The 144,179-nt window shown below is 41.3% G+C and overlaps 5 protein-coding genes across 8 annotated transcripts in view; 2 read left to right on the forward strand and 3 right to left on the reverse strand.

Moving 5' to 3' along the window:
• Positions 1 to 30,082: 30,082 nt before the first annotated feature.
• LOC135486756 (uncharacterized) lies at positions 30,083 to 31,472 on the reverse strand. Its single transcript, XM_064769854.1, has 2 exons — positions 30,864 to 31,472; positions 30,083 to 30,748 (listed from the first exon to the last, which is right to left on the reverse strand). The coding sequence occupies exons 1-2, from the start codon at positions 31,470 to 31,472 to the stop codon at positions 30,083 to 30,085; spliced, it is 1,275 nt and encodes a 424-aa protein (XP_064625924.1).
• A 14,419-nt stretch (positions 31,473 to 45,891) lies between these two features.
• LOC135486757 (putative nuclease HARBI1) lies at positions 45,892 to 46,953 on the forward strand. The gene has a single exon (XM_064769855.1). It carries the CDS (start codon positions 45,892 to 45,894, stop codon positions 46,951 to 46,953), a length of 1,062 nt encoding a protein of 353 aa, XP_064625925.1.
• Positions 46,954 to 47,388: 435 nt separating this feature from the next.
• LOC135486491 (uncharacterized) lies at positions 47,389 to 98,935 on the reverse strand. Of its 4 annotated transcripts, XM_064769299.1 has the most exons (4): positions 98,814 to 98,935; positions 89,165 to 89,191; positions 84,020 to 84,192; positions 52,715 to 58,591 (listed from the first exon to the last, which is right to left on the reverse strand). In XM_064769299.1, the coding sequence occupies exons 3-4, from the start codon at positions 84,171 to 84,173 to the stop codon at positions 57,735 to 57,737; spliced, it is 1,011 nt and encodes a 336-aa protein (XP_064625369.1). In that variant the 5' UTR covers positions 84,174 to 84,192; positions 89,165 to 89,191; positions 98,814 to 98,935; the 3' UTR covers positions 52,715 to 57,734. The 4 variants fall into 4 exon arrangements, with proteins under 4 accessions (XP_064625372.1, XP_064625369.1, XP_064625368.1 ...); XM_064769302.1 differs by lacking the exons at positions 52,715 to 58,591; positions 89,165 to 89,191 and adding an exon at positions 47,389 to 47,905; XM_064769298.1 differs by lacking the exon at positions 89,165 to 89,191.
• On the reverse strand, positions 90,152 to 107,521 carry LOC135486758 (uncharacterized). Its single transcript, XM_064769856.1, has 2 exons — positions 106,420 to 107,521; positions 90,152 to 90,369 (listed from the first exon to the last, which is right to left on the reverse strand). The coding sequence occupies exons 1-2, from the start codon at positions 107,519 to 107,521 to the stop codon at positions 90,152 to 90,154; spliced, it is 1,320 nt and encodes a 439-aa protein (XP_064625926.1).
• Positions 107,522 to 141,413: 33,892 nt separating this feature from the next.
• LOC135486760 (uncharacterized) overlaps positions 141,414 to 144,179 on the forward strand; it is a 5,031-nt gene continuing 2,265 nt past the window's right edge. The window contains exons 1-6 of the mRNA XM_064769857.1: positions 141,414 to 141,509; positions 141,767 to 141,983; positions 142,149 to 142,305; positions 142,556 to 142,815; positions 143,044 to 143,336; positions 143,643 to 143,770. Coding sequence (XP_064625927.1) covers positions 141,414 to 141,509; positions 141,767 to 141,983; positions 142,149 to 142,305; positions 142,556 to 142,815; positions 143,044 to 143,336; positions 143,643 to 143,770 — 1,151 coding nt within the window. The remainder of the gene's footprint in view (positions 141,510 to 141,766; positions 141,984 to 142,148; positions 142,306 to 142,555; positions 142,816 to 143,043; positions 143,337 to 143,642; positions 143,771 to 144,179) is intronic.

Consider the following 144,179-nt stretch of genomic DNA (forward strand, 5'->3'; position numbering starts at 1 on the left):
AATTTCCTCCTTGTGGTAATCTTCAAGCTTGTAGACGATAGGATGAGTGAAGATGATCTGTTTGATTTGGAATACTTCCTCAGTGAAGTTTGGTAGGTAGCCTTTATCGAAAATGGACTTGTACTTTGAAATTCTTACACTGTCACCTACTTTGTACTTTGGATCACCAAATGTCTCTTTGAGGTGAAGACCGTAAAGGTTGTACCATACTGCTCATTCATTTTCCGTCTTTCTGGCGTCTACAGGTTTCATGCCAATTGATGAGTGAAAAGATTGTTGTAGACCAAGTCATCCAGCACGTTGGCCACCTGTCAGTCTCCTTAGCGGTGAAATACCTCTACATCTATTCCTTCAAAGTCATGTTGAAACGCTCTACGACTGCTGCCTTCTCGTCAGATTTTGAGGAGAACCATCTTATGTCTTTTTCTGCTAAAAGTTGCTTGAAGTGTTTATTGTAGAATTCTGTACTGGATCTTTACCGGCACTGCCTCTCTGAAAATCACTTTAAATGCATCTCTGATTTCTTCTCCCTTCTTACTCTTCACTGGTTGAGCCCAAGAGTAACGACTGAATAGATCTATGACCGTTAAAATGAATCTGAATGCTTTATTCTTACTCTCAAATTTCTGCACATCAACCAGGTCAGCTTGCCACTGTTGATCGATGTGTGATACCATTGTCTTTCTAAAGGTGCATGTCTTAATGGCTGGTTTATGTAGTTAGTGTGTTGATAGTGTGTTGGTAGTGCGTCTAGAAATTCTTTCACCTCTTTGTGCTTAATATGTTTCTCATCTTCCTTGAGCTGTTTCCACATTTTACTCAAAGAACTGTAGGTCACGTGACTCTCGGGGTTGTAGTACAAATCCCTTAGATACTGTTCTTTAGTATCATCTTTTTCAATGCTTTAAGTTTCATTGCTTTGATTTTCATTGCTTTGATTTTCATTGCTTTGATTTTCATTGCTAAGATTTGCATCCATTTAAATGGGTGAAGTAAAAAATATGTTTATTCACGAGCCGCATAACATGCTCATCTCTGGTGACACCAATTGTGGTAAGACAAATTTTTTCCTTGACCTCTTAGAAAAGGAGTATCGGCACAAGTTCCAGAACATAGTCAATTTCTGTCCAACATATTTCAACAATAAGACATATGAAAGGAAATGGATTTACCAAGACCAGAGCATCTAGATAGTTAATCCTGAAGCTGTGGTCAGTAATTTGGACCTTGTGCTTCAATTTGCTACTATGATTTTTGCAGGAACAGACACATTATTTTTAATTGGTGATTGTGCTAATTTGAGAGACACAAAGAAGAAGGTGTCTGAGTTATGTAATCTTGCCTTTTCCGGTAGGCACTACAATCTAACTGTCTGGTTACTAGTTCAGAAGTACAATTCAATATCAGGCTGTTAGTCCTGTTTTTCAACAAGGATGAATCAGCCATGAAAGATGCCTTAGAAGAAAATAGTGTTATTCCTAAGAACAAACGACAGTATTACATAGAAGAGCTTAAGGTGAAAAAGGGATCAAAATTAATAATAAGGCTGCAGCATCCATTCGGGTTTACTCTTTCTTCTTTCTGTACCTAGTAAAGTAGTAGATCCCCAAGCCCAAAGCACTCATACCTAGGATAATCCATAGGTACTCGTATTTCTCCATTTCATCGCTAGATTGGTAGTAGTCACTGTGGTCGCTGAGGTAGTGATATTGGTTTATCAGGCTTCAGGTGATTGTAAACAGTAGGTACAGCATTAGTATTGTTAAAATCAATAGCAGCCTGGTTCTCTCTCATCATTTCAAGGTTAGCGAAGTCAATTATGTTCTTTCTGTGTTCTTCCCATTCAGTTGATGCATTCTGTAACTCTTCCGGAGCCTCATCATGTCTTTTAATTTCAGCTTCGTAGCCGTTCTTGTCTAGTGCTTTAAAAAGGTATTCTAAAAGGCCTTAGTCACAGTATATCATTGTTTCTAATACAAAATACATTACGCCTCGTTTTGATCGGAGCGGTCTTGGTATCGTAACCAATGACCGCCTGGGTAGGTATAAAATTCTAAATTTTAGCAGACGAATTATTTTCACCAAGAAGCACCGACTCAGCCCCACAAAACAATGTCAAGAACACGAGATTTTGAAGTATTCCCCGATATTGGGATTTGTGAAGTAGGGAGGATACCCGAGGACTCTTTCGAGGTCGTCAGTCAGGATTCAGAAGAGGTCAAAGGCGAGGAAATGGTAGAAATCGAGCTAGCAGACTGGGAATTCCCTTGCTGCGTGACGTCATCTTCACAAGCAACAATATGGCGGAGTTCCGGACACCAGGCTGGATCATTCTTTGACGAAAACGGAACATATATACCTTTCAAATCGTATTTAATTTGTTTAATTTTGAAACCTCAAATTACGTCCAAAACCCTCGGCGAAGCGCCTCGGGTTTGGACTGCATTTTCGGTCTACCCGAACGGTCTTGATTATACAACCAATGACCGCCAGCTCGGTATTAATTCCTTAAACCAGATCCTTGGAATGCTATTGCGTTTATTACTGCAGATCCAAGCATCATAGTGATATACCTGCCATTTGATTTTAGTGAATTTAATGATAAATAATCACTTGGTACTGTACGTAAAAACCATTAAGATCGATAATGTAACCTTTTTCATCAGTTAAGCGGATATTCAGCTTATTAAATCTTGGTTTGCATGGTATTGCTATTGGTTTGTCAAAGGAATATGCTATTAAATCTCCAAAATTAGCTTCCTTTATTGGTCTCGTGGCTAGCACATCTGATGTTTCACTGTTACTGAATACATTAGTAGAATGTATTATGTAACAGTGAAACACAAAATAGTTCATGGGTCTAAAATTGATGGGACTCTCACTTCATTCTTATCTTTATTGCCTAAAGGAAAAGACCATTCTGATTTCAAGCCAAATAACTCTCCAAATATCTTTCTTTCCTGGTGTTTCCATTTAATTACTTAGAAAATCACTAGTAAACTTCGTATCTAATACTACTTTGTTGCTAAGGTCGTAGCTCTAATGCTGTAAAGATGCTATTTGATAGTTACTGATGTTCACCTGAGCATCAGAAACCACGAATATGTGCATTTTGTATAGTCCCTTACCATATTTCTTTGTAAGAGACAGCTGGATTCCATCCTTTGTGTTCTTAAGTCTTTTATCAGAACCGTGAAGACGATTGTCTTCTGTGGTTCTCAAGTCCAACCACAACCCGTAGTGATTCGAGTCACCGTAATACTTCACCATTGTCATGTAACAGTCATTAGTTTTCTTCAAATCCTCAGACATGAAATGCTTCTTGATCGCCCTCCATTGATCCATCATTCTCAATCCTTCTGGGCACACTTGATTAGAATCAACCTTTATTGTAATCTGTAGTGATTTTGGGGTTTTCGAACATCTCAGAAATTCTAGATCCATCGACATAATCAGACACGAATAGAAGCAATATGCCTTTAATTGTCATTCTTGGAAAATCAATGTTCTCGTTGATTAACGTTTCATTGGAAGTAACATTGACTGTCTGGAAATGGTCCACCCAATCGTAAAAGATTGAGAAGCCAGAGTTGTACCTGATACTCAGTTGACTGGCTATCATCTTGTGAGTTACTGTGTCGTATTCAAAACAGATATTTTCAAGTTTGTAGTTCATGTTAACTGTAGTTGTGGTGACAATGATCTCCTCCTTTGGTACTAGTGTGATTTCAATGATAACGTCCTCTTGACTCGGACACTTGGAGCATGGTTGTAGAATGTATTGTATGTGGCGAGTTGCCACCCGGTAGGTGCTGCCACCTGGCCGTAGATTGTGAAAAAGAGAACGGAGAAAAAACACTGAATGGCTGTACGCTATCAATATCGTGTCGCTTTTGATTCCGTTTTACCCCCGTGTTGTTTGCCTAGCGAGGCCTGGGGCATAAGCCCCGGCAGACAAAGCAACTGGCGACACCGACAGGACTGTGCCTTGGATACTACCGTAACTTTGGCGCTTCGAGATGATGCAGAAACTACGACGATCGCCGCATGAGACTATCACACGTGTGTATTGTGGTGCTGCTAACGTTAGGAATATGAGCGACCAGGATATTCCATATGAGGTGCAAGAGGGGATGCGCCTTCGAAACAGAGACCCTCTTGGTGTGGGGTGTAGTGCCCGTTGTACAACCGAGACGAATTGCCACTCATCAACCGCGGTCACCGTCGCCAGTGAGAGGACCGGAAACGTTATTTGGGTCAATCAAAAAGAAGCTGTTTGACGCCTTTTCAGCACTCAGTGTAGGAAATACCACCTCCTATGAATCAGTGACAATGGAGGAGACTTTCATACCAGCTGGAGTCCCCGTCTCAACGGTAACGTCAATTCCCTTTAGTGCAACCACGGAATATTAGAATGACCAAGGCACATCAGGTCAAGATGTGTGGAAAACACCACGGAGAACGAAGGTAGCTCTAGAGCACCCCTTCCCAGCACCCTTAGAGCGCCCACTCTCAGCACCTCGGGAACGCCCAATCCCTGCACCTCGTGCGCAAAATGTTTCAAGTCCAGTGGTCAACCACTACAACAGCTGTTCATTCGGGTCTGGCATGTCAGAAAATTCAAGATACCGGTGTTTGACGACACCAAATTTGACGTGGAGGCTTATTTGGCCACTTTCAGTGCTATCACCCGAGGTTGGGATGAAGAAGAGAAGTTAACCGCCCTGCGAGAGAAACTAGAGGGCAGAGCTGCTAAAGTTTTAGCTGTCTTAAACCTCCAAGGCAAGATTGTGACCTACCCTATGCTAGTGAAGGAGGTGGAAAATCACTATGTGGGTGAAAGGTCATTGTGGATGACAACACTGCGGGACGCAAGGCGTAAAGAAGGAGAGTCCCTTGATGATCTTGCTTTTAGGTTGAGCTTGTACTCTAAACGTGCACATGGCAACATGAGGAAAGATCTTGGTCTCGAATTCTACCTTGCCCTTCGTGACACTCCTCTGGGAGACAGATTATATGCCTATAAGGACAAGCCCCTTGAGGAAATCTTACAACAGGCAAAGAATCACCTGCTTGCTGCCTATCAAGCAATTATCAACAGGTCGGCCAGCCCAACGATGCTGATGGAAAATTTTCTTCGAGGACTCCAATTGGAAATGTGTCTGCAATATCTTGATGACATTTTGGTGTTTGGCAAAACATTTGAGGAAACCTTGCACAATTTCGAACGTGTACTCCAGAGGCTGCAGAGAGCTCGATAGAAGATGAAGCCAAGCAAGTGTATCTTGTTCCAGTCCAGCTTAGTCCAAGTTAAGAACTGAGGTGAAACGATTTTTGGGCCTTCTCAGCTGTTATCGATGATTTATTAGAAACATGTCTGATCTATCATCTCCCCTATATCACTTTCTAAAAAAGAGCAGTACCCTCATCTGGACAGAACAACATGAGATATCTTTTCAACGAATGAAAGCAGCTCTGATGGCAGCCCCACTTCTGTCATTTCCAGATATAACCAAAGGTGATTTCGTCCTGGACACAGATGCTTCTAATACTGGAGTTGGGCTGAACCAGGTCCAGGATGGAAAGGAAGTTGTCATTGGATATTTCTCCCATTTGTTGTCCGATGCTCAAGGAGGATACCGCGGTGACGTCACGGCTTTTCCAAGATGGCGCTGCATATTGTAAACAAACTCGATCCACGGCCAAGGGAAAATCAAGTCATCAAAAAAGTTAGATTTTTTCGCATCAAATCAGAGTTATTAGTACTTTTCTGCTATGAAATAAGTCTTCAGACAATAAGCTATCATTTGAATAATGAAAAGTGCTGTTTTGATGGGGAAAAATAGGGTTTTTTAAACCAAATAGCCGGGCACCGATCTTCCAAAATTAGCGATGGTTTCAAAACAGTCTCCCAGATATGGGGCAATCTCTTCATTATCATAATGGGATTTGGAGGCATGTTTACAGATTTTACAAGTTCGAGACCTGTAATACCTAAAACTCGCATAGATCCCCATAGATCCCCTCTATTTGTCGAGTTAGCGCCCCTGTAAGATCATGCATTTTCGGACACTAGAACGAAATCTTCCTGCGGATATCGCGGTTTCGGTGATGATTTTAGGAGAAATTGACTGTTCTTAGAGTTGTATGGGACAGAAATGAGTTCATACTTCATGAATACATGAATATATTATGATATGGGCGGGCTTCTAAGTCAAAACAATAACAAACTCAACTGCATCTCTACTGTATATTGCGTAGTGCATTGCCTAGTGTATTTCGTAGTGTATTTTAGCGGATACATTATTTCCGCACTTTGGCCACGCCAAACGTCTTTTTTATTCGTGGAAGTTAATCTGCTCTGTAAATTTTATTTTACACAGGAAGAATCCATACTAGGTATTGCAATATTTCATGTCTATTGGTGTTTTTGTGTACAAAAGCGCACCAGACAGTGAGACGTGGAGATGTGTTCAGTACTGGTGCTGTCAGTAGACTGAATCTGATTGGCCATAGCGATCACTAATATGGGTCGGGATCACGTGATGTGACGTCACCGCGGTATCCTCCTTGTCCGATGCTGAGAGGAACTATCATAAAGCGCTATTTTCCGGCTGTTATCAGGGCAATCCAACATTTTCAACCATACCTTCATGGCAGGAAGTTCCTTATTAGAACGGATAATGCTGTAGTCAGTCACATGCTCACTTTAACAGATGCGCAGGAACAAATACAGCGCTGGCAACTTTTTATGTCCCAGTTCTCTTTTGATGTAGTAAATAGGCTGAGCGTTTAAAGGCGAAATTCTATTGTATCAATTGGAGGAGTGATGTTACAAAATTCATATCTCACTGCGAAACATGCAACACTATCAAGTAACCCCATAAGAGAAAGAGAGTACCTCTTACCCAACAATTCTTCGGCGAGGCCTTCGAGCGTGTCTCCATCGACATCATCGGACCATTACGCCAAACTAACTATGGAAGATAATTTCACCAGGTGGGTTGAGGCTGCACTTTTAAAGACCCTGGAAACCGAAGAAGTCTGCAATGCAATCATCAGAGAACTTTTTCTCGTTTTGGGTGTATGTATATCCTTCATTCTGATCGAGGACCTCAATTCATCTCTCACCTGTATGCCTTATTGTTTCAAAAACTTGCAATTGACAAGTCACTTACAAAACCGTATAACCCGAAAAGCAATAGACTCGTAGAAAATTTCAATAAGATCTTGAAACCAATGATCAAATTTACACCTATGATCATAGGGAATCTGTTGGTGATTGGGACATCATACTTCCCATTCTCTTGATGGCTTACCGATCGTCGGTGCATAACAGAACAGGGGAGACCCTGCACTACATGTTGACCTCGAGGGAAATGAAGTTGCCCATTGATCTTTTATACAACAAACCAGCGGAGAATCAAACTTCAGTACCTTCTTATATCCGACAACTGGAGGATAGATTCCAGAAAGCTTACGGTATAGCACGTAACAACTTGCAATTGTCGCAGCGAATTCAGAAGAAGCAGTACGAAACCTCAATTCCTAAGTACCAATCTCTCAAAGCTGGGGATTATTTTTGGTATCATAATCCAAGAAAATCACTTAAAGGCGACAAACATCTGCCATGGCGTGGACCATACCTTGTAAAGCATGTGGGTGAGGAATTCACTGTTACCCTGCAGCTGGATCGGGCTGGAACAACCTATAGAACACATTGTTACAAGTTGCGAATTGCTCCTGGTGTAAACCAAGACAATTGGTTGCCCAAGAACTAAATGCCGGAATATTCTATTACATATGCCTCAATGGATCTGCAGGGTGGTAGCGCGGTTGAGTGTCATGCATTTCACTGCTGTGGGACTGTCTGTTAGTATGTGTGTAAGTATGAATCTAGCGTGTCTCGGTTTAGGGATGGCTAACATTGCCATGGGGAAGCCACCTTATGGATATGCACAATCAGCAATCTCCTGTTTTGAAAGTGTGAGTGTAATATGTGTGTTTCTTTTCTGTTTCTTCATGACATGTTCGTTCCAACAGTACGATTTGTGTTTGACTAATTATGGCATCGCTTCAGGGTACAAAATTTAAACCCTGGTTTGCAATGTACATGTAGTCTGCTGAAACTTTGGCTTATGATAGTATTTCAAACCTGCAGGTATAATTAAATTAGACGGGCAGAAACATGTCCCGCGATCTTGCAATGTAAACTCTGATACCTAACTTGTGCCACCTCTTTATCCACCTGAGGCTATGCTAGTTTTGGTATTTCGAGTGTATTTTATTTTTGACTGCCACTAGTCTGTGTTCTATGCCTTTTACCATGCTGCTGCGGAACTGTGTGATATGGATCTGTCAACTTTTAATGTGTGTTACGAACTGACGTCGATCGCGTGATAATGCTTAAATATCGGACTCTACTGTACCTGGTTGTGACTGGATTGTTTTGCTGGCCACTTCCTCCGTGCAGTGTTAAGCATTGAGGACTCTTTTAATAATAATTCGTTCGTCAGTGTAGGAAGGATTTCATTCCTCGAATAAGCATGTTCATGTTCATGGTATATTATTTGTAACTTGTTTGACATACAACATTTATTTTTTGATGGTCTTTATGGCATTTTGCTATATACTGTATGTCTTTCGTGAAAATCCATAACTTTCATGAGTCGTTTTCAATAGTACGTTTTTGTACTTCCCTTCCGTGCGTCCCTTCCCTTTCAAATTGAGTCGATATAAGGTGTTCCGTAGCTCCACAAAAGAAGTGACGACTACTGGATAATGTGAAATGAATTTAATTTCTTAAACAAATAATATTTATATATTTAACAACCGCTTAGGGTAAAGTTCATATACCGAGAAATAATTCAATGTCACAATGTCGATACCTCAAATGCCACTATCCTCATCTCATGAAAAGACTCAATTATATATGTACAATCCTGTATGTCGGTACCACTCGAATGACTACGAGAGAAAGTTTGTCATAACAGTGATTAACGTAAAAGACACCAGATGTCGATATCATGAAAGACGCACGATGACTAACACACAACACAACTGCTCATCCACGTCTCTTATAAACAATGGATTTCCAATGACTGGGCTCATCCACAACTCCGTTGAACGATGGATTTCTCATGACAGGGCTCATCCACACTCTGTTTCACACACGACGACGGAATTCCCAGAAGGTATCGTATTGATGAAGTGCCTTGCTCAAGGCCTCGTTAGTACACTGCATATAAAATGCGCACTGGCAGTTTCACATGTACACGAATGTATCCCGTTTTAAGAAGCCTTAAACATGGATTAAAATCCCAACTCACAGATACTGACTTCCTGCCACCTGTTTAGGTACACTTCTGCTTCCATATCAGAATGTTCCCAACACGTCTAACTTCTTTGAATGGGCTAATTTTGTCCTAATTTTAGGAGCTCAAATTTACATGTGCTGATCTGCCATCTTGTAAATTGGGAAGGGAGGAAGAAAAGGGCCAAACTGAGGAAGAATTTTTTTTAGTTTCGGATATCTTAACCAGGTGGCAGCAAATATCTAGCAGACAGCATTTTAACAATACTCATACACAAAGTCAGTTTATAAATAAAGTTTATCAACCACGTCCGAACATTCTCCCCTCTGAAAATTGAGCTGACGAAATTTTCACATTAACAGTGAAAAGTAACCGCATTGTATAAAAAGAAAATCCATACAGGTCATATTTAGATGTTACAATAAAAGTGGCGGTTCAGCTTTAAATATATTTTACTCTCGCTGGCAAAGAGCAAAAGACATTTAGCGTACTGCTAGATAGACAAGTCCAGTAGTCTTAATTCTCTCTTGCCTCTAACAATCTCAAACGCTGCATCGGGGCGAGAAAGTGTATATTGCGGTGGTAGGAACGTAGGTATTTCTAAGCTATTTTGACCAAAAGCCCTTACAGGTCTTTTGCCCCAAATTAGCCTACAACCCCAAAGAACCATCCACCGCAATATACACTTTCTATCATTAATGAGATTCCCAGTGAAGCGTTGCAATGAAATGGTCAATGAAATGGTGAGGGAATACTAGAGCTCAATGGGTTATTCCATTAAAATAAATGGCCTTTTTACTGTCTTCATTAACCAAAATTCAAGGAAAAAATTCAAGTAAATTAAATGTATTATCCAATAGCAAATCAACATAAAAGTAAATTCACCTATGACTTCTTTAATTTAGAAGTAACTGTTAATACTAATAACTTCTTCAGACTACAAGAAACTAAGATAACACCTGGGTTTTTGAGCCTGAAAAATAAGAAAGTCTGTCTGCGACTGGAAAAGAATCCATTATCGTTTTATCAGAACCAATTTAACATGGCTGTTTGGTTTGCTACAACAGGTTGTGGTATTTCAATAGACGATCACTTGAATCACAGTGACCCATTGATAAGGTCAATTTACAGGTTTCATGTTTACTATCAAATATTGAAGATCATGAAGAATCTAGAGATACCAATTCCAGGTGAAAGTGATTTTAATGAGACAAACAATAACATTAACCGTAGGAAACTAGGAGGGTTATTGAGTGAATTTGGTTTAAAAGACGAGTACGATTTCTCGGTGTTTGAAAATAACGGTGGTTGGAGGTCATGGAGTGTACCGGATTACAACCCGAACATAACTGATCCCGGATATTACATCAATGATTCTAAAATCAATTTCTTCCTCATGCAAGTTCATGAAAATAGAATGCCACCGATGTTCAGTAAAGACTGGGATGCTGGAATGGCTAATTTCAAATATCCTGATACTTTCATTAAGTATCATGTGAAACAACACAAGAATGTATTTGATGTAATTACACAAAATGAATGTCAAACCTATCATCAATTCATGATATTTAAAACAAATGGTTTCTCTAATCCTGGAATAGAGAGGTTGAATGACACAATAAGAACATATGTTTACTGTATTCTGGGTGCTCAGGCGTTGACCAGAACACCAATAATTGGAGTACCGGGTACAGAATTGGATGCTCAGAAGGAATTTAACAAACTATTAAAGGACTCGATTAATCAACATCCTGATATTCCCACTTCAATTCAAAGATACCAAAAAGCAGTGAGTGACACTCATACAAGACTAGATTATGTAATAGCACCAGGATTGTATGTCATAGGATCAAATATGGTACTCTTTATTGGTAAGCTGGATAACTACAATAATAACATTTTAATAGCACCAAAAAATGCTAAACCCGGTAAGAATGACATTAACCACAAAAAGACCTTACCACCACCACTGATGGAAGGAAATAGTTCTAAGAAAATAAGAGTTAAGAGTAGTGTTGATACATCAATGACCAGTCATACACCAAAGAGTAATGTTGATACACCAAAAACAACTGAAACCTCAAAGAATACTCCTACTACTACTAAACTTGACACCAAAGTTGAGAAGGTGGATGATACTCATGAAACAATTAAATTCATGCTTTACTCAGTTGTTGGTACATTGATTGTTTTTATGGTTAGATAAATAAGTAATTATGGCTGAAGGAGGTGAAAATTATGAAATGAGTGATTACTATCCACATTACAATCCTGATTACGATCCTGATTACGAATCTGATTACAAACCTGAGGATTATGTTGATATCTTTGGTATTAATCCAAAGCCTCGATATGATGACACAACATACAACACAGGAGGTGAAAATTATGATGATATCTTTGGTATTAATAAAAAGTTTCAAGATGATGACACAAAATACAACACAGGAGGTGAAAATCTTACTGATGAAACTTCATTCACTAAAACTCCAGAAAGGCCAGGCACAACATACAACACAGGAGGTGAAAATCTTACTGATGAAACTTCATTAAGTATACCAGAAAGGCCAATAGTTTTTGACAAGCAACTAGAGGAGAAGAAGTCATTGCTAGATGATAAAGAGGATAAACTTGATACAGCATTGAAAAAAAGTGGTAAATGGAAATATGACCCTAACAAACTAAGTAAACTAGCACCACGTATTTATTTTCACAACGAGGAACCTTACTTCTTGCCAACAAAAGGAGAATTAGCAAACTTTACAGAACAACAAAAGAACAATATGAATAAAATTCCTAATCCTAATGGAGGGAATGCCTTTATCATTCCTTTAATTAAATCAGATGGTAAATTCCTTTCTGAAGGCACATTAAAGAATAAGTTTGGTACTAGATTTGCTGACATGATTAGAGGTATGATTGCACCTGACCCACCAGTAAGGGAACCTAAATCTGCATCCACTCAAACAGATATATTAATTAATGAGGTAAACAGTTCAAACAAACCAATAGATAAACTGATAGATTCTAATGATGATGAACTTAAATCACTGGGTTTTACTGAATATGCCTTGAGAGAACTTAGAGGGTTAAAACAGGCTGGTGATGATCTAGCTGCAGTAAAGATGGATAAGGACATGCAAATAGAGGAATTAAAAGATCAGCTTCATAATTTAACAAGAGACTATGTAAAGTCTGTAGAAGAAGATACTAAAGATAAAGGAGAGTTGAAAAAGCAAATAGATGAACTAAATGACAAATTGTATGAGGAACAGTCAAAGGTATGGAGGTTAGACAATGACAGGGAGTCACAAACTAGAAGAATTAAAGTTTAATTGTTGATGTTCTAAAGAAACCAGATTCAACTATTCCTCTGAAGGACAGAATAAAGTTACTTTTTAAGACGTATGGTGTAACTATTAGCGCCATAATAACAGCTGTTGTAATGACATTTACAACTCTAGGTCTCAGTATCAGTAGTGCTTTAAGTGGTGCCACTAAATCTGTAAAACCAACTCCAGGACCAGACCCAACTCCAGGACCAGAACCAACTCCTGGACCTACACCAGAACCTGGACCAGGACCAAAACCATCAATACCAGATAAAGTAAAAGAAGGTCTCAAGAAGTTTGCTGAATGGCTAAAAGAACTAGCCAAGAAATCAGCTGCGGCTTTACCGGGAATCATCGGTTCTATCGTATCATTTCTCCTGAAAACAATTGGTGCAGTTGTTGGCTTTCTAGCTGAACATCTGATCATAGCAGTTATTGCTATTGTGAGCTCCATAATCTATGGTTTAATAGAGGGTGTTAAAGCCTTAAAATCACGTAAAACAGTAAAAAAACATAAAAGGTCTTAGGTGAACTTCTATCAAAACAATGTTTAAAAAATAATTATCATGTAAATATGAATAAATACATCTCATTTAAAGATTATTATTCTAGTGAGTGGAACAATGAGAATCTTAAAGGATACATTCGTCCTAGGGTTATGGATCGAGCTATGCTCTCAGGACTGCGTCCGACTAGAAATTTTAGTGAAGAAAATGACAGCAAGAATTATGACAGTGGGAAATTTGATAAGCCTACTCGAGCTATGCTCTCAAGACGAAGTCTGACTGAGACACACAAAGTAGTCCTGCCAAGAATGAAAGAATATGACGTCAGTACCAACACTAATGCCCAATTCTGCCGTAATTGTAAAAGGTGGACCCTTTTTGAGTATCAAAAAAACTTGAATTCAGCAAGGTACGCAGCTAAAACTGTGAAGTATCAATTCTGCACCAATTGCAATTCGACTACTTACGATGATGATTTTAAAACTCTTGAGATCAATATTGACAACAAGACACGTTACTTTGACAGTATTCTAAGGAAACTTGGATGGAGGCGGCTGTCCGAATCGGCAGTTAAGTATTTAAAGGACTTTGTGGAAGGGTATTTACAGTGCTACTTTTCAAGTCACAGAAAATGTCTTAGTAAGCAGAGATATGAAAGTACTCTTCAGTCAGCCCTAAAAATGGGTATTAACACTCTCCCCTCTAAGTTATGTAACCAAGGGTTACATGGTGAAGCCATGCTTTTTAAATTTCACTGTGGGGAATATGATTGGTTTCTTGCCATTGAATTTATTAACAGGGCAATTGGTAAACCGCAATTAACCGATGAGAATATCACTGACCTTAGACTAGTGTACTATGCTTTCCTTAGATTTCTGCATTACTGTGGTGTCAAGGTCACCATTAACTACAAGGTATTTTTACACCAAGCCTTTAAAACGCTGAAAATTGATTATGTAATATTTACACCTTTTTTAACAAGGAGCGAGTTAATGATTTGGAGAGATTATGGTATGATTTCACTCAAAGTATTTTCTTCCAGAATTACAAGGTTGAGAAGGAATATGACCAGGATATTGACAAGCAGTTTGACGTTTTATTGAGTGCTAGTGCAGGTCGAGACATTAACTGCATCAGTAGTATTAAGTTTACACCAGCCGGACTTCGTCCTGAGAGCATAGCTCGAGCCGGACTTCGTCCTGAGAGCATAGCTCGAGCTAGTGTTAAGATGCAATAAAGTTGTGAAAACAGCATTTTGCACTTAACAGTCATTTTTCCATAATTTTAAATGAATAATCAGCAAATGAACAGTCAGACATCTGCAGTGATTGAACAACAGATGAAACAGATTGGTGTTATGAGTCCTGAGAGCTTAGCTCGAGTTGGGGCTTCTAACCAACAGAACACTGGTAGTTACCAACAAAACAGAACTAACTTTCAACAGAACTGCTCTACAAATCAACAAGTTTCAAACAAGCAGTTGAATAGTTCAAATTTTGTTACTCCTAGTCAAGGAATAGTCAATTCTAGTTGCCAACTGGGATCAACTCGAGCTACGCTCTCAGGACAAAGTCCGACTAGCAATCAACAAGGTTCAAGTAGCAATCAACAAAATTTGAACTATTTGACTGATAGTGGCCTTAAAGCCAAACAAGACTTAGAAATTTTAATTGCAACTGGTAAAAGCAAGGATTTCCTTAATAAACAAATAACTTTTAATGACCTAGATAATATGACTGAAAAAGAAATCTTAAAACACGATAGAATGTATGAAACAAAGATGGCTGCCAGACTAAATGATTCTTTGGGTAAGACAGTACTTAAAGCTTACACTAAATTATCAAGGTGGTTATTACCAATAGATGATGAGGATGATCTTTACCATGATCTTAGAAATGATTATTTGACTAACGAGTTGGATAAATGGCTTGGATGGTTGAGTTTGAGAATGGGTGCACTAACTGCACTTGCCTCAACAACACTTATTACTTTAGGTCATTGTCATGAGGAATCATCAATGAATACATCGAGTATGACTGCATCAAATATGAATACACCAAATATGACTGTCTCTGAATGTGACAAACCAAAAGATGAAAGTCTAGATATCACAGGTAGTGATGATAAAGAAGACTAAATTAACCTGGTTATGAGAACATAGTTCGAATTAAATTCGGCCAAGATAAATGGAACTTGAAACTGTAACTGATACTACTCGAGCTATGCTCTCAGGACAAAGTCCGACTAAAGTTTCAGTGTCTAAGAAACCTCGATCAGAGAAACAATTAGCATGGTCTAGAGAACTGGGAAGAAGATCTAAGGAATTTAAGAGGATAAAAAAGGATAAGACGACATTTAAAGTACAGGACTCTGTCCCAAAAAACAGAGTTGTGGAAAAGGAGGAAGAAGAAGTAGAGGAAGAAGAACCACAATCTCAAAATACTGATGTATCACTGCGTGAATCTAGTAGTAATACTTATGTCTATGTACTAGGTTTAGGTGCCGTTATTTTAGCAGCATTCATTATGTTTAAGAAACTTCCTAAAAAAGTAAGTAAAGAGCAGCGATCAGGCTTGAATCGAGCTATGCTCTCAGGACAAAGTCCGAATGAAGCAGTCATGAAGGGATCAATTAGCCCTCTTGTTAAACCTGTAGTTAAAGAGAAGAAATGTACTATTCCTTTAATGGAATGATCTCATCAGGTGGTCGAACTTTGTTCTCGGGACCTTGTCCTAGTCAGACTTCGTCCTGAGAGCAGAGCTCGAGTCCGAGGTGCTTGTCTTCACCACAAGAGTTTAACTCTATTCGGACTTTGTCCTGAGAGTTTAACTCTATTCGGACTTTGTCCTGAGAGCATAGCTCGATTCTTAACTCTAAAGAAACCTCTGTTCCTCTGAAATTAACTAGCTTACCATTCTCATCAGTGATTTCGAATTTTATGTGATTAGTACACTTATTTATCGTTTTCTTACAATTCGGTTCGTATCGCTGCATTTTTATTTGGTCACCATCTTCTACAGGTATGATGCAGAAAATGTTAGATGGTTTATTGTTGTAGAGGGTCTTAGCTTTGTCAACCAAATTAGCTTGCAGGAATAGATATTTCCTGTAAAAGTTGAGTGGTCTTGTGGAGTAGTATTTTTCTTTCTTTGTGAATTTAGTTTGCTTAAAGCCAAACCACTCATTCACCACTGTGAGCTGTTTTTCTATCACCTCTCTTATGGTTTTTCTTATTTGAAAACCTTCTGTGTTTCTCTCAATCTTGATTTTTTCATTTTTATCTAACTTGTATACTTTCAGAGGGTACTCTTTATCCTCTGTAAGTTCAAGGGTTATGTAATTATTGTTATCACAGTTGATCTTAATGTGGCTAATTCCAATTTCTTTTATGTATTTTTGCCATACCTCACAAAACTCACTTAAACTAAAATGTCGAGAGTATGGAAATGTGTATTGAGTAATGGTGTCTTTAGTTGTGGTAGATTTATTTTCCAAATACCGTTCGCAAACTTTCATGACTTCCTTTTCAAGTGTATCTGTTTCAAGTCCAGGAGCAAATAATGTCCTAAATTCATCCATACACCATAACTGTTTATCTAAGGGCTCATTTGTTGTAATTCTGGTTATTTCGACTAGAAATGAGAAAATCCTTACTCCCTCTGGTAGAAAATCACCTGTCCACCATGAATTGTAAAAGGTTATCGATTTCAAAGTAATGGATTTTATGTCTAATTGGCCTGTTAAGTAGTACTCAAATTTGGCTTCATTACATTCTTGTTCATTGATTATGAAGTCTATTTCTATTTAATTCAAGAGATTTATTGAATTTAATAAATTTTAATCTAATAAATAGAATGACTGATAAGAATCAGAAAATACTTTGCACTACATGTGACAAGTACATATCCTACAATAATATGGCTATTCACAGGAGAACCAAAGGTCACTTAAGTAAATTAAATCCGGATTATGTCCCTATTGCTCAACCCCGAGCCCCATCACTGATCCCTAAAACTATGGATAAGAAACTTGCATTTGAGGAAAATGAGCTAGATGGCATAAAGAAAGTGAGTGGAATAGAAATAGTAAAACAATTTGGAAAGCCTGTAGTCACCATTAGTTTGAAGATTGACAGAGAAGCTAAACAAGTGTATGAATACAGAGATAAATTAGAGAAGGTATTATTTCAACTCAATGATTACCATCACAAAATTAGCATATCAGTATTTGCTCAGTTTGATCGACCTTTGGTCGAAGAGCAGAGCATTGATCGTCAGGGTGAAAGTGTAACACACCCCATACAGTCCCCGATGGAAAGCATAATTTCAAGGAACCAGGCAATTTATGCCATAACCAACCAGTTAAACTACATTAAGACACAGATTGAGGAAAGGTACTTTCAAGGTTCTGGACTTACTTTAAATAAAATAGAGTCTTGTAACATGACCATCTGTTCTTACAAGAGGTGTAAAGGTGGTCATTACACTAAATTACCATTTAAAACAAAAGCAGTAATAAATGTGGAATCAAATGACAATAAATGTTTTCTCTGGTCTTTATTGGCCGCTAAATATCTGAAAGAAAATCCAGAGACGGACTTTGTCCTGAGAGCAGAGCTCGAGAGTACATTAAATATTACTACCGATATGCTACAAAATACTGATGTCGTAATAGACTCATTTCCTGTATGTATTCAAAAGGATATTTCGAAGATAGAGAGTGATAATAATCTCAAGATTAATGTGTTCAAGTTAGAGAACGAATGGGCTAAGAGCACCTGTAAGGCAAAACTAGAACCTCTCTACCTGTCCAAGAATTATGATGATGATGATGTCATCGATCTGCTGTATTTCAAGGACCATTTCATGTACATAAGAGACATCAATCTTTTCTTCAGGACACTAGCTCATAGAGTGTATCTTTGCAGGAGATGCATGAATTACTTTTACAGGAAGTCAACACTAGATAAGCATAAAAAGAAATGTGGAGAACACGATTACTGTAAGATTACTTTGCCTCCACCTAACAGTAAATGGTCACAAATTAAATTTGAAAAACACTCATTCAAAAATAGAGTTCCGTTTGTGATCTATGCTGATTTCGAAGCGATAAGCACAACAGTCAATGATAACACAACTCAGACAGATACCACTGTTACCACTAAAAAACTTTTTAAACAAAATGCATCAGCTGTTGGTGTTTATGTTCACTCAGACTACACACACCTTTACAGTAGCCAGTATGTGTCTCACAGGGGTGCTGATGTTGTAGATGTGTTCTGTAATTGGTTAATCAGGATGGAAGAACAATTCTCTAATTTATTGAACTGTAACTTTCCTCTAACAATGACAGATGAAGACTGGCATAAATATCAATTAGAAACACATTGTTACTATTGTAATCAACCTTTGGGATATGACAAGGTCAAGGATCATGATCACTACTGTGGTAGATATCGAGGTGCTGCTCACAACTCGTGTAATTTGAATGAAAAGAAAGCTATGTTTGTTCCAGTGTTTTTTCACAATCTCAGTAATAATGATTCTCACTTATTTATTAAAGAATTAATGACTAAGCTACCGAAGTACAAGAAACTGAAAATACTTGCCAAAACATCAGAGGAATACATTTCATTTCAGTTCGGTTGTTTCAGGTTTTTGGACTCGTACAGATTCCTGCAGTCCAGTTTAGACAACATAACCAAATCAATGTTGGATGATGATTTTAAAATTACCAGACAGCTGTTCCCAAATACCACTGACTTTAAGCTATTGAGGAAGAAGGGTTCAGTACCTTACTCTTTTTACACATCACATGAAAGCTACAATGTTACTTACCTAGAAAAGTCTATGTTTTTTGACGAATTGAAAAATGAAATGGCACCTGATTCTGCCTATGATGAAGCTTAGGTAATATGGGATCATTTCAAGATCAGGAATCACGGTGAGTTCATTGACCTCTACCTCAAAACTGATGTGATCCTTCTAGCTGATTTATTTGAGAAATTCAGGGATGTCAATTTGAACTACTTTCAGATAGATCCATGTCACTGTTACTCGGCACCAGGCCTAACCTGGCAAGCTGGTTTGAAATACACAGGAATAAACCTAGAACTACTGACTGATACCAACATATTACTTACTTTTGAGAAAGCAATACGAGTAGGAATTTCGGGTGTTATGGGAACAAGACATGTCAAGGCAGATGAACACCACAAACTACTCTACGTAGACGCAAATAATCTCTACGGCTGGTCGATGATGGAACCTCAACCCTATGGTAGTTTTGAAATGATAGATATTGATCCACTCGAGCTATGCTCTCAGGACAAAGTCCGACTAGGACAAAGTCCAGAGAACAAAGCTCGACTTAACATGAATGTTATCAGTAAAGAGCAGATTATGGCAATTCCAAGTGATAGTGAAGTAGGCTACTTATTAGAGGTTGATTTGGAGTATCCAGGAAATATTAAATTTAAGTCAAGGAACTTTCCATTCTGTCCCGAATCTCTCTTTATTGAAGATGATGAATTAAGTCCTTACCAGAGAGAGTTACTGGGTGACGATAAAAGATCAAATGTAGAGAAACTAATACTAACACAAAAGGATAAAACTAATTACATAGTGCATTACAGAATGCTACAGTTTTACCTAAAGCACGGAATGGTACTTAAGAGGGTTCATTCAGTGATAAGCTTTAAACAATCAAAGTGGTTAGCACCATACATTGATTTTAACACTAAAAGACGTATGGATTCTAAGACTGATTTTGAGAAAGACTATTTTAAGCTCATGAATAATGCGTTCTACGGAAAGACTTGTGAGAATGTAAGGAACAGGGTTGAAATTGAATTTGTATCGGACGGGGAGAGAGCCAGGAATGTAATGGCCAATCCCAGGTTTTCATCGATTTGCGTATTTGACGAACATAATGCTGCTATTAGCATGAGGAAAACATCAATGAAATTCAACAAACCAATCTACATAGGAGCTTCAGTACTTGAATTGTCTAAATTATTGATGTATGAATTCTATTATGAAGTTCTTCAACCGTACTTTGGTGAGAAAAATATTGAACTGCTGTATCTAGATACAGATTCCTTTGTACTTAACATTAATACTGATGACTTAACTAAAGACTTAAAAGAGTTGAAACACTACTTTGACTTCAGTAATTATCCAAAAGATCATACACTCTATGATACCAGTAAAAAGAAGGTACCAGGTTATTTCAAGGATGAGTTAGGAGGAGTCGAGATGACTGAATTCATTGCCCTGAGAAGTAAGATGTACGCTTACAGGACAAAAGATTACGATTCTAAGAAATTGAAGGGTATTGCCAAGAATGTAGTAAGGAGAAATATCTCATTTGATGACTATGTTGATTGTCTTGAAAAGAGTAGGTCATTTTACCACAAGATGAGACACTTAAGATCAGATAAACACCAAATCTATTTGGAAGAAGTTGACAAAAAAAGCCTCAGTCCTTTTGATGACAAGAGGTTCATACTTGAAGATGGAATAAGCACCTTACCATTTGGAATGTATTATGAAGGCTACATGGATTACAGCGATTCAAACTTCGCTTGAGTTGCAAAATCATTATTCGGACTTTGTCCTGAGAGCATAGCTCGATTAAACTAATGAATAGGGTGGTGCTGATGGTAGTGTTACTTGGTGAAATTCATCCCTAACACCAAAGTAATGATAATAGTGATAGTGATACACCACATTAGGATTAGGACTATTTAGTCCGACTTCGTCTTGAGAGCATAGCTCGAGTCGAACTTTGTTCTCGGGACCTTGTCCTAGTCCGACTTCATCTTGAGAGCATAGCTCGAGTCCTGTTTGATTTACTGAACTTTTAGTTTTTCTAGCATCTCTGTCTGTGCTAGTTTTTTTCCTTCTTCTAAAAAAGTCTTCTTTAAAGACTCTACATCAACAGCTGAACTTGCCTCCCTTTGTTTTTTCCTAATGGCATTTTTCATCGAAATGTATTTCTCCTTCTCCTTGAGAATCAAAGTAAACTCATCTGTAGATATGTGAGAATCGGTTAAGGCTTTACTAACCAAATCATTGATTGTGTTCAGTTTTGAAATTGCCAACATTCTGATATTCTCATGCTTTTCAATTTTCTTAAGAATATTCTTTTTCTCCCAGCCTAAGGCTGATGAAATAATGGCACTACCTATTGTTACGCCACCCAAAGCTAAGCCTATCGGTGCCGTGATGACACCAGCTAGAGCGGAAACACCAACAGATCCGGCTGCTACGCCAGTTAAATTAAGGAAGTGGCTAATACCAGTAATTACGCTAAATGCTTTTTTGTACTTTGAAAATATCTTTCTTCTAAATTCAATCTCGCTTTCTAAGAAACTCTTAACATCACATATTTGTTGTAGTCTGAAAGACTGAGGGTTACTTTCTGTATGCTTTTCAGACCTTTCATAGTTTAATTGACTTTCAGAGTTTAAATTACTTAAATCTGGATAAACCTTGTTGTCTCCATTCATTTAATTAGTGGGAATAACTAGAATCAGTTGTTCTGTCATTTCTAGTGTTTAGTGTTGATCTTGCAGACACTACAGGTTTTTGAAGTACATTAAATTTTAAAGGTTTTTCTGACCCAGCAGGCCCAGCAGGTTTTAAAGGTTTTTCGGGACCAGGCTCCAACTTTGACTCTACTTCTGCCTCTAATTTTCTATGAAATCGTTCTAATCTTTCTTTCCAATTACGTGGTCGTTTTGTGTAACCCCAAGTTCCAAGTTCTATTCATTTAATTAAGTAAAATAAAATCAATTCACTGCAAAGAGTAAATTTCTTTCAAGTCTATTATTCAACTTAATCATCTCGTTTATGATTTCTGTCTGACTACATATGTTAATGTTCTGGTTCATTCTCATGTTATTATTTAAATTCGATAATCTATCAAGCAGAATCATATTTTCATCACGAAGATAATCCCCGAAATGCTGTGATATCACTATTTTCCAATCTGGTATTACATCCTGGTCTCGAAAGACAAACCAGTTTTCACTTCTCATCTTTACCATGAAATCCATTGACCTATCCAATTGATCCTTAAATAGTGTGTAGTCTACTTTAGCACTCTTCTGTCTGTTTTCTGTCTTTTCCATTGGTCTCATGTTAAACCAAGCAAAGCACAGTTCAGGTTTATCTTTGAATTCCTTGATTGGTAAGACATGATCCAACTCTTCTTCTATTCGAACTCTGTTCTCGGGACTTTGTCCTATTGGAGATAGACTCCTCTGGTACTCTAACCACTGATGGAAGAAACTGTCTGTACATCCTAGATTAAATGAGGAATTACCGTTACACTCTCCCTTAGAAATGCGGTTTAGACCAACTCTAATTTTGTGTCTGTCTCTATTACCATTTTGGTCAAGGTAATCCTTTTTGTAATATGAATTAAAACATGATCTGCAGTTACCTCTATTTCCGTTTTTACCAAATTCACCATCACTTAGTAATTTAATTTCATAACATTTATTACATCCCTTGATTTTACTTGAACCACATTCTTTACAGTAATCAAGTAGTTTATTACGCCTGTTCTTTTCAAAATTAATTTCAGGTTTCTTTTCACAGCACTTAACACAATAAATTGTAGGTTGATTTTCCATGTTTTGATTCATCATATTATTCTGATTTATCATATTTTGATTTTCCATGTTTTGATTTTCCATGTTTTGATTTAACATAATCTGATTTAAGATAAACTGATTTATCATATTTTGATTTAACATAATCTGATTTATCATATTTTGATTTAACATATTATTTTGATGCAAATAATACAAAAACTTCTGAATATTCTGATTCATCATACCATTTTGATTCATCATATTATCATGATTCATCATACCATTTTGATTATCAAATATTGCTCCCTCCATTTCTTTCTTTATTTAGTAGGACATTTTTTTTTTAAATTACGTTTTTTCGAACTTGTTCTTGTGACTTAAGTCACTTTAGAGACTTTATTTCATTTCAATGATTTGATATCAGAAACTGGTAACCATTCATCGAACTTATCACTGTAACCCTTCCACTTCACTAATCCGTATTTCTTGCCTTTACTGGTCTTGTACCTTAGGATTTTCTCGATCTTGTACTCTAGCTGGTCAGGATTAGGAACATAGCTCAATTCCTCTTCATAGAAATATCCTTGAATTTCTTCTTTGTGGTAATCCTCAAGCTTGTAGACGATAGGGTGAGTAAAGATGATATGTTTGATTTGGAACACCTCATCAGTGTAGTTGGGCATGTAACCTTTACCGAAAATGGACTTGTACTTTGAAATTCTTACACTGTCACCTACTTTGTACTTTGGATTACCAAATGTCTCTTTGAGGTGAAGACCGTAAAGATTGTACCACACTGTTCCTTCGTTTTCCATCTTTCTGGCGTCTACAGGTTTCATACCTATTGATGAGTGAAATGTGTTATTGTAGCCGCTGACCAGGTCATCCAGAACGTCAATCCACTTGTCAGTCTCCTTAGCGGTGAAATAACGCCACATTTTTTCTTTAAGGGTTCTATTGAATCTCTCTACTACTGCTGCCTTCTTATCAGATTTTGTGGAGAACCATTCTATGTCATTTTCTGTTAAGAGTTCCTTGAAGTGTTTGTTGTAAAATTCTTTACCGTCATCAAACTGGATTTTCGTTGGTTTTGCTTCCTCAAATATCACTTTAAATGCATCTCTGATTTCTTCTCCCCTCTTACTCTTAACTGCTAGAGCCCAAGAAAAACGACTAAATAGATCTATGACTGTTAAAATGAATCTGAAACCCTTATTCGGACTTTGTCCTGAGAGCATAGCTCGATTCTTACTCTCGAATTTCTGCATATCAACCAGATCAGCTTGCCACTGTTGATCGATGTACGATACCATTGTCTTCCTGAAGGTGAATTTCTTAATGGCCGGTTTGTGTAGTTGGTGAGTTGGTAGTGTTTCTAGAAATTCTTTCACTTCTTTTTGTTTAATAAGTTTTCCTGAGCTCTGCTCTCGTGACGAAGTCATATCTTCCTTGACCTGTTTCCAGATTTTACTCAAAGAACTGTAAGCCACAGGACTCTCGGGGTCGTAGTACAAATCCCTTAGATACTGCTGTGTGTCATCCTTTACATCCATTTAAATGAGTGAAGTATTTATTTACGAGCCACACAATATGTTAATTTCTGGTGTTACCAATTGTGGTAAGACATATTTTGCCCTTGACCTCTTAGAAAAGGAGTATCGGCACAAGTTCCAGAACATAGTCATTTTCTGTCCAACATATTTCAACAATAAGACATATGAAAGGAAATGGATTTACCAAGACAAGAACGTCTACATAGTTAATCCCGACGCTGTGGCCAGTAATTTGGACCTTGTGCTTCAGTTTGCTACTCTGACCTTTGCTGGTTCTAACACATTATTCCTCATTGATGACTGTGCTAATTTGAGAGACACAAAAAAGAAGGTGTCCGAGTTATGTAATCTTGCCTTTTCCGGCAGGCACTACAATCTCACTGTTTGGTTACTAGTTCAGAAGTACAATTCAGTTGTCAAGGACTACAGAGAGAACATAAGAATTTTAGTCCTGTTCTTTAACAAGGATGAATCAGCCATGAAAGATGCCTTAGAAGAAAACAGTGTTATTCCTAAGGAGAAAAGACAGTACTACATAGAAGAACTTAAGATGAAAAAAGGATCAAAACTGATCATTAGACTACAACATCCATTTGGATTTACTCTTTCCCATCAAAAATCTTAGTCCCGCTTCTGATCATCAGGACTGTGTCCGATCATCAGGACTGTGTCCGATCATCAGGACTGTGTCCGATCAGTGGTCTTAGTCTTTCTAACCCTAGTAAAATAATAAATTATTAACCCTAAACCACTAAGTCCTAGGATAATCCATAGGTACTCGTATTTCTTCATTTCATCACTAGGTTGGTAGTAATCACTTAATTGTGGTCGCTGATGTAGTACAATAGTTCTTTCTGGATGTAAATGATTGTAAACAGTAAGTGCTGAATCAGTATTGTTAAAATCAATAGAAGCGTCTCTTTCTCTCTTTAATTCAAGATTAACAAAGTCAATAGTACTCTTTCTATGCTCCTCCCATTCTGTGGAGGCCTTCTGTAATTGCTCCTGAGCCAAATCATGTCTTTTCACTTCATCTTCATAACCGTTTTTGTCTAGTGACTTGAAAAGGTAACCGGATCCAGTGAATGCTAATCCATTGATTATTGCAGATCCAAATAACATGCCAATGCCAGCCATTTAATTTCAACGAATTTTAATTTCAATGATGTGTCGGACTTTGTCCTGAGAGCATAGCTCGAGTTAATACCAATTGATACTGTACATTATGACCATTAAGATCGATGATGTCACCTTTTTCATCAGTTAAGCGAATATTCAGCTTATTGAATCTTGGTTTACAGGGAATTGCTATTGGTTTCTCAAATGTGTATGCTATTAAATCTCCAAAATTAGCTTCCTTTATTGGTCTTGTGGTTAGCACATCAGATGCTTCACCATTACTTAATACACTATTAGATTCGATTATGTCACAGTGAAAAACAAAATGGTTAATTGGTCTAAAATTGATGGGTTTCTCGCTTACAACATCATCCTTACTTTTATTGTCTAAAGGGTAAGGCCATTCTGATTTCATACCAAATAATTCATTACTTTTACCAAGAAAATAGATCTGATAATGCGCCTCATTTTTTCTCTTTAGGAAGTGTAAGATGGCCTTACCTGTTGGTTCTTCAAGGTCAAATCTGACAGCACCTCTACTCATACTATTTTCTTTCAACTTATCCGCAAATACTTTTGAAAAGCTCTGTAGGTCATAGAGACCATCTGGTAGCGTAATCTCTGCCACATCAAACCCCTTAACTTTGATTCGGTTATTCTCCCTGGCTGCACTTATGTTGTAAAATGTACAAGGTATTACTGCAAAAGTTAAAGTGATGCTACATGCATCTTGAATTTCAGTCTTGAGATTGACTGTTAAATCACTTGAACTCTGATCTGGATAGTCACTTGAATCTATGTTCATTACAGTAACCATTTAGTTAAGTAAATTTTCGTTTTCAAATTTACCTTTTATCAAATAAGTAAATTATTCTTACTTCATAATATTTCTGGGTAGGATTCCTTGATCGTAAAGGTACTCTAATGTTCCATTGCTAATAGCTACAGTTCCGCCCAGTTTAAGAATTTCCTCTAGGTTGGCCTTACTTGGGGGACCAATATTGATTCTCAAGAACCTTTTCAGTAACATAGAGTAACCAATTGTTGTTGATGCCAACAGTAAACTTTGATACAGTGTATTTATGATATCTTTCTTTCCTGGTGTATCCATTTAATTACTTAGAAAATCACTAGTAAAACTCATTTATCTAGTATTTAGTATTTAATTTAGTGTTGTACGAACTTTGTTTCAGTGCTGGAGTGAAGCAATCTGAGAAGTCTGAATGTTAACCTGGGCGTCAGAAACCACGAATATGTGCATTTTGTATGGTCCCTTTCCAGATTTCTTTGTAATAGATAATTGAATACCATCTTTTGTGTTCTGGAGCTTTTTTCCTGATCCGTGTAGACGATTATCTTCAGAAGTTCTCAGGTCCAACCATAAACCATAGTGATTAGAATCACCATAGTATTTCTCCATGGTCATGTTACAGTCATGAGTTTTCTTCAAATCTTCAGACATAAAATGTTTCTTGATCTCCTCCCATTGATCCATCATTCTCATTCCTTCTGGGAACACCTGATTGGCAACACCCTCTATTGTGATCTGCACTTTACTTATGTTAGGGTTTTCAAACTTCTCTGAATCTCTAGCTCCATCTACATAGTCAGACACAAATAGTAACAATAATCCTTTAATAGACATTCTTGGAAAGTTGATGTTCTCATTAATTAGTGTTTCATTAGCAGTAACATTGACTGTCTTAAAATGGTCTACCCAATCATAAAATATTGAGAATCCAGAATTGTACTTGTTACTCAATTGACTAGCAATCATTTTGTTGGTTACGGTGTCATATTCAAAACAAATATTCTCTAGTTTGTAGCCCATACTTGCTGTGGTTGCGGTAACTATGATCTCTTCCTTTGGTGCTAATGTGATTTCAATGATAACATCTTCTTGAATTGGAAACTTGTAAAATGGAGCATGATGGTGAAATAATTCAAAATCTAACGGTATTTTGTACTTCTTGTCAAACACTTTCTTTAATGTCTTTTCATTAGCTGTTTCTCCAGTGACATCAGCTTCAGCGACTCCTGATCTTAATTCTCTAAGATTTTCTGATTGAATACCCTGAAAAACTCTATCATTTCTTTCTTCTCCAGTTAGCCACAGATCTTTAAATGTAGAATAATGACTGTATTCGTCAAGGTCAAATATCTGCCCTGTTCCCCACTTAACCACCATCTTTGAAATCAGGTTTCTACCAAGATTATTTACAACACTATTTTTAGAATCACCAGAAATGGTTACATCAGCACACAGATAAAGAGATTTAGGTACAAAGAATGTATTCTCTCGCAATGCCGGTATTCTAACATACAGTGTTTCTTTGGGATTTGCAGATGAGGGGTTATGAGTAATGATATGATGCTGCCTCTCAGCTTTCAAACCAAGTGGAATCTTATGTGCCCTTTCAGTATTTAATAAATATCCTGTTGCCATTTTCTATTTATTTACTAGTAAAATTATGTTACATTTTCCAGGCAAAATTAAGGCCTCTAAAAACCACTTGGTTCCACAGTAAATAGAAATACTACAGGTGGCGCAACATGGTGTCAAACTGGTACATCATTCCCCTTACTACACAGATAAACCACCGCATCTAATCCCTTTAAGCAGAATTACATGTATCTTTGACTACCGGTAGTTCAAAAATTCCCGCCCATGACGTCATCACCTAGCTCATGAAGAACTGAACAACTCAGTGTCACCAGGGCACACCAGGGTACATGTGAATGGACACAGTCGTCGTCAACTAGGGCCTACCAGTGGTTGTCTGCAAGATGAATGAAGATTTCAGTTACGCACAATCTCACCAGATGGAGGAAGTGTGACGTTAACATCATGTCTCCATGGACAGAATAACATTTGCCTTTAAACCATAGTGATATTCAGTTGTACAATGGCCATATCAGATGTTGCAGTCATTAATTATTTGTGCTTGCAAATTACAATGGCCATATCAGATGTTGCAGTCATTAATTATTTTTGCTTGTCAAAGACATGAAAAGGCCTATTGTGTCTTAATGCGTTTATCCGACAGAATTTTCGAAAATATTTTCAGCGCTGAAAATTATTTTTGCGACATTAAAATAATTTCTCGAAATTCTGTTGGATAAACGCATTAAGACACAATAAGCCTTTGTAATACTTTGGGACGTGAGTATTGTTTGGTAACATATGTTACCATGTACATGCAGACTCTGTCAACAATATTTTCAATAGATTCAAGCAACAATGATTAATCACTGTATCAGCTGTCTTGTAGGCCTACAGCATTTATTGGAATATGCTGGGACTGTCAAGATGTGCGAACTTCAAGGGTTCATTTCTCTGCTATTTTTTAACGGATATTTGCAAATGAGGTATCCTTGGAAAGCTATTGACGTGTACTTTCTGTTGGAATACAGTAAGTCATGATTACATTAACCCATTGAGCTCTAGTATTCCCTCACCATTTCATTGACCATTTCATTGCAACGCTTCACTGGGAATCTCATTAATGATAGAAAGTGTATATTGCGGTGGATGGTTCTTTGGGGTTGTAGGCTAATTTGGGGCAAAAGACCTGTAAGGGCTTTTGGTCAAAATAGCTTAGAAATACCTACGTTCCTACCACCGCAATATACACTATCTGGGGCGTCTCCTCATTCCTTCCGACGTCTTAATACTGAGCGAACTAAACCATCCCTTCCTGGAAAAACGTCTGTAATTCTTCCCAGCCACCAATCTTGTCTCTTTTGATCATCATCCAAAAGCACCACATCTCCAACTTTAAGGTTAGGTTGTGCTTCGACCCATTTCGGTAAAGCGTTCAGCTCCAGCATGTACTCGTTCGTCCATCTATTCCAGAACATCTTGGAAAGTCGTTGTTGGTAATCCCAGCGTTTTCCTATTAACGGTGTTGTCTTCGTGTCTCGGTCCAGATCAGGTAAGATCTGTGGTACTCGTCCAATTGTTAGATGTCCTGGTATTGAGCCGCGAGATCCTCCTTGCCACTCGATACCACCGTTAGTGGCCGAGAGTTGATCTGAGCTTCTACTTCTGTTCATGTTGTCTCCATTTCCACAAAAGAAAGTCTAGACTTGCCTAGAATTCTTTTCAGTGTGGTTTTCACACTTCGAACCATTCTCTCATAGAATCCTCCATGCCATGGAGCTCGTTCTGTTATAAAACACCAAGTTATTCCTATTCGACCAAGTTGATCTCGGAAATTCCTTACTGTTTTAAAGATTCTCAATAAGATACTGGATGCTTTTTTAAAGGTCTTGGCATTGTCAGAATAAATCTTATGACACTGCCCTCGTCTGCTCATCATTCTCCTCAGTGCCATTAGGAAGTGTTCTGTCGTCAAATCCTCGACCAGCTCTAGATGAACCGCTCTTGTTATCGTGCAGGTCAACAAACAGATGTAAGCTTTCTTGTTCAATCCACCACTGATCTTTACATACAGAGGGCCAGCGAAGTCAACTCCAATATTTGTAAATCCAGGAATCACAGAGGTCCGATCGGTAGGCAATGGTGCAATCTTCTGTGTTAGCTTGAATGGTTCCCTGAATACCTGACAATGGTTTATGATTCTCCTGACCTCCCGTCGTCCATGCACCAACCAATATCTACTCCTCATACTGGCTAGGGTCTGCGCTGCGCCTATGTGAAGATTCGTAGTATGATAATGCATAACAAGCTTGTCAATGAAATGGTTATGAGTTGGAAGAATGATGGGGTTCTCGTTTCCTCTGGGAGTTTACTGTATTGCAGGCGTCCTCCTACTCTGAGAACTTCCTTCTCGTCATCCCAATATGAATCCAACTTTCCTAACTTGCTGTTTTTAGGAACATTCTCGCCCCTTTTTAAACTCTCTATTTCTTCTCTGAAATTCTTTCGTTGAGCCCATTGGATCCATTTCAACACTTCTTCCTCTCGGTCTGTGACAGTAACACCAATACTCCCCTCATCTACGCTCCCCTCGTCTAAACCTGTCTTCTTCTCTCTATGATGTTTCAGCCAGCTTCTCACTATTGTCATCACCCTGATGAACTTCTGAAGAGATGAAAACCTTTTCACCAAGTTCTCTTGCTGATCGGGTTCATCGGGATCTGATTCAGTGACGCTGAAGACACCGATTTTGTGTTTAGACTTCTTCTCCGCTTCTTCTATTCTCGCTAACTCCACAACGGGTTGACTTGGCCACTCTTCATCACTTCTCAGAAATGAAGGTCCATCCACCACAATGTTGCTTCTACCAAGACACTCGCTGATATTCCTCTTGAACAAAGATCCGCTGGATTTTGCTTCCCAGGGACATATCTCCACCTGTTAGGATTTACCAGTTCTTGGATTTCTGAGACCCGGTTGGCTACAATGTCTGCCAGGTGTAAGCTGGCTGACGTATCCAATGTAGTACCACTTGTGAATCTGTCAAACAGACCTTGTCATCTATCTTCAGCTTCAGCTCCTTTTCAACATAGTTGATCAATCGTGCATTTATGAGGGCGGCCATCAACTCTAGTTCTGGGATAGTTCGCCTTTTCCCGACAGGTACAACTCTTGTTTTGGCACATAGTAATGCTGTGTGAACTCTGTCTGATCCTGTATCCGCTTCACGCAAATAAACGGCTGCACCATAAGCTGCCTCACTGGCATCTCCAAATCCATGCAGGGTATAAGTTGGTGTTGTGAAATCGTCAGGAATCAAACATCTCGCTACCTTGATCTCATCAAGGTCAGGAACTTCATTCTTCCATCTCAACCACTGTTGCTCTAGATCCTCTGGTACAGGCTCAGTCCAGTCTAGGCCGGTCAACCATGACCTCTGGAAAATCTGCTTGGCAATGACTGAACCATTCCTAAGGGATCGTAAACTCGGTGGCCAACCCCCTGATCCCAGAACCGTCTTGAGAGCCAACGCTAGTACTGAAGCCTCCTCCACGGTACTATCACCAGTCAAAACGTCGTCGACAAATATATTTTCCGTTATTTCTGTTACAGCCTTCGGAAATATATCTCGTTGATTCTCCACATGATCAAGAACTGTCATAATACTATAGAAAAGGGGGATGGAGTTAAACCAAACGTCACAGTTGTCAGACGATAGATATCACGCTCCTTTTAGTATCCAGATCTCGCCAAAGGAATCGCTGCATATCTCTATCAACCTTTCTCATCTTAACGTTCAAAAACATTTTCTCTATGTCTGCTACGATTGCAACCTTATGTCTTTTAAACATCAGTACTCCAGGTAGATCAGGCTGGAGTGCTGGTCCTGGCAGTAGCGTGTCATTCAGTGAATGACCCTCATGACTTCTCATTGATCCGTCGAAGACAACTCGGACTTTGGTTGTTTCTCTGTCCATCTTGACCACGGGATGATGGGGCAAGTACCTATCAATCTATTGACAGTGAGTGACTTGTTGCTCCTCATGTTTTGCTCAACAAAGTCTGGATGATGTAACAAACCTGTCTCATAACGATCATCTACTCTGCGTGTTTTCTCAGCATGCTGTTGTAGCGCATACTTCTCAAGATCGGTTTGATCTTTGCTCTCATTTGGCAGTATGCCAATATGTTCTGTCTCCCAATGTTTAACCGCCATCTTTGTTTCATCTTTGATGTGGAAGGAAACACGATTCACACCGGAATCATTCTCATGTTCAGACTTTGTTGCTGGTATCGCTCCGCACAAAATCCATCCCACGTGACTTTTTTGAGCCACTGGAGTGTCTCTCGGTCCCTTGATTCTCTTGTCCAGTAATATGTTCAGGCTGTCTTTTATCCCCAACATGACATCGACTGTGCAGGTACCATGTGGATAAGTGTCTGGCAACTGCAGACCTTTCAAATGTTGCAAACTTGAAATGTTAACATCAACCTTCCCTAGGTCTCCACTCGGTTTCTCCATTACGTAAGCCATTATCTCGAAGACTTCTCCTTTCCAATTCGGAATGGCTGATGACAAGTGAAATTTAACTCGCTCGGTCTTGAGGTTCATGACACCACCCCCTGCAAGGGTGAACTCTGCATCCACTTTAGGACCACTCAATCCTAATGTCCTAGCCATTTTCTTACTAATGAAACTGACACCACTCCCACTGTCAAAGAGAACCCTGCCTTGTGTTACTGCGCATTTTGATTCCAGCTTAACGACACATGACTGCATCAAAATTTTACTTTGGCCTTCATTAGACTTCACGAGTCCTGTTGACGAAGCAATTTTTTCATCCCTTTTCTCGGATGTGCTCTTTGACAGCGTCTCCTCTGGTTTCCGTATATGAAGCAAAGTATGGTGATTTTCGCCACACTCCCTACAATGTGAAGACTTACAATTTTGGACAAAATGTGTCAAACTCAAACAGTTAAAACAGGCTCTGGACCGTTTTACTCGTTCACATCTGTCCTGTACTGACATCCCTTTCACTTTGGAACATAGATATGATGGATGACTGTCATCACAGAACACACATCTTGACCCGGATGATGAAGATCGATCTCCACGTCCGCTTCCTTCTTTGTGACATTAAGAGCATGACTGGTTGCTCTTGGCCTCTCGCTATGGCTGTGGGCCTTGTCCTTCATCGCTTTCTTGGGTTTGGACGCTGGTAATGGCTCGGCTCTCCTAGAAACCTGTAAGGCATCTTGCAACTTCTATAACAATACATCAAAGGTGATGGGAAAACTGGCTTTCTCCTTGATTCTCTTCTCCTCCTTGATGTGCTCACCATCCCACCTTTTGACGAGACTCTTGGGTAACTTCGGTCTGACCAGAGCAGAAAGTATCCAGCTGCACTCAACTACATTCTCGTCTTCTTTCGTCCTTTTCTGTATGTAGGTCCAATTCGCTACAAGCTTATTGTAAAACGGATCTAACTCATTTACTGTTGTTGAGGTAATCACAGGAGCATTAGCTATCTCGTTGACCACGTTTTCCAATCGGGAAAGTACATCTCCATATCTGTTTTCCAAAAACTCAATGATCTAATCATAACTAGGGTCTTTCAATGAAGCAACTTACTTTGCTACATCCCCATCAAGGACTGAAATGACTAGATGTGCTTTCTCCACATCTGAGTAACCAGGTTTGCTGACTTCCGATTTTACCAGCTCCTTCCACTGATCAAACAATTCGCAATCACCTTTAAATTTAGGTATCTGTATCACACGTTTCTTATGTGTAAGAGTACAAATGATCTTACCTAACTGATCTTCTGTTATACCAGTATTCATTGAAGCCATAGCCTTAGCAAAACACTCAGTGAACATTTCAGGGGTAAAACTCTTCTTACTCTCCTTGTCATCTTCCTCATGACTGCGAGGTTTGGACAAATCAATATCCAGACGCGTATTCTTTGCACTAACTCGCAAATATGATTTGGTGTAATGTGCCTCTCGATCGTCAGTGACGTCTTTCAAGCGCTTCTCATTATCAGGATGATAATCTACTGTCTTCTCCCACTTAACCGAGCGCCAGGAAAATGGCTCGAAAATGACTAAGTCCAGAAACATGGCAGTCTGTAGATTTTTACCGGTGGGCTGCAAACATTTAATATGACAGCCAATTATATTGATCAATGGTTATGGGAAGACAACCTTGTAAATGTTGTCAATTCAATAACGCCTGGTCGCGGCTAGGGCCAGTAATCCCTGCAGTCAGGGTGATGATTATTGAAGTTACGTAAGTCTATTACAAGTCCATGTAAATGGTTAACCAATCCAGAGTCTTTCAAATGAATTTATTTTATCTAATCGATTATGGAATCGTTTTCTTGTGGGGGAAATCCAATAAAGGGCACTTTCGTGTCAAATGTCATAATTGTTGTCTGCCATCTTGCTTTGACCACGTTCTTCTGGTAAGATGCACGCAATGCGATGGATTTTGTGGGTAGGCCTAGCAGGCACCCTGATGATCTTAACGTATGGAATGAAGCATGGAGATGATGTTGACAGCCCTGACCCTGATACCATTACTGATGATGATGATGATGGTGATGATGATGATGATGATGATGTAGATGATGCTAACCAGGCTGTACCTGGTTAACGTAGGCACCAGAAAAGCTACAGTCTCAATCAGAAAATTGACCTTATCGAGACATACCAATTGGAGCATGCTATAGGATTACGTCATGCTGAAACTGCGACATCCTTTGCTAGACACCACCGCATAGCACCGCAGACATTTAGACGTTGGATAAGCACAAAGGATGACTTGTTTGCCCTAAGAGATAGATCAACTCAAGACCATAGAAGACGGAGGAGACAACGGCAACACGGCACTGATGCACAAGGTAGTGTTTCTACATGCATTATATTCCTCCCTAAATGAATTTCCTTCTTTGTTGGCCTGTACCGACCGGAATAAGTCCGCTTCTGTGTCATGGACGGAATAATAAGTCGCATTTTACATCAAAGCGACTGACCCTGACCATGCCGTTAACAATATCAGTATTATTGTTCATGGGACCTTTATTCCTAGGACTAACATTTCGTTCATACCTGTGGTTATCGCCAATCAATATTTCCAAAGATGTTAAACGCGTGAGCTTTTTTATTTCAGCATAGTGGCCCGAAATTGAAAACAATTTGAACACCTGGTTCCTTGAGCGCCGAAGACTTGGTTTCCCTGTTTCCGGTGAGGATATTAAAGGGCAAGCTGGAAGAGAATTTCGGCAATGGTGGGCAGAGCTTCCGAACGAAACGAAGGCCGAGAGACAAGAACAGAGACCCCTGCGATACCTTTTCCATGCATCTGCACATTGGCTTAGCAACTTTATTGAAAGGTGAGCTTTATTCCGCTGTTGCATGGAACGTACGGAATGGATTGTATTCGGTGAATTTTAACAATATGCAAATTCCATTTCAGGAAACAAATCAGCTATCGAAGGAAGACCAACGATTTAAGGGGGTTACCTGACAACGCCCAGGCTTTAGTTGCCGAATACCGGGGAGATTTTGCCGACCTCATCAGAGACGCTGATTTTGATGTCATCATGAACATGAATGAGACGTTCGTGTTGTTTGTTATGGTGCCAAGATCAACAATGGAAGCGACTGGATCCCAGAATGTTGACATTAGATCATCCCAAGGCAACCCGAAACTTGGATGCACGGTGAGTCTAGTAGTTACGACAGACGGACGAAAAGGACGAGCCGAGCTCAACTTCAGAGGCTTGACACCAGATGGTGACGTCATTCGGCAGCTTCAGGCGGATGCATCAGACAATGTGCGAGTGAGTATTGGCATAGAATACAAGTCCGTGGTTGTAGTACAGGACATGTACCTGACGTCATCAGTGTTGTCATTGACGGTCAGACATTCTAGTTAATGGTAGTATTTTTTAGGAAAATCAGAACTTCTTTGACTAAAATTGTTGTAGGTTTGTCATGGATGCAACCAAAACATTGTGCGTGTCTGACTGTTCAGAAAGGTAATGTAAATGTTCATACTTGTTGTTTGCTTTTCCAGGTAACTGGTAGTCCACAGGGTTGGGCACGACACCAATCGCTAATCGAGTGGTTGCAGGACCTGATGGACCTGTGCCATTTGTAGCAGGGGCCACGTTCCTGTTACTTTTAGACAGGTATCCGGCGCATCAAAATCAGCAATTTTGTGATGCAATCACCGCAGAGAATGGGACAGACACTTTTATCCGAGGACGATGTAATTCGCTACTGCAGCCCTTGGACTTAACCGTAAACAGGAGCTTCAAGTGTCACCTGAGGACCATTTGGAAAGTGTGGAAAATCGGCCACACCGATGATCAAGGACATTGTGAGCGGATCACCAGGCGGGATGTGGTCAGGATGATCAGCCTCGGCTGGGAAAGGGTCACACAACAGACGATTATGAAGGGTTGGAGAGCCAGTGGCCTAGTTCCTGAGGACGATGACGAAGTCGGGGAGGGGGTAGAGATGGTAAATGATGAGCTTGAGCAGTTTGTTGAGGGGATTGAGTTTTCGGAAGGAGAAGAGGATGATGATGTTATTGATGATGACGTGTAAATCCCGTTTGGATAATAAAATTGATTGGTAAATTAATAAGTAAATATGTTCTTTAATTTATTCGTTGACAGCAAGACTTCTTTATTGGGACATTGTGCAGACACATGAAGCTAGCTTTATCATAGACACTAGATTATAAATTTCTGGTTAACCAACACTATAGGCATACAGTGAGGACGCTAGTTGTATTGTAATCATTCATTCAGTACAGGAATACCCCATGTCAATGTTCATGTCTTTTATCCACTTACGTGGAAGGCATTGGCATTGCCCACGAAAAGGGAGTCAATTATCAGCTGTGGCTGTTCTTTCTAATGTTCGCCTGCCACCAGTAAAATCGGCCTATTCATTTGGACTTAGTCATTTTACGATTCAGCCGCGCTCGGTTAAGTGGGAGAAGACAGTATGTCACTCTGTATTTCAACTAGCTCATTGTAAACATCCTCGAGCTTAGCAAATGCTTTTATTGCTTATCGGATGCCAAGTTCAATCTCCTCTTCATCATCACTTGCTGATTTTAAAGTATCGACATCTGCCTGTAGTTCCGTAACTATAGTTTCACACTTGGTGTACCGCATGCGACGAATACGCCGCTTTTCTGTCAATTCAGTTATTTGGGCCATTTTGGGAATGCAAGCTCAATTTTCAGAGAGAAAGAATGGAAAAAACAAACTCAAAATTGTACACAAATTGGTACAAGTATACTCTCACACTTGAGGTGAAATTGTAATCACAAATACTCAAGACACCTAATGTTGAATCACAACTATGTACTCATAGCTCAGAAACTCAATGGTAGAATTCTAAATCTACTCAGAAACTCAGATATGCACTCATGGATATACATGTAGGTCAAATTGTGTGACCCAAAACATGCTTCAAACTCTAGAAGCTGTGATAAATATTCTCAAAACCTTTCAACTCTGAAATGATACCTCATAGCAATGACAAATACAGTCATAAGCCAGAACTCCTCAACACTCGCAGTGTCACTCAAATGAAAAAATACTCTGTTGTTACACTGGAAAGACTTAAGAATAATCAAACGCTCCATTCTGCTGAACTCGTCTCAAAGTAATTCACTGCAGAAATGCATGAACTCAACACAAGCAAATTGTATGCAAAGTAAACACCGCTCAAACATGACAAAAGCATGTTCCAGCATGCACAAATGAATGCAAACGTGTGTATGAAAGTATTCAACACCAATCTAAGCATGTCAAAAGCATGCACCGGGTTACATAAATGTACACAACTGTATGTAATTATATGCAAAGGTGAAATTCAATTCAATCAATCAACGCACGCAATAATAATCACAATCACATCGATGAAGTGATACCGTATTTAAAATGTCCGATCAAATTGTACACAACAAACTGGTGTGTACCTCAAATGTCTTCACAAGAAATCCGACTCACTTCAAGTTAACCAGTAGTGTTCATGAATGTATCTCAAAATACTCTAACAAAAAAACCACGACAAAAAACCGGCTAGTAAATCCGGTCGGAGAGACCAAAATGTTCCGTACCTCCACAAAAGAAGTGACGGCTACTGGATAATGTGAAATGAATTTAATTTCTTAAACAAATAATATTTATATATTTACAAACCGCTTAGGGTAAAGTTCATATACCGGGAAATAATTCAATGTCACAATGTCGATGCCTCAAATGCCTCATCTCATGAAAAGTCTCAATTATATATGTACAATCCTGTATGTCGGTACCACTCGAATGACTACGAGAGAAAGTTTGTAATGACAGTGATTAACGTAAAATACAGCAGATGTCGATATCATGAAAGACGCACGATGACTAACACACAACACAACTGCTCATCCACGTCTCTTATAAACAATGGATTTCCCATGACTGGGCTCATCCACAACTCCGCTGAACAATGGATTTCCCATGACAGGGCTCATCCACACTCTGTTTCACACACGACGACGGAATTCCCAGAAGGTATCGTATTGATGAAGTGCCGTGCTCAAGGCCTCGTTAGTACACTGCATATAAAATGCGCACTGGCTCACAGTTTCACATGTACACGAATGTATCCCGTTTTACCCCCCCCCCCCCCCTCCACAAACGCACCCGCACCCCACACAACAGTAGCACAGTAACAAAGGGGCCACTTCCATATACCGATTATTCAAGGGGAGCACAACTCATTCCACAATTGTCGATAATGACCTGAGTGCTGATACAATATTTGTGGACATGGCCACTGTGGAACAGGTGGGGATCCTCAGTCTCTCGGATCTCGATTGCGTGTACCGTTCCATCTATCGCCCTAACAGCATCTGGAATAGTACCCCAGTTGCCCCGCAGTTGTTCCCACTCTTCATCGGTCGGCCATGTTGTACCGTTTTGAAAATAAGTTCACAAAACATCTGTCATAAAATAAAGTTCCTTGCAAACAGATTGCTTGCTGATATCAAACATTGCACTCATCGCAACAATGTCCGGATATTTCTTGATCCAATAGAAAAAAAGGAGTAAACGGTTCTCCACCGACAGCAAATGATGTTGGAAGAGGCCACTGTCTCACCTGATAGATACCAAAAGTCCATCTGGTGGTTTCTAATCCTGGTAAAGACGTCGTTACCACCGTATGGACCATTTGGTTGATTGGTGAGAACTTCATCAAGTCTTGGAGGCAACGGAGGCGGACGCACTTCTAAATTATGAAATGCTGGTGTAAGCAAAACTGGTGGCGGTGGTATGGGCGGCGGAGCAGCGAACAAAAACATCCTAATTCTCTCCATGGTGAAAGTAGCGTGAGGCCAAGCGACTGCTGGCCAACACAAACCATGGCAATTATATGTTATCAATAATCAATTCAATTTCGGACAAAGGATTGATATTTTATTGACCATTTTCAATGCGTGTCTAATCATGTCACCACAGGGATAAGGCCAGACGCATAATAAAGGAAAATTACATAAACCTTCACATATGGGCGGTCTATTGCCATTGAATGCAATTATTCAGTGCAAAGATCATTGTTATATGGCCGGCCTCCATTCAGAACTTGGAACGCAAACGTACTCCACGTGACATGTGAAGGCCTATTAGATTAATCCTACTACGCGTCCATGGACGTTGATTTTGGTTCCCGTCCGTCCCTTACGTTCTGTTATGAGACAGACCTATTAGGTCTGTCTCATTATAGAACGTTAGGGACAGACGGGAACCGAAGAAGTACCTAATTCAACGTACCATGCTTGTTAACTTTGATGCTATTGGTTACACGAGCATTACCACCAGGGCTGCGCTGCTGTGATGAATACATATGTAAGGTCCTTCTTCTGATTGGTGGTCACCAAAGCACATTAGGAACGCCCACCTATACATACAATAGCTTTTTGACAACGTGCGTTGGTTAACTGTCAATGAAGGGAAATCGATGTTACCGATGTTACCGAATAGGCCTTGTTATAGACAAGCGGTCAATTATTGACAAAAGCCTGGTTGGCTCGTATTAACCAAATTGAGTGTCTTTTTTTATCTAAGTAGTTACTATGCAAAAGAAAGCGGTTCATTGTTGGACTGTGGCTGAGTAACAGTAACAAGTTATGACAATGATAAGGTGGGGATCCTCAGTCTTTGGGATCTCGATTGCGTGTACCGTTCCATCTATCGCCCCAACAGCATCTGGAATAGTATCCCAGTTGCCCCGCAGTTGTTCCCACTCTTCATCGGTCGGCCATGTTATACCGTCTTGAAAATAAGTCCACAAAACATCTGTCATAAAATAAAGTTCCCTGCAAACAGATTGCTTGCTGATATCAAACATTGCACTCATCGCAACAATGTCCGGATATTTCTTGATCCAATAGAAAAAAAGTAGTAAACGGTTCTCCACCGACAGCAAATGATCTCGGTACCGTCCTGGCCTGTTTTCCAGAAGGGGCGTAATGTCCTCTACGAGGTGCTGGAAAGAGGCCACTGTCTCACCTGATAGATACCAAAAGTCCATCTGGTAGTTTCTAATCCTGGTAAAGACGTCGTTACCACCGTATGGACCATTTGGTTGATTGGTGAGAACTTCATCAAGTCTTGGAGGCAACGGAGGCGGACGCACTTCTAAATTATGAAATGCTGGTGTAAGCAAAACTGGTGGCGGTGGTATGGGCGGCGGAGCAGCGAACAAAAACATCCTAATTCTCTCCATGGTGAAAGTAGCGTGAGGCCAAGCGACTGCTGGCCAACACAAACCATGGCAATAATGTTATCAATAATCAATTCAATTTCGGACAAAGGAATGATATTTTATTGACCATTTTCAATGCGTGTCTAATCATGTCACCACAGGGATAAGGCTAGACGCATAATAAAGGAAAATTACATGAAGCTTCCCATATGGGCGGTCTATTGCAATTGAATGCAATTATTCAGTGCAAAGATCATTGTTATATGGCCGGCCTCCATTCAGAACTTGGAACGCAAACGTACTCCACGTGACATGTGAAGGCCTATTAGATTAATCCTACTACGCGTCCATGGACGTTGATTTTGGTTCCCGTCCGTCCCTTACGTTCTGTTATGAGACAGACCTATTGAACCTTCTACTGGGAATGAACAGCGCGTACCAGCGAATTGCTTTAAGTACGATCATAGCAATAGTGCTCAGTCCGCGGTGACGCCGCGTGGCTTTGTTTACAAAACATTACTTCTGATTGGCTGGAGAAAAGGACGTGACCTATTGATATTTACAATATTAGTTCTTGAGATTAACGATAGATGGCGCGCATTGTGTACACGGCATCTGAAAATATGGCGGATCAAGCGAATGATTCACGGATACAGCATTAAAAATGTATGATTTCGGCATTATTCCGTAATATTGCTGTACCCCACGCTATGAATAAATATAGTCTTATAAACAGGAAGGTAAATGATTAGTTCGCAGTTCCTAATTTCCTGTAATAGATGTAAGTTGGCTCATGGCGTTTAGTCCCAAAGGTCTAGCAGTACGCAGTGTGTAGATCCATTTGGATTCACGTTCCAAGAGTGTGGTTTCTGAGTTAACTTTCTCTAGACCACAGGCTTTGAGGTTCTTGATACTGTGGCCTGGCAAGTTGAAATGAGTGGCAACCGACGTAGGTTTCTGTTTAGATATGTCGGATCTATGTCTACACTTCTGCTTCCATATCAGAATGTTCCCAACACGTCTAACCTCTTTGAATGGGCTAATTTTGTCCTAATTTTAGGAGCTCAAATTTACAAGAAGAAAAGGGCCAAACTGAGGAAGAAATTTGTTTAGTTTCGGAAATCTTAACCAGGTGGCAGAAAATATCTAGCAGACAGCATTTTAACATTACTCATACACAAAGTTAGTTTATAAATAAAGTTTATCAACCACGACCGAACATAAGGTGACTCCATTTTCTTACAATTTTGATCGTGAATTTGCCATTTCTACCTTTTACATATACTCGTTTCAGAGTGCATTTATGGCTATTGTTTCTGTCAGTTTAATAGATTTAATGTACCTGCTATTCATTTGCTAGTAAACGAGACCGTATTCGTACGTTACGTATGATTTTTGTTTGTTTCGGGTGCACCACTTAGCTGTGTGGAAACTCCTATATATCAGTAGGCCTTGTGTTCTTTGACCTGGTCTATCAGTTGTTTTGATTTAAGGAATTGAACCCGAGGCGGAGGACCTTGGTTGAGTTATCAAGACACTCGAGGGTGGAGCTAAAATACAGTCCAAACCCGAGCCGACAGGCGAGGGTTTGGACGAAATTTTAGCTCCACCCGAGAGTGTCTTGGTAACTCAACCAAGGTCCGAAGCCGAGGGTTCAATTTCTATTCTAAAATACCTCAAACTTAAAAAGATAGGCCACGAAAATAACTTGAATATGTGCGAATTTGGCAAATTCCATCCATCGCCGGCCCGGCCGGAGCGCCGGTAGCGCCGTTGTTTACATTATGTTACGACAACGTTGCAGAAAATGAGACATGTACATTTTATACAGCGCGCATAGGAAGTCCGCATCGGCTCGCTCAAAGTGATGCTAAAATCCGCGCAAATGGGCTATTTGGAGCGTTTTTCTCGGCAAATATGTGTAGCGCTCATTAAAAAACTTAGGGAGGTTGATGCTTCCTTGACTGATTTGTGTTTGAAGCAGTGTTTTGAGAGCCTCAAACTTCTGAAGTGAGCTGAAATTCCATTGACGTGACGTGTGCATGGTTTCCACATTTTAGTGCAACCCGAGGGAACTTTGGTAGAGCATCTTGGTTGCGTGTCCAAAACACTCCGCTCTCAGAACGAGGCTTATGCATTTTCCATTTAAAAGTTGACTTTACGGTACCAAGGTATTTTAGAATACTATTTTATAACAGTATATTATTTCTGTAAGTTTCATTAATTTTCTGTGTACCGGTCCAAGTGTACTATAGTTCATTTGTAATCAGGATGATGTTTAATCTTAGCGTATGGCCGGAGCTAGTCATACGCTCATCCGAAGGGGATGATGTATTGTATGTGGCGAGTTGCCACCCGGCAGGTGCTGCCACCAGGCTGTAGGTTGTGAAAAGGAGAACGGATAATATACACTGAATGGCTGTACGCTATCAATATCGTGTCGCGTTTTGATTCCGTTCACCCCCCCCCCCCCCCCGTGATGTTTGCCTAGCGAGGCCTGGGGCATAAGTCCCGGCAGACAACACGTGGAATAGCTCTAAATCTAGTGGTATCTTGTATTTGCTACCAAACACTTTCTTAAGTGTCTTTTCATCACTAGTTTCACCATTGACATCAGCTTCAGCTACCCCTGATATTAACTTCCTAGGGTTCTCTGACTGGATACCCTGAAACACCCTGTCGTCTCTTTCCTCCTCTGTTAACCACAAGTCCTTGAATGTAGAATAATGACTGTATTCATCGAGATCAAATATCTATTCTGTTCCCCACTTAATTACTATTTTGGAGGTGAGGTTTCTACCGAGGTTGTTGACGACATTGTTTTTGGAATCACCGGAAATGGTGACATCAGCAGACTGATAAAGAGATATCAGTACCAATAATGTGTTCTCCCTCAATGCCGGTATCCTAACGCACAGTGTTTCTTTTGGATTATCAGTTGAGGGGTTATGAGTGATAATGTGGTGCTGTCTGTTGGCCTTCAATCCAATTGGAATCCTCTGTGCTCTATCAGTGTTTAGTAAATATCCTGTTGCCATTCTTTTTATTATTAATGTAAAATTCAATATTTATTGGTAAAATTCAATATTGCTTCTTACTATTACCATTTAAGTGACTAGGACTTGGACTTGGACTTGGACTTTGTCCTGAGAGCTTAGCTCGACTTTGTCCTGAGAGCATGGCTCGACTTTACTGCTTTAACTCCCCTTATTAAACCATAGATTATTGAGCTAACAATAATAATAAATGCTATGACCATGTATTCAGCCAGAAAACCAACAACACCAGCCACTGATTTCAATAGGAATGAGACAATAGAGTCGATTATTCCAGGTAAAGCTGCTGCTGATTTCTTGGCCAGGTCTTCCAACCATTCACCAAACTTCTTGAGGCCTTCTTTTACTTTATTTGGTATTGATGGTCCTGGTGGTGTAGGTCCTGGCGGTGTAGGTCCTTTTGGTGTAGGTTTAGGGAGAGCTTTCAGAGCACTACTAATACTAAGACCAAGAGATGTGAAAAACATAATTACAGCTGTTACTATGGCACCAATAGTTAGACAATCCATCTTAAAAAGTAACCTTATTCTATCCTTTAGTGGAGTCCTTGAATCTGGTTTCTTCAAAGCATCAGTGATTAAGCGTTTCATGCTGCGGGTTTGTGACTCCCTATCATTGTCTATCCTCCAGACCTTTGCCTTTACCTCATACAATTTGTCTTCTAGTTCATAAATTTCCTTTCTCAACTCGTCTCTTTCTCCAACATCTTCTTCAACCGAGTTTACATAGCCTCTTTGTAAATGTTCAAGCTTTTTCTCTAGTTCCTCAATCTGCCCGTCCTTTTGCATTTTTACTGTAGCAAGATCATCACCAGCCTTTCTTAACCCTCTAAGTTCCCTAAATGCATATTCTGGGAAACCTAGTGATTTGAGTTCATCATCAGTTTTGTCTATCAACCTATCTATAAGTTTTGGTGAAATGTTTACCTCATCAATGAGTGTCTGTGTTTCACTTGCTACTAACTGAGGTTGTATTACACTTCTACTACGTTCCATAGGTGCTGATGTAATGGGTGCCGCTGGATCAGGTTCAATTAGTCCTTTAATCGTTCTTAGAAATTGAACACCAACATCTCTTGTTAATGTGTTCTCTGCATAGAACTCACCCTCCCTTTTATTCAAACGGAGCATCCCCCAGTCTCTTCCCCATTAGCATTTTTGATAACAATAAAATTATCGTTTTGTTTTTGTTTTTCTGTAAAATCTTTAAGTTCTTCCTTTGTCACACTAAAGAAAAGTTCTAAGCACTTTGATTCTTGGTGCTAGATTACTTAGTTTATTCTTGTCATAATTCCATCATGTTCCTTTCATTGCTTTATCAAGTTATCCTCAATAGCTGTGTATTATGATTCTTTTTCCATCAGTTCTGGTACAGTGCTTCTTACTCTTTCTGGTGTAGAGAATGAAGTCTCTGTAGTCAAAACACTTGAATTTCCTGCATTAGTGTTGTTGCATCATCATCATGAATTCTATTGGAAATACTAGTATCAATAGTTTCATCAAGTGGTTGTTTAAAGGTAACGTCACTTAAATCACCCATTTTAAACTCTTCGCCACCCTCAGCCATATTTATTATTTCTGAAATTATCTAATAATAAAAACAATAACTGTTCCAACCACAATGTAAAGAATGCATTTAATTGACTCATGTGTATCATCATCCTTTTTAATAGAAGCAGGAGTAACAACATCAGTAATAGATCTACTAGCAGTACTAGTAATAACATCATTCTGTCTATTAACTCAAGTCGCACTTTGTCCGGAGAGTGTAGCGGCAGTATGCCTTCGTCCTGAGAGCGTAGCTCGAGTAGGAGTTTCGACAGGAGCATCCTTAACTCTCTCAACATTAGTCTTAACCCTTGTTAGCTTAGCACTATGGCCTTCCATTAGTGGTGGTGTTATCTTCTCTTTATTAATATCATTCCTACCAGGTTTAGCATTACTTGAAGCTACTAATGGCCCGTATTCTAGAAGAATCCTAAAAGCGTAAAGTGGCCCTAAAACGGCCCTTTTAGTGACACCTTCACCATTTTCTATTCTAGAAGCATCCTAAAATACCGCCAAAGGTATACCTGAAAATCCTCTCCTAATGCAAAGGTTGACCCATTTCTAGAAGGTTTTTTAGGATAAGGAATTCCTAACTTTGGGCTCATCTCCACCTTAAATCGTTAGGATACCCTTGGGGTATCCTAAAAGTGTTCCTTACAGGCTGATTTCTGTCACTTGTGCACAGACAGCCGAGAAGATGGGTGACTTTCTTCAAAGAATTGCTGCGTTAAATCGTGTGCGGGCTGTTTATCAACCCGGGATAGATCAAAGAGTGGTGGTGAGGCAACCGCGTGGACAGTACCGGGACGATATTCATGAACTAAATGACGAAAATTTCCGAAAACGGTACCGGTTCACTAAAGCAGGATTCAATTATGTGCTGAACATTATCGCCGATGAAATCCCCCCTGCTCAGAATAATCGAGGACACCCGATTCCGCCGGTTATTCAGCTACAAGTGGCCCTACGTTTCTACGCCACGGGAACATTTCAGATCGTTTGTGGTGACCTTAACAATGTTTCGCAACCAGCAGCGAGTCGGATAGTTGCCAAAGTATCCCTAGCCATTGCTAGAAAAGCGAGGAATTACATCCGAATCCCGACTGACAATGATGCCATAATGATGCATCACAAGTTCTTCGAAAAAAACAGCTTTCCACGTGTCTTGGGGTGCATTGATGGAACACATGTACCCATCCAGGCTCCAAGTGTGGCGAACAGAGAAATCTACAGATGCCGTAAAGGTTTCATGTCTCTGAACGTGCAGGGAATAGCCGATGCAGACATGAAGTTCATTAACATTGTAGCAAGGTGGCCTGGCTCCACGCACGATTCGCGTATTTTGGATAACAGTATGGTTTGTGCCCGTTTTGAAAATGATGAATTTAACGGTCTGTTACTTGGAGATTCCGGATACCCTTGCAGGTCATTTCTCATGACTCCTTTCCGAAATCCACATGGTCACGCAGAAACCAGTTACAACACTGCACAGAAACGCACCCGTAGTGTTGTGGAACGCATGTTTGGAGTTTGGAAACGCCGCTTTCCATGCCTACGAACAGGCGTTCGTGTTAAACTGGACACAGCTATGTTGATCATCACTGCAACAGCCGTGTTGCACAACATTGCAGTCGACCTCGCCGAACCCGACTTCGACAGAGATGCTCCGGAGCCAATTGATGAAGAACTCGCTATTGAAGGGAATGATTTGCTGGGAAATGCTGTGAGGCAAGCAATCGTCCAGCAGTATTTTCAATAATACTAAGGTGGCAAATGCTACGAAACATGTGAAAGCTAATCAGTCCCCTGTTCGTATTTCTCGAACATGGTGATAGGCTCTGCACAGGTTCCTCTGTCACCCTGGTAACCTGGATCAATATAGTAGCATCCCTTTCGTGATGATCCCCCAGACAATTGCCTCCAGACAATTCCCCCTCGAGGACAATTCCACTTATGTTTCCGACCTCCAAATTAGAGGTCAGGGGCATCAGACGGTGGCGTCAGCACAGGCGTACTGTATAATACCCTTGACTTATATTTTTGAGGTTGGGAACATATAAATAGTGGAATTGACCTCGGGGTTATCCTGGGGGGTGGGGGGGGGGGGGGGGGGGGGGGGTTGTCCTAGGAATCGACCAAGGGACTGGTTAGCTTTATTGAAATAACGAACACAAGACTTGATTTTATGCCTGTTTCGATTTGGGTGCATCTCTTGACAATTTACTCCAACTGTGCAAGTACACGGGAAATCGAAATCGTACTTGAGTCATCTCCATCACGTGAGTTTCTTTGCCGTTTGATGAGATCTGTCAGCAACGTTTCCTGCAGTTTCCAAACCTTCATGCGCTGTTCGTGTTCGGCAATGCGGCGTTCCTCTTCAGTTTCTTGCATGAATATTTGCTGCTTGTAACGTTTGACCTGTAGCTCATGCTCTATCTGCTGCATGTTCATCACTGACTGATAGGCAGATGCACTGCACGGTGGCTCATCAGGGGTAGATTTACGCTTGGTTACTTTGGCTGCAGAATCTGACTCACGAATTAGGATTGGTTGGATCGAAGGAGTAGCAGGATCACTTGAAGTTTCAAGATACTGGGAGTTCGGCAGTTCCGCGGAGGTTGACGGCCTATGAGCTTCATCGAAAAACGAAGCGTCGCTGGGGGATTGCGATGAGCCAACAGCTGCAGTTGGTTTCACTCCATGGCGATTCACTGGAAAAAATGTCAAGGCCAATATTATACTGAAAGCATGGAAATGTTATTGATATCAACCCTCATATTTCTGAATTTACTTCAGGCCAACCAAATTTGTTTTTATACATTTGCACTGGTTTCAATGTAAACCAGTTAACAACAAGACTGAAAGGAATGAAAATCCCCTGGATTGTAAGTCGTCTTTACAATAACCAGGCATTGTGGAAAGTTTGGGTTGGATTGAGTGACGTGGCCACAATCCTAAAATAGAAATTCAATTGGACATTAAGAAGCCGGACTTGTATTCCCTGGACATTTATTTCTTTACATCGGCGCATGGTAATTTGTTGATGTGAAAGCAGCTCCATTAAATAAAATAATTAGGATATATTTGGCTTCATTTAATTCTCTGAGGATAGCCGAACCTTCACTCGTGCATGTAACATAAGCCCAGGGCTAGGCTGTTCATAAAATATGCGAGGGGAGGATGCGGTGTGCATTGATGGTGCATGTAGCACTACCAACCTGGGACATGATACCCTACATCATCGTCAACATCATTGTCTAAAGGCTCTATGACGTCGCTACATATCGATGCTACTGTGTGGGCTGAATCATCGGCTTTGTCCTCTTCTTCCATCACTCCACCACCTGTGCGATGCCTGGCTTTCTTTTCCTTGGAAACGTCTTTTTTGGCCTTAGCCTTCATATTGTCCAACATTTTTTTTATGGCCTTCATGTCCAAGTTGGAAACATTTTTCTGGCTGTTGTACCGTTTCAAAATTGTCTCCCATGCAGTTTCTTTCTGTCTCCACACTTTAGAACTGTTTTCCCTCTGTTCAATGATTCCCTTCTCGCTTTCAACCAACTGCAACAGAAGTTGCCTCTCGACATCGGTCGAATTTCTTCGTTTCTTCCCTGCTTTTTTAAGTTCATCCATCATGGAGTGCAGCAATGTACTGTACCTCTGGAACAACCACGAATTCACACTGTTAAACTGCCACTCAGGCCTATTATCAGTCAACGTGTCCTGCCTGACCTCTGCTCGCAGTGCGTGGCAGGCTATTGTTCAACGCCCGGCAACATGGTTAGGAACACCTTCAGGTCCACCTGAAGGAAAGTGTACTTTCCTAAAGGAACTCCTCAGGCGAAGTCGTTCCTTTAGGTTCACCTTACGAAAGGAAAAGGATTAGGAAACTTTCAGAATAGGCCACAAGAAAAGTTCACCTTACGATAGGTTAACCTTAGCAAAGTGGACCTTTGGAAAGGTTCACCTAACCCTATATTTCAGGAGTCTTCTAGAATACGGGCCAATATGTTGTTATTGTAGTTATGTACCTTACCGATATCAAGTACCACGCCTGACCATATGATGTACAGGCCAGGTCCATTTATATAATCTAGTTTTGTACGTGTTTTGGAAACTGTATCCGGGTACCTTCGAATTGAGTTCGGAATATCAGGGTGCTGATCTATCGAATCCCTAAGCAGTTTGTTAAACTCCTTCTGAGCATCTAATTCTGTACCGGGTGTTCCATCTATCGGTGTTCTAGTCTCTGCTTGTGCTCCAAGAATACAGTAAACATATGCCATGATAGTGTCATTCAACCTCTGTATCCCAGGATTACTTAAACCTTTAGATTTTTTAATCATAAACATCTGATATGTTTGAGTAGGTTTCTGGTTTTGAGAAAAAAACACATGCTTGTGTTTATAAAGATGATCTTTAATCCATCCTGAACTCCACTTTATCTTATCCATACCAGTATCCCAGTCTTTACTGAACATTGGCTGTGTTCTATTTTCATAAACCTGGTGTAACAAGTAATTAATTTAGCATCAATAAGGTAAAACCCTGGATCCTTTATCAATGGTATGTAGAGTGGCTCACTCTAACCCTGCCAACCACCATTTACATTAAATACTGAGAAATCATACTGGTCCTTTAAACCGAACTCACTCAATAGCTCTCCAAGTTTCTTGCGGTTGATGTTGTTATTACCCTCATTGAAACTACCTTTACCTGGTACTGGTATCTCTAGATTTCTAAGTATCTTTAACATTTGATAGTAAGCATGAAACCTGTAAATTGACCTAATCAAATGATCACTGTGGTTCAAATGGTTTTCTATTGAAATCCCACAACCAGTTGTAGCAAACCATACAGCTGTGTTAAACTGGTTCTGGTAGTTCAATAGCGGTTGCTTCTGCATCCTCAAACAGTCTTCCCTGTTCTTTAAATTAAAAGTCCTGGAACTATGTCGGTTTCCTGCACCCTAAAGAAGGTATTAGTGTTAACACTTATTTGTAAATTAAAGCAATCGTATGTGAAATTAGTATATTGCTTCTTAGGAATAGGATAGTACTTCATCCTTGTATTTATTGAACTTAAAATACAACAGAAAACCGTTTTACAATTGTTTCCTGGGGTTGAACTTTAGGCATGAGTCATGGCAAAACACATTGTTTTCCCCGGATTCCGGCTGGTTATTCCTGCCAATCCTGGATTGCATTATTGGATTACTCCCATATTCTCACGCTTGGTCGGGAACAATGGACGATTTTGAGGGAAGATAGAATAAAAATCCGAATCGGGATCAAGGGCTCTAGAAACGTAACGCGGTGTCTAACTTTCCTGGATTCATAGTAATGTTAGTGGTTCACTTAAATAATGAGTTGTTCTGCTAACCATTTGCAATTGTTAATATTAACGTATACGAATATGACACAATCACACTAAAAACAAAATGGTTAAAATCAACTATAATATGGTCATATTCAACCATATCTTGACCTATAGTTCGATTAAGGACAACAACCCAGTAGTTAAAGGCCGTAGCACACTAGCCGCCAACTTTGGCGACAAGAAGCGTTCGGCTGACGCCTCTCGACGCCAAAGTTGGCGGCCAGTGGATCCCGGTCAGAGCACACCTGCCAAGAATTGGCGTCCAGTAGCGTCTTTTCCGCCACTTTAGGCTGCCATTTTGAAATCATATGACATCAAGACGCAAGCAGAGTGCCCATAGCCTCGCCGCCGACGCCAAGTCAGGCTGCCATCCGTAGCACACCTGGCTTCTTCTTGCGTTTAAGCGCGGCGACACGCGTCAAAAATCAAACATGTTAGATATTTGACATTTAGTCGCAGCAAGTGGCGTCAAGTCGCGTTCGCCGACTCCGTTCGTAGCAGACTAGAGATTTTTCAGGCGTTCAGGACTCTTGCGGCAAAAAACGCCTGTGAACGCCGAAAGTGGTGGCTAGTGTGCTGCAGGCTTAACATAGCGACAAACACATGGTTGACATGTCAACAATATCGCAATGGTTAATCTAACCATTTCAAATGGTAACTTTGGCTAATCCGAATAATTAATCCTAGCCAATCGTACTGTTTACTTTCCAATGATATTAATTGGCCTTTTAACTGTTGTTGTTGTTGCTGTTTCAATACATCTACTGGTTGTTTTAACTAAGTGGCATTGTTGACAGTGCCAACACATTTAGTGGTTGTTTTAACCATTTTGTATTGCTGAAGTTTCGACCAGTCCAATAGTTGTTTTAACTGTATAAAATGGTCTTTAGTCTAACCACATAATTGGTTGTAAGCAAATTGTCAAAACGCCAACAATATAAATTGTTATCCTTGCCATCTCCATTTCCTGCAGAAGTGATCTTACCCATCTAGTCATTTGAACAAATTGCTGTTCCCTCTAAGTATCCTTTGCATTTGTCACGAGGCTGCAGTGCGTTGCCACAACAGTTTCTAGCATAGTGTTGGATGGTGTTATGTTCAAAAACTCAATCTTCGACTATGATTTTTAGATGTACAAACAAGAACAAGTACAACGTCGTATCGTTTTCTTTTTTAGTTTTATTACTCGACGTTTTTGAGAGGTAAACTTGTTTCAAGCAATATACATTTTCCAATGTAACACTCTTTTAATTGCAATGACTATATTCAAAAACAATTCAGTTAAATCGAGACTCTAACTACGCCTAATTACAAAGATTACAGGAGATTAGCATGCTGATACTTATTAGTTTTTAAATGTCATCCTATAAAGATACAAATTAAGGTAGTGTGTAGAGAGTAATTGCCTTGTATGTACAGTCCTACCAGAGAGTAAATGTCCACCGTTTTTAAAAATTATCACAGAGATAGAATAAGATAATTGAATGCGGTTTCAGCAGAGAATGGTTTATCTAGTTGGTCATGTAACTGTTGTATTTGGGCCCAGCTAATCCTGTATCTTCATTATGTAACAGGCAATTTTTAAAATGTCCAAAAGTGCCTTTTTATTTTATTCCATTTTCTTTCTTTTCCACGATGTATGGGTGAACTATGATGCAACAAAGGGTTTTTTCTTTCATTACTAAAAAATTCCTGCTTAATTCTTCATTTCGAAGATTTGTTTTTGCTCGCTACAGGTGATTGTCTTTTTCAGACAACTGGTGACCTTTGAGAATACCCTTCATGGTCAGCAATGCAGTCAGTCAGGGTCTTCAATGGCCAACTCGGCTCATACATGAAGGATTGGGGGTCTTTATCAAAGGTAATGGAAGAGATTCAACAAATAACATGAAAAAAATCCGAAGCAAAAATGTGCATTTGTCATGACTATCGAACACATATATAGAATTGCAAGTGCCAAAAAATGATGGTCATAAAGCAAGATTCATGGGCTCATGTGAATTTTTGAAACGACACAGGAAAAAAAGGGACTTTTTTGAAATTTTGTTACATAATAAAGGGATGGAATTAGGTGCATCCCAGTACAACAGATATATGATCAACTAAATATGCCATACTTTGCTGAAAACCGCATTCAAAAATCTTATTTTATCTCTGTTATATTTAAAAAAAACGATGGACATTTACTTTCTCGTAGGACTGTACATGCAAATAGTATGTACAGTTATATGAAGTGTTTATTAATACCACACAACGTACACACCTAAACCAGTGTTCATATGCAACTCCAATGAACCCCAATCACTGCTTTGGAGTGTACGCATAACTAAACTAATGCTTTGCCTCTAATGATGAATAACTAAAATAATACACAAACGTGATTGCTGGAGCCCCGGTTCTGACTGAAGTTATGGCTCCAGCTTTTCTGTTCAATATGTGTAATATCAAGTACTAGATCAGATTATTTAATCCATACTTGATAATATCAAGATGAAATTCCCGTAGTCTTGATAATGAATAGTCCATTATCATTCAATTTTGAGATGTCATTTACACATCACCGAATTAGTTCATGAGCCATGCGTCCTTAAGGGCTGACTGTAGGTACCGCCATTTTGGCTAGAACTTGAAATCATAAAGCAATTAGAACTCTTTCAAAACGTAGTGAATGCTAATTTCAAGGGCGGGAGTCCGTTCTCTGTTTTCCAGAGAACAGCCTCCCATGATTTAAATAAGCATTCAAATCATTTGAAAGGTGTTCTAATTATTTAGGATTTGGAGGTCTAACCAAAATGGCGGGACGTATGGTCAACCCTTCCGACATGATTCAGCTTTCTTAACAGTCTGTAAGAGTCCCCCAACTGCTCTTTGCTCCTTCACGGTGCAAGTGACATAAGGTAATCCAACTGAGAAAATAGAGAGTTAGAGATCTGCAACTTATAGCAAAACTTATATGCAACATTCTGTTCTTTTCTTTGCTGGACAGGCTTACCTCAGGCTCACCTTAATAACTTGAAGATAGTGATTTAAAGATGTGGACAAAATATCAGGAAAATATAACAATTTGAAAATATCATGACCAACCGAACTGTCTCATTCATCCAATAATTCATCGCAAACTAAAGTTAAATTATTCTATGATCAATTCTAAGAGATCCTGCCCAAAAAAATCTTAAACACTCCTTTCCTTTTGAAAATATCATGAGTTATCGTGAATTTCATGTGGCCTCTCCAGCTAATTTTTCAAATTATGAACTCCCCTAGGAGAACAAATCAGATATTAAGCTGGAGTCATCTTGTTTAATTTATGAGAGCCTGATATATCATCAAAATTTCGTCCAAATTGTGAAACTTTCGCAAATATCAAAGTTTTGATAATTTGTCATATCACGAAGCGGAAGTGAGATTTTCCGAATTTCTTTCTTCAGGAATTTTTATAAACATCCATAGAGTGACTTGACATCATTTTGGGACGAATTATTTGAAGTATCAAAAACGTCTTTTTTATGATATTTTCAAATTATGATGTTTTCGTGATATTTTATCCAAACCTTTAAATTGCTGCGCACAACATTCAAAAGTCACTAGGTAAAGCTTAAGGTGGGGCAGTCTGGTTTTTTAGGTGGCAGAGAATAGGAAATATCTTAACTTTGTGGGGTGTTCTAATAATTATTGCTTTCACACTACTGTATTAATAATTTTTGCAAAATACGTCCTCAAATATATGGTACTGATTTTTCCTCCTCTTAAGTTGTACATAAGTCGAATCTTCCAGCCTCAGTTAAAATGCCCTGGCTAGGACGGCTGTTCACTCAGATAAGACGGCTGCTACAAATAAGGTAACTATTTTAGCTCACATCTAATTACAACCGTCCACGAGAACAACAGACGGAGAAAAAAGCCTGTTTCGGGTCCTTTTTTGCGTTCAATCCGTCAACTTCTTATACGCAAATCTTAGCTGACTACGAAACTCATGACAAGAGTTATTCATACTTCTATGTTGTCATCGTCATCGATTAGCGCCGAGTCTATCACATAATCGTGTTTCTGTACGCGGACACCAACAAATACAAGGCAATACGATTTTTAGTGATATGAAACGATCGCGAACTGCCACCAAAAACATGCTTTTTCTATTGTTTATTCCACTCTGATTTCAAAATTAAACACATCAGATTTGATGCGGGATTTAAATTCACACATTAAGGGTGTTATCTTTTTCGACACAAGTAGGATTCTGGTAGCAAAAAATGAGTTTGATCAACTATATGCCTTCAAAATGTAGCTCATTAGTAAATACAGGGTGGTCCAGAAACAACGCAACCGGATACTTCCACTACCAGGAGGTTAAACCATTGACATCAGTGGATGGGGAATCTTTCTAGGGAGAGGAATGATATCAATATCGCCCACTTTGGTTCAGCAGTTTTTGTTTTAGAGCCTATTTTGCGAAGCACAGACAGGCTTCATTCGCGCATAGGAAACATCGAACGGTGCCGGTAGATTGAACTTAGTAAGTGGGTGGATTAAATGTTAGGTAATAATACTGACATGAGATAATGTCGACAAGGTTCCTAGTGACCATTTGCAACTGAGTAAAGGTCGTGTTGGCATGGCCGGGCCTTAGCACACCACCGAGATATTTGTAGCCTACAACAGAAGTGTTCTGTTTTTCTGCATGAACCTGGCCAAAGAACTCCAACCTTGCTTCACAAAAATATATCTAAAACAAAAATTACTGAACAGAATTGGTCGGTCTTGGTATCATTATTCTTTCAGAAAGATTCCCTATCCACTGGTGTCAATAGTTTTAACCCCTTTGTAGTTGAAGTATCCGGTTGCGGTTTTTTTTGGTCCACCCTGTATAGGGTCTGGCGTATACATGGACCTGTGTATCTGTTGATTAATCGAAATCACAAAGGCGAAGCCGGTGACGTCATCACTATCGGCCGATTTCGTCTGGGACCGGAGGGTAGAGTCGGAGTGACACTTGGTATTACACCATATTTAAAATGAACATGTCGTGTTGGATTTCCTATCCCCTGATTGACGATTAAAGTCTCTTAGTCATGCTAGTTCTGTTAATTTATTTTGAAAATATTTTATTTGAAAACAATTCGCCAAATTGTCGCCCGTTTGTATGGCGAGCTGTAAGTGGCCCCAAGGCACTGGTGGAATTGCATCCGCATTCATGTTACATTTCCTATACGAATAAGTCGTCACATAAGTTGGGGTTTTCTCAAGTTATTTTTCCATACGTTTCAACGTACGCGGATGATCTGATGACAAGGGTAACATATGGCCATCTAACTAGGGAACGTGGCTTTTTCTCTTCGACTATCCTAGGCAATGGACACACATCAGGGACGCGGGTAACTTCTAAGGTAAATTCTAATTTCTGATTAATCTTCATCTTGTGATGCTGAATGATAAATTGTTGGGATCTAGTCGTGAAATTCATGCTCCCGTTCCTAATATGGCCCCATAGCCAACGTAGGTCATATCCCGTCTACTCTGCTGTCTTCCCTAAGGTGTAACTGGTGTTCTTCATTTTATCGATATTTCCCAAGATTGTAATTTGTCATAAGAATACATTTGAAACCTATATCAAACCTTTGAGTTGGTTCTTTCAGATCTCTCTGTTGAACGACTGGCAGTCCCTACTGTATATAAACAGCAAGGTCAATATCTACAATCTCTGGAGGAGCGAACTTACGTCAACCTGGGTAACAACTGATCGCGCTGATTTTTTACATTCCATTTTAAATTAAATTACCTACTGTTACATTAAACTTGAGGATAGAATTCGACCACGTTTAATGTGCAGAAGTGCCCATAAAACCAGATAAGTCGTAATTCATGACACGCGCGCACCGCCTGTTGTTAGTTTAACAAACTAATGTAAGATAGATTCCGAGCCTCGACCAACCCCAATATAGTTATACGCCAAGTGGTTACTACAATCCCGAAACGGACAACTTTAGTTCATATACAATATAACGACAACTACATAGTCCCACCATGTTCACATATTCTATTCAAATCCCATCCGAATGTCACATCATACAAGAAAATGCCAAGATTGTCGATACAGATTTGTCGTGGGGATTTGATGGACAGGCCAGTTTCTGATGATGAAATGTATAGCATGACAACTATCCAGTGAATTTCTTACATGGTGTAATTTAATGACTCCGACGGCATGCCAACCATTCGTATCAACTTGAAATAGGGTGCAATTGTCATGCTTCTCCGAACCTTGACATCCCAAAAGGAGTCTATAAGGAACACGGTATTAAACTTTAGGTTAAATTTTCAGGGAGAATCTAATCAGCATATTTGTAAATAACCAGTAATATATATTATTCTTTTAAAGGGGCAAATGATGGCCAAGTTATATTCAATATGAAATACTACTGTTTCTCTCTGTCGGTTATTCCTTCCGGAAAATCGGGCACGCCCCACACAGATATGAAGCAGCTTTACCGAACACTCCATGTGTCCATGCCCCAAACTCGTTGCTTTACCTATACCATTGGCTTAAATTGGAAAAAACGATTTCCAAAAAGGCCACCTATGCCCCCTGGAGCATGTACGGTCGCATGTCGGGACGGTCGAAATTTGAGGTTAACATAGTGATTACATGCATTAGATTCCCAAACACACCAAATGACCCCTTTCTGCCAAACAGTATCAAAACATATCACCAGGAGGCAAAAACCTCTGTGAGCTTAGAGGGTACATCCAATCAAAACCCGGGTACTAAATGTGATGCCCCAACGAATAGTCGGCGAATGCCTCCCACCTGCGTCTCCAGCCGGTGAAGTTACGTACTGTAACCACCCCTTAGGCCAGAACATTTTGTACAGTATTAGGGATCCAGTGTAAACCATAATCTATTTAGAGTAACTTCAGAGTAGCTTTTTGATGCACATACGATAAACATTTTGTCGTTCTCGCCACAACCATTGGCTTCAAATGGCAAAAATGGGTTTCTAAGCTGTGGCCCCTGGAGGCCAGAAAGTAGGTCAAATCGCGACAAATGAAAAAAATATGACTGGGCATATTGCCTACCCCTCAAGCTACCATCACAGCAAATTTCGACCAACCAGCTCTGCAGGTCTTAAGTGTCATCCGCGATCGACATGCTGATCTCTCGTCTCACCGTCCATCAAACCGACCCTTATATCTGACTTCCTGTGAATAACGCGGAGTCAAAGTGTCAATCTTTCCTTGCAGTCTGTTCATGCTATTATCATAGCGTCTAGCAGCTTCCATAACGTCCTCCATTAGGTAACGCTCGTTGTCAGATGAGTACCCTCCTATTGAATGAAGTCCATATATGTCGTAATCATTGTGGTTATAATTGTGCATATTCCGCGGCAGGTACGGGTACATCGCCAGAGCAGAGCCTGCGCGTCTTTCTCCGTCTCTACCATACCCGCCACCCTGTCCAACGCCCGGATGAGTTGGGAACAACATTGAGTCATACTGCCCGGTCTGGTTGGAGTTCCAGTTCATTGGCCGGTTTCCCTCATAGTTCGGATAGAGTACTTGGATACGTGGACCTCCTACGCTTTCCATTCCTAACGGTTCAGAACCAGGATTCTGGAGCGCCGGTAACTGGCCTCGTACTGGAACTAACTCACTACTGTATTTACCAAGCACGGGCCCACGACCTGGACTGCCATAAGGGACTATTTCTATTGGTGAAGGAGTATCCGTCCAGTAGCCATACTGTTCAGGGTACGCGCCCATTCGCCTTTCTCTGTTCTCCTTGTTGATATGTGCACAACAGTCACAATGGACAGGCCGGTGCCCTATCAAGGTGGGTTGTGGTGCCCGGTGCATTTGCCGACGCCCTTGAAGGTATCTCGGGTCGTTCAAGTAACCCTCGACAACCGTTTTTAGATCGTTTGGGTCAGATATGATATCCCCTGGATTTCCTTTCTGCAAATCTTGCAGTTGTTTGAGGACATCTAGCATAGCTGGGCTTTCCTCCGCCGCCTGTGGCACGTCTGAAAATCACCCAAATAATAAAGATGAAAGAATATTATAGAATGTTATTGTTTAAAGACAGCGGTGATGCGTTTTTAAATTCTGCTCGGGGATTCCTGACTTCTTTTGATATTGGAGTGAGATATATAAGCATTGCCCGTGAGACCAAGTTAAAGGTCAGTAGCCCCACTTTGAAAGTTGTTAGTTATGCTAGAAATATGTTGTTATGACATATATACATGTACCCAAGAACTTTTATTAATTTTCATGAAGGGGTTCCAAAGTTGTAGCACTTAAAAGTTTCAAATATTTTGAATTTCGCACCACCCACTACTTGAGATTAGTTCACCCCAGTCGCGGCTAGGGAACGACTGATGACGTAGGTCCTGATTCCCCGCATCCACAGTACATTTTAGTAAACAACGATCAGCTGTCAAATCATGCACACACGTGTCAGCAGAATGGCGAATTTATCGAGTTCGGATAGCGAGTATAGCGATTTGGAGGACGTTTATGTGAATAATGAGAGGTATTTGAATGTGGAGCCTTACATATATGAACCAATGATATCCAAAGAACGGGCGGAGAGCGAATATTCCGAAGATACTGAAGAGGAAATGGAGGATGAACGACCGGAACGCGCGGGTCATAATGACTGGCAAGTTTGGTTATTATTTTTATACACAAACCCATCGCAAGCAGGCACATGGTTGTAAAACACCACACACCTTACACTGTCTATGCGTCCATAATTTATTTTCTGGAGATCTGTTGACGAGAATGTTCTAGTTTCTACTGTGCCTGTGAACAATTAACCTGGCCTGTTGTGTTAGACCATGTTGGCTAAGAATTCAGGAAGCCATGACAGACAGACACCAGACTCAAGTCCTGACTGTTAACTGTGCAGGTGGGAAGCCAAATTATGATCATGGATTCATGAGAGTGGAGGCTTTTAGCTATGTAATTGTCTCGCTTACAGCAGCAAGTAAAGGCTACGTGGCGTGCCATGGTGGTGGCCCAAAGTAATGGCTTCATCCCAAGAATTTTTCTTATACTGTCCATGCTTACTATTTTCAGGTGTAGCTGTGGAGGGAGGTGTTTACGGTATGTATTACATAAAACGAGAGGGTTCGTTTCTTTAAACAGTACATTGTACATGCTCATTACATGGTCTCGATCAAGACTCGGGGCCTCCTTCTTGAGCTATATATGGGGTGAGCCAATGAAATCAAGTATCAAATGCAATCGTACAAATGATATTGAAGTTGCTTTTATTTTGCAGACATCTTTGTTACGTGGATCATCCTTAGGTCAAATATTCTGGATAAAGGAATTTAAAATGCCATGACTAAAAATGCAGTTCCAAGCCTTCTTAGACCCATATTTACATGAAACGACTTCAAGATGGATTATTACACGAAAACAGATACTGGGATGAATATTAAGTTTCAGTAAGATGGGTATGTGACGGCTAGCAATCCGTTGAAGCATGATACATGTACTTTTAAGTTTCCAGATTCCTCGTTGACAGAAGTGTCTTACAAAGAGTCATCTCTTTGAACTACCGCCTAACAACAACATCCTGCCTGTTTACCAGTTTGGTACATATGTATGCTACCTCAATAACTTAGTCCTATATCAATTGATTTTGTTTTCTCGACTTACAGTACCATGTCTCTAATTGACTTTGATTTTAGGGTATTCCGAATTTCTGCCTTTAAAGGCCATATATCAAGGTTTTTTGCCATTTTCTGCTGTAAGACGATTTCAAAAGTGTACCTAACACTTTATACAATACAGAAAACCAAATGCAATTAGCTCCATCCATTTTGAAGATATAGCCAATTATGTGTTTGACAACTTGATTACCTAATCAGGCTAGGAACTGGCTTGTTAGAGCCAGGCGGCGGGTTCAGCAATAGTTGTGATGTAGATCAGGTTATCTGTACATGTCATGCAATCATAAAAGCAGGAGGGCCTTAATTAATTATGCACACCTGGAAGTAATGTGTTTCACTCACTATGGTGTATTGTGTGGCTCCGAATTGTGTCAAGGATAGCACAAAGAACAATCGAATGACGGGTGGGACCCATTTTCATGAATTTCCAAAGCCAGTTGAAAGAGAGAGGAGGAAGCTGTGGATTCGTAAGTGCAAACGTTTGGAGTGTTGGAAGCCTGGGCCTTCGGCCAAACTTTGCAGTGATCACTTTATCGATACGGATTATCACATGAAGCCGGATATCTGCATCCAACTGAATATTAAATGCCACTTGTTAAAAACAGCTGTTCCAACCATGTCAATTGCATTTAATGCCCGAGGCTGCTGAGGTCGGTTGTTATACATAATGTGTAGGCCCTATTGGGGCCTGTGATACCGCATAGTGTCTTCTTGTGTTCCAGCCATAGCAAGGTGACAGCGACACAGGTCAGTGTCAGTGACAGCCACTGTCAATGACAGATTATTGTCATCTGACATCTAGACCTATCTAACGTTGCACGGCATTATATCGTCACGTCAAGATGATTGTGCATAATACCGTCACTTTTTAATAGTAGTTCAGCGTCATGACATAACTGGCGATACAACACTGACGAGGCGAAACACTATTGTGCAACATTGGTCTGTTCAAAAATCATACATGTTATGCATCTGCAACCGTCTATCAATGTCTTCTTTGCTATATCGGCAGGTCTGCCATGCAAATTGATTAACCACAAATTCTAATCACTTTCGTCCGAATGATCACTCTCATTATGATCTAGTGATATTAATGGCTCGAACATGTACGGCTCAACGTTTAAATATCCTTCTGTATCGACCAAAACATCCTCAAATTCACTGCTCTCACTCTCTGAACTGTATGCGGAAGCCATCTTGCTTTGTTCTGACTGACCTGATCTACGTCATCAAAAAATCCCCAGCGGCCACATGTGGAACTAATCTAAAGTTGTGTGTGGTGGGAAATTAAAATAGTTTAAAATTGAAAATTGAAATAACTAAATAATGGCTTTATTATTAGAATTTTGTTAATGTCTGGGATCTTGTTTTTTTAACCCTCAACATATTTCATGAGTATCAAGCATGTTTTCAAACCTTGATATATGGCCTTTAAATGGTACATGTGTATATGATTTAGATTAAATAACTTTCGATTAGTTTTCTTGACACGTGGAAATGAATTTCTTTGTCTAAATGCGCATTTCGCCATAAGATTTGTTTCGAGAAGAATACATTTCATCTACTCTGACAAAACTTTCGATATTTTATACTTTCCCGTGTTTACCCAAAGGCAGCAACGAGGTTTGTACTAATGTTTATATCAAAGATTATTTTGATCTATTTTGTGTAATGATATTTTATGTTGGAACTTCGTAAAACAAGTTTTAGATTCTGAATTTGGGTCGGATGACCTGACCTGTTAAGAACAATGGTGTCGGACAGCAATTCTTGTGAAAAGCTATGCTTTATATCATTTCTTTTGGGTAAATTGCATAGGCCTAAACTGAAATTGTTGTATAAGATATTGAATTCATTTGTTTTCTTTGATTAAGTTTACAACTTGCTTCGTGGATGTTTTGGTTGCATTTAATTGTGTTCACTCGTGTGTCGCGTGGCATAGGCTACTTGTCGCCATGTATGAGTCATCGATAGGCCTATCCTTTCGCATCCGGTTGGCTTCATTTAACCGAGCATGCTGGAAATATGTTAATCGCGCACCTCTTTCTGAAGACAGGGTCGCCCTCTTTTATTGTAAAGTATAATAGTTTCGAACATGAAGTGAATATTGATATGTCATTTAATTCTTAGCACAGCTTTTATTTAGAAATTTGTATCAATTGTATCGATAATTTACTTAGTGTGTATACAACATTGTGTCGTTACAGTTTTAACGGCGTAACAGCAAACGAATTTTAAACAGCTAAAGGCTGTTTAACCAACATCCAATAAAGATGCTGTGCCAGTAGATACAACCTAAAACTCATTGACTTGTCGTTCATGATTGGGGACAACGGGCTACAGGGTATGCCTCCAATACAAGCAGTTGATAATGTACTGAACTATTAGCTCGGTAGACTCGATCCGTCCTTATTCCCGACCAAATGTATATTATTATATTGTGCATATTGTGCATATAAAATTACCTGCAACCGATTTATGTAGCCAAGAGGCTTGAATGGGGCTTGATGATGCGTTCAGTGATACATGTCGGCCGTTGATTCGTTACCTGATGGTCGACACACCGTATAGCACTTGCCGCACCTTGTGAAAATGGCTTGGCTGTTTGTTACCACGGAGGCTGGTTCGGTAATAATGTGCAGCTGCCGGCTAAGCCCGGCATTGACCTTTTAAGACTCTGGCAATCCCCTTTTAAGAAAGGTAAATTCTCAATTCCACATTTACGGGTTTACGTTCCTCTCTCGACTATTGGCATGTGGTTTATAAAGCATGTCTGTATGGAGTCCCATGGACACGGAAATCGATGGAGATATTCAAAGCGGCCTCTGAGGTATGGAATCTCCATCGATACATGCGAACGTATATGAATCAAACCACTCGAGTGGGATTTCTGAGGTATCAGACTTCACCCGAGTGATTGTCTTTGGCTTGGAAACCCCCGGGACCACAGTATAATTGTACTCTGGGTCCTATAAGCGCAAAAGCAGTTGTTACATGATAAGCAGACTTCCGTGTCCATCAACACGTGTGTTTTTTATTCAAAATTTGCCACATAAAAATTTGACTGTGAAACAGTGGGCTATGTCAAAAAATTTGCTAGTGGTCTCAATTGAGTAATGCCGTATATCACCATCATCATAGCCATCATCATTGAACATCAGTAAGGTAGGAATATATTGGACATAGGCCTATTGTAAGTCTTAATTTTCGCCGTAAACAATTTTCGGTCGTTGGGTCACGGTTTACCACCCTAGAGTGTGCGCAGAAACATTGGTTCACGTCAAAAAACTTGAGGGTAATCAGTTATGCCTTCGCCCTTTCAATTTTTTTGTGAGTCATGAATTTGTATTTGAAGATTCGTCGAAAGTTTTCAGGACCGTTTTTTTTAAGTTTTGAAAACACGCTTCCACACAACTCAAATAGATATATGACATATGACTGATATTATTGAATTTGTTGCCGGCATTTTGGTCAATATTCGTGTCGATACATTTTGGTGTCTTGACGAGGCTTAATTAAGTAATCAGCATGGCTTTCATATAATTGTAATCCAGGATTGGAACGGAAACATAGGTGGGGATTTTAATACCGATTTTAATAGGCCCGACTCACCACACACACGAGCTTTACAAGATTTTATTGTAAATGAGAACTTGATTCTCGGTCTGACTCACGAATCTCGTGATGTCGAGTATACTTTTGAAAGCAAAGCTACTGGTGGTAGGTCATTACCTGACCATTTTATTGTTTCTGAAAGTGTGTTTGACAAAATAAGAAACTACAATGCGCTTCATAAAGGCTACAACATCTCAGATCATTTAAGTCTGCATATGGGACTTGAGATGAATATGCAGCATATGGTCCCCAATGACGATAACCTTGCCAATGAGCCCAACCACACCCAGGTATGGGAGAGAGCAACCCCTGAGAATTTATTTAATTATAGGCGTAGCCTCAGTCAGAAATTAGACCATATAGATATACCAATGGATGCTATTCAATGTCGAAACTTTTTTTGTACTGATCATTTTCAGGAGATAGAGCGATTTCATGATGAAATAATCGGGGCGTGCGTTGATGCTAGCGGGGCAACAATTCCTAGTATTAGAAGTAATGGTAGAGTGCCTGGTGGAGCTGGGTGGAATGACGAGGTGAGGGAGTTCAAAAGAAGGGCCACTTTTTGGCACGATTTATGGAAAGTAAATGGTAGGCCGCGGCTTGGGGTAATAGCCGACATACGCCGCCACACCAGAGCCCTCTACCATCTGGCTGTGAGACGAAATAAGAAAAATCAGGAAAGGACTGCTGCAAATAAATTAGCTGAGTCCCTAGGTAATAACAAGAATGACGACTTCTGGAAAGAAATAAAAAAGGTGAAAGGAAAAGGCACTGTACTCCCTTCTAGTATGGATAATGTGAAGGGTACGGACGCAACTTGTAAACTTTTTGGTGAGAAGTTTAAACGTTTGTATAATTCTGTATCGTATGATATAAATGAGATGAATGATGTGAAGAGAGATATTGATACGGGTATTACCAGACATTGTATTGACAATAATCATGATCATGTATTAAGTGTGCACGAAGTTATGAAGGGAGTACAGTGTCTGAAGCGAGGTAAAAAAGACAGTAACCCCAAAATTATGTCGGATCACTTTATAAATGGGGATCATTTATTACATGTTTACGTGTCTTTTTTAGTGAGCTCCATGATGAGTCACGGATATTGCCCGATGGGGTTTGTTCGAACTAAAGTAGTTCCAATTCCAAAAAACAGTAGAAAGTCTTTGAATACGTCCGATAATTATAGAGGTATTTCGCTAAGTAGCGTTATTGGCAAAATAATGGATAATATATTCCTAAAAAAGTACGAGAATGAGCTAAGTACATCTGATGCCCAGTTTGGGTTCAAGGCAGGTCTCTCCACAGCTACGTGTAGCACGGCAATACATGAAGTAATTAATTATTATAACGGTTGCAACACCGCAGTGTATTGCGTAATGCTTGATGCAAGCAAAGCATTTGATTGTGTTCATTTTGTGAAGCTATTTCGAATTTTGATCAAAAAAGGGCTATGTCCATTAGCGGCTAGGCTATTAGCCAACATCTACACACAACAACGTGTACAGGTTCAGTGGGGGAAGCATATGTCTGGTGAATTTACTGTATCCAATGGAGTTAAGCAGGGTGGGGTGCTCTCCCCCGTTCTTTTTGGAATTTATCTGGATGAGCTTATTACGAGTATAAAAACTGACGGTTTCGGCTGCCATGTTGGCAACATTTTTTGCGGTGTATTTGCATATGCCGATGATGTTATTCTCTTAGCACCATCGTTCTTTGGGTTAAATAAGATGCTAAACACGGCTCGTCAATTTTCTATTGAATTCAGAATATCCTTCAACGCATCTAAGAGTAGATATTTAGTCTTCGGGTCACATGACCCGCCAGGGGAGATTGTATTTGAGGGTACAAGGGTTCAAATTTCTAATGAAGAAATTCATTTGGGCATTCTTCTTGGTCCTGATGTTCGTCGGAGTAGGGTTCAGGTTTTAGTTAATGATCTGTACAAACGGACCAACATGCTTATGGCTCAGTTTAGGTACGCCAACTTTGAAATCAGATATAAGTTATTCAAAAGTTTTTGTATGCCGCTGTATGGTTACCAGTTGCTAGATTGTTCAAAACCATACATGGAAGAATTGTATATTGCATGGCGTAAATGTATTCGTCAGATTTTGTGTTTGCCATATCGCACTCATAATGACCTGTTACCAGCCATTCTTAAGGACTGTAGCGTTCAAACTCAATTGGAGAAAAGGTTCGTAAAATTCATCAAAGGACTGCGGAAATCAGGAAATACACTCGTAAAGGTTACAGTTGGATTATTATTTGCCGGGAGCGTCTCATCAGTGGGGAAAAGTCTAACTATGGTGTTACAAAAGTACAACTGGAAAGGGATCAGCTGCCTGATGAATGTATAATGCTAAGGAACATCAATAGGGAATTTTGGGGATTGGGGCATAATAGGGTTGCCATCCAAGTTAGGGAATTGCTTGAAATGCGGGAGGCAGGGAATCATATTCTCACAAAAGAGGAAATAGACATGATAATTAACTTTTTTGTACAGGTTGATTTGATGGAGTATTGTTTTTGGTGTTAGTTTTATTGTGATAGTTCAAGATACTAATGTAACTTATTAAGGATCATCTCAAAGAATGAGAGGTTTTCGGGTTCGACTCTCAGTCTTACCTTTTACTTTGTTTGCCTTGTCGTAAACTTGTATTTGCACCCAACTCTGTATTGTCTTATTGCACCTTATTTTTTATTATCTGTACAACGGAAAGTAGTACGAATAAACATATATATATAGATTAGAAATTGAAAGGTCGTACTTAGAAAAGTAGTGCCAGTGAAAGGATTTCCAAATCATTAGTTTGTCTTGTGTTGTGAATCAAGGCGTTTGTGGCTAGTCTTGATATAACATTAAAAGAGGTTATAGGCTTTATTCTACAATCTTGCTATTTTGTTTGGGTGATGCAATGAATTGTTTTCGAGTCTCAGGGTTTCCAGGTATTATTCGGTAATCTTGACCAGGAGTATTGGTGCCTTTGAATTATACTACTTATCGAAGAAAGATAACGGTAACAAGTAAGGGTAGCTATGGGGAAAATATAAAGTAAGTCACAGAATGGTTGGTAGCAAATGGAATTCTTATATACAGTTTGTTTCAAAAAAAGGAAACCGAGAGTAATTTGTTAATTTCTCGAACATGGCTAAATATTTTGGAAATTGGCAACCACCATTTATTACCTAATGATGTCCTCTTTCTTATCACACCAAGAAATCAGTAGAGTTTGACCTTTACTTGCAGACTTATGTTCTTCCTCTGTAGTTTTAGCTTCACACGAAAGCATAAGTGTTCATTAAGGCACAAATAAAACAAATTTAACAATTGTGATTTTTACATCAGAACATATAAACTGCTCCCGGTAAAACTGAGAAAACTATATTGATCAAGTCTATATTTTGGCATTTATCTCGGTTAAGAAAAAATCAGAGAAACGAATTAATTGAGTCGTAACCCCATAGAGTTGGCATCCCAGGGAGATCAGAAAAATGTGCCATAAAAATCAGATAACTCGTACGTGAGACGTAGAAAACGACAAAGCCAGGCGCGTGCGCAGCCTGTTGTTAGTTTAACAAACTAATGTAATAGATTCCGAGCCTCGACCAACACCAACTCCGAAACGGACAACTTTAGTACAATAACGGCAACCACATAGTCCCACCATATTCACAGATTCTATTCAAATCCCATCCGAATGTCACATCATGTTAGAAAATGCCAAGGTTGTCGATACAGGGTTTTTTTCGCGGGGATTAATGGTCATAGACCTACCCCAAAATAATCGCCAACACACGACGTGATTCTCAAAATCAACGACCTGCTCATAAGCAAGATGCAGGGCTCCTGCAAAACGTATTTGAGTGCAGTCGGACCAGTTACTGATGATGAAACGTTACATGACAACTATCCCATTGAGTTTCTTACATGTAATTTAATGACTGCGACGACATGCCAACCATTCGTATCATCTTGAAATAAGGTGCAATGGCCATGCTTCTCCGAACCATGACATCCCAAAAGGACTCTATATGGAACACGCTTTTAAACTTTAGGTTAAATTTTCAGGGAGAAGTTGTTTCAGTTAAAGATATCTAATCAGCATATTTGTAGATAACCAGTATATACTGGTCTTTTGAAGGGGCAAACAACGGCCAAACTATATTCAATATGAAATACAACTGTTTCTCTATGTCAGTGCCTTCCATCAAATCCGGCACGCCCCCCACAGATATGAAGCATCTTTACCAAACACTCCAGGTGTCAATGCGGACTCTGTGCGCAGCACGGTTAATTGCGTACATTACGTACATTACCACGTCATTTAAATACTATTTCCCTCCGTATACTTATTTCCTTTACTGTCCAGCTGTTTCAACCTCTCCGGTTACACGTGTCTTCTTTAGGCACACAGGTTAAACTTTTAACCATATAGACCCACTTTTTGCCAACTGCTTGGCTCAGACCGCCCTCAGCAGGCCATAGACTGACCAAGATCTATATTGTGTCTCGTAAGCCTTTGCAGGCTGGCTTTTTGTAAAAGGTGACACGTTAATAAAATATATATATATCCTACGTTAACGTAATAGTGTTGATTTGTGTCTGCATTCAGTGGTGTAAGTAGATTTTGACCTGATAAACCTGATATGTGTCATCCCCGGAATGATTGGATAGGTTTGATAGGCGATTTTCTTCCGTGAAAGACACACTTTCGTGCTCTGTTCAATCAATGTCAATGAGTTCAGTCACTCGCATGACAGCATGTCATGCATGTCGGCGTGTGTTCCAGCCCGGCGGTACAGTGCCAGTGGGAAGACGCTATACATGATCATGATGATGTACAATGTAGGCCTAGTGTAATGTGTTGCATGGTTGCATGCAAACTGGTCAGCAGCCATTGCCACTGCAATGCCACAGGCCGACCGGGTATAGAAGTAGAAAATGTCCCCTGAAAAAAAGTGTCCGGCCCTATGTATTCTGCTAGCCTAAAGGCCCTATGCCTGGTGCGGTTACTAGCCCATGACCATCAATAGCACAGAGATCAAAGTTCATAATAGAATCCTTTGTTTCCTGGACATTCTACCCTATATAGGTCTAACTTCTACACCAGCCTCTAGCTACTGCCTACAGTAACAGTACTGGTCAGTGTTGTGTTGCATTTCATTGCAGTTACAATTGACAATTGACAATTGACAATTGACAATTGACAATTGACACACGCGTGAGATGTGAGAGAACCCTTTTGGCGACTTTGTGTAACTTTATCTTGCTGCCTATATTGTCTCTTAAAGGTAATCTTTATTATCCCAAAGCAAAACAGACATGATATTCAAGCTTATAGGTCACCGCCACCACACCATGTACTACTACTAGTATATAATAGTAGATCAATAGGCGCGCCATCTATGAGATGATACGATAACTGACATCTACCCTTATTCCATTGTATTTTTTAGTGTCAGAAAATAATGATTGCTCCCGAGGCGTAATATTGCGCTAAATAGGCGTAATATTGCGCTAAATACAGTAAGCCCGCATTTCCTGCACCTTCATGACCTATCAGGCACACATGGTTGCTTCATACCATCAGTGCACGGTGCCCAGTAGCCAAAATCTTTCATTTTGGTCCTCTCTTGTTGCCATGAGCAACAGAGCATGCAGGCTCAGGCTACGATGTCACTGATGACGTCACAAGGATGCCATGACGTCATCATGATGTCATGACGTCGGGTCAACAATCACAGCTGTCAGACAGTCCCTGAATGATCTCTTCATTCAGTTGCGGTCATGCAGGCGCAGTGGACACCAAATTGCCACGTCAATATCATTTGTTATTATTTCCTTGGTGTCCACTGTCTGTGAACACCCCAGGGTGCTCTGGCTTTGGCACTGCACATCTGTAGTGCCTGTGATGAGGAAGTCTCACACTCTCCCATCTTCGTAGGTGGTCGATTTTTGTCGCAACCATTTGGGCCTAGGGCCCCGCACTCACTTCAGAGTGCATTATTAATGGGCTTCAGCTCCATGAAGCTTTCATCAGTGCACCCAGCCCCTGTAGATTTCGTGTTCCCAAGGTAAGTATACGTACATTGCCACGTCATTTAAATCAAATCCGGCACGCCCCCCCCCCCCCCCCCCCCCCCCCCAGATATGAAGCAGCTTTACCAAACACTCCAGGTGTCAATGCGAACTCTGTGCGCAGCACAGTTAATTACTAGTGGAGTAATATATGCGCACAATGGGGTGGTTGTCCTTTGATAGGTAAGACGCTGCCTGGAGCCATGGACCTACGCTGTGACGTCTTGGTGTTCGAAGTGGGGAGTTGTATCCACTGGCTAGTGAGACCCTACCCTCAAAGACCATGTGGACGAGGTGAAATCGAAATGACGACGCGCAATGCCGCCGGCTTCGTGGAGCGGGGAAGATATTCGCGCGCTAGGAATTCATTGACCCTTTTAGGGTGAAGATTAACGAAAATCATGTTTTTCTTATACCTAAGAATAAGAACAAAATTTTAAAATCGTCAAAATTTTCAGAAGTATTGTGTGTATGGAACAGGATAGGAATAAACCTATTGAAGCAAAAAGCCACCCATTCATTTGAATAATACTTCTGTGGCTAGAAAAAGTGTCTAAACGGCCCCGTTACATGGATATTGTCTATTGTATAGTGCCTTGCACTATAACATCTTTATTGACACTTATTCTACTTGAAATTGTGAACTGCTGGAAATAATTGTTTTGTAATATCATGTTGCATGCTACCATTAGGCCATACATCATTTTTTCGGGCTTCATTGCATCTTAGTCACAACAGTGTTCACCTGAACAGGTGCATGATTACATAAGGGTATTTAATTAGTTTTCTATTTTAAAACAAAAGTGCTATCATAAAATATTTCATCATGCTAAAGTATACGTATACCAAGAAATGAATACATGTATGACAAATCGCTTAGTAAATACTTACACAAGATAAAATTGAGCAATAGCCAGGTAAAGTTATGACATCAGGAATTGTTGATGTATGGTGGATATGAGAAACTTTGAGAATCATTGTATATTTCTTTGTAAATAAGATGTGAAAAAGTAATGATTAGTATTATTTTGTATCTAATATCGTTGTTTAAATTTATCATGAATTCCCTTTAAGTAGGATATTGTTTTTTGCGAAATATCATGAATCTGTATTTACCAACTATTTCGAAACACACTGAGTTATACATTTTGACGCAATCAAGGGGAGATCACTTCAGAAAAGCCAGTTTAAACCAGAAATAGGTAGCGATTAGATGAGTAAAGTTACTAAAATTACGAAATAACTAAATTCCTCAAAAACAGGTAAATTCCCGAACTCACACGGGTATATAAACAGCTAAAAGTTGATTCATCAAAGACTCGGAACAGACTCGGAACACATTCAGAACAGAACAGAACACGACAGGCGGATAGATCGTAGAGACACGTGGTCACTAAGATCTTAACCCTGTAAAAAGTCTCCGATTTCCCGTATTTCTCATATTTCGGATACTTTCAAACACTTATACGGTTTCAACCAAGTACAGGACACGTAAGTTAACCAATTTCATACCTTTATCCATGATGTAATTATTATTCTTGACCTGGAACAAACTTAATTAACCACCTTCTTGATTATCATTAATTCTGGCTTTGAAGTGTTCTCCCTAGGTTTGTGAGCGGAAATTGATTTTGATAAGGACATGATTACTTTTACCTGTATCTTCACACTTGCTGTTATCAAAAACATCTAAATGGTATTCAGCCCAATCAACCTTTAGGCCTTTATAATTTATCCCTCCTCCAACTATTGTAAATTCTTCTTAATAAATTTATAAAACACGTGTGTGATTCCTTGAGCAATCCTCTTACAATTCCGCAAGCGTAAGAGTTATTCCCAGATCACTGTTCCCATTACTGGAACGATTCTTACCATTTCACAAGCGTAAGATTTATTTCCTGGATCACTGTCCCTATTACCGGCGTAGTCTTACCACCTCACAAGCGTAAGACAAACGCCCACTTAAACCCTATATGGTGGAGAACTACTATTGCATTTATACCATCGCCTCTTCACTTCTCAAACAAACAATCACCATTAATTAGTGCATCAATTAGTGCCCCATACACTATCTCAAATGCTTGGGGTACTCAAGTAAACGGGAATATAACTCTGTGTCGAATGGTAGTTGATAAAACTTGAAATCAGTGAAACCATGTAACCTGTGCTAAACCATGGAATAGTCAGTACTGAACCGTGGAATCAATGTGCAAGTACCGCGTGAAATTGGGTGCGTTCCTTCCACAATTTATACCCTTCCAACTGCCAATCTCGTCCCAGCTGACTTAATTGATAGCAATTTGCCAGTAGTTCCAGAAATAACCTTTTTGTGGAGGATGACGTCATCGAATATCTGGGTTGAGCTGATTTCAATATACAATGTAACTAGGGTTCCAGGACGTATGCTGAAGATCTCTATATTGTTAAAATAAAGGCTTCCCTTGTAAAAGAAATGGGAATTCTTGTATCCTTATTTATTAGCAGGCTCTTTGAAAGAATGGTGAAACAGTCCTCCGGGTAGGCCTAGTGACCGGCTAGTGACATCAGGGGTAGGCCAATACGGACCTTACCAAGCCTAGGTCACTAGCCGGTCACTAGGCCTACCCGGAGGACGTTTGGGTTTTTCCAAAATATGGAATATTAAAACGGATCTGCGACTAATTCCTAAGAATCATTTTGTATATATGATGCTCTGATTAAGCTTGGTAGATAGGACAAACATGCACTCGGGAATCACTAAAAAATGTGTCCGCTTAGAACTGGTGACATCACGAAAATATCTCTACATCCCGATGTGTACATGAAAATGTACGAAATCGCTCACCGTGAAGGAATTCGTTCTCATTTTTCATCTCCGAACCCGGCTAAAACCTTCGGTAATAAATCTTCTTATACGTTTCTTGTCATGCTTAAGATTATGTACGAATAAGTGCCAGTCGGTATTGCATGATGTAGTCAATCTTCTCTGTATCACCCTGTATGATCACACCGCTCCGTAGTTCAATGAGGCCCGTGTGGTGGCGTAGTAAGCGGAATGCTGATTGGTGCATATTATGGGTGTGTGGTGGGCGTGTCGTGACGTGCATGCCCATATTTGGGAGATCAGTAATGTACACTGGAGGCGAGGTATGACTGGGTTGTTCTAAAATATAGATTGTTGAATCGGAAATGCGACTGATTTCTAAACTACCGTCAAATTCCGATCTGATCATGTAAAAATAAGCTCCAAATATTGATTCGTAACCACCTTAGGTTCCAATGGCATTATTTCATGTTTTTATGCATTTTTAGGACTGATTCAATGGTTTAACACAGGTAACATGGTTTCCAAGTTTTATCAACTACCGTGTCGAATCCATGATCCGACTTGCACTTCTTGATTTGATGTAATCAAATGTACAGGGATGTGCTTCGATCACTCCAACTTAGCAGTCAGAGGGTTTTTTGCATTCATTCTTAGTGTATAATATCACGTTTTATTTTGCGTACTGGAGTCACCTTGCGTACTACGCGGATTATAACCCCGAACAGTTTACACCATGAAATTGACCCCGGTGTGACAGCGGATATAGTCCCCCTGGAGTCATAGTCCGGTAGCATTGTATTTGACCAATTAAGCAGCATGATCTATTGTACCGCTAACCCTAACCAAAACATTTAGCAATGCGGGCTATTGTTACACGGACTATCAGCCCTAGGACTACTATCCCTTGCACACCGGTCCGCAAACCAGAATAGAAGTCCGTTGGCTATTTACATCTCGACGAATATGACGAATATCGTCAAAATTTCCTCAATAGACAACATATCAATGGGGAAAAAAATACATTTTGCTGTTGGCACGCCCATGCCTTATTTTGCTGTACAAGAACAATACAAAACCAAATTTTTGCTGTGGGCCTACGCGTATGATGATTTCAAGGTTTGGAGGCCTGAAGTTAGGGGTTGGTTTCGACGAATTTTAAACCGCGAATCAGCTTTTTTGACCACGACGGGTTCATTTGAGCCTCAAAACCACATAAGTACTGAAACTTCATCATTGTTTTCACCTTCTCAATTTAGGATGGACTATTATTTTAAAAAGAAAAACCATGCAACTTGTAACGTGAAACCACGAATTAAATTACAAAAGAACTAGTTTCGTATTTCGTACAATCGCGAGGTGATTGGTTTAATACAGGTGCGTAACCTAGTAGAAGGCGGTTTTCGGTTGTACATGTACATACAACGAATCAACATTTTTTTTACAAAACAAATTTGATTTCAAGTAATAGGATGTAAATTAATCTTAGTTTGAACAAATTTAAATGGAATATGAAGAAATTTAATGAAAAGGCCAGTGGCCATTGTGCTCACCGTATAGATATTTTGTCCTTTGGAATTCATCCTGCTTAAGAAACATTGTACTTGTATAGTATATAGGTCAAACCAAAGTCGGTATGACATGTGATGTATCGTTGCTTGGAGTAAGTACCATAAGAATATCATCAAAAACAAGTCACTAATAAACGAGATATTGCACTTTTTACCTATTTTAGTTTTGGCCTCCTGGTGGCCAAGTTGAGTACCAGATCAGATCGAAATTCGGTGTCCGAGGTTACATGACGTAGGGAGTCATGTGTACTAAATTTCAAGTTCATAGCTTTAGTGGTTAAGAAACGTGCCATAGTTACACTCAAATGACCAATTAACGCAATTTGACCTCTGTGACCTTGAAAAGCGGATCAAATCAAAAACTCATATGATATGTGATGTATCCTTGCTAGGAGAACCTACCGCAATAATGTTATTGAAAACGAATCACTAATAAGCGAGATACCACACTTTCTAGTTTTCACTTTTGGCCCCCTGGTGGCCAAGTCAAGAATCAGACCGGACTGGAATTCAAGGTCAGAAGTCAGCTGACCTAGGGGGTCCTTTGTACAAAGTCTCAAGTTCATAGCCTTAGGGGTTAACAAACGTGCCACAGTTATGCTCAAATGGCCAATTTACGCCATTTGACCTCTGTGACCTTGAAAAGTACGTCAAATCAAAAACCCGATCATATGTGATGTATCCTTGCTAAGAGTATCTACCATAAAATTTTTACCAAAAACTAATCACAAATAAGCGAGATATGGCACTATTCAAATATTTGGTTTTGGCCCCCTGGTGGCCAAGTGAAGAATCAGACCGGACCGAAAATCAGTGTCACAGGTCATCTGACCTAGGGAGTCATTTGTACCAAGTTTAAAAGTCATAGCTTTAGTTGTTAAGAAACGTGCCATAGTTACACACAAACGGCCAATTCACACTATTTGACCTCTGTGACCTTGAAAATAAGGTCAAATCAAAAACCCGTAGGATATGTGAAGTAATCTTGCTCTGAGTACCTACCATCAAAATAAAATTGAAAACAAGTCACTATTAAGCAATATATTGCACTTTTTACTTTTTTTAGTTTTTGCCCCCTGGTGGCCGAGTCGAGAATTAGATCAGACCGAAATTCGGTGTCAGAGGTTATGTTATGTAGGGAGTCATGTCGACCAAATTTCAAGTTCATAGCTTTATTAGTTAAGAAACGTGCCACTCAAACGGCAAATTTATGCCATTTGACCTCTGTGACCTTAAAAAATATGGTCAAATCAAAAACACGTAAGATATGTGATATATCCTTGCTAGGAGAACCTACCATAAAAATTTCATCAAAAACAAATCACTAATAATTGAGATATCACGCTATTTATGTTTTCAGTTTTGGCCCCCTAGTGACCAAGTCAAGAATCAGACCGGACCGAAATTCAGTGCCAAAGGTCATCTGACCTAGGGGGTCATGCATACAAAGTTTTGAGTCCATAGCCCTAGCGGTTAAGAAACGTGCCACTGTTTTAGAAATAGGATACGACGACGACGACGGACGACGGACGACGGACGACGGACACTGCGGTGTTGTATAGACTCCCCTACGGTGAGCCAAAAATATAGACATTTTCTTGGAAACCCACTTTTTCAGCTCTCCTGGACTCACAATCTGTATTCACAAACGTGGATTCCTGAACACCTCAACAATGATTATTTTTAAAAATCTAGATCGCAGGGATTAAGAAATTAGCAACGATATTTTAAGAACTATCGTGCTCGACATTGCGCATGATTACATTGAAACTCCCTTATGATACCACCGGTCAATTATAACGCCGCTGCAATCCAGGTCTCCCTAGCCAGTGGATAAAACTCGCTACTTTGTACCCCCCCCCCCCCAAAAAAAAATAGTTCTTCAGACGCCGGCCGTTTCCAATTATATGAATGAGCCTATCGTGTTTCAAATACGATTTACTTGAACGTCATTATCTTAGTTTCCATATTCAGAGGATGCTTTGACGATTTTATGAGGGCATCTTCTGTGAGCTTGTGACCGGGTCACTGCCCTCTGTTGGAGGTTATATGGTAACATACGTCCAAGCCACGGGGTGGGATTTTGCCTTATTCAACGTATGTTAATTTATATGGGTTCACTTCAAGCTACATTTGAGTAAGGAAGAGCCGCCACAACCGTGCATTTTTTTATCATATTTAGAAATATTATTCTCCCGGCTACCACAGGGTGGTTCTTTCAGGTGAAAATTAATATGTTGGTTCACAATTAGGCAAAAACTTTTTTCAAATGATTTTTTTGGATTCTTTTCACCAGAAAGTAGCAGCATATTTCATGCCCGATGTTTTAAACATAACCTATTCGATTAACACGATGATCTTAAGCGGAATGCATGTATTTTTTCACTGAATTTATGGCTCAATAGAAATTCAGTTGTCTCTTGATTAGAATTATTTTGATTCTTTATTTTCATCATATATCATCGTCACACTGTGGAATTATACGCAATCCCTGCAAATATGATGTGAATCGGACTTTTAGTAGCAAAAATGCATTTGATCAGATTTTCCTGCCATCACCTTTTCATTCGACTCGGCGGTATTACGCCCTCATTTGCTTATATACTGTAGTTTCATGAAAATAACACCACTTCGGGATATTCAAGGCCCGGCCTCTTCTCTCGAGTCTATTCACCAGAGGTAACCAATGAGTGACTTCGCTGGCCTTGTGATGGCTCGGCCGAGCTGTCACGGTTACGCTTAACCACTTATTACCGTAGCCCTATTGATTCGAAGTGTTGTGGGCCTACTGGTCGATGAGTGCGCATGTGGAATGACGTAAATGGTAAGGCCGCTCGCCGACCGTTTATACAGGTTGTCTCATAAAACTGAAGCACCTTTTTGGATTGATCCAAACCCCCCAAAACAAAAAAAGTCCTTATTGAAACTCTGAAGGAAAATCTACGAATGCTTGCATAGGTAAAGCAAAGTGAGATTCAGGCAATGATAGTAGTCACGAAATTCCGAAGAAAAACGAGGAGCTCATCCTCTGTTTTTCTACAACCTTCTTTTTTGATTTAGACATCCTAGGCCTACGTGGGAGAAAACAGAATCGAAGTTTCTAGGATTTGTGTTTTTCTTGTGTAATTCTAGGGCCTCTTAGGCCTATAATTGAAGCCCCACTGAGGGTACCCACATTGCGGACAACCTGTGCGACAATGGATGCTGTAGAGCTGCTGAGAAAACGACGCCGGCGCTACACCGTGACAGAAAAACTTGCCTCCCTGAGAGACCAGAAGGAGGCACTGGTGAACGGTACGGTGCGCAGTATGAGAGAGTTCGCCGCCCACTATAACATCCCCTGGGAGACGTTTAGAAGGTGGAATCTCGAGGACCTCCAGCAGAAGCAAGAACAAGGGCATGGCCGGAAGAAGACGGTGATGGAGCCCCGTGATCCGTTATGGCCACAGGTTGAGGACCAGCTTTACCAATGGCTGCAGCAGATGAGAGAGCGTCGCCTCGCAGTCTCCGTTCTCGACATTCAAGATAAGGCGTTGGTAGTGTGGCAAAGCTGGTGGAATGAGTTAGCCCAAAATGTCAGAGAAGGGATTCAGCATTGTCGCCCTCAGCTATGGGATTTCAACGCATCCATAGGCAGGGTGGTGTGCTTGATGAAGAGACGCCAAGTGTCCCTACGGAAGGTGACCAAGAATACAACGACCGTCCCCGCTGATGCTGCTGCAAGGATCCAGACCTTCCGAGATGCTGTTACTGGGAGCATCGATCGTCTTGATATACAGATGCAGTTCTTCTTTAACATGGACCAAACCTTTGTCCTGTTTGATATGAGAACCATGTACACGGCCAACACCACGGAGGAGAAGGCCATAGACGTCCGATCACCCAGGTCCAATACCAAGCTGGGATACACCGTCACCCTCTGCATCGCAGCCTCTGGAGCAAAGTTGCCGGCGCACTTCACCTTCCCCAGAAGAGGTTTCGTCGGGGTGTTTGCAGCCCTCCAAGACAACCCACCAGCAGATATAAAGATTACCCAATCGGAAACTGGTTGGATGAGGGAGGAAACGGCGCACCACTGGTTAGATAAAGTCCTGTCACCCTACGTCACCGACAACGAGACCGACCAGTTCCTGTTAATCGTCGATCATTATCGGGTCCACTGGACAGAGAACTTCCGGACGAGAGTCCGCGACATGAGAGGCAGCCTGGATAACGTACCTGCTGGTTGCACATCCCTCGTACAACCGTTAGACGTTGCAGTCATGAGGTCCTTCAAATTTCACGTACGGCGACAATGGCAATCGTGGAAGAAGGACCACACGGACGAACGAGGAGATTGCCCTCACATCGGCCTGAGAGACGTGACCAACATCATCAGAGATGCCTGATATGGTGTTGATGAGGACATTATCGTCAACTGATTTGAAGCATCGTTTCGACCAAGGCCAATCGAAGCTGGACCACATGCTATCTTGGAGGAAGAAGAGGAGACTGCCGTGGATGGACCAGAGTTCGTGAATGTAGTCGAGGAGGACATTGTGATGGACTTGAATTGACTGTGGGTGTTGTGAATGATTGTGGGTACGATTCTGAAAGCTGGACAATCTAATAATGTGTATCTTTAGCTTTGAAAAAAAATTGAATCGAGATTTGCATCGTTCTTTTTTATTCCTTCACTGATCACTTCGGACAAGACTGTACATTCAGAAGGATGTTCGGTTTTGTCTCCAGATATGTGACGAACAACTTCTCATTCTTACCAATTTCGCACTGCAAAGTATCTTTGAAAGCCCGAAGCTGGTAAGGGATGATAAGACCCGAAGACATACTCCATTACCTCCCTGAGCAGTGCCTCACTTTGAAAGGGCAGGTCAGTCCCTAAAACCAGCAGAAGCCAATATGTCAGTTGGACTCTTTTCATGGACACCCTGTACACTATCAGCCATTAGCACTGGGACACCCTTTACACTACCAATGACGATTAGTCTGTGTCACCCCAGGTAGAGATTAATTACCAGTATGTATACTATGCTTAATATATATATATATCATTGTTCAGTGTAGTTAGGACTACTTTGACTGGAAGCATGGTTGATTTTTGAAAATAGTGACTTTGATGAACAAATATTTTACAAATACATGTACAAGTTATTTTGGTCTTAGGACGCTTTATATTTGGGCTAATTTTGATGGAACTTATGACAAACTGATTATTAGGTATGTGACTACATGAATATATCAGCAGTTTTTGCAGTAAAATGTCTCATCTTTCAAAAAAAGAGGATTTGTAAGCACCCTCTTTGCATAAATCTACAAAATACATTGTATAGTGTAAAACAAGCTTCATTCTAAACAATGTTTTCTGTGTCACCCCAGGTAGGGATTAATTGCTAGTAAATATACTATGCTTAATATATATATCAATGTTTACTCTTACTGGAAACATGGTTGATTTTTGAAAATAGTGACTTTGATGAACAGAAACCAACGGACATTGTAATATAGTCAACATTGCAACACATACAGTAGATGACATTTGACCCTCATTTCAAAAATCGATGACATTTAACTTTAGATTAGATTCATGAGGATAAGCCTTCTCAGTAAATCCTCTACTGCAGAACATTTGAAATTTCATTTAAAGCATAAATACTGTAAATTTTACAAATAATTTTGATTTCACATTTCTGCAGGAACTATGGCAACATTCGCCTCGATGGCAGACTAAACAACGCCAGCATTGATAACGACACCAAGTTCCTGTACCTGCTGCCCCGTAAGCATCACTTCACCAGCCTCCTGATCGACAGGGCCCATGCCGCGCAGCTGCACCAGGGAATGAGATCAACAGTCGCCTGGCTCCGCCTCCGATATTGGATCTCACGAAACAGGGAAACAGTCAACTGCCGACTTAGACGATGCGTCACCTGCAAACTGATCATCGGCAAGCCATATGTCAAGCCAGAAGCTCCACCCCTTCAAGCCAGCCGCATCCAAGACGCGCCTCCGTTCTCTATTTCCGGGTGCGATTTCACAGGCGCACTTTACGTCATACCCAAGGGAGGTGGTCCCGAGTCTAAAGTCTACATAGCACTATTCACCTGTGCTATAACACGCGCTGTCCACCTCGAACTTGTTACGGATATGACAACACAAACATTTCTCAACGCCTTTCGACGTTTCTGCGCCAGACGCTCCACTCCAGCTCAAATGACATCGGATAATGGTACAACTTTCATCGCCGCCGCCAATGAGATCGAGCAACTGATGGAATCACCGAACGTTCAAGCTCTTCGAACGTATGATCGGCATGACGAAGACAGCAATTATCAAAACACTGCGAAGAGCCCGAGTAACGCTAAACGAGTTGACCACCCTGTTAACTGAAGTAGAAGCAATCCTAAACGATCGCCCGCTCACATACATCGGAGAAACGGATATCGCCGCCCCGCTGACCCCAGCACACCTCCTCAATGGAAGACAAATCACGGGATTACCGCATGAAGCTGTCGACCTCGATGAAATAGCAGACCCGAACTTCATGGACACAAGCAGTCTCACTAAACGCGCGAAAAGACTTTCGTCACTACTCGATCACTTTTGGCAAAAGTGGTCCACGGAGTATATACCCGCGCTCAGAGAACGACACATTCGATCCAAACGTGGTCATCTCGAAACCCGCGCAAAGGTTGGAGACATTGTTTTGGTTCATAGCGACGAGACGAAAAGGGTGAATTGGAAGATGGCGAAAATAGAAAGTTTGATCTATGGTCAGGATGGGATCGCACGCGCCGCACAGATTAAAACCGAATCAGGTGTCACCAATCGGCCAATCGCGCGCCTCTATCCGATAGAAGTCACCGCTGAAGACACTCAGAAAGACAATGAAAACCCAAACACAACGCAACCACAAGTGATTGCTACTGTTAACCGGCCACCAACCCGCAATGCTATCAAAATTGCCCGCACCAAAATCACCAAATGGGCAAATGTTTTGAACAATCAAGACGATTAATTCATTCAGATTCTGTATTCTCAGTGATACAGGACACTTCATCGCTATAAACGGACTCGTATAATCATGCACTCGATACTTGTGCTAGCTAGGTTGAAATAGGACTCGATACTCTTCAAGTTTAGTTCATTTAATCTTGTTTACTCAAGGACTTATTAGAAGATGCCAGACGCATTCTCTCTGTGGGGGAGGATGGCGGAACTGACACTCTCAGCAGCATTAAGCTCCGCCTTATTAATACCTTATTTAGATTAACCAATCACCGCATACTATTGCTGTAATCTTTACTTGTTTGATATGTGATATTTTTAGTAATAAATCAGAATTAGTCTTGTAGCGATACGAAACACATATCTTGTCTGCCCCTTCTTTACGATTACGTCCCCACACCATGTGTGCCCATGTGATATTATATAAATATTGCCCGCCACGGAGGGTAACATGCCGAATGTCGCCCCGCCGGGATACAATGTGTCCGAGATAATACCACCATTGAATATTCATGGATTGGAGGTGCCACACCTATCAATTATACGCGAGTATGTTTTTAACTGTCAAGTGCATATTTGGAGAGGTATTGAAAAGATATTTGGTGTGGCAAGTCTACAGATTATTTGATGAAATCGTTTGATGAAAAAATATAATTTGAATTTTGCTAATTTGGCAATAGGGGGCGTGTTTTGAGATTTGTCTGCCAGTTGGCTGAATAGAATGGAAATATCAACATTTGTCAAATTTGTCGATTATCAAAATATTTCTGTTGTCAACTACCAGTGTCACATGACATATCAGATGAGTGATATCGATTCTCTGGTATCATATTTCTATCCATGTGTAATACATTTATATGGTCTAAAATCAACCGTGAGGGAGATACAGGGCCTCAAAGTTGAAAATGGCGGCCATTTTGGATTTATGCTAATTAGCCAATTTCCCGTGATCATATTTTGGTAAACTTTTCAGAAAATGTTGCCTGGGGTCCAATGAACAAGTTCCAGCAAAAAAACCTTTTGTAGCAATTTGTTTGAGGTTTTTCATAGATTGACTGGACTATGTGACTCTGAAATTTTGATATGATATTCCGGACAGTCGGGCAAGAAAATGGTGAAAAGTAAACTGGTATTTGACCATGGAATTTTTTTGATAATCGACAAATTTGACAAACGTTGATATTTCCACTCTTTTCAGCGAAATGGCAAAAAATTTCAAAACACGCCCCCTATTCTCAAATTAGCAAAAATTATAATTTGATTTTTTTTTTCAACAAATAATTTCTTTATATCTGTGGCTTTGCCACACCAAATATTTTTTCAATGCCTCTTCAAATATGCACATGACAGTTAAAAACATACTAGCGTCTAATCGATAGGTCTGGAACCTCCAACCTATTTAATGGTAGCATTGTCTCAACATTGCGTATACCACACGGTCACGTGACGTGTATCAGCTAAACATTTTCACGGAATCTCACTTGAGGTATGAGATTATACGTTGAGCCCAGTGCCCATTAGGCGAATTAATTCACCAGGATTAAATGAAATGTATCCCAACATGAAGAGATCCCTGTCCGACAAAAGCTACTTTTGATGAGCACGTTCAGAAACTAAAAACATGAACAAATTAATCGGTTCTTGACTACAATAGACAGAGGAGATAAACATTTAATGGCAAAAGACTTAGGCCCTAATGTCGTCGGATGTCCTTTATATCGTTGTTCTCATCGCAACAGAGGGACAGGCATATATATTATCAAGCCAGGTCTATTGTCAGTGACCATCGTTTACTCAGAACATGGTCTGCAAAGAAGTACTCTAAATTAGCAATCAGGTTACATTGCAATTGCCCCCACCCCCATATTATCTGGTCATCTTTTCCCTATCTTCAAACAAGTACTTCTCAACGGGTCCATTTCTAGTATCATATTAAATGATGTAATCTATAACATTCCGCAGATTTGGAGGAAGTCTGGAGGAAGTCGAAATGTTGTCTTGAATTGAGTAGCTAAGCTTGATATGACTCATCCTGGTATAACCAGTGGTTTTCAATACACTTCGCCTCTTGATGATGTAGGAGTGAAAACTAACACTAAATCTCACGACAACTATGACTCGGTTAGTTACCAAAAAGGGTGCGATTAAATGGCAGCACGCTTACCACTAAAAGCGACTGACTCAAATAGAGAACACCGTAAAAGATATACCTTTAGTGGACTGATAAACCATGGAAACCGACTTTCTACAAATCGCATTTAGAGGCTTTTTGAAGCAAGACAAAATACCATCTTCAAAGACGGGAAAAATACGTCTGAAATTGTGCCCTATAACGATATATTTTACTTGTTTTAACATTGTTGTTCTGTGCACCGGAATGGTCGTGCATCGCTATTTTGTCTGTGTTGAACAGTGTACGTCTTGATGTGATGCGCCAGTTTCATATTATAATATCATCCTAATCGAAGGAAATTAAATACCTATTTGCAACACACAGTATATATAGCAGGCATACCTAGCTTGGTCCTTCGAATAGACCATGGTCAAATATTATCGAACTCGCGTTGTGTGTCAGTTATGTCTTGTATATCTTGTATATCTTGTATATCTTGGTTTGTACAGTTCTATGTGAGTAAGGACTCTCAACCTTGCTGGTGATGTGATCTTGATCATCGTCTGTAACTTACCTAGTCTGTCAGTGATAGCAACCATGTTCTTGGTCTTGATATTTGCTCGGGGACTCCTGGCTTCTTCTGATATTGGAGTGAGAAGTCTTAACTTTGCCCGTGTGATCTCATGGCTCATGAGCGACTTTTTCGTTTCACTGACTCCAGCCGCCATGTTTCCGTCGTCGTCAGACCTGAAAGTTAGATTTTGAATCATGCGTTAAAATGTAAACGGCAGAACAAATATTATTTATATTCCACTCATTTCTTCTTTGTCCTCAACGTTTCATCGTTGTAATCAACAAGGACCTGCGCAGACGTGTTATGTGTTATGTGTGACGTGCCAAAAACTATGGAGTGTTTTTTGTTGATAAAACTTCGGCGCTTCTTGTTGCAAAACCTTTGGCCCATTTGTGTAGGCAACGATTTGCTACGCATACATAAAGCCTATGTGCAGCCTCGACAAAAAGCCATGAATTCCAGCCGTACGCAATTTAGCCTAATGCGCAGACGGAGGCTCCGGCTCTGTACTTGTAACGCCCGTGCGTGGAGCTCATAGTCCATTCAATTGAAATAAGATATGACCCAATGGTTTGATCGGGGGAACCATTCAGACCACCATCAAGAGGTCGTTTCCGATCCATTTGACATAACACAGGCCGAATTTGTCTGGGACCCGAGGGTAGAGTAGGAGTGTCACGTGGGATGTCTAGCGTCTTCGATTACTATAGCGTGGCGTTTGCGCGAGTAAGCGCCACAGCGTTCTTTTTGGTACTGGCGCCTCATCTTGCGCCAAGCCGAAGTGAGCGACCCTCGGAGTGGGTTACTTCGGCATAAAATGGCCGCCGCACGTGATCTTTTAGAAAAGTTGGCAAACGATCCTGTAATAGCCGGTGTAACATCTGTGGTTGTTTCCCATGTGTCAGTGTTTCCAAACAATAGGCAGCTAGAGAGACCATGACTTTTCAATAGGGGGAAACACAGAAAAACTTGTCAATCTATCTTTTAGCGTTCCCAAACAATGAGGGGAAACACTCAAAAATAGAAACACTCAAAAACATTACACCGGCTTTGTGATGTACACAAATGTGTCTTATACATCAGACTTGTAATTCTACGGTGAAAATAGAAAAGGTTTTGGAACAAATTGATATTAGGATGTAAAAAAAATCAAATGAGGTTAGTGTATTGGATGATGTTGTATCCAAATCTTGCAAGAAAAGCCAAGACATTCGGGTACAAAGCTATTGATCTAGAAATATTTAATGATAATAACCTCGGGCAAAGGTATAGATTCAACAGGGCCAGCATTGGGTGTGTTCACATTGCTGATTAAACCTGGTGTTAGGTGTAAGTGTAAGTGTAACAGATTCATAGCAGATATGTTACACTTATTATAAATATGAACTGACTTGTGTTACATGTGTGATTGTGTTGCCCTACGTGACCGTTGTGAAATTGAGGCCAAACCAGAAACATCCATCCTCAGTATATACACACTTGCCTTACACATTTCAGCGAAATTCTCTTGAGTTCAGCAAATGCAATTTTTTTCGCACACACCTCCTAGTCATGCTGGTGTTGAAACCGTGAATTGGATCAGGCCGATTTTCAACAGCCAACTGATAGTAATATACTATAATTTTTTTCTTAAATTTGAAGATAATAGGTTTTTGATTTACTACATATCAAAAGAAAATCTTGAAGCTGCCTCCAGCGTTTAGTTGGACTATATCATTATCAAAAATGCACCAAACAATTCTTACAACACAGAAAATCCCATGCAATCCAAAGATATAGCCATTCATGTATTTGATAACTGGATTACCTAATCAGGCTAGGAACTGGCTTGTTAGAGCCAGGCGATGAGTTCACCACATGCTGTGATTTAGTATAAGACTATTGTCCTACTTGGGAGGACAATTATGCATCAATTCTATTAAAATTGATGTACATGTTTGTTTTTCATTGACATTTTCAATGTTCAAGTATGAAAGCATGCTTTTGCCCATGATAAAATTAATTATTGATAGTTCTATTTATTTGAGACGTCAGATCTCACATCTAAAAATTTTTGTTTGAGCTAATGCTGAAGTAAGAAAAATAAATCAATCCCATAAACAACATAGACCCCAACAAATAGTCCAAATTAGGTTTCATAGACAATTTAGGCAAACTTTAATAATTTTTTTCAAGTTCGATTATTTTTACAAAAATTGTATCAAATGCATCAATTTATACTATACTTAACATTATCATTATGTATTTCTAATTCAAAGCTACGACATAACTTGTGATAAGATAAGGTAAACCCGCCGCCTGGCTTCACTTAGAATAGGGGCAGCATGGCCGAGTGGTTAGGGCTTCAGACTCACAATCCGAAGATCGTGGGTTCGATTCCCGCACCGGTCTGTCTGCTTTCAACCCTGAGCAAGTTGATTTACCTCGATTGCTCCGTCCTTCGCATGAGACGTAAAACTGAGGTTCCTTGTATCTGGTGTCTATTCCAGAGCAAGTAAAAGACCCCATCCAAGTGGACTGTAGCTTGTGGTGGACTACCCCTCCTCAACTTGTGGTGTCTATGCCACGAAGCCGAAGTCGGAGTCACTAGGCCAATAAACCCAATTGGCGCTAAACCGTAGTGGCACGCATTACCGCTCATCCCGCCTTGGAGGGGAAATACTCCCAGGAGAATGACCCCTCCAGAGGCAGAGCGAACGCGAAGAAGAAGAAGAAGAAGCTTCACTTAGAAACCAAGGCTGTTACATAACATGTAAAGAAAACAGTCAATTCGCTATATCTCTGAGTGCAATTTTGATCAAACTCGGAGCTTTAAATCCAGTCTCTGAGGTTTGCTCTAAATGTACTTTTAAAGATGGCCGCTACAGTGTGATTCCGAAAAGAATGATTTATATAATTTTATATTATCACTTTGAAATGCATAATCTGGGTTACATTTAAAATCTACCTTGAGATGAAAGAAGAATTGTGATGAAAGAAGAATTTTTTTAAAAAAGTCCATGACTGCACTGTAGTTGTAATTTTAGTGGCTGTAAAACAATTGTCTGGTTGTGTCAGGATCAGGAGGATTAAAATCTAGTTATATCATTTTGTAGCTCGATGGCCAATAGCAACGCATGATTCCCGTATATTCAAATAAAGCGAAATAGGGTGCCACCAGTCACAAAACAACCAAGGCATTAACCTTGGTTCAGCAGGTGAACAGGTACAGGCTGTTTCAATCATCCCCCTTCAGCCAGCTGTTCAACAGGTAATGTTAGCCACCCCACCGTACAGGGAGTGCAGGTAATTGATTAAGCCTCTGCATAACTAAACAACAATGACTTGGCTTCTGTGAGTGGTAAGGAGAGTTGACAGTGTCCGATTAAAAATCCCTCATTACTGCTCCGCTGAAGTAAATTTCCGAAATAAACATACGTTGCATCAGGATAACCTATCACCTGCAAACATGCAAAATTTCGAGACGAAACACTACCCCCAAATGGCACTTTATCGAGCCGCGTTATAGTATTATGATAAAGATTCACTGACAGAAAGAGCAGGACACATGATTACTTTAACCTTTACTGAAATTTACTAGGTGGCAGAAAATAGGGCCGTATAGACTACCGGAAAAAAGTCATATGCGATCCGATTGAATCCGAATTTGGTCTAAATTTTTCTCGCCTAAATGCAAAATGATCCGGACCAATGTGGTCCCATCCGGATTTTAAAAAAAAACATTGATCGAGGTAGTTTCAATCTAGGTGCATCCGGATCGAAAGCGTCGTCTAAACCCAAATGGATACCGAATCCGGATTCATTTCACCTGGGCGCATGCGCACTAACGTTTTACCCCTCCACAAAGAACATGTATTGGAGTCTTCCACATCTACAGAAATGCGTCAAGATGAGACCAGATTGCGCTGATCGTCTAAATGCGCGCAATTTTTGAGACCTGAATGTGGTTCGATCGGATCGCATCCGGATCGCAACCGGCACTGGTTTCAAAGCATTACAGTATCTTATTTTTTAGCTAATTCTAAATTTGTTATCTGTCTCGAACATGAAAAATGATCCGGAGAGGGATGAACTCCAGCAGTTGTTTGCTGGGGAATGTGGGCCAAGGTTTTTGGGTGCAGATGACTCTTCTGACGGCGAGGAAGACAGCTAAGCTGGAAGACGATTGATGGCCTTTGCCATTGAAAGCAGGCAATCAGATGGTAAGGGAAAGTCAATAGGCAAAGGAAAAGACAACGAGAAGACCAGGACCAAATCAAATCCTCCTGCAGGCGACATCCCAAATCGTGTTCCGTAATTAGACATTGTGAAGACGTGTCGTTGTATTAGCCCCCTGCAGCATGCCCTTCACAAACAATAACTTGCATGTGCTGCATTCAATGGAAAGAAAATGAAGCTGGAATTTTTTGAAGTTTGAAAAGGATTTGAACCAATTGTAAGAATGGCGTGCGGTGGGCGTATGGCTGATATTTTAGAAAGTTCCCTTATTTTGGTCTTAAGGACACCTTTCATAAGGCAACCTTAGCGGAAGGCTTCCTTCACTAAGGAAACCTTATCCATTGTCATTTTTAGAAGCGACCTTATGTCTTATGTCTTCTACCTTTATGAAGGAACTCCTTTTGTGAAAGGCCTTCTTGAGGTGCCCTTTGCTGAGGAAGACCTTACAAAAGGCCTCCCTTAAACTGATTTAACAAGTGGAGCACAATGGCTCATGATGTAATGAGTAGAGCAATTGAAATGAAAATACCCTCATCTGCTGTGCTTTGCACTTGCACTAGGCCCATATACTTTGAAGGCTATGGAGGCAAATGTAGCAAAAGCTGGTGACGGAATTAGGAAGAGGAGAGTATTTTCTGAACTAGAGAAGCATTTGCTGCTGCAGCTTATTGAAAAGGAAAGGGCGGTAATTGAACTGAGGCAGAATACATCCAAGATACTGAAACAAAAGAATGATGCCTTGGATCGTATTGTGACGAGTTTTAATTCGCAGAAAGGTATTGAAGCTACAGATGGGAAAACTCTGAAAAAGGTTTGGGACAATCTCAAAACTAAGGCGAAGAAAGATGTGAGCAAAGAAAAAAAGATCGTCGGTTAATAGGCGGTGGTGAAGCGGATCCAGAGGCAACGGCTGATGATGTGTCCCACCTTGTTTCTTCAATGTGCAGTGATGTTCTGAAACCACATGATAACGACATTAATGACGATACAGGATATCATAAAGAAGGTACAGTAGAACCTCTCTATTGAGGACACCCTGGGGACTGACAAGTGCTGTCCTTAATAGAGAGGTGCCCTGATTAGAGAGGTCAAATTGAATGGAAACAACCAATTCGGGACCAAAACTAGTGTCCTCAATATAGAGGTTGTCCTTAATTGAGAGGTGTCCGCTAAGGGAGGTTGTACTGTACTTTGATTTCATTTTTTATTAACACACTTCATAACAAAGTCCACTATTTGGTCGGAGAAAACTACATACAACCACACTACATTATTACGGAGTCCACTATTTTGGTCGGAAATACCTCGGCAGATAACTAATGATGATTTAACTTTGTAGACAAAAGTATACTCCATTCAATATAATACAGCGCCTCTCACCTGGCCCCAAGGTGCCTTATCTCTAATGGTATTCAGTTATTGAGCCACTACTCAGACTACCTGAAACCAGGTCAGAGATGCAATACTATGCTGAATAGTAATAACATGCCTTACAATTTCAGATGCCAAAATGAGTTTCTTGCCATCATTGGATCCTGCGTCTGCATTCGGAGACGTTCAGCCGAGTTTTCCCAACCCACCTGTACATGTACAGCCACATCAACCAGAGCCGTGCACATCATCAGCTACAAAGCCGAAGAACCTAAAGCCAGCTACATTGGAGGTCGTCAAAGGCAAAGCGCAACGTAAACGAGCTAACGTTCCTGAAAATCAAGCTTCAGAGAAGGATGCATCTGCTACGGCATCCCCGTTTGACAGAGCGCTTAAGATGCAGGAAATAAAGCATGAACTGCAGGTGAAACGCCTTAAGCAAAAGATGGCATTCGATGAGGAAGAACACTCAGAGCGCATGGAATTGATTAAAATGCAACAGGAATTCATACAGCATTTGCATGACAGGATGGAACCAGCTTACTAATTCATCTGTGAATAAATATTGTAAAGAGAGTAGCCCGATTGATTAGACGAATTAGAACGGAAATACTGTTCAACTATAGTCTGTCTCATGGCATTGCCAAGCACATCATTGTCGTTCATATAAAGCTCATTGCCATGTTCCTCTTCTTCGGGTTCATCTTTTTCATCTGAAATTTCTGGTTCCCCAAGGTCTCTAGCTATATTATGGAGCACAGCTGTAGCAACGATAACTTTCATAGCCGTTTCCAATTTGCACCGGATTCCAAATTTCAAGCAGGGAAAGCGCTTCTTCCAAACCCCAAACAAGCGTTCGACAACTGAACGAGTTCTCTTATGTGCGTATTGTAGCGGTTTTCAGCTAGGTTATTCGGGTTGCGAAATGGTGTCATCAGGAAGGGTCGGCATGGGTATCCCTTGTCACCAAGCAACAGCCCGGGGTATTTCATTGTTTTCAAACCGATTGCAAATCAGACTGTTGTCAAAAATCCAAGCATCGTGAGTTGAACCAGGCCATCTTGCCACAATGTTTAAGAAGCGGAGGTCCGCATCACTTATGCCCTGGACGTTCAACGACATGAATGCTTTTCTGCATCGATATATCTCCTTATTTTCCACGGGTGGGGCTTGAATTTGAATGTGCACACCATCCACACATCCAACAACATGCGGAAGACCAGCAGTATCCATGAATTTCTGCTGCATAGTAGTTGCTGCGTGACCAGATGGAAACCGTATGATTTGGGTACGTTTCCTGGCAATTGCTGAGGAAACTTTGGCAACGATTTTCGATAATGAAGCCTGTGAAATATCCACAAGGTCCCCTGCTACAATTTGGAAACTACCACATGCATAAAAACGCAATGCTGCTTTGAGTTGAATACTTGGTGGGATGGGGTTTCCACGATTATCAGGTGGCTCTGGTATGTCGTCTTGCAGGATATCCAAAATGTTGGCGAAGCCTCCTCTGGTAAATCTGTAACGTTTTTTTAATTCTCTATCATTCCTACGTCTATCTAGATCAACGTAAATGACGTGACGAATCCTTGGACCTTGCAAATCATCAATATTGTTTATATCCTGCAGCCTCCCTAAGTTTGCTACACGGTTTAGGTAATCGCCCATGTTGCTCCTTCGGAAATCACCAACAAAATAACCGAAACAGCTCTCTGAGGACGCTCTTAAGGAAGCCCCAGACCATCCTTAGGATTTAAGGGCTTCCTAACCAAAAATAAAGGTGTCCTCAACTTTAAGGAGCATTCTAAATACGGGCCGACCTTAGGCTTAGGTGGCGATAGAAAGGAAGCCTTTTCTTCGAAATGAAGGTTGTTTCTAAAATACTGTAAGGCAGCCTTAACTAGACAACAATAGGCATAAAGGAAGCCTTTGAAGTAAAGGAACATTCTAAAATATCAGCCATAGTGTATTTATTCACTCCATACAGTCCAGCAAGGTATTCCTGGCTTCTCTGCAAGCATTAGTTCTAGTCCTCTATCGAAGGTTGTCTTGGCTCTTGTGCACTAGCTATATCTTCTAAATATCCTACATACTAATTCTATCATACAAGTGTCTAACTAACATAACTCACCCACTCTAAGCCCATTCAGGACAGGCCATTGTTACCATTGTAAGTTCCATTCCTGATCGTGGTTTGGTCAGTTTCAGACCAGGGCAAGCACGACTGGCCAATCCTTAAAGGGAACATTCCCCACACAATAAATCATTTGACTGCTTCTAAAGCGCCAGTTTAATTTTCTTATCCTTCAATGCCAGACATCGAAGAATATCGAATGGAGGCAAATCAGTTGTTTAGAATCTTTTTTCAATCTTTATTGTTTACACTGACAAATTGACAGGCCTCATAATTTGAAATATGACACTGACAACTTTGGGAATGATCTGGTAGCTGGAGTTTGTATTGCTTGTTTAATATTTACGTAAATTAAATCATAAATGTTGCTTCTTGCAGAAAATGTACTGTACATATGGATTTTGATGATATTCAAGTGAGCAAGATTTGGTTTACAAATCATTCTGATGACAACATATTTCAAACGTCTCTACTTATTCTTTTGAAAGTTTCATTTCCAATATGCTGTCTGAGCCATAGAATAGAGTAATTAAACTACACAAGCATCGACTTACCGGTATAATGGTGAGAGCACATTGTCTGCGAAAATACACTTGAAAAGGGAAATCAGCAAAAAACAGTTGTGTACTAGTGACCGATTTTGCAGTATACAAGAATACAAGCAGCATCTGACTAATTTTACAGTACAGGTCTCCAAGTGAATGGTTGGGCTGTCTGTACCAACCGTAAAATCAATCAGGAGTCGTTTCCATGCCCTAATGTTGAAAGAATCGTTCTGTCACAAATCTGCTCACACCATACCCATCGTGGGGGCGTTGGTCAATGTGTCGTTCAAGTGGTTCTCGCTGTGGACGGCCTAACAGCGGCTCTTGTCTATCTATTGCAATATTGTGTTAGACACAACAAGCAATGATGATCTTGCATGTTCGTTCAGGGCGCATGCGAATTTCCCCATGGAGAAAGTGGAACCTTCGTTTCAATACTCCAAAACAACGTTCAATGGAGTTGCGGGTCTTCTTCTGAGCTGTGTTGTATTGTTTTTCAGCCCATGTTGTCGGATTGAGATAGGGTGTGAGCAGAAAGGGCTTACATGGATAGCCCGAATCTCCTCACAAAAATCCTTCTCTTATGTTATTTTCAATCCACGATTGCAGGTCACCTGATCTTCGAGATTTAGCGGGGAAAGAAATTGTAAACAAACGCATGTGTGCAGTTCAAATGTAAATAAATATGTATTTTTGGTACTTTTGGTTGCTGGACTTGGGTCTTCCCGCAGTAAGGAGCTGGGGTCAAATAGGTGGTCTATTGTTTATGTGTGCTGTGTTAGCCAGTGCTAGCCCTTGATTATGAAGGGATTTTCAAATGAAGGTTACCATGGTTTGTTTATGTGAAATCAAATTTGCTATTGAACATGAATCTGAAATTGACGATGCTGTCGATTTTCAATTAGAAAGTGTCGTGCGTGACAGTATTGATTTGTGTGTTGGAAATGAAACCACAGAAAATATTTCGACCCTTCTTCCTGAAATTCACAGAGTATTTCGTGGTATTATCAATGATCAGCAAAGTGACGCCGGTGGGACTGCTGCCGCCAAACCCCCAAGAAATATTTCGCAAGGGCCTAGCGGTGGCAGACCTCGTTTTGATATCCCTAGGGAACAGATGCAATATCTTTTGGGTAAGTGTCCGAGATATTTCAATAGGCCTAGGCCGATATAACTATGATAAGAAGAATAGGCTAGGCCAAAAGCTAGCTTAAAAAAAGAACCGAGAATGCATTCATGTTCTCCAAGCATGGAAAAACTACTCCGTTCATTTCCGACACGAGCAACACGAGCGCCAACCAACGGCTGTAAAACATACGACTGTATAACACAACGTCTGTATTAAACCACGTCTGTATAAAACCACGTCTGTTTAACAATACGATCCTAATTCACAACCTCCGTAAATCGCCATGTCTATAATTACTAACGTCTTAAATTTGTTAATGTCATAAATTCTAACGTCTTTGATTTAACCACCCAAATTTGCAACCTCCTTATAAAATTGGTAACGTCCATATAAAAATTGTAACATCCATTAATTGCGGATATAACCGCCCATACTATCGGACCAATTGGTATGGTAGTTGATAAAGTATGGAATTAGTGAAACCTTGGAAACACTGATAAACCTTGTAATATTCAATGTAAACCATGGAATCACTGTGCAAATAGCGCGGGAAATCGGGTGCGTTCCTTCCACGATTTATACCCTCCCAACTGACAGTCTCGTCCCAGCTGACTTTCATGACTTTATTGATAGCAATTTGCCAGTTAGTTCAGAAGGCAACATTTTTAATGTGGAGGATGACGTCATCAATTGGCAATGCGCTGTGGTCGTTAAAATATTTTATTTCTCTTCAATGGAAGCAAAAATTAGTTTTTATGATTGTTTTGTATTCCATAGACGATAAAGTATTATGCTCGGTACTAGATGCACGAGATCATAGGACAAACACACACGTGAATAAAAAAAACCGCTTAGAACTGGTGACGTCACAAAGATCTCTGCATCCCTCGATGCGTACTGGAAGATGTAAGAAATCGCTCACGGCGAAGGAAATTTTCATCCGCAAACTTCGGTAATAAACATACATGACTAGGCTTCTTTTATTCATCGTTTGTTATAAAATATCAGCAAAAAAACAGGACCTAGATTCCTGGAGGGCCTTGCATTTCATTTACGGGCATCGGTACTGCATGATGTAGTCAATTTTCTCTGTATCACCCTGTATAACAGACCGATCCGTAGTTCCTTCAAATAGGCCCCGCGTGGTGGTGGCGTATTTATAAGCGGAGCGCTATTGGTCCATATTATGGAAATTATTGTATATTACCATTGACCCCTAGAGGGTATTTTAGTGTAATAAAATCAATTTGAATTTGGGTGTGTGGGGCGTGTCTTTCCATATTTGGGAGATCAGTACTGTACACTGGAGGCGAGGTACAACTGGGTTGTTCTAAAATATAGACTATTGAATCGGATATGCGACAGATTTCTAAATTACCATAAAATTCCGATCTGATCATGTAAGAATAAGCTCCAAATGTTGATTCGTAACCACGTTAGGTTCGAATGGCATTATTCCATGTTTTTATGCATTTTAAGGAGTGTTTCCAAGGTTTATCAGTGTTTCCAAGGTTTCACTAATTCCATACTTTATCACCTACCAATTGGTATACTTTTTATGCACGCATACAGCACGCCAAAGCTAGGTCCGAGTCTGTCGACAAATTGTTTGTTTAATTTGTCTCTTCGATATTGCTCCTTTGATATTGCATTAGATTTTCATTGCAATTCAATCTATCCATTCAAGGTATAGCCCATTTGAACCAGCCTGCGCCACGGGTACAATGCTTGTTATATAATGTTGCTATCAATAGAAGAATCAAACATGGCGTGACATGTTGTCTGGACTTGTTATAAGTGGCTGAATTATAGGTGCGGACGTAAAAGTAATGTGTTCTGTCTGATGTTCGGTTGTAATTAGTGCCGACAAAAAAAAGAAAGTATGTACGGGCCTATATAAGCCCTATGGTATTCTGTTTTCTTTAGTTTCAATACAACCATGGACGAAGACAGACAAAAACACCAGCTGCCACACCGAAATTATTTGAGTGTCCCAAAATGTCAGAAGGGATATTCAACTGAGAAAATTCTGAATCGACACGTGCGAAGACATGAAGATGGAAAGCATGTATGTACGATATGCAGAAAACGCTTCACTCGCCCACACCTGTTAGAGAGACAGATAACAATTATACACACGACTAACCAGAAGTTCGAATGCCCTAAGTGTTTGAAATTACGAAATTACACGAAATTACATGAACACGAAATTACATGAGCAACAAGCAACAAAGGCAGCAGGTAGTCCGTCAAAATTTGGTGTATAGCGGAGTCCCAGTTGCAGCATCATGGTTGCAGCAGAAACGTTATAGGCCGTAGATCTTGCTATCCTCAAAGACGATGGAAGTGCAATGAGTCAGCAGTTGTGTGTGTAATTCCATACATAGTATATAAATCCATACAGAGTATGATTATAATATAAAGTTATCAATTTATTTCGACGTCCGTTCGAAATGTGCATGTAGTTGACAAGGCAGAGTTCATACAAGATGGTTGATACAGACGTGTCAATGAGCTGGAGTAGCAGAATAGGTTCCTATAGCTGGGTGTCCAAACCAAGGATGTAGCCTATTCGCTTGCTATTCCGGAACTCCCAAACATGATCACAGAGCGACATTATATAGTCTAGCAGTTATGAAACAGTTACGAAACCCAAACTGTTTACTAACAATGACCACAAAATAAAGTTATCATATTTGACTTGCTTCAAGAACTGTCAAACCCGTCTATCATGGACCTACCAGACAGGGAATAATTGCATAAAACATGTAAAATGTAACTCACAATGGTCCCTTAACGACTTGCACCCATTAGCTCGTCACGGACTCCGATGGCTTAATCATTAAATTCCCAAAAAATCACATTTGGAGCCAAAACCTGACCAAAGGAATGTTATACCCTAACGACGAGACTTTAAGTCGCCTTATGTTTTAGGCTACTACTGAGAAAGGCTTTTCATGAATTTTATAAACAGTGATAAGTGCCCTTTTACACGACCACAATTTACGGCTAATAAACAACCGAATTTGATAACTTAATGAAGCCCTAAAATCCCTGTCTGGACAGTAAATCCGGCATTAAGAGTTATTACATCCACACGATCATCCTAGACTGTCTTAAACGGAAGTTACGCCTACTGTACACAATACATAGTTTAAAAATATACACTGTTGGGCAAAATGGTTGTCACCCCTGCGATGGCAGATATGATTTCATATCCATTTTTAATTTATTTTGATATGGTAAACATTAATGAGTGGAAACTTTGCAGTTGTACACACATGGTATTAGCGGGTGTTTTTGGACCACAAACTTGCACATGTTTGCCATCAATTGATTATTAATTGACATTTTATCTACGGAGGCTCATCAGGGACCTAAACTATGGAAAACATCTTTGTCATTGTTTCACTCTGTTCTCTCCATCTGACCAGATTTGATTGTCCAAATCGATAGGAATTGCACAATTGGGTAATTTCTCACTGCTTGCATACCTAATATCGCGTATTGCCCCCACGGGCTGCAATGAGCGCTGCAATTCGTCGGGACATGCTTGTAACGAGGCTTTGTATCCTTCGTTGGGGGATTTCGCCCCAAATACGGACAATTGCATCACCAAGGTCGGCAAGGTTCTGAGGCTGAGGGTCCAAATTTTCGAGTTCTCTGCCGATATGGTCCCACAGGTGCTCTATGGGGTTCATATCCGGGCTGTAAGGAGGCCAGTCCAGACGGTTGACGTCTTGTTCGTGCAAGAAATTGTTCACTATTGCTGCTCTGTGGGGTCTGGTGTTGTCTTCTGCTAGTGTCCAGTTGTTGCCGAAGTAGGCCCTTGCTTCTGGCAGCACGTGATCTCGGAGGATCTCGAAGTAGAGGAGACCGTTTACATTTTGCTCTAGGACGCGGACTGCAGTTTTTCCATGTTAATTTTGGACAGACTACCTGCCTTCTTGCATGATACCCGGCAGCAGTCAGCCTACGGTTTACCGTTGTCCGACTAGTGTCAACATTATCCAGGTTGTGCCAGTCATTGCGCAGCTGTGTCGCCGTTTTCCTACGATCTGCACGGCAACGACGCAAGAGGTGACGGTCGTCTCTTTCATTAGAGATGCGAGGACGAACAGTAGATCTCCCAACGTTAACATTACCGTCCTGTCGCCACTTCGAAATCCACCTTTGCACCGTCCTTTTCGAAAGTCTCATCACTTCGGCGATGGCGCCAGTACCTTGCCCGCTGCGCCACCTTCCAATGGCCTAACCTCGCTGAATTTGGCTGTATGGGCCGGGCATGACAAGTTCTGCATTGGCTGGTCAAGAAAATCCAATAGGATTGCGTTGGTTAACCAGGAGAATGCACGAACACCTAGTCGGCTGTGGACTAGGCATAGGACCGAAAGGACATGGTCAGCAGAAACACTCCTTTTACAGTGTCTTATTACATCACACGACTGCCATACCCTGTGACGAAATTGATTTAGGTCACTCATGTCAATTTCAATCTAAGAATGAAAGAAACCTGACCATGATTGTGGAGAAATATGGATATAAACCTGAAACTCACAATTTTCTATAGGGGTGACAACCATTTTGCCCAACAGTGTACATATGCAATTCATGATAACGTAGCCAACTGTAACAAAGGTAACAAACCGCCATCCGCCAACAAGTCGAAGAGATGATTCCAAGCAAGACAGGGAGCAGAAGAGGAACCACGTACCACTGGCGAAACGATCCAGACAAGTTGAATTGAATCGACTGCAACGTGAGGTACAATTCCCTACATTCGTTCGTCAGCTTGACTAACCGTGTGCTGCGAAAGCTCGCGATTGTCCCGACGTGACGATAAATATGCTGTCCCGTAAAACAGATAGTATGCCCGTACATGCTTGAAGTGTTATCATTACTTGATGAATGAACGTATGGGTTCAAGCAAATATGATTGAATAAAAGCCAGAAAATAAGCCCATTATGACGTCCTAGGCTGTTGCCAATAGTGAATACCAACAACCAGCGCGGGGTGTTATTTATAGACTCTGATGTATATACGCTACTCAAAAAGGATAATAAATGCATCACATACATTTTGTGTTATTTATGGAAATCAAAAAAAAGGTTGATAAATTTTGTTTCCATATCTACCTTCTCATTTCCCAATTCATACATACTGGGAGCTAAATCTCATGACATCTAACGCAAAGTTAATTTTCGTTCTTTGTTGGACGATACACACTCCCTATGTGAAGCCACAGCTATTGACTTCATGGAGGAGAGCAGCATGTCAATTGATTGTCAAATTAAAGACGTGGAATAAACATCAGCAAAATTGTTAGGGGTCAGAATCGACAGTCAACACAGCGTGTGCAAGTTATGTACTCTGAACTGCAAGGTTCTAAAACTTACCATCTATCTAAACCGAGTGTATTCCGTCCTCTATAATCCTATCTATCCTCGGGAATATCTGCTTATGATCTGACGTTTACGGCCCTTATTTGCTTGTGTAATTCCAGATGAGACACAATATCCAAAACCTCTCTATTAATAAACTAACGTACAATGGTAGGCCGGTTTAAATCTCACTATCAATTGAACACGAATTTCATCTACATTAATTCAATGACAATACTATATTTTTAGTAGGTCATTGGATTATTATAATATATGTCCTAGATATGTCAGTTATCAGTGCAGTGACAATATATATGGCTTGGTGTTCAAGTTGTATGAATGATGGCCACTGACAACACTACTCTGAATACAACCCCATCCAGATACATGCCCAAACCGATCTCCGAAAGGCGAGATGTCGTTTTCTGTTAGACGAATTAAATCGCGTGTAGGTCGAACTTTTGGTCTGACTTTTCTCTGGCGATAATGCCACATGTAACACAATTCTTCAGCCTGAACTTAGAATTCGTAGGCTGTGAATTCATGACTGCAGGGAGACAAAGTCCGGGAGCCATGGGGTTGAACGTGGAAATGCCGGATGAAGTTTTTTTCTCTGCAGTTTTCAATAGTCTAGGGGATGCTCATTAAGATTCAAGAGGGTGCCCGGTGATATCCCTTGAGCGCTTTTCAAAATATGCTAGTTAAGTCCGCCATTACTGAAATTCAATTAATTGGCTGTAACACATTTATTATACATGGTAACATCATAAAAATTGTGTCTACACCCATGTTTTTAGGGTCTACGAACATGATAAGCCCATCACTTTTGCAATTTAATACCTCACACTGGACGAATCACATTAATTAAAGAGGTTGAATAGCGCCTCCAGAAGCAAGCAACAGCGCCACCCGTAGCAGAAATAAGAACTGCTTAGTTACGTCATGGTTTCCATATACGGCATCTCATTTGCATATTTTTACAACCTTATTTACTACGAGTTATAAATATGCCAGTAGCACGTGGATCATGCCGGGCGGCGCTGTCAGGTGTTTTCACTATGGGTTACATAATCGGCTACAAAGAGGCCAGTGTTCTAGTAAATGAAGTTAGCAATGATAGCGAAAGAATGTTAGTGTATGTTACGCCGTCAATAGCGATAATAGTGAGTTGGAGAGAGGAGAAAATGGAAAATGGAGAGAATAGTAGTATGGATTTCGAGTCCCAAGAAGAAACTTTGCAAAGTTTTCATCAAACTGATAATCATATTCCTTCCTTCTCTGTCTCCAACAATTAAAAGTTGCTGCAGTCAACCTGATGCGTTTATCCGCGAGCGAATCGACGAGACGAAGCATTTTTCAAGCATCCGAATGGTACCTTACAGATCCGCAAGGGGCGCGTTACCGAAAATGCTGCAAAAATCATTAACGTGATCGTAAATATTGTCATATTTTTCAAAATGAGAGTATGTAAATGATACGCAGACGGTAAACCAATGAAAGGCCAGTATCTATTGAACCTTACAAGTGATTTGGGGGCCTTGAAACTCCTTATATTTATCAATGAAACCTTATTCCCGCCTAAGGTTTTGACCGGGCCGTTCAAAACTCCCCATTTTTTGGCGGGCCATTCCCTTTAAGCTAATTAGGTCGGCCATCATTAATGAAATTTAGTTTATGTGGAATATCTCAGGAAATATTTGCTTATGTAGAGTCATTCCGATTCAACGAACGTGGCTTCGGCCAATTCAAATGTAAACAAAGCCGTCTTCGAAGCTTTAATGCGAGCATGGTTTTTACCTAAATCTACATTTTTGCTGAATCATATGATATGTGTAAGTAAAAGGAAAAATGATGTTCGACAATAAACGACTTTCCTTAAAACAGGCCTAGAAACATTCGTTTTCTAGCTAAATTTAGGAAAAAGGCTATTTCTAGTCTTGACACTTTTCCTTTTACTAGGGATAAGCTTATGTTACTAGTAGTGGTATTAAAGGGAAGGGCTCGCCAAAAAATGGGGAGTTTTGGACGGCCCGGTCAAAACCTTAGGCGGGAATAAGGTTTCATTGATAAATATAAGGAGTTTCAAGGACCCCAAAACACTTGCAAGGTTTAAGAAATACTGGTCTGTCATTGGTTTACGTTTTCTTATCATCAACATACTCTCATCTTGAAAAATAAGACAATATTTACGACCGATGCGACCAATTTTTACATTCATTTTGCAACATTATCGTTAACGCGCCCCTTGCAGATTCGTAAGGTACTACATGTATTTGGATGTTTTGCGACAAACTGCCTATAGTCTAGTTTCTTCGCTTGTGGATAAACGAATAAGTTACACTGCGGTTCCTTACTGTTGGAATCGAAGGAGAGAGGAAAGGCCTACTATATTCATCTGATGTTACTAAGTTCTTTTTTGGAGTCTCCAAGGCCTAGCCTTCCGCTGCCAAATACAGTAGGCTATAACGATGAAAACTGATGCGCCGAGGTATGTGTAACGTTACTCATGAAAGCATACATCACATACACGGCGTTTTGTCTGGTATCGCTATATATATCATGTTCGTATCGTAATCAGTCCTCTTTCTAAGGTTATTTGGTTTCCATGGTTTCCACGTCCCCACCCGACTCAAAGCCATTATATGTACTACTATTCTTTGCATTCTCCATCTTTTCTTTGCTAAAACATCACTTCTATTACTATTGACGATGTAACATGTCCTAACTGCATTCCGCTATCATCGCCGACTTTATTTATATACCAGAAGACTGGCCGATTATGTAACCCATAGTGGAGACAGCTGACAGCACCCAGGGGATCCATGTGCTGCTCGTAGTATTTTCAACTCGTAGTAAACAAAAAGTTGTAAAGTTTTGTAAATAAGCTTCCTTATATGGAACTAGTGACGTCACACAGTAGTTTGTAATTTCGCTACAGATGTCACTACTGCTCTCGCTTGTAAGACGATTCAATCTCTTTAACTAATAAACAAGGTGTTTAACACCAAATAAATTATTTATTATCCTATCGCACCACAACATAAGGATATTTTTACATATAATTTATTTAACTTTAAAGTTTTTTCATACTGAAGTCAGCAGGGTTCTCAAATCCAGGGATAGAGAGATTGAATGACTCTATCAGAACTTATTTTTATTGCATACTGGGCGCACAGGCGCTCACCAGAACTCCAATTATAAGGTGAACAGGAACACAGTTAGATGCTCAGAAGGAATTCATCAAACTTCTGAAAGATTCGATAGACCAGCATCCTAATATCCCCACTTCTATTCAAAGGTATCAGAAATCATTATCTGATACATATACTAGACTTGAGTATGTAATTGCCCCGAGGCTGTACATCATTGGTTCTAACATGGTACTTAGGATTGGTAAGGTAGAGCATTACAATAATGATACTTCAATTGCACCCAGAAGTATTAAGGTAGCAGGAAGGGGTGGGCGTTTGAGGTTTCTGAGTGTGAAGGGGTATAGTGGTGTCTGTTGACTGTGCTTTAAGAGAGACTAGGCATGATGCCAGTCTCTCTTAAAGCACAGTCAACAGACATGTGGTTTCAGTATTAGGTCTTTCATTATAGCAATGGGAAAATGTAAGTAATTTTCGTTAGGTCCGTCATAACAAAGATTGACTCAACCACTCTCTTGACGCAAGGGCCCAACGCGCCGCGTAGCGGCAAAAAAGCGAAGCTGGCGAAACATTTATAACGGGTCACCGTCACTTATTATTGGACTTATAGCGCATTTACGGGGTTGCAACTATTTTGCTTTATAGTGTCACCAGGAAAGAAAAGCATGCGACCTAACGCCGATCTATTTGTATAAAGTGATAATTGGAAGGTATATAGTAGGAAATATCAATAAAATAATCATTCCATGTCGTCTTTTGAGGGCATTTTTGATTGTAAAAAATATATGTGTACGTCACCGTAGTCTCTGCAATGATAATTTTATCAGAGCAGTCTCGCGCAAGTAGAAGTTCTTCACCTATTAGTTCTTCACTTGTTAGTCTCAACGTCTGGCGCAAAGCCAGACGTTTTCCATTACGATTTCACTACGATGTTTGACAAGAAGGAGCAGTGCGCGAGATATGCTAATGAGCAGACTTCCCTCGCTTGAGTTTCTGAAGAATGTTCCATATCGCGCTAAGCTCATCACTACTGATTATGACAGGCGTGCAACGGTAGGTATCTGCTCCCCAACTTCCACCCTAATACGGTAACAATAAGTTACCATTTGATGGGAATGGGACAATGCCCTCACTGTGTATGGAGTCATAGGGATAAGAAGACATTATTCATTAGTGTTGGTACAATTGTTTTTGCCCAAAAAGCATGCCCATTCAAAAAACAAAATATGCAAGGTATCACGTACATGACCATGACGACGTGCAGAAAGTGCACTGGCCAGTGCATACCCTATGGCTATGTACTAGTAAACATGGTAAACATGAACAACATCATTATTCATCGGCAGTTCATTTTACTCCGAGCTTTTCCTGAAACATATAGCCATGATGATTAGGCCTACCAAGTACCATGACCAATAACAGCACTAGATCATGTAGATGTCAACAAGTTCACATGAACCGTATAATCCCGCATGGCGCATGTGGGGCATGCGTCTAAACCAAAGCCCCAAAATCACTTGTTTTGGTCTATTTCACTTGTGTTTCCCCCGTCTCCCAGTCCATAATACATTTACAGTTTACAATCCCAATCATGGCCCAACAAAAGGTCATCGGTTGACTAAAGGAACACAACTGTTCAATGGATTTATAGTTGAATGCGATCAAACTACGTCTTTTCAATCGTGGATTGTAAATTTAACCCCATGGGCCTAGGGAAGGCCCTATAACAATACTTTCGACACAGTTATTATCTCCGCTGCCTCCACCATGTTACACACAGTGCTCACTGCTGATTCTAAAATGCGCCACCTAGTCAAAACAGGACATATGTTCTTCTAGGAATAGATCTCTTTCCAATATTTCGTCATTCCACTATCGTCATCACCTCATCATACTTTCATTGACATTACAGGCACAGATCCACAGAGCACTCTTCAAATCATCTACACAGTGGTTATCTAACTAGGATTATAAAGGTAATTTCTTAGCCCCGCACAGTGGGTTTCAGTCTTGATAAAGGGGCACTATTGCTAGCAGCTAGGTAGGCAAGATAAAGTTAGACGAAGTAGCCGATAGGGGTCTCTCACCCCTCAAAGTCCGTCACAACTATTCAAGCTTGTACAAGGAATACATGCAGCGCTGACTCTAACAAGACCCAATGGGAATGTCGCACAGTCATCTGTCAAAAACAAGACCTATGTTGCAGTATGATCTCTTGCCAATATTTAATAATTGCACTATCGTCATCACCTCATCATACTTCATTGACATTACAGGCACACATTGACATAGACCACTGTTGCAGTCAACGACACAGTCGCTATCCAAGTAGCATTATAGAGGTAATTATCATTATCATACCTCATTAGCATGTGAACCAATCACGTCGCGTCCTTTGCGATCACGGCAAAGCCTCATGGAATAATGTCTTTCACCGTTGAATAATTTTTCATATTCCATGCCTACAACTTCAATTTCTTCATATTCCATGGCTAGAAGTTCAATACTAATATAATATCCAAGATAAAGTTACAAGAAGTAGTCAATAGGGGTCTCTCACCTCTCACTGTATGTCTACACTATTCACGCTTGTACGAGGAATACATTCAATGCTGAATCTAACAACACCCAGTGCCCTTACTCTGTATATTAGTCACTGGAAGATGGCCCATTTCACTCCTTGCTTCTACTTCACCTATAGTCTCATTGCAAACGCCTCAGTTCTATGATATCACATTCACTTTCAGCTGTCATGCAACGCAACAACTGTGCTATCTGCCATCGCACATCAACGAAGAAGTGCAGCCGCCCACATTCCACCTCACGTCTGTCCGACTTGCTGCAATCCTCGAGGGCGCCCCACTGTACTACGATTTCACTACGATGTTTGACAAGAAGGAGCAGTGCGCGAGATAGGCTAATGAGCAGACTTCCCTCGCTTGAGTTTCGGAAGAATGTTCCATATCGCGCTAAGCTGACCACTGCTGACCATGACAGGCGTGCATTGGACTGGTACAGGTTGGAACTGAACATTGAATATGCTGGTGGTGACGCTTTCTGATGAGAAGTTGGTCGTGACTGATGCAGTATCTTGGACTTGTCCACAGCATCGTTCAATCATTGCTCTCTGAGCTGCCTTGATTCTGTACTTACCCAAATACTAAGACCAAATGCCTGTTGACTGTGCTTTAAGAGAGACTGGCGCCATGCCTAGAGATATGACTGACCCCTATTGGCAAATTTGTATGACTTTATCTTGCCTACCTAGCTGCTGCCTATAGTCTCCCTTTAACTGCGGAACACTTCAAAGTCGATAAAATGCCATGTTCCACCTTTTAATGTGTTCAGACCGCCATTTTCAAAATAATCAAGTCAGGACACTGCCTTCTAGTCTCATAATAAATTTTGCTTTCCTCAATAATAACATTTCTTCTTCTTCAATGCTTTCATCATTCCAAACTGCTCCTCCTCTGACTTTTACAGGGGTACAGTCATGGCAATCAAAACCCAAATACTGAAACCAAATGCCTGTTGACTGTGCTTTAAGAGAGACTGGCGCCATGCCTAGGCTCTCTTAAAGCACAGTCAACAGACACCAACCCCCTCAGACTCAGAAACCACAAACGCCCAACCCTTCCTGCTACCTTAATACTTCTGGATTACAGCGGGGCCTAATGGTATTAGGCTAAGTAGCTTCGCGCGATATGCACCATTCTGGGAAAACTCAATGTGGAATTATGCTCATTAGCATAATCTATTCTTAGCTCCAGCTGGAGGTAATCTTGCGCAGTGTTTCTTCGGCCCAGAAAGATTGTGGTGGAAAACGTCTAGGTCTAGTACAATGAACGCCTGACTTGCGCCAGACTAATAAGTGAAGAAAGTCTGGCTGCGCGAGACTACTGTGATAAAAAATACCATTGCTGAGACTCGGTGACGTCCAGCAAGTAACGTTTCATGTGCATACTTCATCACCACATCCCGATAACCTTTGGGAATAACCAGTTGTGTGAACAGCTTGGGATCACGTTCAAAGTCCGCACGCGAATCGGGGAGAAAAATCGCCCGGTCGAATATCGCCACGCTCATTCGCCTCCAAATCACTGCCTGCTTCGGCGATTCTATTTTCCAGGCGAAGATTCAGACTGAATGAAAATCGCAGGCGTTATTTTATTCCGCCTGTAATCAATAAAATCGCGCCTGATTCGCTATCGCCAGCCATCGGAACAGAGCGAATATCATGCATGCCATGCGAATTTCGCCATCAATTCTTTCCCGCTCGTTCAACGAACGATTCTCGGCCGTAGTTTGTATTTCTAGTTTTAAATATTAAATATCATTTTCAATCTATTTAAAATCAAACACTTCTTCTTCTTCTCGTTCGCTCTAGACAGTCAAGTCCGATCTTCTGATGTATTCTATGGTGTTTCGCAGCTGTTGGAGGTCTCCATAGAGCTGGTCTTGTAGGCTGGTACCTTCTGGCCAGATGTCTTTTCTCAGAGCTGCCAATCTCGCATATCTTGTCAGGATGTGTGCCACGGTCATTGGTTCCGTGGCACATGGGCACAAGTCGTTGTCTCCGATCCGTAACTTTGTAAACAGGTGATGGCGTAACCTGCTGTGGCCGGTTCGCAGTCGGAATATGATGACCTGGCCTCTTCTGGTGAGTTTGTTGTAATTGTCATTAGCATCATATCCCTCGTGCTCTTCCTTCCACTTGGTCCAGTAGGCAGCTTTGATATTGGTTTTTGCCTCCTTGTATGTTAGGGACAGGTCGCTCTGGTGTAGTTGGCTTCCTTCCTTGGCCAGATGGTCGGCCTTCTCGTTCCCCTTGCTGTTGCAGTGGGCTGGTATCCACTGGAGAACGACTTTCTTCCTGCATGAACATAGGGCTTTTAGAGATGTGGTGAGGTTCTGCATTTCCTCCTTCTTCGGATCTTGCATGGCTTTCAGGACAGAAAGGGCATCAGTGAATATGACTATTCGATGTCTGGTCTTGTTCCTCTTCTGTTTCAGCCTCTTGGTTGCCTCTTCAATTGCGACGGCTTCAGCTCTGTAGTTGCTGGAGTATCTACCTGTAGATATCGCGATTGTCTCTTCCTCGTCTTTATACTTGATAAGGATGCCTCCTCCTCCATCTCTGGTTGCGTCAGTTGCTGACCCATCAGTATACACATGGGTCCACTTCTGGTCTGGGTACTGCATGTGGATATGCTCCATTGTCAGAGCTTTCCGTGCCTCATCAGTTTGGTGGTGTTTGCTGAGGATACCAGGGACTGTCTCCTTGATCTCCGGTGACATTCGGGGGTCGAGTGTTGGCTTGGGTCTGCTAGATGGTATATCCCTTGGAGTGCTGACTTTCAGTTCGGGGTGATTCCTTTCCAGTGCCTTGCTTTGACTGATGAAGCTGCCTCGCTTCAGTCTTTTCCGAGCTCCTTTTTGGACTCTCTGGTGCATTGGGTGGGTTTTCATCCTTTTGAACTTCTCTGCCAGTGTGATCACCTTCACTTCCCTCCGGTTTTCTTGTGGTTGGAGCTTGGTTATGGTCTCCATTGCAGTGATTGGCGTAGATTTCATGGCCCCGGTGATGATGCGCTCGGCTTGGTTCTGCACACGGTTGAGTTTTTGCAGTGTTGGACTTGGCTGCATTGGCCATTGCAGTTGTCCCGTACTCCATCACTGACCTTATTCTTCCGACATAGAGTTTCTTCAGTACACTGGTGTAGTTTGAGTTTGAGTCCGGCCTTCCAGACTTTGTCGAATGCTTTCTCCATGTCGACAAAGACAGCTAGCGTGACCTCTTTGTCCTGGAAGGCGTCTTCGATCTCCTGGGCTATGTAGGTTACTTGGTCCTCTGTAGATCGGTTGCTTCGGAAGCCTGCTTGCTCTGGACGGAGGACTTGTTTCTCTTCTAGGTGCCATGTCAGCCGGTTGTTAATCAGCCGTTCCATAACCTTTCCGATATTACTCGTGAGGCTGATTGGTCTGTAGCTCTGGGCTTTAGCTTTGTCCTTGCCGGGCTTGTGTATTGGGATCATAACCGCTTCCCTCCATATTTGTGGAACCTTTCCTGTTTTCCAGCTGGTATTGTAGATGTGTAGCAACCTATCTTCTGCTACCGTTCCTAGATGTAGAAGCATCTCGTTCGTGATGTCGTCTGGTCCAGGCGATTTCTTCAATTTCAGCGTGGATAGGGCTTCTTTCAGTTCCTTCTTGGTGGAGTTCTTGGTCATCATCTCATCCTCACTCTTCTCTTGGTTACGAAACGACTTCTGGGCTCCCAGAACTTCTCTGTTCCTCTCTGGTGGTATTTCGATGTCACTGATTTGTTGGTATTCGTTGATGAAGTGGTTCGCTGCTTTCTTTCCTGTCAAGAGCTCCTGCTTGTTGTTCTCGAGAATCGGTGCTTGTCCCTTTGGTTTTTTCGTCATTTAGAGCATGGGCAAGCTTCCATAACTTGTTTCCATCTCGATCCAGGTTGAGGCTCTCGGTTTTCTCAATCCACTTCTTCCTTGAACTTTGGATGCATGCCTTCTTGTACCTTGCAGTTGCTTCTTTCAGGGTGATGTTGTTTTCTGTGTTTGGTGTTGCTTCCACGTTTTCCCTCGCTTTCTGCACGGCATCGTCTAGCTCCTGCAGCACCTCTGTCCAATAGGGCTTGTAGTTCTTTCTTGCTCCTCTTGGAATGCTTTCCTTGGCAGCAGTGAGGAGTGCCTGGTTGAACTCTTTCACCATCTTGTTGATGTTAGGGCTTTTTTGGAGATGTTTGGTGTTCTCATCTGTTTTAGAGGTGAAGAGATCCCAGTTGGCTTTCTTGTAGTTCCATCTCGGGAGAGTGCTAGCTTCTTGCGGCCTGTGGTTCAGGTTGATAGTGAGTTTGACTGGTCTGTGATCACTACCTCCTAGTTGTTTCAGAACTGATCTTGTTGTTCTTCCATACAGGTCATTGGTGGCAAAGGCGAGGTCCGGGTTCGATGTTGTGTGCCACCTTCTTGAGTAGAAGGTTGGTGGATCCTCGGCATCGTTTAGGAGGAGCAGGTTGTTGTCGATCTGGCAGTCCTCCACTTCATCCCCTCTCTTGTCTGAATCTGTGTATCACCAGCTTTCAGAGTGGCTGTTGAAATCTCCGAGTACCAGGCAGTTGGATTCCGGCACTTCAAGCTTCTCTAGGGATAGTTCTTTGTCATTGGGACAGTAGATGTTATAGATCTTGATGTCCTCCTCTTGGATCTTTGTCCTGATTCCATTGATCTCTGCTTCTCTGTTGGTGTTCACCTCAAAGTCTTGTACTGGGATGGAGTTGTGTACTAAGACTAGAACACCGCCCTTTGATCTTTCAATGCGATCCTTCCTGATGGTTTGGTACCCCCTCACCGTGAATATTCGATTCTCAGTAAGGTAAGTCTCTTGGATGCATGCGATGTCTATTTTCTCTGTATGCAGGCGCTCTCTGAGAGCGACTTTCTTGTTGTACACGCCTTCTGCGTTCCATTGGAGGATGTTGAGGGCTCTGATCTCTTCATTGGTCTGGCCAGTAGCTTTCCCTGCCCGTCTCCTGGCTCCTCCAGACGGGGTCACCGGACCACCAGTCGCGTTGGGTGGACCCCTTCGAGGCCTGGGGCCCGGTGCTCTTCCAGCCTGGCGGGTCTCCACAGGTCGAGCACCATCTCGTATCATTGATTGGTTGTCTGTCATAGCGTTTTGGATGCGTTGCACTGTGGTTAGGCGCCAGCACCGCTGGTTAGGCGCCAGGGCGCTGGCCCAGTGCATCCGACTTCAGCATGCTATTTAAACCATAGCTGGGGATTGGATTAGTGAGTGCCAGGGCGTGTCCACATGCCAGTGGGCCTGCACACTGCACTTCTGGGGCTCCAATCTGCTCCGAGATTCCCAGCAGATTCTGCCTGGAGTCGCAAGGTGTCCAGTTACCGCAGGCCACCACGAGGAGGTACTGCTGGAGTATTGATAGAGGAGAGGCTGTGTACTGGCAGGAGGAGACTTACGCACATCTGCTCCTCTTTTCACCCGAGGGCTAGCCAGCGGCCGTAGCTGAAAGCGAGAAACGTATCTACACTACGCTAAAGCACTAGACGCGTCACTCCACCCTGTGGTTAAACCACATGGCCCGCAAAATCAAACACGACTTGCTTTGTTTCGTGCTCTTACATTCCTTTGTTTTATATACATTGAGTATATAATTAAGGGCGTGTACTGAACTATCGGATGCCTTTATCCTCGGGAAATCGAAGACTACGAATTACCGGCCACCGCTTGAAACGAAAATGGTGTCCAACGAGGATGTAAGGTCTCGTTAGGGAGTTTTTCTCAAATGTACGCGATGTTGACGTGCCCCATTAACAGGACGTAACATCGATATTAAAATGCGTTTCCAAAATGAATGCATGAGGACAACCCGTTTGTGTCGTATATCACTGGAAACGCCCGATTCCCCTGATTCTGCAGGATGTTAAATCGCAATATTGCCAATTGGGCCGGACAATCATGAAAAACCTCAAATATCATACATTTCTTCCTGAATAATTCTTGGTGGTTTTATACAGACGTGGTTTAATACAGACGTTGTGTTATACAGTCGTATGTTTAACAGCCGTTGGGTGGCGCTCGTGTCGCTCGTGTCGGAAATGAAGGGAGTAGTTCGGTTAGCGTTAGATTTCTGCCCTTAATGACCTCCACGCAGCAGTATCTGTCGCCAAATTAATTAACAACATATCTTGCCGAGTACACAATAGGTGGAAGTGCTCGCCGGGTTTTTCTTACACACAGCAAAGACACGGGTCTCAAAAAACCCAGGGATTTTGAATAGGTTCAAGTAAGGCTATAGTGATAGGGATATTTTGTGCCCCCCCCCCCCCCCTCTAGCTAGCCTTTCAAGCATGTTGAAATTTGTTATTACATGTAAGTGGATGTTGGTAAATCATTATGCAGAGAATATTTATAGCTTTGTTAGTTTTTAGCCCACCTGGGTGAGCTCTAAGCTCTAGTCATCACGTCTTGTCTGGTGTCTGACTCCGTCAACAATGGTGGCACGTTTGCTCACCATTGAATCTAGAAAGTCGAAACCTGGTGTGTGGATGGAGTTGTTGTCTATTCATTGCAGCGGCCTGGGTTTTTCGAGACCCGTGTCTTTGCCGTGTGTAAGAAAAACCCGACGAGCACTTCCACCTATGGCAGAAGTCTAACGCTAACCGAACTCCCTTCATTTCCGACACGAGCGACACGAGCGCCACCCAACGGCTGTTGAACATGCGACTGTATAACACAACGTCTGTATTAAACCACGTCTATATAAAACCACGTCTGTTTAACAATATGACCCTAATTCACAACCTCCGTAAATCGCCATGTCTATAATTACTAACGTCTTAAATTTGTTAATGTCATAAATTCTAACGTCTTTAATTTAACCACCCAAATTTGCAACCTCCTTATAAAATTGGAAACGTCCATATAAATTGCAACCTCCATTTATTGCGGACATAACCGCCCATACTTCAAAGCCTCTTTTGCAAGAATTTTAGACTTGATTGGATTATCAGAAGATGCGGTCCTTTGTTGATCATGCCGTCATTGGCTGCATCATACTGACAAACATGCGATGTAAGCTGTTGATAGACGAGCTGTGCCTGTCTGTGACTTTGTCTTTGGCAGTTCACTGCATGCATGCTTGTATATGCACATAGCCAACACTCAACACCTAGATATTAGTCTTAAAATTTCAGACGATAAAAGAAAAAAATACTTCAAAGAAGCTTAAATCCGATTGTCTCAGCCAATTTACGTCGATGGTTCATTCGACTACCTGGACATCAATTATGACTTTCACATTGTCGTCTGCTCAAGAAAATTCATGGATCATTGCTGCGCACTGGGTAGTGTGACCACCGTGAACACAGGCCACATCCTAAGTGACGTGGTTGTGTGACGAACTCTCTTTTCTTTACATGGTGGTCGCTGTCGGCACGTTTCTCCTCGGCAGACAGGTAAATTGATGAAATTTTCCGATTTTCGAACGCATGAGGCGTGTTTTGCCATGAGGTGGCACGGCTATGAGGTAGCCGAGAGTTTGTACGCTCTGAGGGAGTGTTTTGGTCCATGAGGTGGACAGTTTAGTGAGCATAAGGCGGAGCCTGAGCGGCTGAAGGTGGGGCCATGATGGCGGCGGTGTGGCATGTGGGCATGCGTGCAGCGCAACGCCCGATGAACATGTTGATGTGTACAGGTTTGGATGGTATTGGAATTGGCCTGTCCTTTCTCTGTAGGCTGCTATACAATGATGTTAGTATTTTCTGCTCAATGACAGGGAAGGTCAGAGGTTGGTGTTGATTGTGGGAGGCTTGCACATGATGCATCCATGTGACTATGAGTATATTAATTTGGTATGAATCGTAGACGTTTTGTATTATAGCCGAATGTAGGCCTAGACCTAGTCTACACGGGGTTAGTGTAGTAGTAGTGTACGCATGCATGCATGTAGGCCTGGGTGTGTGTATGTAGGAGACGAGACATGGTAGACTCCCTGGTTATCATGGGTTATGTTCTTTTCTTTCAAGCTCAAGGTTTGACAACTGGTGAATGATGGCGACAGTGCTTAGAAAGCGCCACTCCCTGGTGGGAGAGAATCTGCTTCCAATCATGAAGAGGCTGGCGGCTCACCGGGGGGCGCTCCCCAACCCCCTAGCTGGGATGGTGGCGGGGAAGGCAACCGAAGAGTGTAACGAGGAGGAATCGAGAAATTCATTCCTGACGTTGACGGGGGAGGAGGCTGGTACCGTGCTCCAATTGTCTGGCCGGGAGGCCAACCTACAAAACCTTCAACTCGTTCTCCACATGGCCATCCTGGTGGCTAATGAAGTTGGTCATCCCAAGGGTCAGGTCCTGCAACCCCCTTTGGTTATCCCCCAGGTAAGCTGGCTACTAGACTGATGGTGGACTTTCGGTTGTTCAATGCATAACCTGGGGATGTACTGTGCCTATGGTGTAAAGTAAATTATGACTGGCCATGGCCGTCATATAAAAACGGGAGAGTATTCTTTGTGTTTACTGGTGTTGTCTCTTGCAGGCTGAAAATGCGACTGAGTTGGGTACACCTGCTGCAAAGCGTCCTAGAGCCGAGGCTGAGGGAAAATCCACTGCTGTTTGGAAACTTTGGAAAAGGAGGCGAAGAAGAGGAAAGAGGAGGCCACACCTGCCTGCCTAAAGAGGGTGAGATGTCTGGCGCTTCAGCCCAGCCCAAACTAAGGTCTCCTGTTGGCGGCATTAGATGAGTTGTCCTCGACAGCCCTGGCTGCTGGACACAAGGATGCAGATCTGTACCTGGAGCTTTACAAGCAAACAGAACGCTCGAAGGCCAAGATTGATTTGGGGACCTTTTGCCTTGCGGCTTTAGGTGGTGCGGCCGGGGACCGTGTGTTGATGGCTATGTCAATATGCATCAAGAGCAACGTTTTGGAGAAGAAGGTGGAGAAGAAGAAAGGGACGGGAGAGACCACCGCACCTTCCACAGCCTCGCCCCTCCAGAATGTCTATCGACCGCCAATGAGCCCATTCCAGTACCCTTTCTCATATGGCATGGGGTATCAACCTGCTTTTCCACGAGGCAGTCGTCAGGGAGGGATGCAGAGGCCCTGGCAACCACGGGGCCCTTGCCACTTCTGTGGCATAACTGGCCATCTTTTCAAGGATTGTGACAAAATGAAGGCCGCAAAGTCTAGGATGACTTAAAGTATTGTTAACGGACAATACTGAGAGGAAGATACTGAAGAGGCTGGCGGCTCACCGGGGGGCGCTCCCCAACCCCCTAGCTAGGATGGTGGCGGGGAAGGCAACCGAAGAGTGTAACGAGGAGGAATCGAGAAATTCATTCCTGACGTTGACGGGGGAGGAGGCTGGTACCGTGCTCCAAGGGCCATGTTCCTTTAAAGCAGCAAAGCTGTTGATTTCGGCTAAATGCTGGGAAATAGTGTTCGGTCTCTACTCATATCAGACTGAAGCAACTTAATAGAAGCTGGTTTCCCATATTTCATTTGGTAATTAGAATAATCGAGCCTATTTTCAGCAAAATCGTCAATTTCCTTTGACGACAAATCGGGGTATGACCATGTCAGTCTGTCCATCGAGTCCCAGACCTATTTTAGGGTAGAATTTTGCGGTTACGTAATGACATACACCACGTTGGCCTTTGGTTGGAAGGCCTCGCCATTTATTTACCAGACGAGCGGGATGGGTGTCACCTCGTACTTTTGTTTGTTTGGCCTGCCAGCTCTCCTATACATCGATGACAGATTCTTTGTATGTCCTGTGGGTTATTCTGATTTCAAGCCGTCTACATGGGTGTATATTGCTGCTGAAATACTGACGGTTCTTGGCTATACATTTTCACCGATGAAGAATGTATTTGATCCCACTACCTTCCTGAAATCATTGGGTTTTTATGTTGATTCAGAGAGGACCGCTTTTATCCTTCCTCCTGATAAACAAGACAGTTTTCGGGTTCTAAGGGAGAGCATACAGTCAGAAGATTCCGTGCTTCTCAGAACACTACAAAGATTTACTGGGAAGTGTATCTCAATGATGCTGGTGGTACCTGCAGCGAGGTTGTACACGAGGGAGGTGAACGCGGCAATTTCCAGGGCGACAAAGAACAGCAGAACGGTGCAAATTTCCGGTGCCTTGAGGGAGGAGATAGAGCACTGGGGCTTTGTCGACAGCTGGCGGGACCATGTGCCTTGGCGATCTGAGAGGCACTTGACGTACCGTATGGCCACAGATGCGTCAGGCTTTGCCTATGGGGCTGTGGTTTTGGGTGGTAAGGCAGAGGGGCAGGCCTTTCATGATTTCTGGGCTAATAATGATCAACGGCCTATCCACATCAAGGAGGCTGATGCCTTACACAAGGCTCTGTTGTCCGTCTCCTCTGACATCAGAAATCACAGGGTTGATGTGTTAGTTGAGAACATGGCTGTTGTCTTGTCCTGTATGAATCAAGGGGCAAGGGACCATGACTTCAATGTCATGTTGAAGGACATCTTTCAGCTTACTCAGCGCTTGAATGTCGATCTGCACTTGCAGTATGTGGCCTCTGTAGATAATCCGGCCGATGCTCCGTCTCGGAAGTTGTCTCGCCAGGATGCTATGCTGGACAGGGATAAGTGGTTGTTGTTGGAAGGTGTGTTTGGCCCTCATTCAGTGGACTGCATGGTCCTAGATCGGAATGGAATGGTGGATGTTAAAGGGGCAATATTGCCGCATTTTACGCCAGGGCCATCGCCGTTGTCGGCAGGGGTTAATGTGTTCAGCCAGCAAGTGGGTGGGTGTGAAAATCCTTATGTTTTTCCTCCACTCTACATGATCCTGCCACTGGTGAAATTCCTGCTTGATCAACAGGTGCCGGTAATCACTAAGGTCCTGCCAGCTCTGTCGCAAACCCCGGTGTGGTGACCTCTAATTCGGAATAGGATTTTAGCAACACTGCAGGTTGGTGGGAAAAGTGAGGTTGGGGTACTGTGGTACCCAACAAAAGCTGGATTTGTGAAAGACACTTATGGCCTCCCTTGGGACTTGGTTGCATATCGGGTAACTTTCGGCTAATCTGTTACTCATTAGCAGCTAGTTATAAGGTGTTTGATGCACTTTTCTAATCACAATGTGAATGTTCGATTGAGGCTCCTGTGTAAAACTGAAGGTGTTTGTTGTTAATGACACGAGCAAATGGAATAGTGCATGGGGCAAGTACGGGACCTTGAGATCGGTATACTATATGGGTTCAACTGCTGTCATCAGGATGTATTGTAACAAGGCCTGAATCTGTCGGCATTATTCTTTTGTACCTTTTCTCCTTACAGGGAGTGCCGGGAATTGATCTGGTTGCTATTGACGACCGTCTGAGAGCTTTGAATGCAGCAGCCTCCATGTCCCAGTATGCCAGAAAGCAAGTCGGTCTCAGGGACAATATTTTGCTGTTTTTGTCAGGGTTGCCACACAAACCTTCTCTCAAGATGGTGTCTCCCGAAGATATACGCAGGTATTTGGTCTGGAAGGATCGGAATGGGAAGACAGTAATTCACAAGGTTTCTTGTCCTCTGTTGGGCCAAAGGAGAAAGGGTAGCGACAAAAATCAGTGTTATTGTGACCAGAGGCTGGCTGCTGGGATAGTGGAGGGTGTTGTTCGTTCTCTTAAATCTCTTCTTTGTAATCAGGCAGGCAGGGGTGACTCCTGGGACACAGTCACATGCAGTGGGAATCCAGCAATGGCTCCGTCAGTTGTGTCGTATGTGAAAGGGATTAAAGTCAGGCTAAGCCTATCTTTGCAGACAAGGTGAAGCTTATCTCACAATATTTACAGAATCAGTTGCAGAGATCAGATTTACCAGTGAGTGAAATGTTTGTCTTGGCTAGGGATCAGGCGTGGTTGAAATTGGCCTTTTTTGGGGGAGATCGCGGTTCTGACTTGGGACAAATGAAGTCCCAAGAGTTGCGCCGTTTGCCAGATGGTTCAGGTTTTCTGATAACACATACTTTTGGGAAAACACTCAGGGGTGACAAGCAGAACACATTTTATGTCAAGCGATGTGATGATGTAGTCATATGTCCTGTCAGCGGTATGGAGTTGTATGTTAATTATGCGAAACAGATGGGGGTGAATCTTACTTCGGGTTTCTTATTTAGGGCCGTTCCTGAGTCTGGATTAGTACTTGACACCCCATTTGCCCCAGGGGCTGCGTATGCATGGTTGAAGTTGTACCTTAGAGTCTTGGGGCTCGATGAGGGTGAGACACCACATGGTCTTAGAGGTGGGTGTGATATATCCTTACAGCTATCGGGGTCTTCGAGAAATGCAGAGCAAACAATGCAGCATGTAGGATGGTTTTCAGAACAGTCTGCAGGTTATTACAGTAGGGTGAACACCTTACGGGGTGCCAGTGAGGCAGCAGGTAGATTTGCTCAGAGTTTGGTGAATCCCAACATTGTGAGAGATTTGTATAACCAGTTTGGCGGAGATGAGTTGCCAAAAGCATTTTGATACTTGTATGTTATAATGTGGAGGCCTAGGAATATGCTGTGGAGGCCTGGTTGGGATTATTTTATGTTAATAAAGGTTCTTAGTGAATACTTCTTAGTGAATACATTTAATTAATATTTCTGAGTTGGAATGCATGGGCATCCCTAGTGTCTCCTATATTTTGCACGGCCAGCATGTGTTTGGCACAGGATATATTGGGTCACAGTATTTTAAATTTCAAGGACATGACACAGGGAGTTACCGGTACAGGTATCTCAGTGGAAATGTTCTGGTTGTGAGGTTTGGGAGAACTAAGTGAGAACTAATAGTCAGTGTCATCTCCTAGTTGTGGCATGGAGATGGGACTGCTTGGAGATAAAGCAGTCATTTTGCTATTCCCAGACCTTAACCCTGGTGGAGACACACAATGAGCTGTGAGACACTTGGGATTGTCTCAGGGTCACACACAGTCATCGACAATAGGCTAGACCCTTTTTATACACACTTGGCGCCCCGGCAGAAGAAGTCATTGCGGGCTCAAACAAACCTAAATATAGGCACAAAGAACCAAAGTCAAAGATCATTTGTTGTTCGGTCATGGGGTCTTTTGTTTGCTGCTTGTTTGTTGTTGCCTTCAGTTCAGTGACAGTGTCTTCCTCCGCCCGGTTTGTTGGCCTCTTATTACTTCTGACGTGTTCTGATCGTCGCATTTCACTTGTTTTGGCTCTGATTACTCTTCGTCGAAAAGGCCTATTTGATATCATTAGTATTGCTAGTTCGTCATCATTGCTGAATTGGTTTGAACTGTTGTACCGACATGTATGATACAGAAGGAATCGCAGTTGAATATTGAATCACATGAAAGTTGCTGGGCATCAAGATCAGCCTCGGGCTTTCCTGCTTTGCAAGCAGGCATGCACTGATGGCAGTGATGCAATAGTATGTTCACAGAATTTGTAATTGATATTTTGTACCAAGGCCCCTTGATAAGTACTGGTTTACATTGCTTCCCAATGATCTGAATATTTTATTTATCTTATCAATTCTTCATGTTCTATACGTGCCTTCCATTCAATTCTTGGCAATTTTCATCCAACCAGTGGAATTGGTTGGATAAGGAACCAGGATTGTGATGGTAGCAAACACCATGGCACATGACATGAAATAATTACATGGTATTTAACAATGTTTCCACTTTTTATGATTTTATTGTTCTATTGCAGAGGCTGGTAAATTTGTCTGGGCGAAATTGCCCAAAACTAAGGCAATTTGGCCCTGCAGGATAGATTCTTATTCGAACGGAAGAGTTGTGGTTTTCAATAATTCTGACCTGGCAGTGTAAGTATTCTTAGCTACTTTCTATTATTACTTATTTTACAGTAGAACCCCTCTAAGTTACTGACTCATTGCCAAATTGTAAAATCTCCCTATGACAACTTTATTATCTATCTATCACGGATAGGACCTGACTCTGGTCTACCCATGAACATATTGCTACTAATGATATGACAACAAACATGAAACTATAAAAACCATTATATTCAAATTTATGTTATTGTTGATGTTTGCATTTGCGTATTTTTCGTTCTTATCATTTTGTATCGTTATTTCACATTCACAAGTTGTCCCTGACTGATAGGCAGAGCAGTGGGTTAAATTGGCCATCTTCGGGTGACTAGTATGCACAGGAAGGGTACTGGGTCATGTAAGATTCAGCCCTAAATTCATTGTAAAAGCATGAATAATTATCTAATTAGGGCTAGTGATTCCTAATTTTGCCATATCCCTTTGTTCAATGTTGTATGTATTTTTTTTTTACTTCAGTAAAGTATGATATATATAATTATTTCAGTTAGGATCGAAGCAGCTTACAATGACTAAGGGGGTTTGACACAGCAGCTGCAGATGATTGGAGATGCGCCCATCTTCGAAGATGATGAATTCCTATGATGTTCACAGAAGTATTTTTGTTCTTTTCAGCATTATTTAAGAAAAAGCCCACAAGTCTCCAGTCTTTTCTTGTGGATGTAAATTGGGCCTACGAAGAGATGAGTAGGCAATATTCGACAAACATGAATTGCAGTTGGCACATTTCACATGAAGTTTTCTTTAACATATCTTTGTTTTCCTAAAATTACTGCTGTTACTTTATCGGTAGTCTCCCTGCATTCCCTTCCTTTCCCACGCCTCCATTTCGCGACAATACTATTCGTTACACCCACTCGTCCCTCGTATGTTCATGATATTTTTAATGCTTTTGTTGATGATTTCATTTAAAACATGACTTTTATGTCATGGTAAACTTACGCTGCCTGTGTGAAAGAGTCTTTTCAAAATGGCCGGAATTTATTTTCTCATACGGTGTTCAATTAGTAACGGTTCAAGGGATGCTTACCTGACCCAAATGCACGTTGCTTATCATCTATTAATTTTTTTATCACAGCTGCAATAATCTTTGCATGAAGACCAGTCAGACTCAGAGGTTATAAATATAAACGAGGAATCAATTGTGAAGGCCAAGGTGAGTCCATTTGCTTTAAAAGGCTAAATATTTTCCGGTTGAGAGACATTTATTATTCAGTTCATACTTTATATTTATGAAGCCAGTTTCGGTGCACTATATTTTTGGTTTGTTTCTGTAATTTTTAGATTGCTGAAGCAACTGTTGAAGAGAGTGTTATTGACTGTGTTTTGGGTGTCAGTATTGTCTTCGGGGGACAGCACAGCCCGCCTGGAAAGCACATGTTTGTCGTTGTTGTGGGACGTGAAAGTTTTTCTAATTTTCTGCTCAAAGATCATTTTATATGCATTTATACTGAGTTGAATGCCCCTCTACTTGAGGTGAGTGAATGAATAGGTTATCTGTGTAGGAATCACAGTTACTGTATAGAACTTTTAATCGCCTTAAACCACGCAGTTTGACATTTACTGCAGCCAACTTTACCGCCATAGGTTTCACATGGCTTTGTAGTGCTTGGTTTGCACAAAGCCTTATTTCTTCCATCAGTATGAGTTTAATCTGGTTGAATAGGTACCTGAATGTGTAGAAAATCATGTCTTTCTGTCAAATGTAACTAATGCCAAGGGTGTCTCTGGATGTGATGATTGTAGGACAACAACTGGCCAGTTTTGGGCTATTTAAGTTCTGATTGCTAATGCCAGGTGGCAGCGCCCGCTAGATGTGTCTTCAGAGTCACAACCTATTCCTGTCACAACCTGTCCTGTCACAACCTGTCCTTGCAGGTTTATTGATTTTCATCTTTTAAGTTTGAAAGTAGGTTGATAAGGGTTGTTGTCAACAATTTTGTAATGTTTTGTGTAATTTTGTATCGTTTCAGTTTACGTTCAATTATGATGTCTTATTAAAGCGTTCGTTGTATGAGAAACCACATACGTTATTGGTTTTGTTTGGTGAACATCTCGGAGACCGTTACAGACTGTGAATGTAAGTATTATTTATTACTATTTTGAAATCATATAATATTGAATTGATTACAATCCATTGAACAGGGCTCTTAACAATTACAAGCTGAATATATTAAAGTGAAGATAAAGAAAAGACTGAACTGAAGCATTACTAGTAAATTATCAATCCAATGATTTTTTTTTTATTACAGTTCTCGGCGACCTAAACAATGAAACATCAAATGTGAGTATATATTTTTCTTAAAAAAACATTCCAACATCAGGTATTGCAACTTTTGCAATTACAAAGTTGAAGTTGTTGCCACATGAATGAAAAAATTGATGCTATGCAACAGAAAGCCATTTTTCATAAAGCCGTTCTGCATAATTTCCATTTACAGTTACATGTGATGCAAGAAACTTCAATTTCAGAAAGTTTGCGGCAAATGCTTCAAAATTAAATACTGCACATTTCATGCTAAAATTAGAAGTTACCCGTCACATTTTGACATGTGGATTGAAGTCTCCTGAGGCAAGCACTTCTCTAAAGGACACCCACTATGAAGGACACTAGTTTTGGTCCCAAGTCAAGTCATTCTCTTAGATTTGACATCTCTAATCTGGACATCTCTCGATCAAGGACTGTCCATGTGCTTGTCAAATATACTTTTTTTAATGAATTCTTATTTCAAATTTGCTTTCTGATCTTTTAAAAAAAACATTGTACCTTCAATGTTCATTGATTAATTTGACTTGTTTCACATTTCAGCTGCTCTATGATCTTAATGTAAGTAAGAATACAGACAACAATCATAGAGACAGATGCATCCCTTATGAAATTTAGGTGTTTTCTCACCAGTGCATTTCTTCAAGCCTGTGTCAAATAAAAACAAAAATATGCCATGTTACACATTTTACCGTTACTAAAAAAGACAACAACATGAATCGCTTGTAAAACCATACAAAAATGTGTTGTAATTGTGATTTAAAGGATGTTATTTTCTTAATATAAGGCAAGTGGGTTGCCCAGATTGCCGAGAATCTTTAATCTCAGTCTTTGTATTCAAGGCTGGCCTTCAAACAAGTCGGCTTTTTTGGCTACAATTTCAAAGATGTGCCTTACCGAACCTTTGTTTATCCCAGAACACCTTTGCTTCCAGATTATGACTGACCTCAATCCCATTAGCTTTTGACACTGTCAGACATTCGGTGCTTCTCAATAGGCTACAGAAGCTTATTGATCTCTCTGGGAATGTGCTGCAATGGTTCTCCTCCTACCTCAGTGGTCGTCAGACATCCGTGTCCATAAATGGATATACATCCAGCACCTCTGAGCTGGTCACTGGTGTACCACAAGGATCAGTGTTAGGTCCAGTACTTTTTAATGTGTACATGCTACCACTGGGGGAGGTGATGGGATCCAGTGCAGTTCATTCCTACGAAATGTTTGCTGATGACAATCAGCTTCTTGGTATTTTTTCAAGCGGTTACTTGGCACAAGGGAAGTGCGCTGTTGACAGCATTGAACATTGCATTCAGAGCATAGGGAATTGGCTTATTGAAAACAATTTGTGTTTCAATGGCTCCACAACTGAATTCATGTCTGTCTCCTCTGCCAGAAGATCACCATCCATCACTCAAATCAAGGTGGATGGTGAGATATTGCCAAGCATCGATGCTGTGCGGGATCTTGGTGCTTGGTTCGACAACCACATGACCATGTCAGTCCATGTGAAGAAGGTGTGTCAAAGTGCCTTCGCCAACCTGCACAGCATTGGCCGTATCCGCAAATACCTTGATGTGGATAGCACCATGAAATTGGTTCAGGCACTCGTCATCTCTAAGCTGGATTATAAGAACGCCCTGCTCTATGCCCTTCCTAAAAAATCTGTAGCCCCACTGCAGAGGGTGCAGAATGCTGCTGCTAGAGTTATCTCACGAACACGCAAACGTGACCACATCTCGCCGGTTCTGCACTCTCTGCATTGGCTCCCAGTCAAAATGCGTATACTCCTGTGTACCTCAATGAGCTAGTTAAGTTTCAATCTGGTCCAAGGCAGACTCGTTCCACAAGCAGTAACAAACTGCATGTAAAACGCACCAAACCACATATGGTGACAGGTGTTTCTCTGTCGGTGCTGCACGCTTGTGGAATGAGCTGCCACAAAACATAACTTCGCAGGAGTCCACTGCAGCATTCAAAAATGGGTTAAAGACCTGGTTATTCAGGAAGTTTTATGGGGAATAGCGCTTTAACAGCAATCGTTCTGAGAAGCGCTATATAAGCACTACAATATTATTATAATTATTATATTAGAAGTCACTCAGAATGACAAAATTTTACATCAGAATTCCAAAATTTTGGAGCAGAACGAACACATTTTACATCTGCTAAATTCGAAGATTCAGCATAGGAGGTATGTATTTCTCGTGCCAATCTATCATCATTGTGTGTAGATCCATCCTTCACCGCCAATAAAATACACCCCCCCCCCATCAGCTGCCATAAGGGCTGCTACAAGATTGGTAGCCTCCATGCATTCCCTTCCTTTCCTACACATCCATGTCACGACAACACTTAAATCACACTCGTTGTTGTCGCATGCAATTGAGAATATCCCTAAAACACTTAGCCTCCAGCTGATTGTTTATAATTCATTTTTCAGAACCAAAGCATTACATAAGTCAGTACACATATGAATCAGATCGAAAAATTAAGGAAAACCAGAACCACTGACAAGACAGGGTATTTGATGGAAGGGGTCAGAGCAAGGCACTGTCATTTCACCATATTTTGCATTCTCTTGATGTGAAGAGCCACCAAATTTTAGGCATAATGAATTATGATAATACCCATTAGATGGTATTTAGGTGTTCAATCAAGATTATCCTGTATGCCAAAACCCATGGGCATTTTTGGGCCCAATGTTTTTGAAATAACTCTTGTCAAATGACACAAATTGAGCCTCTTTTCAATCTAATAAAAGCAAATATGAATGTGTGATGTTTGTGAATATTTATACATGTATTCAATTAGTTAATGTTTGGGAACATTCAGTTCGTTAGCTACGCTGGCTTATAGCGGAGCTTGGTTTGTACTGGAGCTGGCCGAAAGTAGTTCTAGCAAAATAGTTGCATTTTCATCCGAATTTGCTGTAGCTGGGCCAGAAAATGTGCTAGGATACCAATATTTGGAACTCTTGTTTCGATAGGATTATAGCTATTCGCAGCAGAAAGACTAAACGCCCCGTAATTGGCAGTAATTGGCAGATTTTAAGCTGGAAATTGTCGTCAAAAGTGGCAAAACGGCCTCGATCCTACCTGTCTCTGTAATGTACTGAACGCGCTACACATAAGGCATTGGCGTAAGGCATTGCAGCCGAGGCTGATAAAGTGATGGCCATTTTGCGAATGTATATAGAGTGTGTACGTTCACTTCAAAACATAGTTCCAATCTAAATTTTTCATAACGAGCAGTTAGAAAGTGGTATTTCCCTATATTGATTCTCAATGTCAACATGTCGTTTTGTGGGGTTATTTTGTCTAATTCTTATTAATATTGCCGATAAAAGACACGTAGAGAAACCCAGATTCATGCGCTCTGTTCATCTACGTACGGTAGACGTTTTGACAGAAAACCAGGGCGTGAACGGTCTCCAGGATCCAGCCATCAACTCTCTCGGCAGAACATTTCAGCCCTGCCGAACCAGTACGAATAGAGGACGGGCCAAATCCATTTTCGTTTTGTGGTCCCTCTACGGCAGCGACGGACTAGATCGGAATACTTGGACTCCGAACCACTTCGTCCCCCTACTCCTACGTGATGAGAACCAACAACCATCTGAACCAACAAGCTCCATATCACTTGATGAACAGCCCCGCACTGCCACGAAGAAGAGACAACGAAGAGCGCCGGCCCGCACCATCCGACAGAAGCGACCACTGCATCCATCACTGATAGACGACGAGACAAGAACGCCGGAGGACATAATTGTTCACGAGGAAGACACCAGCGGTCCAGGACCAAAGAGACGCCGACAGCAAACCACGGAGAGCATGCCGCCAAGTCCAATTCCATTGATGGAAGTATCAGAAAACGAAAGCCCCGTTCCATTTATGGAAGTATCGGAGACAGTTTCCCAAGACATCACAGCACCCGTGATGAATAAGCTTGGTGGTCGATTCCTCGAAACTGACGAACTTATATGTAATTTGCTGAAACCATCGCCCACATCCGACAGTCAAGTGCCGAACGGACTGAAAGAAAACGTGTACTTTGTTCTTAATAACCAAGTCAACATGGACCGAAGACGATCAGGGAAGAAAGGACTTATTTACGACGACTGCGGTGTTTATTCACAGAAGGGATCAATGAAGACGCACTATTTTATCAGGTCCGACGACGGGAAATACAAATACGTGGACAAGAAAAACGGCCAGTACCTAGTGACAGTGAAGCGAGAGCGAGTTCCAATTGACCCCCAGCCATCCGAAGACCACATTCTCGTTCTGAAACGCCTATACGCCGAACTGAAACGTGAGACAAATTTCAAGCACCGCATTTCCTGGTTAGAGAAGATACCCTCCGCCGACGACGTCGACAATACGCTGATTATTGAATACAAAGGATCCTTCCCAGTAACAACAACCACCCATGGTAATGTAAAATCGACGAATAGCGAGTACGTACGGACTAATCCCCAAGTCGCAGATAAGATAAAAGAATTGACGAAACAAGCACAGCCTAGGGAAATATACACCAAACTGGTACTTGAAGATTCAGAGAATGCGCCAAGAGACCTCAAGTAAGTTCAGAACATCAAATATCGAACAGATCGCAAATCATCCACTACAGAAAACAAACGGAATACAGCAGACGACGTACAGCGCCTGATTTCGGACATTCATTACCATCCTTTCATCCAGGAGATCGTACAGAGCAAGAAAAAACCTCCATCTGTCATCCTCTATACGAAAGAACTACGAACTGGCACCATCAAGACTGAAGTTTAAAGTATCCGACACAGTGTGGACTGGCAAGAGTGCAGATTTTCTTCTGTAATGTTTTATAAATGTATGTTGTATATTTTAGCGGACATAATGAAACTGATCTGTTATATGATCCCATTAAAAATCGGGATAAAGTTGTTTTTATCAAAAAAAGCATAGCTAAATACTGCAACTAGGCTGGCTAACAACAAGGCGACCACGCCCTTCACACGCGGCCCGGTCCACATGCCAAGCTCTGGCATTTCCGGATTCCATATTTTACATCAACCATAACAACTCGGGGACCGTAGCCAAAATGGCCGACGGCGAATTCTCCGGTCGCTAGCGCAGTCCATAAACAAGCATCAATTTTACCAATTTTGGCTGAAAGCTTGGTCATCAAAGTTACAGAACTGTAAGAAATACATCTATACAACATATATATACAGTTAAAAGTGCATAAAAATCCCGATTCAACCTCCGGGCGTTACCTTTTTTTCTCCGGGGCCTACCGGTCGTTATCGGCCGACGACGAATTCTCCGGTCGCTAGCGCAGTCCATAAACAAGCATCAATTTTACCAATTTTGGCTGCAAGCTTGGTCATCAAAGTTACAGAACGGTTAGAAATACATCTAAACAACATATATATACAGTTAAAAGTGCATAAAAATCCCGATTCAACCTCCGGGCGCTACCTTTTTTCTCCGGGCCCTACCGGTCGTTATCGGGCCCAACCGGTCATTAATTAGTAAAACCCTATATAGGCTTAGAGTATAACTCAACAGGCCCTCATGATTCATTTGATGGACACATTATTTGATAGTACCTCATAATTAAGTCCAATAGATCCTGTTCTGTCACATGTCGTAGACGATAGACAATTTTCAAAATGTAGTACACCACTCACTCATCTTTAAGCCCAGCTCTCGGGTCACATCATGTGGGCACGGTTGGCTGCTGAGTGTTATGGTTCAGTCTGTGAGACTTAAGCGGTTACACTTTTATTTTGAATTGAAAACAGCTCACAGGACTGTCTTTTCACTGAGTAAAAAAAGTGTGCCCTTCGAAGGTTAAGTCTCTTTCTTGATTTGCTTCCATAGATGCCTTGTTCAGGATATGATCTGACAAATGCCTGATCAAGCACATACTGTATCCGGTGGTGTACATTTCCCCGTCTATGTCACCATTTTTATTCAGTCAGTGTTAATTTCTCTTCTCTTTTTTTACAGATTAACTCTTGTTGGTTATTGCAAGAGGAGTCGTTGGCACATTTCAAGTCCAGTAAAGCACTTGCTGTTCCCACATCAGAGTAAGGTGTGCTTACTCGTTTTACTGCTTTCCATTCCGGGAGAGCGTTATTAAATATCTGCCGCAAGGCAACAAATATCTGCCGCAAGGCATCAAATATCTGCCGAAAGGCATCAAATATCTGCCGCACCAATAAAGTTCATTGTGTTAACCAACTCTTTATCTTCTTTTCTTCACATGCAAAAAAGACCATCCCAAACATTTGGCTGCATCCACTTCATCAATGTCCAGACAACAGTCGGTTCATTTGTAAAGCACCAGGCCCCACCTCACAAAATACACTGTAATGATTATGTACCTTATGTCCATGTGCATGTTATTAGTTCCACCTATGACTGCATGAAGACAAGGACTCCTCTCTTTGACGTCACCACACAGCTCCTTGACGTCATCACACACCCCACTACTGCAACAGCAATAGAATTGACTTTACGTCATAATAGCAGGGTGACGTCAACTCAGTACTTCAGCATGCACTGATATAGCAAGAAGGTCTTTCGCACTTCTGTGTGCTAGACGTTAGAGCTTCACGTTGCCTCATAATAACAGGGTACCAACACACATTTGGCCCTTGCCTTCACCTATCCATTTCAGCTGAGCGCCAGACCCTTGGGCCTCTTGTTATTTGTTTCTGTCCCAGACAGAATAATCTTTCCAATGAAATGTAGGGGAATTAATTCCTTCCCACTCAAGGAAATATTTACCGAAATATCAGCGACTATTAATTGGTAACTTTTCCAGACCGCGTGGTCTATCGACGATCTTTTCCCGCCACTTTTTGTTGCACTGGATGGCTTTCTATTTATTGCCCTATGAGGTAGGTCAACTTGCGTTGGTGCAGTAACAGTTGTTTCTTGGAGCTTCCTATTAAAATCAAGGCGTAAAATTGTACAATTGTAATGTAGGCCATATCCCGGTTCCTGATACAAGTGATAGCAATTTCGGCTAAATCCCGAATCCCACTAAAAATGCACCTTATCTTCTCCAAATTTTTGTATTCTTTTGGGCTTGAATAGATATACTGGAAAAATGAATTGGCTTATCAAATCATACCTTTTGGGTACTTTTTTTACAAACAATTGAGTAAAAAATCCTCGAGGGCTATTTTTGAGTCATCCCGATAAGTTTTTGGTCATCTCGATAAGATATTCAAAGGAAGATCCCGATTCCTGTTAGTCATATTTTCCCAGGATATTTCATTGAACTTCTTATACTAGCTACTTATACTCTACAACTATAAATGATATGAAAGAAATAACAACAGACACCCTCATTTTAGGAAGACTCTCACCATTTTATTAAAAAAACCTGAAAAAAATCTCATTGTTTTGCAGATTATCCCTTTGAAAGTTGGTGTCCCATTTTAAGGAAGACTCTCTCCATCCATGTGTGACAATATTAGGAATTGCTTACTATATCTATAATTATTATTTCTGTGTTTCTCTCTAGCCCTGGTGAACCCAGACACCCATAATCGTTAATCGTTATAAGTTTCAACACCTTCCTTCTTAATTGCTCCTTTCCATCGTTTTATAATCTTTATATCTTATTCAATTCAATTCAATTCAAATAAGACTTATATAGCGCAATTATCCAATAACGTATGATTGCTCGGCTGCGCTTTGAAAACAAAGTCACCATAATCTCGACTTCAGCACCTTTTTGAATGTGCTCACGGAGCATTTCGCACATTCATGTCTAGTCTGTTCCAGAGTTGTGTAGCATACACCACAAAACTTCTGCCACCATATGATGCCAGGCGGTACCTGGGTACTTGGAGCAAACCTAGGTTCTGGGACCTCAGGGATCGGCTGGGTTCATACAGTGGCACAATATCTGATAGATAGCATGGGGCAAGGTCAGCTTTACACTTAAACAAAAGGAGTGACACCTGGAAGTCAATTCTTTGAGGAATAGAAGGCCAGTGCAGCCTCCTGAGCACGGATGTAATGTGCTGGTCACGACGAGTTCGAGTTATTATCCTGGCTGCATGATTTTGTGTAAGTTGGAGTTTGTGCATTAGGTTCTTGGTAATGCCGGCAAGGAGGCTGTTGCAATAATCCAGTCTTGTTAACACAAGGGATTGGATCAGGAGTTTAGCTGCACTTTCGGTAAGACAATTGCGTATCCGGCCAATGTTCCGAAGATGGTACGTTGCAGATTTTACAACACTATTCACTTGATTTTCCATTGACATTGTTTGATCGAAAAGAACTCCCAGGTTTCTCACTGGTCCTGTTGTCACTTGGACTCAATCCCCGCTACTGAGAGGGACTCCATATTGAGACGGTTCAAAGCTTGTTGAGAGCCAAACAACTTGAGTTCAGTTTTCGTTGGGTTCCCCTTGAGCATGTTCTTGGCTAACCAGTCCTGAATCTTGAGCAGGCAGTCCTCTAACTGAACAATTTTCTGCTGTGCTTGCCCTATTGGCAATGCAACATAGACTTGAGTGTCGTCAGCGAAGCCATGACGTGGGGTAGAGAAACTGTCAATCAGGTCGCCAAGTGGTAGGATATAGATAAGGAAAAGAATAGGCCCAAGTACTGAGCCCAGTGGGACACCATAGCGCAGGGTACGAGGAGCAGATCTGCTTCCATTGATCACGATATGTAGCGATCTAAGTGAGAGGTATGACCTGAACCAGTTTAGCGCAGTTCCGTCGATGCCCAGCCTAGTCCTCATCCTCATCAGGAGAATATCGTGGTCGACAGTGTCGAAGGCGGCACTCAAATCAAGGAGTATCAGGAACGCTGCACCATGCTTGTCTACCATGAGCCGAATGTCATTTTGGACCCGCAGCAACGCTGTTTCAGTGCTGTGGAATGCCTTGTATGCCGATTGAAATGTGTCATGGAGGCTGTTTTCGTCCATGTATTTGATGAGCTGACTCGCAACCACTCGCTCAAGGACCTTAGAGATGAAGGGTAGGTTGCTAACAGGACGATAATTCTGCAGAACCTCAGGATCGAGCGAGGGCTTCTTTAGTAGTGGGGTTACAAGTGCAACTTTCAGTGTCTGTGGAACTGTCCCATCTCTAAGCGAAGCATTGATGATGTCTGTTAGGATGGGGAGTAGTTCAAGGGTTGCTCCTTTGACCAGCCACGTTGGAAGCGGATCAAGCTGACAGGATTTACATGGAGATTTGCCGATAATGTGTGCAATGTCTTCACCGGAGGCAGACTCGAAGGCTGTCAATGAGCTACACCGGCCCACGCCGGTTGCAGACTCGCCTCCAGTCGGATCTTGAACTGACATGTCAGATCTGATCTTCTCCACTTTGTCCTCAAAGAATTCAGCAAATTTATTTGCGAGTTCTTTTGAGTCCAAATGACATGGGAGCTTCCTCTCGGAAGTGTCATGTAAGGCGCTGCGGAGGATCCTCTGCATTTCCCGTGAATCTGAGCCAGCTTCCTCGATCTGCCTGTTGTAATAGTTCGACTTAGCAGCCTTAAGCTGGAAGTTGAAGATATTCCTCGCCTGTTGGAATATTTACCGATGGACTTGGAGACCAGATATTCGCCACTATTTCTCCGCCTTACGCTCATCCCGCTTGGCCACATTGAGTTCAGGGGAATACCAAGGCTGGGATGGTCGGATAGTGATTGTACGTTCTTTCTCAGGTGCATGATGATCAAGAAGATCGTGTAATCATTGGTGATACAAACTACACATGACTTCAATACCCAAATCGGATGAAGGGAACTCGAGTATCGAAATGTCATGTTTGAACGACTCAAGATCAATATATCGCAGGCGACGAGTACTTTACACAGCACAAAGTTATGATCAGATATCATATCCCCCTGGCTCAGATGGGAAATGATGTTCTCATCACTTCGTGTTATGGCAACATCTAGCGTATGGAGTGAACGATGTGTCGGAAAACTGATGTGTTGTACTAGGTTGAATGAGTCCAAAAGTTCGATAAAACGTCGTGGCCCGGATTCATCTGGGAGATCGAGGTGGAAGTTGATGTCTCCTGTGATGATCCCTTGGATCCCTAGGTCACAAGGGGAAGTGGCATGTTCATGCAGGAATTGTGGGAATTCCTGAAAGAACAATGGAACAGAGAGTTTGTTTTTCCGTGATGGCGGAGGTCGATACAAAGTGGCATTTGACACTTGTGTGTAATTATCCCCGTCTAAACGAAAAAGTTTGATAGGGATAGAGCGTGGATCCGTCTGTCCCAATCCCTAACTTTGCAACCCAAGGCGGATTTGAGGTCAATATTTTCAGGTAAGGTGTGTTAGCAGTCAAAGGTGTGTCGCGCACCGCACCGTCACGATACGACCATTGACCTTGATTGACCCTGTGACCTATTTAAAATCCTTTTCAGCCCATAACGTTTCCACAAAAGCAGTTTTCTGGCCAGTATTTTCAAAATAATATGTAATAGCCATCAAAAGCACACCACCAGATCTTCCCCTAAACAGGATTATATTCTTGTTTTGACCACAATTTGACCTTGAAGTTGAACCCATCAGTGGCACTCTCAGTATCAACCTGGCTGGCAATAGACCAAGTTGGTCGGTTAAAAATCGGTTTATTTTTTGGTGGCAATTGCCCAGTTCATGTATGATTGAATTTGACGCGCTGACCTCGGCCTCTGCCCTTGTGACGTTGGCCTTTAACCAATTTGAACTTCAGTCACACTCCCGGGATCGACTTGCATAACCCGTACCAAGTTTGGTGACAATATGTGTATTGGCCTTAGTCATGAACATTATATGCATTATAGTGTGGTAAAAATTAGAGAAATCGTAAATTATGTTTGTTTTCCGTTGCTATTGGAAATTGTGTGCACGATGGTCATTTTTCGTATTGTAATTGTAGAGGATTTTATTAATGGCACTTATTGGCAGAGAACTGTTTTTAGCTCACCTGTCAAGGTGTATAAAGCTGCCCCTAGGCAACTTCTACGAAGTTTTGGCCTGATTTGGTTTCAAATATGGCCACTACGGGGCAAATTCCAAAATTTGTTGCTCAAACTAGATGTCCTAGGATTATGATTTCTGAAGACATACCAAATCAGCAAATATCGGCTTGATCGGATTTCAAATATCGCCACCAGGGGGCAAAGTAAAAAATTCTTCTTTTGCCAAAACTATAATGCCAACAAATAAAAATATATGATGTGTTGGTATTGCCCACAAATTTCAACCCGATCAAATTCCAAATATGGTAAAGTCCATTTTTGCCAAAACTACGATTCCTAGGTTAATAGTTAGCTATGTGACATCATCCTATGCGCACGACATATTTTGGCCCGATCAGATTCCAAAAGCCACCAGGGGGCGAAGTCCAAACCTCATCAATGTCTGCTGTTGATGTCCACAGGTGAGCACGTCCTTGGCCTCGATTGAGAGAATCTGAAGAAGTGTCTGATGAATATATACCTAAAGTTAACCCCCTTAGGCTTGAGTCTCAACACCAAAATCATTTTTGATATGTGGTGAACTGGGTCACAGTCTTGGTTCCGTGGTTGGCCACGGCGGCGCCAGCATTACGGACGTGCCCCGGTCACCCGGCCATCCCCGCCCGTGTGTTACGTCACTCGGCTGCGCTCGGTATTTCCCGCTGTACTGTCGATGACGCAACGACGCGTAATGTCGTTACGTCATCGACAGAGCGGGGTTGAAGCGGAGAGACGAGCGGGTTCGAACGTGGAAAGTGACGAGGAGAGATAAAATCGAGTATTAATCAACGTTAGTCGAGTCTTTCATTTAGCAAAACTATTGCTACAACATTATTCTTTTCATTGGCGCCCAACGTCTAAAGAATCTTCGAATAATTTATCGATTTTGGTGTTTTTATGAGTATTTTGTGAACGGTTTGTAATTGCGAGAATTTGATAACATTATTTGTTGTGCGTATTATACAAGTAGACCCTATACTGCGTTAAAATGAATAATTCAGAAAATGAGGAAGGTTACGACCGCGATAATGTTGTAATTAATGATGCGGGCGACGGAAATGCAGGTTCAGCCCAAGAAGATATGAACATGAATTTAGGCTCAGGGCCCGGGCATATTTTGCCTGAAAATAGGCCGGAGTACCGTGGCGCATCGGATGCCGCTGTAGGTGCGTTGGTGTCTGCGTTTTCCAATATTTTAAACAAATTGGATAATGCGCAGCCAACCCGTATTATGAGTAACAGTAGTGCCGCAAAGGTACAGGCACCAAAGAATTATATGGTAAACCAGAATTTCAGAATTTGGTTGGAAATATTCAACACATTTGCAGATCTGGCGCGCGTATCGGAGTGCGAGCGTAGACAACAGTTATTGTCTAGATTAGATCACCAGGCTTACATTGCCGTAGCAAATTTACATTTGTCTGCGGAACTATCCTACGATCATTTTACGGCAGCGTTAATCAAACGTTTTCATAACGTAACGCGCGAAGATTACAAACTGCATTTGCATGCGCGAGTCCAGGCTTCAAATGAAACTTATGAAGCTTATGCCGACTCATTACAGGAACTTGCGTTGAATGCGTACCCAAGCGGCGGTTTCGCATTACAACAGGAGATGGCGCTAGACCACTTTTTAGTAGGGGTGAAAGTGACTGATCAAATAAAACAACAACTGTTAATGAGTGCCACAATTGGTCTGGTCGAAGCCATCCGGAAAACACGCCAACTTGACGCGGCTCAAATGCTTTTGATGGAGGGTTGGTATGCAATACCTTCCTCGCATAATAGGAAAGAGCATAAGCCTCACGTCATAGCAAATATTGATCCGGTAATAGCAGCATCCTCGGTGCCAAACCAGACATCAGAGATGAGTCGAGTCCTCAATCTTCTGGAGAAGTTAGAAACCAGGATTACCAACTTGGAAAAGTCGAAGACGAGCAGTTCCACTTCCAACCAGTGTTGGTGCTGTCATGGCGACGGGCATGGGCCTTCGCAGTGCCCTACTTTGGAATGCTACAATTGCCATGAGTTTGGTCATCTTTCTCGCCATTGTACCAAACTGGTTTCGGGAAACGCCAAGAAGGGATTGTCAAGGGGTGGACAGTCCCAGTAAACCCAATAGGAGCCCCAAAAGTGTGTGACAGTATTGACGGCAGTCATTACAACCATGACGAGCAGAGGAACACCTCGTTAATTCATGGTTATGATAAACCACAACCTCCCCTGTGGACACCTAGCTCCTACAATGATGTTACTGTAGGATGTGGGTATCAAAATCAGAAGAGGAAAACCTCATCCGGTGGGCAAAAATCACATGTCTACATGCCACAATCAGTATCACTATCAAGCAATTACAACCATGAGTGGATGAGGAGCTCTTCATCAACTCTTGTTTGTGATGTTGAATCAAATCTTATAAGCGGGGACAATAGTCACAACCGTGTGCAGATGAGGAACACCTCATCGTCCCGTGTTTGTGATGTTCAGTCACAACCTGTTACAGTTATTGATTATCAGTCGTCTATTCTGAATCAGGATCATGTAACGGCTAGAGCAACTCCAAGTGCAGTGTTTAATGCAGACTCCTTGGAGAGCGGTGATATTGATGCAGTACCCATGCAACAGCCTATACATACATCACCTGTGAAAGCAAGCGTTATTGATGGTGACTTGAAGGATACTCCGTTATTGACACAAGATTTGACAGAGCCGGTGCAGCCAATCATAATGCAGTCTGATCCAGTGAAACCTCCTAGTGAGAAGGCCATTAACCAAGACAGGAAGAGGAGCACCTCAGCTTGCCCTGGTAAACTGTTGTCACCAGGTGGTCCACCATTACCTAGGTATCAAACAGCAGCTGCAAATAAACCTTGGAATTGTGAAATGACAGAGCTTACAGTGATGTCACAATCTACGTCTACACTACAAGAACAGACAAGTTTATTGGACGCTCCTACTCCTGATGTATCAAATAGCACGGAGAAAGAAAACGGGTTGAAGTCTAAGGAAGCAACCTCTGTATTGCTAGATACCGGAGCTGCACTTACCTGTATCAGTGGCGAATTGTGGAGACAAATTTTAGCTGCGACACCTAACCTGAAGATTAAGGAAACTGAAGGGAATCTACATTCTGCCACTGGAGAAAATTTGAAAATCCTAGGAGTTGCCGACGTGAATGTTAGTTTAGGATCGCGGGAGTTCAACCACTCAGTTGTAGTTGTTGACAATTTGTCACAAACATGTCTGTTAGGAAGTGATTTCTTTTCAGATAACCATTGTACAATTAGTTACGATACAGTAACTCTGTATCTTGGTGACATGGAGTTGCCTCTGAGGAGACAACCGGGTGAATTAAAAGTACGTAGGATATTATTGGGAAAAGGAATGTGTATTCCTCCAAACACAGAAATGATACTTCCTGGAAAACTGGCCAAGTCAGGGTCATTTAAACAGTTGGTACCGGGATGGTTGAGGCCAAGTTAGATCAGACCAATTTTACAACGGGAAGATGTTTGGTGAGAGCAATCAACGCAAAAATGCCTGTTGAGTTGCTAATTTTTCAGATAAGACTTTGCATATCAGAACTAATCAGACACTAGGATATTTTCACCCTGTTGCTGAGGTCGAGGCTGCAAAGAGCTTGACGAAAATGAAAACAAACAGAACAATTCGAGAAAATCCAAGAGATCAAACGAGATCAGAAGCCACCGCCAAGAAAACCGGCAGAAGAAAATAAACAACAGTCAAATTTTACAGTGTCAGGGAACAACCCTAGTATAATTTCTTATGTTACTAGTACCAAAGTTAAAGATCAAGAACCAGATGACACCGGTGAAGCGAAAGGTACTCAAGCCAAAGAAGACGAGGAGGCTAAGATCCGTCTGGAGTCCTTGCTGCTTAAATTGGAGATAAATGACATTGGACTGGATCCAGGTAAATGAGAAATGGAGGTCCAGTTGATCGAGAAATTTCAATTTGCATTTTCATTGGGTGATTTTGATCTGGGGCATACGACCGTACTACAACACACCATCGATACTGGAGATGCCCTCCCCATCAAACAGAACCCAAGACGTTTGCCCCCACATCAAGAACCCTTCGTACTTAACACAATTAAATAATCGGAAGAGAGAGGACTAGTTAATAAGAAGCAGAGTCCTTGGAGCTCGCCGATTGTCGTAGCGAAGAAGCACAACGGTTCGTTTCGTTTGTGTGTGGATTACAGAAAACTGAATGCATGCATAGTTAAATCAGCCCTTAACAGCCCTTACCCTTAACAGCCTATCAGGATCGGTATACTTCACAACTCTAGATTGTGCCAGCGGATATTGGCAGGTAGGCGTTGCACCCGAGGATCGCGCCAAAACTTCGTTTGTTGTCGGAACTCAACAGTATGAATGGAATTCGATGCCATTCGGGCTTACCTCGGCACCGAGTACCTTTACCAGAATGATGAATATTGTCCTAGGGGGCGTGGAACATTGTCTGATATACTTGGACGACGTAATCGTACATTCGCTGACCTTTGAGGATCATCTGAGGCAACTAGCTAGTGTGTTTGAACGTCTGCAAGTTGCAAATCTCAAACTTAAACCAAGTAAATGCAAGCTTTTCAGGAGCTTGGTGAAATTTCTTGGGCACGTGGTATCCAAGGACGGAATTGCAACTGACCCGGAAAAAGTACAGAAGGTAGCTGAATGGCCAAGGCCGAATTCTGTCGCTGAAGTCCGGTCTTTTATGGGACTAGCTACATACTACCAGAATTACGTCAACAACTTTGCAAATACTGCTGCTCCACTGCATCGTCTAACGAGAAAGAACACTACCTTTGTTTGGACAGACGAGTGTGAAAAAGCATTTGTGTCATTGAAGGAAAGTTTAGTTTCTTCACCAGTACTTGCACATCCTGATTTTAGTGAGAGTGCCGGAATGTTTGTATTAGACACTGATGCCAGCGACTTCGGAATGGGGGAGTGTTGTCTCAGAAACAAAATGATGAGTCTGAGAAAGTGATCGGATATGGGAGCAAAAGTTTCCATGGGGGCGAACTAAACTACTGTATTACCAGAAGGGAGATGCTTGCCCTTGTAACATTCGCCGAACACTTTCGTTATTTCCTTCTTGGGAAAAAGTTTCTGGTCAGAGTTGATAATATGGCAGTGTCCTGGCTTCTGAACTTCAAGGAACCATCTGGTCAGATTGCGAGGTGGATAGAGAGGCTGGCGGAGTTTGATTTTATTATTGAACACAGGCCTGGCGTAAAGCAGGGCAATGCCGATGCTCTCCCGAGACGCCCAGTAAGGATGCGGCAGCATGGAGACTGCCCATCTTGTGGACCTACATATATCAAGAAAGATAATCATAAATCGCATGAAGAGACCAAGGCCACTCCAAGTGCAGTGTTTAATGCAGACTCCTTGGAGAGCGGTGATAGCCATGCAGTACCCAGGCTGCGGTCAAGACATGAAATTCGACGAAATCTGATGTTACGACACAAAGAATTGAGGCTGTGCGTGTAAAGACAGATAACAAGGAGCTTCCTGCCATGTTGTCAAAAGAAGCTATTGCAACAGCCCAGATGACCGACCCAGAAATTAGGAACCTTTATGACCACATAGCTGAAGACAAGAGTGAGCCTTCAAAAGCAACTTTGCAAGGATATGGACTCTTAGAACGCGCCTTATGGGCACAAAGAGCTAGCATGGAAATATCCAATGCTATACTGTACATTAGGCCAGAAAAGGATTCCAAACATAAGAACCACAGATTGGTATTACCCAAGTCCCTGATTAAACCTATTTTCCGGGAAATACACGAGGGATTTGCTGGAGGACACCTTGGAATAAGGAAGACGGAAGCAAAGTTGAGGGAGAGATGCTGGAGGCCTCAAATGAAAAGGGAAGTTACTGATCTTATTAGATCATGCGAGACTTGCCAAAAATGTAAGTCACCTCCTCATGGAACAAAAGGACCATTACAGAGCATTCCTGTTGGGAGGAGGAATCAGAGGGTACATGTTGACGTCATAGAACCGATTAATCCACCGTCTCGGAAGAGACACAAATTCATTCTTGTCCTTCAAGATGCCTTTACAAAGTGGCCGGAGGCATGGCCTCTGCGCAATCAGAAGGCAACAACATGCCCCAAAGTGATAGTAAATGATTACATTTCACGTTTCGGTACTCCAGAAAATCTTCACACAGATCAAGGAACCAATTTCCAGTCGAATGTATTTGATGACATGTGCAAGATTCTCAACATCCACAAGACGAAGACGACAGCTTTTCATCCACAACGGAATGGTCAGGTGGAAAATCTTAACAAGACTTTGAAAAGTATGCTGACAGCCATGGTTGATGAAGAAGGTCGCGACTGGGATGATCGCCTTCCTGGTGTGTTAATGGCTTACAGATCAAGCGTTCAGGTTTCCACGGAAGAGACACCCTTTCTCTTAACCTTTGGAGATGAGATGCAGCTACCCTTAGACTTGATCATCGGCACTGCAGATTCCGATAGAGAGATTCCTTATCACAACTACGTATCAGAATTGAGGGCGAAAATCGAATCTTCATTCAATCGGGCTCGTTCGAATCTTAAGTTAGCACAACGGAGACAAAGGACATACTACGACCGGAAATGTAAGGATGGTTCCTTTGCCGTTGGAGATTTGGTGCTTCTCAGAAACCACTATGTAAAGCCAGGCGTTCCACCCAAGTTCCACCGTCGTTGGATGGGACCGTTCCGGGTGTTAGATGTGTTATCTGAAGTCAACTACAGAGTAATAACGACGGAAGGGAAGGCCCCGAAGAGTAAAGTTGTCCACCTGAATAATATGAAGCGTTTCTATGCAAGAGAAATCGAAGAGTTGGACAAACCCAGCGATGACGATGATGATGACGATGATGACAAGATGTCGACTGTGACTACGGAGGAGTCAGATAATGAGTCTTACAGCTCAAACTCTGAATTCGAATTCCGTTCTTATAGACCAATGGTTCTTAGATCAGATAAAATAAATGAAATCGCTAAAGAGCCAGGTGTTAACAAATCAGAGTCTAATGTGACGGATGAAGCAGCTCCTTTTGAGGCGTGTGATGCTTCCTCTTTGGAGAGCGGTGTGGACCATGCAGAGCCCCTGCCGATTCCTAATCATGATGTATCTGATGTTTCTGTTGATGCCACTATAAGCAACTATGATCTGAGACCACGTGAGAAATTGCGCGCGCCGATTCGCTATCCGCAGTTAACTGAAAGTGTAACTTTGTGTCGGATAAGAGCCCACAAGAATGTTAGGCTCAAGAGCAAACTGTAATTAATAAGCAACCAATAAATGTATTAATGTAAATATGAAAATAATTGTTATCGTTAGATATGAAATTATTGGAAGAGAAATACTAAAGCTAAATAATTGCATAAAGTAATTATACCATTTTGCCTTTACAGATGGATATTTTACAATTAGACCCGTTCCCTGTTGAAGTTAAAGAATTGAAGAGGGGGAGCAGTAGACAAGTCTATTTATTCCTTAAGGACATATTACATCGCCATCTCAATGTTGAGATTTCGTTCGGGCAGGCTCTGCAACATCTCGTGGAGGCGGGTAATATTTACCTTATGAACACAAGAGAGTTGGTGACCGGCTGTATGATTCATGGCATCCGTCTATTTATGGCCCGTGTGAAGAAATCCTGGAAAGTGGAGCCGGTAGAGATGGCTTTTGTCAAAGAGCGTATGCTGTCGATAACCAAGGTGTATAACGATGACGAGAAGGACGTTGGGAGTTGGTTGGCCAAACTTGAAGCCAAGTTGCTTCCAGGTAATTCGCAAACTCCCTCTGTGGTTGCGCAACCTGCAACCTATGATCTCCCCATTTTAGTTATTTCTGATTCTATGTTTAGATTTTGCAAACCATCTGGAGAAATTTATCCAATCTCTCATTCTGGCGAGCGTGCCGAAGGTGTTAGGCACACCGTATATCTTTTTCATAACATCCAATGTAGGGCCATCGTCCTTAATCATGGTCTTAACCACACCTGCCAGTATGGCAATCCTCGTCCATTTATGGAAGATATTTTTCGGTCGCTGACCCATCGTTTCCGAAACATTCCCCTCTATCACTTTCAGCCTCCAGTCTTCCCATCTGTATTGAACAATCCTCTTCATGTTTTTCGTTTTAGCAATTTTTGCAGGATGATGGTAGATGTGGTATTCACCCCCATTGAACATCCTTCACTTAGTAGAGCTGCGTTCGACCGAAAGGGCTTTCATTATTCGCGTCAGGGGATGGATGATGTCACCCGTTTCCTCGTGGATGTCATTCATTGAATGAAAAGGAATACAATGTTGTTCTTCGTCTTGGAACCCTTCGGAGTAGTTTTATATTCGTTGGGGGAAGAGATGGGTTTGGCGTGTTTTTGCAGCACAAGCCCATGAACTCATTAAATCCTAAGCAGCTCACCGAATCCTGAATGCATGAGACATCTGGGACAACCGCACGAACCGTTGAGGATCACCTTCGGTAAACTGTAACAACCACTTGTAAATTACTGTAAAAAGGTTTAAATTTATATTTGATTATCGTTCCAGGTTGTCACACACCACGTTGGTAGATAGTATGTCCGTACGTTACTTGTTGACATCGTTACTCATTACGCTTGCGGGGATTAAAGGTTAAATGCCAAAGTTAGGCCTAATCTTAATCAAAGTACATCAGGATAACCTTTTGTTACCTTTAGATGTCAAATGTAGTAAATTTATTTGCATAAATATCGCATGGAATAAAGAAATTCAAATAAACCGCCCTGTCTCAGCGTGAATTTGCTTCGGCAAAGTTCGTATTTCGTTCGGAAACTCTCGCGGTTTTGGGGAATTCCAAATGAGGAGTGACGTCACTAGTGCTGTCGTTGTTAGACTGATCCCACTGCCTGCATACACAAACGCCATGCTGTAGATGCCTGCGCAAGACAGGAGACCAGTTTTGTTTTCATTCATCTGACAGCTGATTCTACTTTCTGGCTGCGTTCACGCCGTTCCTACCATGTAAAACCAATTATTTTACAGGTTCTAAAGCAAAAATGGTTTACTGCGTCGCACCAAACTACAGCAGTGATTCAACGAAGGTGTTGAAAGTAGATGGGGTCGGTTATTACAATTTTCCTCGCGACAAGAAGGCCCGAAAAGTATGGGTAAGACGCATGCATCGTCCGTCTTCTTGGGTCCCGTCTCTCGGTGCGAGGGTATGTTCGAAGCACTTCGTTGCCGGAGATTACCTGCTGGACCCAGCCATATGCCGTGCGATAGGATTTGACCCTAAAAAACGCCTGTTGAAGCCAGGTGCCTTCCCTACACTCTTCAGTCATGGTGAAGGCGATGCCATGGATGGTACGCCTACGACCAGTGCGCCGCGGTCAGCTGTGCAGAAGAGGGCACATCAGCAGGTGATTATTATTTATTATGAAATCAGTATGGTAGGTATGAAATTATACCCCATGGCCATAGGCCTAGGCTAGTAATACCTCCATCTCGAGTGCATGACCATGGGGTAGGCATGGTGAAGTGTAGGATGTGGTGTTGCTGGGGCCTGAGGACCTTTTAAGACTACAACTTGATAATTTTCATAATTGATACTGCACGACTGCACCTACTAGGCTACATTCAGCTGTAGGAGCAAGTCAAATACAAAAGTCCTACTCCTATTAGTCAATTATGATAGGCCTTCTATTTAAAATATTTGTTTCTCATTTCGTAGGCTGTAGCAGAGGCGGTAGCGGGATACAACGTGTTGTATGGAGAGGAAGCGGAGGAGGCAGCTGAGCAGGATGATGGTTTTTTGATGGCTGATGAAGGCCGATTTGAGGAGGTTGGCAATCACCTGATAGAGGATGCAGTACTGCCACAGAGTTTAGACGATTTGGAGGTTTTGCCACAAGTATGTTCAATCATAACCCAGCCCCATGTGTCATAAGCTTACTATTAACTGACTTCAGGGTGTGGCTCTACAAAAACTGGTTATATTGGGTGATCATATTTACATAGATAAATGTCCCGAACAGTGTAGACTAATAAATCAGAGGATGGATTAATACAATCTTGTAATAAAAATTAGCTGCATTAATAATGTAGTGAAAGTTAATGTAAACAACATCCCCGGAACAATAGCCTCAATTCTCTTTCTTATCTTTGCAGGAACATCCTGAAACCTTTGCCATTGGGACACAAGTTGGCTCCTCAGTCTCCATGCGGTTTGCCAAGGCTGTCCAGGTCAATATTGTCACTGGGTCTCGGAACAAAGGTTCACAGACAACCTCCTGCACCGGGGATATTGGCTGTCAGGCAGAACCAGAAGTCCGAGAAATTGCCATTCAGACAGATCTGTTTGACATTGATGTGCCAGTTTTCCAAGGTAACCCCAAACCTGAAAATTATGTTGATACTAGTAGCAACCCGACAAGGTGTCAGACAGTTTGCGTTTTACTATCTAACACAATTTTGGTTTGTGCCTGGCAATACGACAGATAAGTCACAGTTTGGTGCCAGACAATGTCTTTGACCACCCCAATATTTTCAGGCTTGAAACCAAGTGATGAAGACATGGAGGATGAAGAGGTGCACTTTCCAAGTCAGGAAACGATGAAGACTGATGACAGTGACGATGAAGACTGGGAGCCATGTGAAGATGATTATTGTCAAGAATTTGATGACTCGCTCCTTGATGATGAAAATGTGTAAGTGTTTGTTGTAGCTTTCTTGAGAAATTGATTCTTTAAAACAATTGAATTGTATTAGAGTGAATGAATAGAATGATAGTCATAAAAGTACCGGTATGGCAGTTTCTGGGACCTGTTATTAGTGTTAACACTAATAAAACTTTACTTTTTTCATGAAGGACTCACTAACGATGCTCTACAGTGAGTTTATAAACTGATAAAAAACAATCATTGTCAAATCTTTAACCATAATTATTTACTATTTCAGATCCGGCAAACATTATGATTTCGACAATGAGTATGAACAGCCCTCCCCTCAATATGAGAGAAAATTCATTGTCTTTGAATCAAGCTTGAGGCTTCTGTTCATGTTTTGTCAAGTTTGCAGGGTACCATGTCGAGTCGCACTCCGTACACCTGGCACAGCTGTGATGGTGATGGCGATTTGTGAAAATCAACATCAACAGGAATGGACATCACATCCATTTAAAGGACAGCTTCCCATTGGAAATTTGCTTTTGGCTGCAAGTAGGCTACATACGTATGCTGCATGATTCTCAAAACATTAGTCGGGAATATACGAAAAAACATGGAACAAATTGCAACAAATGATTTTTTCGATGTTTTCTATGCTATTGAGATATGGAGAATAAAAAATCAAAAATAGGACAACCGGAAATACCAAAAAAAGGGTAAATTCATAAATCCTGAAAGAAAGCCAAACCAGTATTATGATTTCTCATTAAATTGTTTCAGGAATTCTATATTCTGGTTCAAGTCCAGTAAGAGGACTCAATATCCTGAAAAACATTGGTGTGGCAGTGATAAGCCGAAGGACATTCTACACTATACAAGGCCTCTACCTCATACCATCAGTGTTCGCAGTCTGGCAAAGGAAGCAAGACAGTATGTTTAAGGAGCGAAAGAGGAAACAACTGTTCTTGTCTGGAGATGCGAGGTGTTGCTCGCCAGGCCACACTGCCAAATATGGGAGCTACAGTTTGATGGATGAGTCAGCCGGTAAGGTGCTGGATGTAAGCCTTGTACAGGTACGTTAGTAATAGTGCATTGCGATGTCAACATGACAAACCTTGCCCTTGTGTCAAGTTTAACGAAGTTCTGGAACAAATCAGAAGTCAATATTCCATCAAAATGGATTGCTGACTTCCCTAATGAAATTGATTGTTCACTGTCAGTGTTAACTTTACACTTCACTTACAATTTTATAGTGCCATTCATCCTCATGCAGATAGCTTCCCCACATTGATCAGATCCTTCTCTTTATCCCAATAGTTATTACCAGCAATAGGTTTAAAAACATGAATAACATGGTTTATTGGTTACTTATTTTTCAGCCAAATGAAGTGAAAAATTCTTACTGGATGGAACTCGAGGGTTTGAAACGTAGCATGGCACTACTTGTTACCGAGAAGAAATTGGCAATTGCAGAGATGGTCACAGATCAGCATTCACAAATCAAAAAGTATCTGAGAGACAAATGGCCTGGAGTACAACACTGGTTTGATTGCTGGCATATCGCGAAAGGTGTGTTATTGCTCATTTTAACATAAACAAGTCAAAAAAACAACTCGTCCGTCAAGTATCTTTGCCTTTTTCAATTTAGCCAATGAAAGACATTGTAGGCACTGGTCAAAAGTCAAGTGGGTTTCTCATAAATTGGAACATAATGTTTCATTCTAAATTCATTACACATGATATATACATGTACATGTATTTCAGGTGTAAATGAAATGGCCAGGGCCATTGTGCTCACCTCATGTGGAGGAAAGATGGATAAAGAGCATGGTATTGTGTCATGTAGTGTTAGGTTTGATGTAGGTCCAAGCAATTACAATTTCCCCAAAATGGCCAATTTACAGTACATTCGACCT

Source organism: Lineus longissimus, chromosome 4 (genome assembly GCF_910592395.1).
Source record: "Lineus longissimus chromosome 4, tnLinLong1.2, whole genome shotgun sequence".
Taxonomy (NCBI): Eukaryota; Metazoa; Nemertea; class Pilidiophora; order Heteronemertea; family Lineidae; genus Lineus; species Lineus longissimus.

Excerpts from the sequence above, each read along its gene's own strand:
- LOC135486758 (XM_064769856.1), bottom strand. The coding sequence starts at position 107,521 with ATGAAATCTACGCCAATCACTGCAATGGAGACCATAACCAAGCTCCAA. Across the intron at positions 90,370-106,419 it reads AAAAGACATCTGGCCAGAAG|CTGTGCTCCATAATATAGCT; the intron begins GTACCAGCCTAC and ends TCGTTGCTACAG.
- LOC135486491 (XM_064769298.1), bottom strand. The coding sequence starts at position 84,173 with ATGGCGGCTGGAGTCAGTGAAACGAAAAAGTCGCTCATGAGCCATGAG. Across the intron at positions 58,592-84,019 it reads TGCTATCACTGACAGACTAG|ACGTGCCACAGGCGGCGGAG; the intron begins GTAAGTTACAGA and ends GGTGATTTTCAG.
- LOC135486756 (XM_064769854.1), bottom strand. The coding sequence starts at position 31,472 with ATGACAGTTCTTGATCATGTGGAGAATCAACGAGATATATTTCCGAAG. Across the intron at positions 30,749-30,863 it reads AGCTGAAGATAGATGACAAG|GTGGAGATATGTCCCTGGGA; the intron begins GTCTGTTTGACA and ends AAATCCTAACAG.
- LOC135486757 (XM_064769855.1), top strand. The coding sequence starts at position 45,892 with ATGGGTGACTTTCTTCAAAGAATTGCTGCGTTAAATCGTGTGCGGGCT.